At 45.9% G+C, this 144,179-nt stretch overlaps 1 protein-coding gene across 4 annotated transcripts; it reads right to left on the bottom strand.

Annotated features, from left to right (window-relative positions):
* Window positions 1-44,798: 44,798 nt before the first annotated feature.
* Baalc (BAALC binder of MAP3K1 and KLF4) lies at window positions 44,799-120,638 on the bottom strand. 4 transcript variants are annotated; one of them, XM_036207859.1, is made up of 3 exons: window positions 120,272-120,636; window positions 57,287-57,453; window positions 44,799-46,964 (listed from the first exon to the last, which is right to left on the bottom strand). In XM_036207859.1, exons 1-3 carry the CDS (start codon window positions 120,429-120,431, stop codon window positions 46,854-46,856), a joined length of 438 nt encoding a protein of 145 aa, XP_036063752.1. In that variant the 5' UTR covers window positions 120,432-120,636; the 3' UTR covers window positions 44,799-46,853. The 4 variants fall into 4 exon arrangements, 2 of the variants coding, with proteins under 2 accessions (XP_036063752.1, XP_036063753.1); XR_004946762.1 differs by lacking the exons at window positions 44,799-46,964; window positions 57,287-57,453 and adding exons at window positions 114,767-116,295; window positions 116,395-117,045 and having other exon boundaries at window positions 120,272-120,638; XR_004946761.1 differs by lacking the exons at window positions 44,799-46,964; window positions 57,287-57,453 and adding exons at window positions 114,767-116,295; window positions 116,859-117,045 and having other exon boundaries at window positions 120,272-120,638.
* Between the last annotated feature and the right edge of the window lie 23,541 nt (window positions 120,639-144,179).

Below are 144,179 nucleotides of genomic sequence, written 5' to 3'. Positions count from 1 at the left end.
CTTTTCTCAATTCCACCTTCTGTGGGATGATACATCTCTCATTAACCTTTGCTCCTAAATAACTAATAATTTTGTCCTTTTGTACCTTTTCAGGGGCTATAAACAGCCCCCTCCCTTCAAGCATTTTGACCAGATCTGCATAGGCTTGTTCCAGCATTTGTGTTTTTTCTTAACCTTTAGGTCTTTAGATCTAAGCAGCTCATTAAGATCCAAAAAAATTGGGTGCGAAGTAGAAGCGCCCATGTCTAAAACTTTTCAACCTTTTAAACAATGTTTCACTTTTACTCTTGGCAACCTTTTAAACAATGTTTCACTTTCACTCTCTCTTTGTCTACAGAGAAGAGCAAAAACCTCCCCGCTTTTGTCGCGGGTTCCCAATTCACTCCGGAATTCCTTTAACCCTGCTTTTGTCGCAGGTTCCCGGCAGGTTCCCGATTTACCTGGGATTTCCTTTAACCCCGCTTTTGTTGCGGGTTCCCATCTTACCTGGGAACTTACCAGTGCACTGCCCTGACTGCAGAAAGTTCTGAGACCTCGTTGAAAGTAGTGAAGTTCCCGGTAAGGGTCACCACTTGTCACGCCCGCCTCGACCAGCAAGGAAGACACAGCACCAAGCTCTTCTTTCAGCAGTTTACTCAGGAACCTTGAACAATCTTCTGACCCCGGGGAAAGCCCGCCCACGACCTAAATAGTCCCTGGGTGGCCAACCCCAGCCTGCCACGTGGCACTGTGGATAGGTCCAGGTTCACGGAAGCAAGCCAGATCCTAGGACTAAGCCAAATATGGAGTTGTTTACTCCCGAGAGCACTCACCGTCGGGAAGGTGGGGGCGGAAGCCAGCGCCATCTTATGGGTGCGGCTGTGTGCAGCTCTCTACAAAATATCTCACAACATGTATGTGTGTGACTCTGCATGGGGGTCCATGCAGGAGAGTGCAGAGGCCAGAAGCATTGGATGCCCTGGAGCTCTGACATGGGTGCTGGAAAAGCTGGACTCAAGCCGTCTACAAGAGCAGTGTATGTTCTCAATGGTTAAGCCATGTCTCCAGCTCCAACAGTTATTTTTATCTACTGTTGAAGTATATCTGATAATTAAGGTATTTTACATCTACATTCATGAGAGATACTTGTCTGCCTGATGTTTTTGTCCAGATTTGATATTGGGTAATGCTGCTTTCATAAAATGTGCTAGAAAATATTCCCTCTATTTTCAGGGAATTAGTCTTGACATTATTGATGCCTAACATTAATCTTGGAAATTCTCGAAGATGTGCCTTTTTTTTTTTTTTTCTGTTCCTTTTTGTTTTTACCTTTCTGCTATTCCCATCACATAAATGTTACTTTTTAGCTGAGCCAGTTTTGGATATTACATTCCATTGCTTTTCTCTTTTTGGTTTTACAAATTTCTATTGATTTATCTTGAGCTTAGAGCTTCTCTGTTCAACCATGTCCAATCTACTGATATTAATGAACCTATCCTAGGAATTCTTTATTTTTATTACAGTAGTTCTCTTTAAAAAGATTCATTTACTTTTATTTTGTCTTGCCTGCATGTATGTACATGCCCCTTGTATGTGCCTAGTGCCCACAGAGGCAAGAAGAGGGTGTCTAATCTCCTGCAACTGGAGTTATAGGCAGTTTTGAGTCACCACGTGGGTGCTAGGAACTGAACCCAGGTCCTCTGAGAGAGCAGTGGGTGTCCTTAGCTGCTGAGCCAACTCCAGTACCTGCAGTGTTTTTATATCCAGGAAATCATAATTCTTTCTTCCTTCAATTTTTTTGTGTCTTTGCTACTGTTTTTCTTTCATCCTTTGGCACAGTAACTGTGGTTATTTGAAGGTGCCAGTCTAATAAGTCCAGTGTTACTGCCGAATCTGAAACTCGTGCTGACGCTTCCTCTGTCTCTGGCTGGCTTTCCAGTGTGTGGTGACAATGTGTGAAGGGGGGGATGCTGCTGTCCAGACCGAGGATTCCTTCTAGCTTTAGTGATCCCGAGACTCTGGGCTGGGAATTCCCAGGACCATCTTCATTTTCCAACCCCCTTTGACAGGTCAGGTGGCTAGAAGGGTGGGGTTGAATCTTTTACGCCCTCCAGTTGGTTTAGGCTCCCAGTAGTCTAGGCCCTAGTAAAGTGGTTTCTCTCTCTCTCTCTCTCTCTCTCTCACTCTCTTTTTTCTGTTTTTGATTTTCCGAGATAGGGTTTCTCTATGTAGCTTTGCACCTTTCCCGGAAATCACTTTGTAGCCCAGGCTGGCCTCGAACTCACAGAGATGCGCCTGCCTCTGCCTCCCGAATGCTGGGATTAAAGGTGTGTGCCACCACCCCGGCCAGTGGTTTCTCTTGAGAGGATGTTGCCATAAGAAGAACAGTGCTCTGGCGTTGTGTTTATCTTTCTGTCATGTGACCATACTGATTTGGGGTCATGGTTTCTGTCCATGGTCACTTAGCCCTGTTGCTTTGGGGCCTGTGGCAAGGCAGTCAAGGCTGCAAAGTGTGGTTGGACAGCTCCTCACCTCCTGGAAGCTGGGAGCCAGGAGGTAGGAGGGGGTACACTCCCACGGTCCTTTTGGGCGCACCCCAGGACATCACTAGGACCTTCCAGTGGGCCCATCGTACATGCTATAAGGAGGATGTGGGAGTCAGAAGACTGCTTCCAGGAGTGAGCTCCCTCCTTCTGCTGTGAGTTCTAGGGAATTGAACTCAAGCACTTTTATCCACAAATCATCTCTCAGCCACCCTGCCTCTTCCAGATCCTGCCACCTCTCAGAAGCGCTCAAGGCTGGGGACCAAGTCTTTAACATTGGGCCTTGGAGGAGCAATCACGATCGAATTATAGCAGTCATATTTCAAAGTGGCTGCTTCCCCTCTCCTCCCTCCTGGATGCAGAGGGGATGTTTCTTTGACTCCCAGGGAGAAACCCCCGAGAGTAAAGCACACAGTAATGCGGGTGGTCCCCAAAACTAGACCCCTTGGGACTTTGGACTCTCAGATGGTGCACAGGAGCCTATAGAAACTCCACGGTGACTGCTCTGGTGTTCCCTCCTCGACCCGTTTCTCTGGAGGATTCTGCTGGTGGATTCTGCTGTGCTATGCGGTCATTCTCTCTGTCCATCTGCTTGTTTCACGGTCTTACTTCTCTGCCAGATCTAAGAAGAGTTGTTGATTTGTATCTGCTCAAGTTTTTATTTATTGCTAGGACAAAGGGACAATCTCTAAGTTCTTTACATGTCAGATTGGAAGCCCCAGTGTTTCATTTATAAAGAAATATGTATTACTTTAGGAATTGTATTGGTAATTCCAGCCTTAAGAAAGCAAGTCTCTCAGGCTGGAGAGATGGCTCAGAGATTAAGAGCACCGACTGCTCTTCCAGAGGTCCTGAGTTCAATTCCCAGCAACCACACGATGGCTCACAACCATCTGTAATGAGATCTGGTGCCCTCTTCTGGCCTGCAGTCATACATGCTATGTACATAATAAACAAACAAACAAACAAACAAACAAACAAATAAATAAATATTTTTTAAAAAAAAAGAAAGAAAGTTTCTCAAAACTAAAAATACCAAGGGCGGGGTCAGAGGTGCAGTTCAATGGAACAACACTTGCCTACTCTGCATGAGGCCCTGGGTTCAGCCCCTGAAATACAAAATAAAACCTACAATGTTGGGAGTTAGACTCAGTTAGGAAGGTTACGTGGCCTGATTGTTAGCAGAACACTGCTCTATAAAACTTTTTTCATAGGTAGGCTTGGTGGGTCATAGATACACTCCCGGCATTTGGGAGGTGAAAGCAGGGGACTTGCCATGGGCTTTCGGCCAATGTATACAAAGTAATACCCTGTTTCAAAAAAAGATTTTTTTAACACAACATTAAGTGATTTTTGCTGAAATGAATGTGTAGTGGTTGGAATGCGAAGTGTCCTCCATAGTCTTGGCCTTTGAACTCTTAGTCCCAGGCCGATGGCTCAATTTGAGGCCTTGCTGGAGGAAGTATGTCAGTGGGGGCAGGCTTTGAGAATGAGAGTCTGTCCTGTTTCCACTCAGCGTCCTCACCAGTTCTCTCTCTGCCGTTGCTTGCAGTTCAAGATGTGAGCATCCGCTCCCTGCTCCAGCCTGCTGCTCGGTGACGGACTCTGACTCCGGCACCCGAAGCCCCGATGAACTCTTCCTTCATACGCTGCCTTGGTCAGGATGTTTTACCACAGAAATAGCAACATAACTTGCTGCGGGATGCCTTTCTGGATGCTGTGAATGTGTGTTGCTTTGATTGGCTAATAAAGAAGCTGCTTTGGCCTATGGCAAGGCAGCTTAGAGGCAGGCGGGAAATCCAAGGAGAGACAGGAAGGAGAAAGGCGGAGTCAGGGAGACACCAGCACCGCCAGGAGAAGCCAGATGTGAAAGTACCGGTAAGCCACGGCCACATGGCAACTTACAGATAAATGGAAATGGGTTAAGTTGTAAGAAGCCTGAGCCATTAGGCCATACAGTTGTAAATAATATCAGCCTCTGTGCGTTTACTTGGGGCCAAGTGGCTGTGGGATGCAGGTGGAAGAGATTTGTCCCATCCACAGGGCCAGGCAGGACTGGAGAAACATCGGACTATAGTAACTAATACAGAATGTAATAAATATTTGAAGTAAATATATAATTTGTAAACTGTACAAGTTTTCATTTCTCCACTTATCCAGACATCTGCAACCCATCACTAGGCTTTGGAGATACATGCAATAATAAATTCCTTCATCTCTGATATTTTACCAAGGCTCATTTAGGAAAGCGGAGTGCTTGCATGGGTCCCTTCTCTTCTGAAATTCTCAGCTCCTCCTTCCCCATGGCTCAGGTCCCTGCAAGTGGTATCTGTGAATTTGCATTGACTTAAGGGTGTCTGTGAACATGACCTAGAGAATAGTGTTTACTTGAAAATGGACTTTCACATGCATTGCTTGTTGCTTTCAGCTCTCAAATCTGAATGGGGCAGTGTTTGCAGCCTGGCAGTCCACCTTTGTTTGCATCTGTATACCTTCTATCTACTCCCTCCAGTGTGACTGGAAAAGTAGTAACACGACACTGTGGGATAGAGCCACATATTTTAATGACAGTTTGATGCATAAGATTGCCTCTGTGGAGCTCTGGGATTGTCATTTGCAAATAAAGAGATTTATAACGCTGAAGAAAAATGGCCTCCGCCCTACATTATGGCTTTGAGTCACGCTTTTGTCTCTATGAGGTTACTTGCTGGGTTTTGTTTCCAGTGGCTCAGTGCCTGCCATCTGGTCATCTTTAATGTTTAATATCTGTCTTTTTATTTTCATCTACCAAAGCAGCCACGTTAAGTCAAGTAGCAGAAATAGAATTTCCCCTCCAGCTAGTAGCTAACATCTAGGGTTTCTTGCCACAAGCTTAGTGATTTAGATAATAACTAAGTTCCTTTGATGTGAAAACCTAAATTTATACCTGATTGTATTTCACAGGCTGCTAATGACTCTGTGTGGCTTTGAAAATTGCCCTAGATTGTAATAACTAATATTGTTTATATGTTTATACTTTCCAAGTGATCTAGATTCAATGCTATTCATACCAAAATCTGAGTGGGCTTTCTTACAGAAATTGAAAAATTTGTATTGTACCACACAAGACCCTGAAAAATATATAGAAAGAGATAGAGATAGAGATAGAGATTGAGACAGAGAGAGAGAGAGAGAGAGAGAGAGAGAGAGAGCTACAAGCATCATGCTTCCCAATTTTAGACTGAATTGCAAAGTTATAGTAATCAAAACAATATGTTACTGGTCTAAAAATAAATCTACAGACCAATGGACCAGAACAGAGAGCTCATAAATTAACCTATGTTTATATAATCAACTGCCTTTTCACACAGGCACCAAGAATACACATGGGGAGAGAAGAGCCTGTCAAGAGACATTTAGGAAAGCCACATGGCCACACACAGAAGAATGAAATAGAACACTGATCCTTTTCTTGGCGGAGACAGGGTTTCTCTGTGTAGCCCTCACTGTCCTGGATCTTGCTCTGTAGACCAGGCTGGACTCAAACTCAGAGGTCCGCCTGCCTCTGCCTCCCGAGTGCTGGGGTTGAAGACGTGTGTCACAGTCGCCTGGCTTGCACCGTGTCTTAACGAGATGAAAAATGAGCTTGAAATGAATTGGACCTAAGTGTAAGACCTGAGACAGTAAAACTTCCAGAAAACCCTTGACATTGGTCTTAATAACGGGTTTTGGGTGCAGAAAACAAATACAAAGAAATGGAAGAGATTTTATGTCAAAGTTATATCTGACAAATGTTAGTGTTTTATTTTTCCTGTTGGTGGTACGCATACATGCATGCAGGCAGAACATTCATGCACATAAAAAATATGAACTTTAAGAAAGAAAATAATTCTGAAAACTTCCCAGAATAAGACTAGCATCTTGCTTTTGGAGTGTCCCATGGCTAATTTAAAGGGACTGGGGGGGCGGGTAGGAGGTCCTGATTGGGGCCTTTAGAAACTATAGGCAGATGGAGTTAATCCTATAGGAGTGTCCTAGAACATTAGATTGTGAGGGAGAGCTAACGGAAGCCTCTTTACAATCACAGTGCCAGGTTGGGGTGGAGTGGTGGAGGATCCCCACTGTTCTGCATTCAGCCAGTGATTATTGAGTCCTAATGTATTATATATGGAAAGGCACCTTGCCTAGGTCCTAAGAGGCAACCAAAAAAAAAAATGCAGAAAAATGAGTGGTATTTCCTAATTGAATAGGAAAATTAGACAGCCAAAGACATTCCTGGAGAAGCATATGTCTTGGTCACATTTCACCCAGCTTGTCAAATGAAGTTCTCACTTAAGAAATCTTATAGCACAAAGCTGTATACTGTTGTACTGGGTAGAAAATATTGAAGGACACATTCCTTGGCTTTTCTCCTGGTTGGACTGGTTTAACTATAGTTGAAAATGTTGGCAGCTATATTCAGCAAGAAAAATAGCAATTTGAGACATTTTCTAACTACCGCGAGCTCTGGAGAAGCTGTATTTAAGGGAGAAAACCCAAATTACCTTGGATCTTAGGCATGACTATTAGGTCTGCCTTGATCAATTTGCCCAGCATTTGAATCCCTGCCATAGCATTTTGTGAAAGGCCATCTTATGTTTTCCTAAACTTGATTTGCAGACATTCCATTTCTAAGGATGTCGTAAACTCTCATGTTGGGAAGCTGATTCCTTTGGGAAAGGAACATTCCTCCTACTTGCTCCCATGCTTTTGGTAACGAGTCACTTGGTGGCTTGAAAGAGAAAAATGGCCTGTGTAGGCTCCTTTGCTTAAATGCTTGGTCCCTGGTGGTGGACGTGTTTGGGAAGGACTAGGAGGTGTGGCCTTTGGGTAGGAGCTGTGTCACTGGGGATGGGATTTGAGGTTTGAAAAGATTCATGCCTTTCCTAGTATCTCTGCCTCCAAATATCAGATCAAGATGTGAACTCTCAGCTGCTCCTGCTACCGGGCCTTTGATCCATGGTCATGGACTTGAAGCTTCTTAAAATATAATCCCAATTAAACATTTTCTTTTACAAGTTGTTTTGGTGTTTTATCACATGTAGAGTCTCACAGTTTGAATAAACGGTCTTTGTGGTTTAGCAGGTATCTGGGATTGAATCACGGTTCAGCCACTTGCTGATTCTGATTTGAGTCTCAGTTTATAAGCATACAAAATAAAGAACATAACCAGCCCTAGCTTCGGTGTGAGAATTGTACGAGAGAAGGCGCTTAAGCCCTTTTCACAGTGCCTGACATTTAGAGAGTTCTTGAACTTTCCAACAGGTGGAATCTGGAACTTCGTGCCCGGCACTTTCCCTAGGTACAACATGCTGTCATGAAAAGAACCAAAAGAAAACTTGGGCCAAGCTGCTGCAGCTCTTGGAGTCTGTACCAAAATGTGTCAGGAAAGAGGCAAAGTCTGCGTCCTCAAATGACATTGCAGTTATAGCAGGTCATGGTTCACTTCCACCCTGATGTCCCAGTATTCCTCTATCAGAATCCCAGTATTCCTCTATCAGAAATAGAACTAAGGGTGTCCCCTGGAAAGTCCACTGAAACGGGGCCCAAAGCTCATACAATGCTCTGCAATAAAAGCTCTCTCTAAGAACATGCCAAGTCCCTCTAACTTTGGCGATCAAGTATGACTATTTGGAAAGTTGAGTTTTGGAGGAAATTGCTGTCCTCTGTCTGGTCATTGTGCCAGAGTCCTGTGTGGTCTTAAGCAGAGCACAGGAGCAGTAACTGAAAAGACACCTGGGAACCATGATTTGGGCAAAGCACCAACTACCAGCAGCTAATGTCCTTCTGCTCACTTAAATATTGTTCAGAGGTAGAAAAGAAGATCAGAGAAAGTTGGGGCTAGAAGGTGATGGCTCAGAGGTTAAGAGCACTGGCCCCTTCCAGAGGACCTGAGTTCAGTTCCCAGCACCCATGGTGGCTCACAACCATCTGTAACTGCAGTTCCAGGGCATCTGATGCCCTCCTCCAACCTCCACAGCAGGAAAGCACATAGTACATAGATATACATGCAGACAAACACCCATACATAATTTACAGAAAATAATGTAAATTAAAATAAAAAAAAAATTTAAAAGAAAATAAAAAACTATCAGAGAAAATTATCCACTTCCACTTTCTAAATCCATTAGAATGCCTTTTTAAAAAACAAAAATGGAGTCCCAGCCTGGTTTGGCGGCACATGCTATTATTCCTAGCACTTTGGAGGCAGAGGTAGGTGGATCTCTGTGAGTTCCAGGCCAGCCTGGTCTATAGAGTGAGTTCTATGATATCCAGGGCTATACACAGAGAAACCCTGTCTCAAACAAAACAAAACAAAACAAAACAAAACAAAACAAAACAAAATAAACAAACAAAAAACCCAACAAGCAAGCAAAAACAGTCTTAGCAAATGATTGCACTAAAGATAACCCCCAGACTTGATGTGGGTTGGGGGGGCTGTGGGCCCTGGGTTTTTTGTTTTTGTTCTAGCTGAATATAGGGAGCTCCCATCAATGTTAACTAAGTACCCATGGGGAAACACATGACCTTTCCTGGCTTTGCTAGAGGACCTGCTGTACTTATGGCCACACCACCACACATTACTAACAGCAGCCAGTGGAGCTGAATGCTGGCCAATCTTGCTATTCTTGGATGACATTTAGAACCCAACATTCCTTTTATGTTTACCATTATATGTTATCTACAAAAATGTTACACATTTAATAATATAGTTGAGCAATGAAAACGCAGTTAGTTTTCTTACCCTGGTGAGAGAATCACTTCATTTCTCAGTGTGTCTCATTAACAGTGTGACCCGTGATGAGGCTCGCCTTCAACACAGTTACAAGGATGGATCTGTCTTGTGAAATTTCTAAGATTTCCTCTGGGATATTCTTCTTTAAGCAGCTGCCAACATATAGGCCTCATCAACATTGTTTGTGTAAGAGATAAGTCTCCAGAGCATAGTCTTGCAAGCGCAGACGAGACTGTGGGAGAGATGGCTAGGTTTGGCACAAAACGTTGCATTTCATAACAAGTTAAATCTCTACAATATATTAGAACCACACTACAAACACATCTGCAAGTATTTCTACATTTCTTATCTAACAACTTGATAAGGAAGAGTTAAGCATAAACACACAGCCACTGTGTTATGACTAAGGCCACTTCACATGTTATAAGAGTGTCATCAAAACACTCAAAACCAGTCTTGGGAGCAGAACAGCAAACAGCAAGAAAACTTCAGGCCCAACAAACATTTGACATCATTGTGAACTTCCACAGCTTATGCTAATTAAGTAAAGCATTCATAACATTATGGCTGTAACACTATGAAAATGAAGAGGGAAAATATAATACCTATTATAAGCATAAAAGAGACTGAAGTTGATTGCTAGACAAAAAGACAAAGAATACTACAAAAAAGGGAAAAGAAACAGATACCAAGTACATCACAGATATAAAGCTAAAAGAAGCTCTTGGAGACATATTCCTGCATTTTATCACTCCTCCTCCCTAAGACCAAAGTTCTGGAAATAATTATCCTTTTATTATTGAATTTTATTATCATTAAAAATGATGATGATAATGTGCACTCATTGGGCAGTTACCGTGAGCCAGGCATTTGTTGAGTAGTTCCAGCTTTCTGTTAGTTCTGACAGTGGCTCTGTAATCCTAGGAGATGGGCTTGAGCTTGTTTGTTTTATCATGGGGATTTGGTACAGAGACTCACCATGTGGTGGGAACTGGCCTGGAATTCACTATGTAACCTGGTCTCCAACCTGTGACACCCCTCCCCCCTCCACTGCAGCCTCACAAGACCTGGGACTGCAGGAAAGCAACACCATACATAGCTCTGTCGTTACTGTCTTAATTGATGGCTTCCAGAAACACAGTATCTTGTTTTACCCAGCTAGTGAGTGGCAGACACAGGGTAGCTTCCTGAGCACTATTGTCCACCAGTCACTTGTTTTCATTCAAGGACAGCCCTTCTACAATCTGGGGTACATCACAGGTGCTGGATCTGTGTAGTCAACCTGATACCCACTAGCCACACCAACTTAAAAAAAAAAATCAGTTCCTCAGTCACACCAGGTACATTTCAATCACTCCATCTTCCCCAGGTGACTTGTGGCTGCTGAACTATGTCACACAGTTTAAAAGTCATTTACATCACCATAGAAAGTTCTACTGCAAAGAACTGAATTCTAGGGATCATTTCCTATCAATAACCTCCCGAGTGCCGCCAGAGCCTTCCGGAGGTAAGAGGAGCCACTGCTCCACTGCTCTTTTTCCGGCAACGGAAGGCAGCGGCAGACTAAGCGTCCTTTGGTGACTGAGGGTAAGGCCACAGCTGCTGGTGGGCAGTGGGAGGCAGCAGCAGTGAGGCTCAGCAGGACAGTGACCAAGGCTTGATGGGCCCACATCACTTCCTTCTCCTCTAGCCCTGGGCTAACAGCAGAGTCCCAGTCACTGATCTCTCAACGTCCACCATCCAGCCTTTTCTGCCTTGCAGCCCTTCCGGAAGCAGTGTAGCTTTTCTTCCTGGTGAATCCTCTATTTGCAATGCCTAGAGTATTCCTGACTAGACGACATAGTTAACTAGGAAACTATGGAAGTGAAAAGAGCTCCAATTTGACAGGGTCAGGTGGTTATCGTGAACTAACTACAGTGACTGCCTAAACAATTAAAATATTTGGGGAAGGGACGATACAATGCTTTCATTCGATAAACATTTATGATTTATAGAATTAAAAAATGTTTAGAGGTCTGAAGCTACAGGTCTGCCCCCAAAGTTTACTCTCATGATAGATAGTTGCATTATTACCTTTCTTGTTGATGACAAGTACCTGACCGACTCAACTCAAGGGAAGAAGGGGTTCTTGGCCTCACAGTCTGAAGGTCAATCCATTGTGGAAGTCAAAGACCTGAGCACAAAGCAGCTGGCCCCACTGCATCCACCGTGACGAAGCCGAGGGTGATGAACACTGGTGCTCAGCTGGCTTTCTCTTTTTCATTCAGTCCAAGCCCCTAGCCCAGGGGATGACATCACCTACATTTATGTCAAGTCCTCCCACCCAAACTAGCCTAATCCAGAAACTCCCTCACTGATACGCTCTGAGGTTGGTGCAATGATACGGTGCGGGGAAGCCTTGGTGGATTGGGCCAAGGTGCCCCCGTGGGTGAGGGAGACACGCCGTGCAGACTTGGTGGGCAACAGTGTGGCACAGTGAAAAGTCACTCATATCATGCAGACACAGCATCCATGTGGAGAGTTTATTATAATAGAGAAAGAGAGAGGAAGAGAAGGAAAGAGGGAGAGAGAGAAAGAGAGAAAGGAAGGGACAGAGGGAAAACAGAGATGTGCACACCTCATGGCAAGAAAGGGAGGAAGGGGAAGAGGAAGTGGGGGGGGGGGTTTCCTTAAAGGAGGCTTTACGTCAGGATGCAGGGTGGGTCCCCAAAGGCAGGGCCAGAATGCCAACAGTTGGTCTCCTAGGTGATTTTAGATCAGCTTGGCAATAATATCGGCCATCATGTTTCTTTACTTACAGATTTCTTGTGAAACAGTGTCAGGACTGCTAGCACAATTACCTGGGCTAGTTCCATGCTCAATTGGCTACTCTTAGCCCTAACCAAAGCTGCCATGAAGCAAACTCTTAATGCATTCCAAGTTAGTACTGTTCACTCACAGTGGAAGGGGCTGAGGATACAGAGGCTGTGGGAAGAGCCTAGGCTGTGATCATTCCTAGTATTTGCTTGAGAGCCTTTCCGCAAAAGGGGGATATTTGATCATTGACTTCCTACTTGTTCATACTTCTTCCATCCCCTCCTGAGCTGGAGAGGAAAAGAAAAGAGAGCAAGGAAGTCTTCCAGACAGAGAGAAAGGAGCTCAGCCAAGCCTCTTTCATGTATTTATTAGGTAGGGAAGTAGTCCCTATGTGTATATGTAGATGTATGTGGATACACACACCTGTGTCCAGGTGTGTGGAGGCCAGAGATGTCAGATTCCCATGGAGCTGGAGTCATGATCATCAGCGCCTAATTGTGGATGCTGAGAGCTGAATTTGGATCCTCTGTAACCACTGAGCCATCCCTCCAGCCCCCTCAGTTAATACTTTCACCAATTAAAAAAAAAACCCATAGCTGGTGAAAATATTTTTAAAAATCAAAGTTGCTGAAAACTGTTAAGGTGTGGATGTGAAGTAACGCTCCCCCCCCCCCAAATAATAATAAAAATAAAAGGTTCATATGTTAAAGGCTCAGTTCCCAGAGGGTGTAACTACGGAGAAATGATTGGATAACAAGGATGCTAAATTCACTGAGAGGTTCACAGCTAATTGTGAATAGACTGTTCATGTGACATTGAAGGGTTTACCTTTTCCCTGGCGTCCTTTCTTTGCTTCCCAAGTGACATTAGGTGAGCACAGCATCCCACCACCATGGTGTCCTCCTGCCTCACCTCGGGCACAGAACCGTGACAGCGGAGTGAAACATCTGAAAGCGTTGGCCAGAGCAAATCTTCCCTCCCCCACGTTTTCAATCCCAGATACTTCATACAGGGATGAAAACTAGCGCGTTGTATAAAGGGCATAGGACAACGGAGAAACATCCGCTCTGGAAAGTCAGTTTGGTGATGGAGTGACGGCTCAGGAATGGAGAGAACTTACTGCAGAGGTCCCAGGTGTGGTTGTAGTGCCCAGGTGCCTGTAAGAGGACTGTATATATGTTGTGCTGGCTAGATTTATGTCATGGAGGCATAAGCTATTGTCATCAGAGAGGAGGATAAAACATCTATTGATAAAACACCTATAGACTATCAGGCTGTAGGCAAGCCTGGAGGGCATTTTCTTAATTAGTGATTGAAAGGGGAGGGCCCAGCTCGTGGTGGGTGTGGCCATCCCTCTGCTGGTGGTCCTGGGTTCTATAAGGAAGCAGGCTGAGCAAATCATGGAAAGCAAGCCAGTAAACTGCACTCCTCTATGGCCTCGGCATCGGCTCCTGCCTCCAGGTTCCTGCCCTGTTTGAGTTTCTTCCTGACTTCCTTCAATGATGAACAGCGATATGGAAGCATTAACCCTCTCCTCCCCAAGTTGCTTTTGGTCATGGGTGGTGTTTCATCACAGCGATATAAACCCTCACTAAGGCAGATGTGCTTCCCAGTCCCGCCTTGGGAGGTTCCATACTCACTCCTGATTTATTGCTGGAGTAGATGCTTTTGGTTCCACCCTGTTTCAAGCACTGGGCAGCTAGCAAAGCAGGAGAACTCATGTCCTGGAATACAGCTCTACTACTGACAAGCAGGGACTGTGCAGTGAAGACCCCAGCTTCCCTGTTCCTCCAGCGTCTGCTCTGGCAGGTTCCATTTGTTTTCAAGAAATCTCCAAAGCCTGGCGGTGGTGTGCATGCCTTTAATCCCAGCACTCAGGAGACAGAGGCAGGCGGATCTCTGAATCTGAGGCCAGCCTGGTCTACAGAGCAAGTTCCAGGACAGCCAGAATTACACAGAGAAATCCTGTCTCAAAGACCAAAAAAAAAAAAAAAGAGAACTCCCTGTGATCTAAGCCCTTAGTTGCTCAGGGGAATAACCCGATCACTGTACTCTGTGCTGGCTAGTTTATAAATAATATTCTTGATATAATAAACAAAGGGGGAAATTGAAAAATTGAATATATATGGCATGATTATATACACAGACATACATACCCAGCAAGAGAAATGTGGAAAGAAATATACCAAATTTTAATAGCGGTTATTTCTTGGTGTTGAGATTTAAAGTAAAATATTCTTCCTTACAATTGCCCATATTTTTCAATATAAATATGTGTTACTTTTTAAAAAAATGTTTATTCATTTGTTTGCTTATTTAGTGTGTGAGTGCCTCTGTGTGTACGGGCGTGCATGTGCACACTAACCTTTGGGAGCTTCTGTGCATGTTATGGAACACATACGGAGGTCAAAGGGCAACTTATGGAAGTCATTTCTGTCCTTCAACCATATGAGTACCAGGATTGAACTCAGGTTGGCGGCAAGTGCCTTTGCCCACTGGGCCATCTCACTTGCAGCCCTGGGTTTTTAAAATCAGAATAAATCAATTTAAATGCTGGTAAGTCTGATGACTATTTTGTCTTTATCACCTTTAAATTTATGCTGTCAATATGAATCAGAAGCACTCAGGTACAGTCCTCAGCAGCAGCAGCAGGTAACTTACAAGACTCCATGTTCTCAGCCCCTCCCTGCACCCTCTGAATGAGAAAGCTGGGGTGGGTGTGGCAGCCTGTGTTTTAAAAAGCCCTTCAGGCAATTGGAAGCAGACTTAGAGTTTGAGAACCACTGATAACTTTCACATACCTGTAAATCCTCAGTAACATATTGTTGACTGAATCCACAAATTTCAGTCACGTAAAATGCAAGATTGCATTGTCGCAGGGTCAATGACCTAACCGGGTGGATCTTCTAAGTAAGGAGGCAGCCCACTGCACTCGTCCTGGTCCGAGTTCATTGGAGGGAAGGTTAGGTCTAGCTTTTATGATTATTATATTTGTCTCAGGGTGTAGACGTTTATGTTGAAATCTATGGTCCATTTCATAGACAGAAGACTACCCTGATTTGGGTCTAGCCCAGCAGTCCATCAGGACTGGGTGACATGTGGTATTCATGGGACGAGAGCTTGGTTTCCTGTAGTCCTGCCTCTACCTGCTGGTGGCTGCATTTCCTCAAACGGGTCTCTCCTTAGTAATTCTCTTTGCCTGTCTACAAAAATGGTAGAATTTCAGGACATTTTGGAGAAGGTCACCACCTGTTGAGCTTACAAGGCCCCTTCCTTAGCTCCTCTCCGGAGTTTTTGTTTACTCCAGTGCACAACACTTGGGCAGTCTACTAACCCTCAAGCCCTTACAAGCTGGCTCCCAGTCACCTCCTCACATGTCTGCTTCACGGCCCAGGGCTGGCAGACAATTCAAAATTCTCTTTGAATGAGTGAGTGAGCAAAGACTGCATTTCAGGAAACACGTTCATTTAGTTGGCACCGAATATTTTACACAGCAAAATCAAATCTAGGAAGTGCACCCGAGGAACGTCACCCACACAAGTTTGCGTGTGCAGAGAAGGAACGCAGGGCCATGTGCTCTTCTGCTGGCCATGCGGTTCATCCTGTCATCAGTTTTTCAGGAACTTCCAGCAGATGGCACCAATAAATACTGCCTTGGGACAGAATTGGAAACTGGTTGGCATTTTTCAACATGAACTTAAATGTCCAACTGAATAAGTCGTCCTTAGTTCAGCTAATAATAATAATGACTGGCATTTACTTGGCACTTTCCCATTTACAAAGTGCTTTTAAATCCCTGCCTTGATTTCATGTCAGGCTCTGCCAGCTTTCAGGAGCTTTTTTGCACTTTGGACCCTCCCTCTGTTGACATGCCACATGGTCACAATAGCAGCATAATTTGTGTTAGTGACAATATTTTTATATTAGTAATAACACCAGTCTTTCAAAGAGCAAACTGTGGATAATTTAGGCATGATCCTTCATGTAGAGACAGAGCAGAGCACTAATAATTTCATTAGCTCTTTCTCTCTTATTAAACAGTCCTGACTCCTCTTGTTTGGATGTTTCTCTGTGGATACAGAGCCATTGAACAGGCCCAGCACCCTCTGATCTTGGAATAGCCTTAAGATGTGGGCCAAACAAGTATCATGCTATTGAGAAAGAGAATGTGGTTCCTCTCTCCTCATTCCATGCCTCAGCCCTGCTCTTGGACCTTCACTTCCTTCTTCAGGGTAGCTGGTCGAGGCTTCTCTTTTTTTCTTTTAGTGTTACGTATATAGGTGTCTCACCTGCATGTATGTATGTGCACATGTGTGCTGGCACCTGCAGAGGCTGGGAGAAGGCATCAGATCCCTTAGAACTGGAATTATCGATGTTGGTGAGCCACCATGTGGGTGCTGGGAATTGAACCTGGGTCTTCTGGAAGAGCAGCTGGTGCTCTTAACCACTGAGCCATTGCTCCAGTCCTCTCAGATTACGCTTTAATGGGACTCCCGGACAAATGTCTAGGTCTGGACTGAATTTGGAAATTGCGACAGATAGGTCTGGTTCATGTAGTCTTGAGTGCCTGAAACCAAGCTCAACAGAAATTGGCCAGGTTTTAAGGCTAGAACTGGGGCTTGTAGGGGGACCTCAGGTGCCTCCCTAGGTTAGACAATAACAAAAACCTGCACTGGGCTCAGTGGGTAGGTCAGGTTGCTAAAAGACAAGTAATCAAGCATTCATGGGGTCTACATTGCGGTTAGGTGGTGAAGGCAGTCACAACCATGGGAGAGGCCAAAGGGTCAGTGTGTGGCGTGGGGGTACAGGGTCAGTGTGTGGTGTGGGGGTACAAGGGTCAGTGTGGTGTGGGGGTACAAGGGTCAGTGTGTGGTGTGGAGGTACAAGGGTCAGTGTGTGGTGTGGAGGTACAGGGGCAGTGTGGTGTGGGGATACAAGGGTCAGTGTGTGGTGTGGGGGTACAGGGTCAGTGTGTGGTGTGGAGGTACAAGGGTCAGTGTGTGGTGTGGAGGTACAAGGGTCAGTGTGTGGTGTGGAGGTACAGGGTCAGTGTGTGGTGTGGGGGTACAAGGGTCAGTATGGCGTGGGGGTATAGGGTCAGTGTGTGGCGTGGGGGTACAGGGTCAGTGTGTGGTGTGGGGGTACAAGGGTCAGTGTGTGGTGTCAGGGTACATATGACCTAAAAAATATAGGAGACATAAGTGGCCTACAGCAAGCTAATTATATGAGGGACTAACACTGGTTCCTTGCACATGCAGAATCCAATTTCAAAAGACTAATTGTTGAAGTTAACAGCAAAAGCTGATTCCTTTTATTGTTTATTAAAGAATAAAACTTGGGTACAAATATTAGGTAATAAACCTGAGAGATCCACAGAATGAATGAAACATGACCCTGCCCTTCTTCATTTCTCTGACTGAAAAGGCTGCACCCCCCCCCCCTCGGCTCCTTCTCTTCCTTCCCCATGTGGCCTTCTATCCCCCACTGAGTCCACTAGGAAACTCTTTGGTCCATCCTGGCTCTCTGACCTGAGGTCAGACTGTATTGGTGGTCTCAGAGCCATCAACCTGAACCGATCTCCCCCAGTGTCTATGGTGAAATTTCATGGTTTATTTTCCTCCATTCCATGCTTGGTTTTGCACATCTGTGACCTTGCAGTGGGGAGTGTCTTCTCTTGCTCTGTCTCGATGATGAAAGAATTTCTTTAGTCTTAAATCAAAATTCAAAAGCAATGGCTTTGAAGTTGATTCTTTTGGGTGTGTGAGAGAATTGGTAGATTACCATTTATTGGACTGTATTAAATTGCTTAGCATGCCAGGATCTGAGTCTCTGGTCTTCATGTGGCTCAGGAGATTTCACGTGTTTAGCTGAGCTCATATTTGTGTTTCTCTTAGGTAAGATGGTTTGTACTGGGGGAGGCTCCTGAGAACACAAAACCGTCACCACAGACCTTGTCAGTTTCCATCTGTAAGAAGGCATTCTGCTTTTGTTTAGGGGTGGAGCTAAGGGAAGCTTATTGTTCTGATGTGAGGGGATGAGGTCAGGCTCTGTGGTCTGCAGTAATTCTTCAGGAATGTATTGATAGGTTGCTGTACAGCTGGGCCTGCCCTGTAAACTGCTGAGGTGCGCAGGGGCATCTTTGCCCAGACATGCCTTGCCCTCGCAGGAAGCCTGGCTTTTCCTTCTCTTTCTTCAATGTGTCCTGACATCTCTCTGCTCTACTTCTTCTCAAAGGCTGAGGTACAGTTCCCCATCGACAAGTTGATCAATTTCAGATAAAGATACAAACTGGTTTTCGTGGTTTTAGCAGAAGGATATTTAATAATATGTGAAAATTTGAAAACTTAAACTCTTGAGACTACAGAGACAGTTCAGCAGGGAAGAGCATGGGCTGCTCCTCAAGAGGGCAGGTTTGATTACCAGCACCCACATGGTGGCTACAATCACCTGTAACTCCAGTTCCAGGGGATCTAACACCTTTTTCTGGCCTCTTCTGGTAATACTCATTCACATGGTACATAGACATACAAGCAATCAAAACATCCACACACTAAAAAAAAAAAAAGAAAGAAAAATGAAAATTAAGTGCCCATGATTCTAGAAGAGTTGGAGGGGTTCTTCCAGCAAGAAGACCATCATTAGATGAGGGTCCTAAACCTTATTCTCTATCATGAGCACACCATGCTAGAAACAAGATGAACACGTTTGTGTCTGTCTGCAATGTCAGATTTTATTGAATAACAATAAATGCACAAGGTTCAGTGGTTTCAATAGAAGAAATTTGCCAAATAATCCTGCCTATGTTGCCATCTGTTATTGGTGAAATTATTAAGGCCACTCTACGTAGTTAAAAGGGAGGTTTATTTTGTGGGCTAACTTACAAATGAAGGGATAAGTAGGTTGTAGGGTCTGGCAAAGGTGTGGCGCAGTCTGGCAGTGTTCTCTGGAGATCTCTGCTCAGTCACCTCCAGCGTCCAGGATCCGGGCACCAAGAGATCCCTCTCCTTTGGATCCTGGGTCTTCAGCGTCCTCTCTCAGCCCGGCCTTGTAGGCATGACCATTACTGAAGCCTCAATGGGGGTTGAAACTTCCAGGCCAAGGCTGGAATGGCTACCCACTACTACCCATGTCCAAGGTAAATGCAGGTTCTTTTATGGCAATCTTAATTACCAGTATTAATGCTCGTATAGCAGAGCTCACCACACACAGTAAATATATCTGTGTAACTATATGGAGTCAGGGTCGAGAGTGAAGCTATGGTGTTGAGCTGTACAGTAAGAGAGCAGCCCTGGGTCTGCAGGTCAAGACTGGTGAACAGGTAGGTAGGTGGACAGTAAAACAGGCCTGGACAACGATTGGGGACTGAACCAAGCTGGAGCTCCAGGGACAACTGGGGACTCCTCTGCTTGTGGGTCCTTGATGCATACATCAGGTGCCAGATGGAGGTTGGTGTGGGGCCACACCATCACAGTGTGAGGTGTCCATCACTTCATAGGGTCCAGGCAAGCATATTACATCTGTTCCTCAGACTGGTGTGTGATACGTTCTTGGGCCTGATTTCCCTGACATGATTTTAATACACTCATGTATTGTCACAGTTTTTAAACTCACCTGGATAAATTTCTTGGGCAGCCTCTTTTCTACTCCTGAGAAAGTCGTCTCTCAGTCTAACGGATGGGTGGGGCCTGATAGATGGTGCTGTGTGTATAGGCCCGCCTAGGGCCTTCAGCCTCCTCCCTTCGCCCTCAAAATGAAGTAAAAAGATGCTTCTAAAATGTAATCTCTTAAGACAGTGCACAATCTGAAAATTAAAAATAACCTGCAACACTGCTCTCCATAGAATCCCAACACTTAGAGAAGAGCAGAGGCTGGTCTCAACAACCCCAGAACCACAAACCAAGATAAGCCCTTTTCTTTACAACATAACCCCTGTCAAGTATTTACGGTAATGCAAAATGAGCCATATATATAGTGTGTGTGATGCGTGTGGTATGAGGCTAACATTAGTATTGAAGATTGAAATAACAGAACGTGCATTTGCTTTACCAGGTTACCAAGGGAGGTGGATTTACACATCAGTTGCTGACATTGAAAACCACTAAGCTTTGTGAGTTCATTGTTAGGACACTTTGGACATACACAGATGTGCTCATCTATGTTTCTGGCATAGCACACTCATGGCAGTTATGATTCTGGAAGTATCAGGTTTAGGGCACTCCTCTGGTAATGGTCTTCCTGCTGCAGAGTCCTAAGGTGGTGCAGAGCACAGTGTGGGAAGAGCCAGGGCATGCTGTTGTGCAGACCTCTCTTCTACTTTATTTTATTTCTTGTGTGTATGGGTGTTTTGCCTACATGTACGTCTGTGTGCCTGGTCCCCATGGAGGCCAGAAGAGGGAGTCAGATACCCTGGAACTGGAGTTACAGATAGTTGTTAGCCATTATGTGTGTGCTGGGAATTGAACCCATGTCCTCTGGAAGAGCAGTCAGTGCTCTTAACTGAGCCTGTTAGCAGCCTGTGTGTAGATTCTTTCATTCTCTTCACTCTTGTGAAGCCAGTCAGGATTCAAACATGGCATCTCCACCTTTCTGAGCTTATCTCACCTGTACACCTCAGTAAGGTTAAGTTTCCACCTCTTACTACATCATAATAGGGATTAAATTTTAACACCCAAGGCCTTAGGACCCTCAAACCATATGCAAACCACACAGCAAACAATAATCCTGGTTTGCCCCGAACATTTGAACACGACTTCTGGGATACAGACCTATTTTTATGAGCTAGAAGAGTTGTAGACAAGCCAGGACAAAGTGGCCACCTTAGACAGAGCCTGTGGTTGATATATTGTGCACCCCAATAAACTTATCAGAGAACAGAACAGCCATAACATTAAACATAGAAGTTAGGTAGTGGAAGCACATGCCTTTAATCCTAGCATTCCAGAGGTAGAGATCCATCCAGATCTCTATAAGTTCAAAGCCACACTGGAAACAGCCAGGCATGGTGACTCATACCTTTAATCCCAGGAAGTGTTGGTAGGAAGCAGAAAAGTATTTAAGGTGTGAGGACAAGGAACTAGAGCTGGTTAAGCTTTTAGGCTTTTGAACAGCAGTTCAGCTCAGATATATTTGGATGAGGACTCAAAGGCTTCCAGTCTGAGGAAACAGCTGAGGAATTGGCAAGGTGAGGTAGGTGTGGCTTGTTCTGCTTTTCTGATCTTCCATCTTTAACCCAATCCCTGGCTCCGGGTTTGATTTTATTAATAAGACCTTGTAACAATTCGTGCTACAAGGTCTGTCTGGGAAACAGCCTTAGACCATCTTGTTTGGTGTAGAGAATGTATGAGTCATGGTATGAGGTGCAGTACTATTGAAGCAATGTGATGGTGGAGTTCTGTTTGTTCAAAATGACTTCAGTAGAAATAGCAAAATGCTCATGTGTCACCACTGTTCATGTCCATTAAAGACAAGGCAGAAGAGTTCTTAGCTGGATGACTTTCAGTAGCATGATCTGAAAAATCACAAGTGATGTTTTGTAGTTGAAAATTTTTCTGTGTCCTGCCTAGTCCTGCAGCCGCTCAGACCCAAGTAAACACACAGAGGTTTACATTACTTATAAACTGTATGGCCTATTTGCTCAGGCTTCTTGCTAGCTAGCTCTTATAATTTAATCCATTTCTATCAATCTGTAAGTTGCCATGTGGAAGGCTAATCAGTACTCTCACATCTTGCTTCTCCTGGCAGGGGCTGGCGTCTCCCCTCTCTCCTCTCTTCTTCTTGTCTGTCTGCTTGGATTTCCCACCTGCATCTAAGCTGCCTTGCCATAGGCCAACACAGCTTTATTTATTAACCAATCAGAGCAACGCATATTCATAGCATACAGAAAGATATCCCACAGTAATGTTTCACGAATCACACTAATTATTCAAAATTTTTTCTACAGCCAAAGTTTGACCTTAAAATTCTCATTATGCCTGGTGTCATTGTTCAATCTTAGACATTTTAAAGTAAGATTAGTCAAATCAGAATTTTTGGTCAAATCATAGTTTAATTTTTCTCTTCAATGCAGGGTTACCACTCTACTTCTATCCCCTGTACCCCAAATCTAACAATAATAGATCCACAGCACTGGTAGGGAGCAGGATCTGTCCCTGCTGGCATCCATGAAGATGTTCATCATCCCAGTAGGAATATTCTAGGACATCTGAATGTTCCATCTGGTCTCCAGGAGCTGGTCCATGAAGGTTACCCTGAATCTCAATCTCAACCTCCACATCCAATAGCTTCTCTCAATGACTTTTGAGCCCCCCCACCCCATGGATAAGGAAAGGCTTGGGGCCCTCTGATGCTCTTCCATACTAGTGTAAGGTTTGAGGCAGTGTGTGTTGGTTCAGGCTCTGTCTAGTTATAAAAGCTACTGGGCCTATTTTGTGACCTCACCAGATAGATCTGAGGAATTATCACGAGACTTATCACCTCCTGGGTAGTTATCAGAGAACAAGGGACTTCTCTGCCTTGGGGTGCCTTCAATATGTCTGAGGTTTCTGTCTCCCTTCTCGAGGATCTGGTGATAAATCTGGGTGCAGCAATCTGCCTGGGGACCCATAACATCCATTCCCCACCCCATTTTCTTTCTGTTCCTCTCCTTTTCCGACTTAGTCCAAAGGTTGCTTATCTCACCAGGGTGAGAACTTGCTTTGCACAGTAAATTTAGATTTGTGGTACCAACTTTGGCAGTTGGGTTCTTTAAAGGTGTCACAGAGCCTGGTGTTTTCTGCCACACATGCATTCTCCTGTTCTACTCTAACGGGGTGTGGATCCCATGTATATCAGCTGTATGTCCTATTAAAAGGTCACATGTTCCCAGATATCTCCATGTTAGCTATGGCCACGTGACTACAGTCTGGTAAGGAAAGTGGAAGTAAGGATTTGTGGAATGGCCGTGGAATGGCCGGAACCGATGGAGAGGACACTCCTTCCCCATCCCCACCCCCCCCCCCACCGTTCTTTTTCTTCTTATTTTAGTTCCTGTTGCTGCAGATGTGGATAGAACGGCTGGAACTCAAAGGCTTTAATCCAGACTGAAGTATAAATGGTGCCTGAATCCCTGGCACACCAGCTCTAGCCGGTGTTTGACCTCATACACTGTTGTTTCATTCTTTCTTGTAGGTGGCCTGCCTCTAATAAGTATTCCCCCCTCTACCCTCCACCCGCACTCTTTGCCATAGTAACTTTCAAAGGTCTGCAGGGAGACCCGGCAGCTAACACCAGGCTCTGTTTGTTTTTTGAATTCCGTTAGTCTATATTTGGCAGGCTCTTCAATGATTGGCACAGCTCACCAACTTCCCGAATGATTTGCTGCTCTTCTGTGTTGACAGTTTTACCAAATTCTGTCTTTTCTTTTTCTTCCTCCTCCTCCAGGGTTTCAGTCTATAGACCAGCCTTAACTCATACTTGAACTTGTATTCCTCAGCTTCCCACGAGTATCAACACACATAGCATCAAATTCTGCTTCTTAAGGAAGGGATGGTTAGTCAAACTTGGTTAATTAAATTAAATTTCCCAAGAGCTGTGTCTAGCATAGGGCATGCCTTTATTTCTTACAAGGATGTGCGTGGTTTTATTACTGCTTTTGATAGTGTAGACGTGGATTTAGCTTTGCAATCTAAGAAGTAGATTCCAATAGAATTTTATAAAAGGCATTTATATACAAGAATGTCCTCTATTTGAAGATCCTTGCCTCCCTTTTGATGCCCACAAGCTATAATTTTATATTTTATACTATTTATTTTTAAAAGCTGATTATTTGATACCAAAGGCATTCCCATGATAACACAGAGGCCACATGACTTATGTTTTCCACATCAGGCTTGATTTGTTTACTTTGTTCATATTCAATTCCACAAATAATATAATACCACTCATAAGAATGTAAAGAATAACTCAAATAATAATAATAATTTTAAAACTCCAAGTAAAACTTAAGTACAAAAAAAAGAACAAGGAGAATCAAGATCATGATCTTTTTTTTTAAAGAAAATGCATAAGAGAGAAGAACATGACTTGACAGTGTCTCCACTTGTGATCCCAACATGCTGACAAAAAAAGGATGCACAATGAGTCACAAACCAGAAAAGGAAGCAGACTACTTCCTTGGGAGGTACGAGTTTCATCCTCGCACCAAATTCTCAAAGACGTTTTATAATTTAAAGCTTTGAAGGGCTCCTGAGTTACCAAATGGATAAAATGGCTAGTGAGTCACTTTCACTTTAAACCAACTCTGAGGAAGCAATACTTAAAATTCAGTGAGCAATTTCTCAAGCTGGTATTATTCTGAAAAACATTAATAGAAATGTCATTCTTAGCAATGTGCTCCATGTTTAGATGAGGTTGGGAACCACTGAATTGGCCATGTTAGCCCTTGAGACCCCCTCAGTCTTGAGGGTTAAGGGTAAAGATGAGAGAGCCCCCATGGTGCCCGGCACTGGCTATTGCTCAGGGGTGGTGTTTACATGTGCATATAGTGTTGGATTCAGTGGGATACAGTCTAGCATTCTGAATACATATAGGGCTTAGAAGATGTACATTCTTCAGCCTGTGGTGAGTAAATCATTCCCTTTTCTGTGGGGATCCGGAGAATAGCATATCCGATTGTGTGATGCTGCCCTCTCTTGAAAGGCTCTGAGATGTGAAGATGCAGAGTGAGAACAGCTGCTCCGGAAACCAGACAAGTTGGAGGGACAGTAGCATCTCATCGAACCACGAGCAACATGCCGGAGGAGGGACCCATCCCATTGCCACAATGGAGATATGCCATGGGCTCCCCAGGCCAGAACTGAACTAGGAAGCAATTCAATGACAAAACTCAGTTGAGCTCAATATATTTCTATGTTATAGAATAGAGTCAAGATAATTTGGGGAGGTCTCAATTCTAAACACTCTGTCCATTGTCAGACTATGAGTATAAGGAAGTTTCCTGGCTTTGAGATTATAAAATACAGTACCTGTATAGAGAAAACATTTTGAAGTATCGATTAACAGGTACTTGTTATTTACCATGAATCCAATATTGTGGTCATGTGGAGATGATTTTTAAGCATTATTTTAGGAAATACTGGGATAATTATATCTTGGTTAGGAGAAGTTTATTGAGAAGAGAAAGATATCTCTAAAACAACTTGTACCGAAGGTTATCACAGTTGACTTCGGGGAGAAAGAAGAAGCAACTTCATGGACAGTGGCTCAGGGTTCATCAGCCCCTGCTGAGAACCACACACTGTCCCAAACCCACATCCTTCCACTGTGCTATCATCTCGCAATACGTGGCCCTCGGATTGCAAGCATCAGTTGCTCCCTTGGTAGGATCCCTGGGTGCCCGGCAGCAGCCCCGCACACCCCCATCAGATCTGTGAGGGCTCTTATCTCATCTCATGCCCAGGGAAGCTGTGTCCTAACAGGACTGCTACGCAGCTAAGAGCCGGGGAATTGGAGTTTGAATCAACATGTCCTTCTCCCAAGTCCAAGTTCTTAGACCACACCATGTAGCATAAAACATGCTTATATCAAATAACTTCTAAAAGAAAGCTTTAACCTACTTTCTCCGTGTGCATGAACTGGGGGTTATTAGCTGAGCACTGATGGCTGAATAGTGCTGTCAGGCTAAATGGCTCAGGTTCCCTGCGAGCTGCGTGAGTTCTTTTCCTTTTTTTATTATAGCACCTATATCTCTGTCCTTGAAGGAGGGGAGACAGCAGTGTGGCCATGAGTCACTTTCTGTGTGAGGCTAGCCCTTTATTCTTTAGCGCTAAGAGAAAAAAGAAAAGAGCTGACCCAGAATCACCAAACTGTCAGGCTCCTGCTCAGCTGGCGCCCAGCTGTTTCTTTGGGATCTCACAAAGCCAGGAGCATGACCTGTCCACACTACCTGTCTGATCTCCACAAGGAAGCGCTTCTGCCTTCTTTTCTCCACACAGGTAGCCTTAGTCCTCTGCCCTTTTGCATTCTTTGCTCCCACTGCCCTCAGCCTATCCAGGGGCTCTTCTGGCACCAGATTTATTTCCAGAGACGTCCCCATGAGCCCTCTAAGGTGTAATGTAACTTGTGACTCATGTTCTCACTCAGACTTTGTTGTTTCCTGATGACCTGGATACCATCTCCCCCAGCAGCTTGCTTTCATCTTGAGACACTGACAGCCCAACCCAGGGCTGTCTCCACAGGTAGACAGACCTATCTAGCCCTTCCTCCCAAGTCAGGGAAGAAGAGATGGGATATCTTAGATAAACTAGTTTGTCAGAACAAAAGAATTCAAGTTTGCTTATTTGACAGGACCTTTTTGAGTATCACTGTAAAGACTATAAAAGTTATAAAATTCTTACTTATGGTCACCATTAGTGAACCAGCAAATAAAGTATGTGGAACAGAACAGCCGCATAAGTTCTGATGTCTAAAAATATCTTAGAAAAAGTTCTAAATACTTACTGTGTAGATTCTGTAGTATGAGGTCACAACTTTAGTTAAACCATATTATAAGAGATGGTTCTGTAATTAAGAGCACGTACTGTTCTTGCAGAGGACTCAAATTTGATTTCTAGCACCCACACTGGGCAGCTCAGAACTGCCTGTGACACTACCTCTAGGGACCTGAAGCCCTCTTCTGGTTTCCATGGACACCTGCACTCAGTGTGCATACACCCTCACACATAATTAAAATTAAAATAAACCGTATCACCATGTCCTTAGGAATTGTGTTTTACATTCTCTATGATTAAACATGACAGAAAATTGTCATGTGACCTCATGCCCTTTTCTCCCCACTCCATTGAACACCAAGCCGGCCTTCAGTTCTGTCCTAAGTGAGGGGGCTGTAGAGCTTGCCCCTTTCCTCAGAAGAATACCAGTCGCCTGAGTCTCCAGAACCGTCCACTCTATAAGGGACAGGCACTGCCTGTCCTGTGCCTGGCGGCTCCGTGTATTGTATGCACTAGTTCCCTTGTTCGTCTGTAACCTGGGCCCCTTCAGCTCTGCCCCACCCTCTGTTTCCCGTTGGGGGCGTAGACTTGAAGCCATTGCGTGATCCATTCCAGTCACACAAGTAGTAATTGGTCGGACCAGGATTTCAGCTGACATCTGCCCAGCTCCAGGACCCGCTTTCCTTCTCGCTCAGTGCCCCTCCCCTGCAGTGTGGCCCACTTTATTTGCTGCTGCCTTTGGAGATGGGGTCAGTGTTTGTTTTCTCCAACAGGGATCTAAGGAGGAGACTGAGCAGAGACTCAGCCTGTTGTCCCTGGGTTGCCTCAGTTGTAAACGGGGAAGTTGGAGGGTAAAGCTTGAATCATGGCATCCCCTCCCAATCTCCGCAGTTGTTAAGTGTGAGATACAGTGTTTAGAGGAGCGGGATTTGGAGGCAGGTTTTTAACCCTTGCCTTCTAAACCAAAGTAACTCTGAAACTAAGATTCCTCAAGGGAAGGGAGGGCTGCCCCACCCCGACCCCAAGCCCCGCAGAGGCTGGGTGGGGCGGAGGTGTCGGAGCAGGGCGGGCCTGGGAAATGCCGTCACCTCCGAGCTTCCTGCAGCTGGTCTGTCCTCTGGTTAGTTCTCTGGCTGCCAGACTCCCTTCCTGTGGGAAGCCTGACCAGGACAGGACAGGACAGGACAGGACTGACAGAGAGACAAGAGAGATTGATGATATTTTCTGTTAGAGAGCAAGGACAATGGCCCCAGGTTTGTATTCCCACGTGACAAATGCCCCGCCTCTTAATGTCTCAATACAATCACAGTGACTCGGAGTCACAATTCGCTTTGCAAAGTGAGATGAGCTGTGATTTTTTAAAAATTATTTTGTGTTGAAGCATTTTTTTAACGTGTCAGATCCTGGAGTTACAGACAGTTGTGAGTTGCCATGTGGGTGCTGGGAATTGAACCCGAGTCTTCTGAGACATCTCTCCAGCTCCTGAAGAGTCATTTTTTAAAAGCATCTCTGTATTTTTCTATAAGGGTCATATATTTCAAAAACTTTTATTTCCTAAAAATTGATGCAGAGAATTGGAAAGCTCCAGTCATCCTGCTGGAGTAGACCTCAGGAGAACCACACAAAGGAACTGTTTCTGAAAATGAAGTCTCTGTGCAGCTTCTACTTTACTAATTCATGTTAATACTTTAACAAAAATTTTACCTAAGCACTATGCAATTGGCTTTCTGCATCCATATATTCAATCAACCAGAAATGTATTACTGTATTTGAGACTTTTAGAAAAGTGCCAATAAATAATGTGGAAAAAACAATAAATAAACACACAAATTAAGACAGAAAAGATAAACAAAAACAAAAACAAAAAAACCCAAGCCTCTGAGAAGATATATATTTGTAATACATGAGAGATCATGAAAGGTAAACGCATTGGACTGTCAACATTTTGAAATATGTCTATTTTTAAGTTTTTTTCAAGCCGGGCGGCAAGTGGCTCACGCCTTTAATCCTAGCACTTGGAAATGCAGAGGCAGGTGGATCTCTATGAGTTCGAGGCCAGCCTGGTCTACAGAACAAGATCCAGGACAGATAGCACTGTTACACAGAGAAACCCTGTCTCGAAAAAGCAAAACAAAACAAAAACAAAAAAATTTGGGGGTTGGGGACTTAGCTCAGTGGTAGAGCGCTTGCCTAGCAAGCACAAGGCCCTGGGTTCGATCCTCAGCTCTGGGAAAAAAAAAAAAAGTTTTTTTTTCTCCTCTTTTTTTTTTTTTTTTTTTTTTTTTTTTTGGGGTTTTTTTGTTGTTGTTTTTAGAATAAAACTGTTACTTAGGCCCAATAACAAACAAAACTATGAGTTTGGTGTCTGTTCATTTGGGACAAAAACCTCCCTAGCCATCTTCTTCAGGGTTTTCTGCTACCCTGACCTTCCATTCCCTTCAGTCCCGTCGGAGTTAGGGGACTGGGGCAGAGGGTAAGGGGTCCACATGGAACTCCAACCCCCCCCCCCCAAGAAAAGAGGGAATCTAGTGATGGAGAAGAGATGGTGTGGTCTGGAGGTCCAGAGCAGCCTGACTTGCAACTTGCCTTTGAGCAGAGCAATGCCCAGAAGCAGTCAAGTCACCAAGCTGCTTTCCTGTGTGGCTCCAAAGCCACACGGTGTCTCCTGTGCCAGAACACAGTGTCTCCTGTGCCTGTACAAGACTCTAAGACGTCGCTGGTTCAGAGACCCTGTGGATCAGAATGACCGCACATCTCAAAGACATCAGTGTGGGTAGACAGAGATCTGAATCTGTCACTCTGCCCCCACACCTTGTGGCACTTTTGGTGGGCTAATGTAACTTTTAGGAGATGTGGAAAGCTAAGTAGATCTTTTCTTTGGTGTGGGAGGCAGAAGACTTTAGAATAACGTGTGTTTACAGAACTAAAGAGGGCTTTGTTCTGTCTCTGTGACTGTCCAAAGTCAGTGGCCAAGAATAAGCTGAACTCAGAGCAAGCCCCACCCTGTTACTGCTGTTCTTTTTTTGCCTTGGGAAGCATGCTCTTCTATGGAATTCAGGAGTCTGGGGGAGGGGAGATAGAAAACACCTGTAAGACAGTCTATTTTTAACACCTCAGAGCAAACTTTGAAAACGTTCTCACGTCATATAAAGCGATTCTACTTCATGGCAGGAGTTCTGTGTTCACTGAAGAAAGCTAACATCACAATCTTTCCACAGAGTCTAGGGATGTTTAGCTTCTTTTTTTTCCCCCACATTCTTGGATATCCTAACAGGGTGTCTCTCTCACATATTCCCAGTTCCCCATCTTGTTCTGAAGTCTCCCTGCATCCTGTAGCTCTGGAGAGATGGCTGAGTGGAAGCTAGGTTGCTAGATAAAAACTTAGGCCACCATGGTGTGGTGACACAGGCTTCTAATCTCAGCATTTGGGAGGCTGAGGCAGGAATATCTCTGGGAGCTTAGAGCCAGCCTGGTCTACACAGACCCTATCTCACCCCCAACACACACAGACACACACACACAGACACACACAGACACACACACACACAGACACACACACACACACACACACACACACACACACACAAAACTTCTTACGAACCGTTAAGATCAGCTGCCACTTGTCTACAGGACCCTGGTTCAATTCCTAGCACTTACATTAGTCAGTTTGAAAACACAAGAACTCCAGCTCCAGGACATCCGAAACCCTTGTCTGGCCTCTGTGGGCACCCAAACATGTGTGGCATACCCTATACAGACACACGGACATAGACATGTGAACACACCAACAACAAAAGCAAAAACTTTTTGGGCCAAGAATGACCTCTTTCTCCGGCCCTGGATGGAGGTGGGGTGGTATTTTCAAGAGCAAGACTTCAGAAAGAACTGTCTTCAGGCTTCAAAACGGACACTTTCTCCTTGCTTGTCCCTGAGGCTATCTCCCCCTATCTCTCGGTTGTAGGATCCTGTATCTTATCTCTTCCAGGCCAAATGTCGCTGATTTCTTTGACACTTGAGCCTTTTGGCTGCGATAAAGTTCACAGAGCTCCAGATAACTGGCTCCATTTCCTACAACAGATGCATCTGCAGGGGACAAGTGACCTGCAGCCTCAAGTGCTACCTGATTGTGTCTAGAAATTTGATACTTTGGGCCAGTCAACTGGCTCACAACTTCTAAGTACTTGGTATGACATTATGCAACACATGACAATTCAAGCTTCCCATCATAATGTGGGGATTGTAATCTAAATAACCTGAGACTGTGATGTACTGTGTATACATTGCTTGACACTTAGGATGCATGCATTCAACAAGTAGTGTTTCCTTGACCCCTTATTAAGTTAACATGGCTGGGTTTATCTATCTATATGGTAGGGTTTTCCAAAAATTTGAATGGACTCTTCCAAGGAACATCACTGCAGTGATACAGTATTTGGCTCATGTTTGCTTTTTTGTTGAGTTCTTATTGTCTTTACCACATTGTACTTCAGCTGTCTATGATATTCAAGGGGGGGACTCTGTTCAAGTCTATATGTCCCCAGTCCCTAAAACACCCAGTAAGAGCTTGGTTAATGAGCAAATGAGTTGATACAGTCCAAAGTAAGCGTTTAGGCCATACACTCTGTATCATTATATATATATATATATCATAAGGACCTTCAATTTAATAAGCATCTGTTGAACAGATAGACATTTCAACATAGTGTTTCCCACAGGACATGGCTTTCCACACAGTGTATGATAAGGTGAGGCCTGCTAATTCCTTAGAAGACAACTCTAAGCACTTCTGTAGCACAACACATGGGTTTCACAAGCACTATGTAGAAAGAGAGCAGGGCCTTCCATAATGGGGGAGACTGCACTTGACCAGAGAGTAGAAGAGGTTCTGCTGAGGATTGGGGTAGCCTGAGCTAACCAGTAGCAGTGAAGACACAGATGTTCCAGGGGACTTTGTGCCTGACACAGAGCGTGTGATGGGTAGCAAGCAGCATGGGAGATGACTGGTGTGTCTCCAAAGGTGTGCAAATTTGGTGAGAGCCATAGAGACAGGGGTGGGGGGGGGGTGGGGGTGGGGGGAGGGGGGCGTTGAAAACCTGCTCTGTTGAGAAACTGGTTATTTCAGGCCGTGAGAATGGGGTTGGGGGTTTAGTTCAGTGGTAGAGCACTTGCCTAGCAAGCACAAGGCCCTGGGTTTGGTCCTCAGCTCTGGAAAAAAGAAAAATTGCTCAGGCTGTGAGAACTATTGAAAATGAAGTGGAAGTTGAGGTTTGGTTAGTTGGCTGGTTAGTTTTTTCTTTTTTCTTTTTGCTAACTTAACACAAGCTAAAGTTATCTGGAAGGAGAAGCCTCAATAAGGCTATGCCTCCATCCAGATTGTCTGTAGGGCATTTCTTGATTAATGATTATTGTAGGTGGGCCCAGCCCATGGGAGGGGTGCCACCCCTGGGCAGGTAGTTCCTGCCTCCAGATTCCCACCCTGATTTCCTTTTAAAGAGACCCAAGAGTTCTAGGCGGAAATAAACCCTTTCCTTCCCAAGTTGCTTCTGGTCATGGTGTTAACCACAGCAACAGATACTTCACTAAGACAGTGTATATTGAGTATTTCCAGTTTCTAGATGAGGCAACGGAGGTTCAGATACTAAAAGTGGCAGAGCCAGATTCTATCTCTTTGTTCTCAAGGGAACACTCCCACCACACCCCACCTTTCCCTTGGCAGACTCCGTGTGCTACAGGCTGAACTGAGCTGGGCTGGATTTAGCTGCAGAGACGGATGCTGCAGGTGGGGATCCCAAGTGAGAGGAAGTGAGACTTTCCTTCAGATTATGCTCACCACTGAATCACTTCCACAAACAAAACCTTTTCAGACATGAGGTAAGCTCTCACTTCCCTGAAAGGACCTGCTCTACACACAGAAGGGACCGAAGGTGATGGAACAAGCCAGCATTTGAAGCAATCATGAAGCCAGCTATATGTGAGCCTAAAACTTGAGGGTTACCAGTACGACCGTAACATCTGCATTGCATAAAGATAATTTTGTCAGCAGTGTGGTGCCCAAATTAGGCGTGGAGTGAGTGGTAGAGAGGGGAGAAGACTTTTGTAGAAACTTGGGAACTAAGGTGGTGGTTGAGAGACACAAGGACAGAATACAGAAGCAAGAGACAGCTGGAACCTCGAGACAAGACACAAAGCAAAAGAGACCATCAAAGGGGCCTCCATAGTTTGTTTTGGACAATTTGGAGGATAGGTGAGCTCCTGTCAATATACAAAGCGTCTTGATGAGTGTGAGGAAAATGAGGGGCCCAGAGAATGAGAATAGTACACAGTGAGAAAAGACATGTAGTGTAGCCTACCGTCTAGAAAGCAAACGGTACTCCAGAGGAGAGAGGGAGAGCCAGCCAGGGCAGTAGCTAAGTTGGGGTGATGCTGAACTTGGTTTGGGTCACGTTATTCCTTCCATCCCTTCTTCTACCTCATTCCTGCCATAGCAACTTGGATTGTTACTTCATCTTGAGGGTTACTGGTGTGGATCCATAAGAAAGATGGTTTTTCCTGTCCTGGAGCAGAAAACACAGCAACTCCTACTCTGTCTTCTCAGGGAAAACTGGATCTTCAGAATGAATGTTTTCATGGACATGCAAAAATAAACAGAATGGGAAAATTGTCTTCCTTTGAAGATGAGAATAATGCCATTCATCGTAATCACTTCTCCGCTGTCCATCCACTGTCACCAAGGAGAAGCTAGTCATTGGTCTTAGAAAGGGGTGACCAAGGCATCCCTGGTTGCCTAGGACTCTTACAGTTTTAGCACTGACAGCTCGGCCATCCTGCCATCCCTCAATACTTACTCTTTCCAAGAGTTATATTTGGATTCTAATCTTGATTCTATGACTGATTAAGCAAAACCATGTGACACAGCTTTTTCCGAGCAGTTTCTCACATAGAATGAGGAAGGAAAATATATTCCTTGTATATTCTTTCCTGAAATGAGCTCAGGCAGTCCCATGAATTTAAATACCACGTAATACAAATCATCTGTCTTTAGGCCTGTCCATGCCTTCGATGTCAGAGTGATGGACTTGCATTCCCACCTGCCTACTTCCCATTTCTGCTCAGATGGTTAAGAAACACCTACACCTTAATGCCCAGACAAAGATCTTGAGTTTTTCTTCTCAAACCTGTCCTTCCTATGTGTCTGCTTTTTCCCAGTGGGTGACACTATTGACCATCTAACTATTTTTTTTACCAAAAATCCAGGAACTTGCTTTGATTTCTTCTGTCTCTGTACAAATTCCAGGCAGAATCCAAAAGTTCTGTAGACTCTAGAATGTCTCAGATCCATCTGCTAGCACTTCCAATAATATCCAGAAGGACCTTTCAGAAACAAAACCTACCTCTTTGCCATGGCACATGGAATGCTCCAGATCTGGCCTCTGCCTTTTTCTCCCATCACCTCCCCCCAGCCCTTCTCTCTGTGGAATCCATGTCCAGAGTCTCTGCACTTGTCCTAGCCTGGACTGCTTTCTTCCCAGGTCCTTGTGCATTTGGCTCTTGGCCACTAAGGTTTCAGCTGGAATTTTCCTTCTGCAGAGGCCTGTTGCAATCCGCCCCACCTCCCCCCCCCCCCCCCCCCCCCCCGTGTGCCAGGGTGTCCATTTTTTTTTTTTTTTTTTTTTTTTTGGACTGCAGCCAGGGGAACAGACTGGGAGGGTCACAGGCTTCTGCTGAGGTAGTACATGTGGAGTGGACCACTAGGCCACAGAAAAGAAGAGGGCCTCATTCCTCCCACCACAGGAGTAGAGGTGGGCAGGAAAGCCTAGTAGGGAAGTTATGCAGCCAAGAAGAATGCCAGGGAAAAAAACTCCAAAGGAACAAAAATGTAAAGTACCCTGAGGAGGGTCAGTGAGCTTCCATTGAGTGGCAGCTCTGAAGTCCCTCTATCCTGTGTCAAACTTCAAAAGAAAAGAAAGGGTGAGCCACCAAACAAAGAACAGAAAGAAGCTAGCTATAACCTTCCCTACAATAGGATGGCCACCACGTGCTGGCCCTGACAAGGACAGGTGGGGAGAAACTTCACCTTTGGGTAAAGTTTTACACACAGAATAGTGAGTCTTAGAAATTCATCAAATTTCTCAATGGAGGCATTTGCAACTCAGAGAGTATGTGGTTTTCTGTTGCCCAAGAGGGTTCAGAAAGGTCCCAGAGCCACTGGAGGTCAGGGAAAGCCTTGCCTTCTAGACTACATTGCTGAAACCCAGATGTGTTTATGGGGATGTTTTCCCACTCATTTCCATCCAGGGGGCCTTAGGAGGGAACATCTCTGCTTTTCTGCCTGTAGGCTAAGAGAACATCAGCTGACACATGAGATGCCCATTTGTATGGCTCAAGGCCATGGGCTTTTGCAGTCTCCTGGGTATTGCACAGGAAGTAGGGACTGAGGAAGAAAGGAGATCCTTTGTAAGGAGAGTGTGCTCATGAGGAAGTCATCTTGGCTAGAGAGCTCTGGATTGCATCTTGAAGGCACAGTTAGAAAGTTCTGTGACAGCTGTATGTAAAAGTAGCCAAGCTGGGAGCTGAGCCTGAATCCATCTGAACCCCAGGTTCTTAGCTGATACTGGGTAGTATGCTAAAGTATCTTTGGAAGGCTAAGGCCACACCACACCACAGCCCATTCATCTTGTCATCTTTGCTCAGAGTTTGTCTGTCTCAAAAATGGACCTTGATTTTGTTTGTGAACTAGTAGGAGAATTGTCTTTATTCTTCCCCTCGAAGGGAACTCAAAGCTGTTTTAGAAGGATCTTTTGTTTGAGGGGAATTAATGTTCCATGCCCACTGAAGTGCTTGCTTTGAATATTCATATTCTTCCATCTTTCTTGAACCCATAGTGGAGTTGCTGATGTCATACTATTGAGACAGACTTTTCTACTCTTCTGGAGAAGAGCACTGTGATTTAATGCTCCATTCTGGGCAATTCACTGGTACAAAGGAACACTATGAAACCTTAGCACACAGTATTCTTTTATGTCCCAAACTGTGCCTCACTTGCTAGCTGCCAATTGAGGGAAAGTACCCTCCAGTGCCCAAAACCAACTAGAAAACTTCCTTTGTCTAGGTCACCCTGAATCAGTGCTTCTGCACAGAGCTGAGTCCATGTACCCAAAATAATTATGTTTATCTTGAAGCACTTGTCTTGAAAATCAGTCCATTTTGTGGTCTTCAAGAACAAAGTACTTATTAAAGAGAGAGCCAGCTTTCTGTACATTTTCCTCTGAAAGCTGGAACATTCATAACTAAATTGAGTTCAGAATAAGTTTTGTATTTATCTGCAAGAAGATAAGGCTCAAGCCAGTTGCCAAGGCATGCACATAATATGCTTCCTTATGAGCCAACCTGGAGTCTGCCTGAGGGCCTAGCAACAGACCCTGATCATGCCTAGCCAATGATGGGCACCCACACAATATCACAGGATTGGGATGCAGCCTGGGTGCTGGGAGGAGGGTATATAAGGCTTTCTCCATTACTGAATAAATGAGTCTGCTGTTGGCCTTTCACCTGACTCCCAGTGTCTGTGTTGTTGATGCCATGCCTTCTCACCCCCTCCCCCAAGGTAGCTGTTAGGACCCAGCAACAGGTTTATTTTCATGTGCTAATAAACAGTGTAAAGTACTTTATCTGTACCCTTACTAAGTCCTCCCCAAACCAGGGGTACTGTGAGCCCAATGTATACACAGGCAAACAGGTGCTAAGACGATTTACACATGGCTGCCAAGGAGAGGCTGCTTCAAACCCAGAGCCTGATTCTAGATGTCCTCCTGGTGGCTTGTTTGGCTGGGGTAGTCTCAGGTTGCCCAGGCTGTTTTTGAGCAATTCAACCCAAGTGATCCTCCTGCCTCACCCTCTAAGTAGCTTTCACTGCAGTCCAGTATTTCATTTCTCCTTGGGGACCCATGTAGCTCCAGCTTCCACTTCCTCTGGAACAGCAGAGCAATTACTATGACAGCTCCCTAAGGCTTAGATTCACAATGTACCTTAAGTGTCCCCTAAATTTATTAGTATTAGCATCAGAGGACTAATGCCATGGCACAGCTCAGAGGACTGCTGGGGCTCTATTGCTGAGGAGAGTCAAGAGAAACAAAGACAAAATTCTGCAGGCTTGGACATAGGCTGCCATGCTTCCTCCGTGATCAGCCCTGGCAAGCTGGAAGTGCTGTGAGGGTGACACTATCAAGAGAGCTGTAAAGTCACTTGCCTTCCCCAGGACACACAGGCAATGGGCTTTACTGAGCCCAGTAGACAGATCATGGGTTTCTATAGACGGACAAACGCAAGTTCAAACCCCAGCCTCTGTGGATCACTCACTGTATGGCTGTGAGCCTTTCAGTTTTTTCTCCTATGAAAAGGGGAGCTGGTAAGGCTTACCTGGGCAGGGCTGTTTGATGATCAGAGATAGAGTGTGCAAGGCACCTGGAAAGGTACCTGACATGCAGAGCAATGATTATCCTGTGGCAGAAGTCATATTATCTACATTTGTTATCTCACTTAATCCTCACAATACACCTTCAAAAAGATGATGTTATTTCATTAAAGGGAAGTGATCTCTGAAGCTCCCTTGTGTGCCCCAGGACACACAGCTGGAGACTTCAAGCTTGGATTTGTCTTCTGCAGGCAAAGCTTGTGTTATCTCTGTTTTTACAGGCTCTCTGGCTACCTCTCTTTGCCTCCCAGGTCATCCAACAGTCGCTTTGTCTTTTAGAGCATAAGCACATAACCTTTGGATAATTAAATAAAATTTAAAAGGCAAACACAATTTGAGCTATCTTCTCAGCATATGGCAATGTTACAGAAAGGGCAATATTTAGTTCATATTTAGATATTTAGTTCATAAAGGGCAGTCTTATTTTTCAAACATACTTAGGCATGTGAGAGGGTTTAAGTAAGTGCAAGTGTGTGTGTGTGTGTGTGTGTGTGTGTGTGTGTGTGTGTGACAGTAGCAAAGTATATTGGTTTGTTCCTCAGAAGCCATCTTCTTTTTTTAAAAGGAATTATTTATTTCAATGCTTGTGGATGTTTTGCCTGTATGTCTGGTGCCCTTGACAACCAAAAGAGGGTGCTGGATCTGCTGGGAATGGAGTTTACAGACAGTTGTGCACTGCTGTGTGGGTCCTGGGAATCAAACCTGGGTCATCTGTAAGAGCAGCAAGTGCTCCTAACTGCTGAGCCATTCCTTCAGGTCCTTCCTTGTTTTTTTTTTTTGTTTTGTTTTGTTTTTTGTTTTTTGTTTTTTTTGTTTTGAGGCAAAGTCTCTCCCTAACCTGGGGCTTAGCAGTCATGTTGGGCTGTCTGGTCAGCAAGTCTGCCTGTTTTGCCTTCTCAGCACTAGGATTACAAGCACAGGCCACCATGCCCAGTTTTTGTTGTTGTTGTTGTTGTTGTTTGTTTGTTTGTTTGTTTTGTTTTTCAAGACAGGGTTTCTCTGTGTAGCTTTGTGCCTTTCCTGGAACTCACTTGGTAGCCCAGGCTGGCCTTGAACTCACAGAGATCCACCTGGCTCTGCCTGGCTCTGCCTCCTGAGTGCTGGGATTAAAGGCATGCACCACCACTGCCCGGCTTCATGCCCAGTTTTTTAACATAGGTGCTGGGGATGGAACGCAGGTCCCCCTGCTTTCAGAGCAGGCACTTTCCCAAATGATCAGTCTCCCTAGCTCCCAAGGTTTTGTTGTTGTTAAAAACAGTGTCTCAGTATCCTAAACTGGCCTTAAATTTACTATGTAGCTGAGGATGACTTTGAACTTCTGATCCTCCAGAGTGCTTGATTTATGTAGAGCTAGAGATAAGCAACAGGGCCTTATGCATGCTGGGTAAGAACTCTATCCACTTGGCTACATTCCCCCCAATCCTTTAATATATTAAATGGAATTCTACCAGGAGAATGTTGATCTGAAAAGTGAAGCTGTAAAACTTATCCTGGCAATAAATTCCTAGACATTGCTGAGTGATCCAGCAGGGAAATTGCACTGGATCCTTTATTATATCCACATTCCCCAGATAATTCAGCATAAATCCCCTCCGGTGCTGTCTTTTATGGTCTCCCAGGGGCAATGGTTGTGGGAATAATTTGAAGTAAGTTAAAACTCAGTGTCATATGGTATAGGAATGGAGAGGCCAGGAGATGCAGCCTTGCTTAGTGCTTAGGACTGAGGTTTCCTGGCCCCAGAGGCCACTCAAATGACTGTGTCCAGTGACTGCCCCGACACACACCACAGGAGCTTGGGGTGCACAGGATCTGGGATGTAAATCACTCAGGCCATGGGATCAGATGAAATTGTTCAGAGGCAAAAACTAAATGGAATAAATGAAACATGGGTAGAGTCTAAAGAGGGGACTCTGAGGAGGAATCCCTAAGGACTATGACACTCCAGGGACAGGTATGAACAGGAGTTGGCAAAGGGAGAGCATGGGGGTTGAATAGGTATGGTGCCCACAGACTCATGTGTTTGAATGCTTGGTCACCAGGGAATGGCACTATTTGGAGGTGTGGCCTTGTTGGAGTAGGTTTTGGAGTCATTGGAAGAAGTGTGTCACTCGGAGTGGGCTTCTAGGTCTCAGATGTCAAGCCAAGTCTAGTGTACCTTAGACTCTTCCTGCTGCCTGTGGATCCGGATGTAGAACTCTCAGCTCCTTCTCCAGCACCATGACTGCCTGCATGCTGCCATGCTTCCTGCCATGACAAAAATGGCCAAACCTCTGAAACTATATGCCAGCTCCAAGGAAATGTTTTCCTTCATAAGAGTTGCCGTGGTCATGGTGTCTCTTCACAGCAATGGAACCTAACAGAGAGTAACAAGTGATAAAATCAGAAAAGTTAGAGGGACCCACAGAGGGAGAGCTTGTGAAGAAAGGCCAAGAAGAAACTGAAGCAGAGAGGCCAAGCAAGATGAGGAGTCAGACCATCACTGGACTTGGCAATTAGAGTATTGTTGACCCTATTGTTGACATTAGAGAAGAAAGTTTTGGTCACAATAACAGAATCCACAGGTAGAAGCTTGAAAAGGAAATGGAAACGGTAAAATGGACTTAGGATCCCCTCCACACTTACCTAACCGCTCAGTGACAACGACCTTGCTGATACTTCACATAACAGCGAAGCAGGATTTTAACCAGCAGACACATGCTGGATAACATGATTCCTGAAGTGATCACTTAAGAGCTTTAGTTGAGTTCACTGGCACAAACACCTTTCTTCTCTGGGGAGACTGAGGCTTGGTCTTAAGCATCTCACAATATGGTGTATTTTCTTTGGACTCCTTTTTTTACCTGAGCTTGTGATGGAGTCTTCAGAGATTAGTGTGTGGTACACACACTCACGTAAAGAGGTTTGGTCCATGGGCAGAATGAGTTCAAAGAGCAAATACATTTGTCAAAAGCAAGTAAAAGCCGTTATCAAATGTTATCAGTTGTGAATCTGATCCAACACTAATCTGTAGTATGGAGTTCAAAATCCGGGTCCAGTTGTTTACCTTAGCGAATGGTTTTCTGTCGTTACTATTGTTTTGTGTTGTTTTAACATCCAGGGCTCTTAAAGGCAAATGCAGGTCTTACTGCTCCTAATGGTCTACAAACTCATTTCTATTACCTGCCTGTTTTATGAACTCATGTAGCCACTGACTTCTGCCAAGGTGTGTTTGGGGGAATTTTCATGACATGTCTTATATCTCTGATATAATATATCAGGTATAATATATCTCTGGTTTCTTTTTTGCCATAAAATTCACTTGCGGTGCCATATTCAAGCAACACATTGAGAGATTCAAGGAAACCCTGGATTGCACACAGACAACTGAGAGCTTTTCTGATATTCCAAGCATGCTCGGGAGAAAGTGGGGGAAGAAACCGAGTCTTTGAAATGGTGTTTGGGTGTGGTAATAAAAGAGACAGGAGAAAGAATGGTGTTCATATTGAAGCCTGCAGCTGCAGCAGTGTGCCTAGCCTGGAGACCAATCCAAGAAGCGTGCAATAAAGGAGTATGTTTTTAAACTAGCTACCTGCTGGGTAACTGGAATTAACACATCTGGGGAAATTCTAGGAGCTCATATAAAACACATATTTTAGCATTACCAACCCAAAGCTGAGTGACTTCCATTCAGTGAAGGATGCTGGGATGGGGGAAGGAAGTGAATAAGTACCAATAGCACCAATGTCCTGGCCATTCATGCCCTGGAAGGGGTAAGAGAAAGTCCCCCAGCCAAGGAAGGCAGGTGGCCCAGGTGGAAGGTCACTGGGGAGCACTTAAAGGGTTAAAGGGGAATAGATGTAGCAGTGTCCCCATGGAACTGTGTTCTGCCCCATCATTCTTCCTTCGAAGCCCAGAAGACTGAGTAGCAGCCCACATACCCAGCTTATAAAAATGTCCAAGTAACCTGCCTCAACTGATATACCAGGCTCTGCTGACTCCCCATGGGAGGCCTTGCCTGGGAGGAGGTAGGAATGGGGGTGGGTTGGGGAGGAAGCCTGGGAGATGGGAGGAGGGAGGAGAGGGGGTCTGTAGCTGGTATATAAAAGGAATAGAAATTTTCTTAGTAATTAAAAAAAAAGGAAAAAAAAATGTCCAAGTATTTTTCTAGGGTGTTGTTGTAATGATATGACATGCAGGAAGCCTTGATGGGTTGGACAAGGTGCCCTGGTGGGTGAGGCAGACATGCCATGCAGATGCAGTGAAGGATGGCGTGGCATGTTGGAAAATCACTCACACCCCAGGCACGGCATTCATGTGGAGAGAATTTATTATAATAGAGAGAGAAAGCAAGAGAGGGAGAAAGAGAAAGGAAGGGACAGAGGGAAATCAGAGGTGTGCACACCTCTGTCGGGAAAGGGAGGAAGGGGAAAGAGAAAGAAGAAGGGAGGGGTCTTTCCTTAAGGGAGGATTTATGTCAGGACACAGGGTGGGTCCCCAAGGGGCGGGACAGAATGCCAACAATTGTACCAGTTTGCTAAGGATGCCTTCACAAAGTGCCACACCCCTGGTGACTTCACAGACATTGCTTTTCTCATAACTGGAAGTCTAAGTTCTGAGACCAAGGGCTCAGCAGGATGTTTAACTTCTGAGTCCTTTCTCTTTGGTCTGTAGGTAGACATCGTCCTCTGCTATCTCACAGGTGTTAGGATTCTGCCCTCCCTCCGGCTGCCTGGCCGCACATGCGCACTTCAACAGTTAAGCAAAGGGTCTTGCGTCTTAGGCCATCAGTGTGTGCTGGTGACTACATGCTGGTGGAGTGGTCAGCAATGAGCGCATGCATGGTGTAGCTCTGAAGGCCCACCTGCACCTTAAAGAGCCGTGACTCAGACCCCACCCTCTCTCTCTGTTCTGTTCTGACTCCCCCCACCCTCTTCCTCCTAATAAATCTCTACTACTAACCCTAACCCTAGGCTGTGCCTGGGGACCTTTCCCTGAGGTAACCAGTGCTCCCACCACTGCCCTCTCTGTGTCTGTCTGTCCTAATCTCTCCTTTGTAGAAGTACCAAGGTTACATCTGTTGGGGAATATTATTTTAAAGTGTGGTGCATTTTTTCCTACTGCTTTTGTTAACAAGATGTGTTTGATTAAATAAAATTAGCCTGCAAGCAGGAGGCTGAGTCAGCACGTAGTTGACCAGAAGTGGTAAGGAGGAACCACATGTAGCAAGGGTTTTTGTTTGTTTGTTTGTTTGTTTTTCGAGACAGGGTTTCTCTGTGTAGCTTTGTGCCTTTCCTGGATCTCACTCTGTAGACCAGGCTGGCCTCGAACTGACAAGAGATCTGCCTGCCTCTGCCTCCTGAGTGCTGGGATTAAAGGCATGCACCGCTCAGCTCAAGGGTTTTTAAATAGGGACTGAGAGAAGGACGCTGAGATTTTTTTAAGACGCCAGCAAAGGAAGAAGGTGAGCTACTAGCTATTCAGCCTCTCTGAGCGAGCAGAATTCCACCTAAACCATTGAATGGTGAGTTCTTTAGATTTAGATAAGTTCTCTTTAGCAGCTTTGAAAGAGTCCGGTGCCGAGGGAACAAAATCCCCTCAGGCCACGGCCCCTGCCGCAGGAGCCCTTGCTTAAGGGGCAGCCACTGTAGATAATAAAAGCAGATAACAATGTACACTAGATCAGGGCCCACCCGGATGACCCCAATTTGTCTCAGTTGACTCTTTAAGCACCCATGTTCAAATACCACCACATTCTGTACACATGGGGTTAGGACTTCAGTTCAGTCTGTAGCACAAATAGTTCAGAATGGAATTGTTGAAAGAGTGTTTTAAAAAGTTAGACAAATTGTCACTGAAGAGTCATGGAGCACGCAACCACAAAGATGTCACTCTGGCATAAGAGTCATTTGGAGCTAAGGGCACTTTAGAAAATGTCCCGAGAGGAAAGCTCTGGCTATTTTTCCTTCTGAGAGCCGGAGATAAAGATGGTGGTGGGGAGGGGACATACAAAGAATCTCGCTAAAATAATGTTTCAATGCAAATCTAGGAGGAGGACTGGGGTGTGTGAAAAGGGATCCAAGGGGGGGGGGTGAATAAGATCAAAATGCAGTCTATGTTTATTGAAAAGTTTCAATGTGCTAGAAATTGGAAATAAAATAGACATAGCCCCTGACTTTGTGGCACTAATGTAGCAGAGCAAACAAAAACAATAAACAGATACATAAATAAATGACTGCAATAATTTGCTGTTTCTGGCACATTGGAGATGTTCAATGAATATAGTTACAGTATATGAAAGTGAATAAATGCATAATTTTAGCTGTTGGGTCATATTTGTAATTTACCTCCTTAGAAAATTTCCCAAAATTAGCTACTTCCCAGACTCATGGAAATGAGGAGAGAATGATCTGCATTTGAATGACCCTTAAAAGAACAAGAAAACCAGGCATTTGGAGTAGGGGTTGCAAACTCATACACCTCAGGCAGGTGACAAACAGAATCACGACGTGTAATGTGTAAGTCATGTGAGTGGTGGGCCCCTCAGCATCTGCAGACACCAGTTCTAGCTCATGCAGACACAAGGTCCAGAAAACTTGTGTCAAGGGACTCAGAGACAGAGACCTTCCAGTTCTTCAAAAGAAGATGGAACTTCTACCCAATTTAAATTAGTTTCACTGATGAATCGCAACCTGAAAGAGTAGGATTAAACGAAGCAAATGCGTATTTCTTGGTCACACACAGTCAAGTACATACAGTTCAGGAATCAGGGAGGCTGCATGGAGTCAGGATCCTTGGCTACTTCTGATTTGTTGCTCAGTTTGGCACAGCTTCCACTCCAGGCCATTTGACAGTCCAGTGGACTGACATTGCTCCGGCTTTTACCCCACATTCTAAGCAGTAGGAAGAAAGGGGACCACAAGTGAGCATCCATCTAGCTGAGAAGGAGAGGCTTACTTGGAGTTCTCAATAAGGGTGGAAGCTGGGGCTACGTACGTGGGATCCCAGCATTTGTGCAGCATGGCAGCTGAGTAGACCATGCCTTTCATCTGATTTCTGCAGGAGAGCCCCTCCCTGGGAACCCTGCTTAGAGGAACAGATATGGAGGGGAGGGGTTTCTGTGGCACTGGGGAGTGGCCTCAAATGGAGGTTAGTAGGTTTTTGACACAGCACAATTAGGCCTGGGGTCAGGTAGCACTGTGGGATGGGCAGCTGGAGGAACAGTCTACCACCCCACATCCCATGAGTCTAGGGCATCGGCAGCAACCTAGGTATCCCTCACCTCCTGCTCTTTATTATATAGAATATATGATGTATATGTATTAGACAGTTGTTATAAGAAGTACAGTTTCTGACCTTACCCAGAGTGCCTTCTCATACCAGGCCAGGATCACCCTGTCCAGAAGGCCAGGCCAAGCTCTCTCATTGTGGCCCTCTCCATACACCCCTTGTCCTCATAGCTGAGCTTGGTTTGGGCTCAGTTTCATGGTATGTGACAGCTCCCCCTCTAAACGGCTGAGTCCTTCAGCTGTGCTGGATGTTCTCAGATAGGCACAAGGAACGGTGGGGAACACTGACCTTGATGTTGGCCTTTCTGTCTGGTATCCCAGCCCACCAATTCCTGGCCGAGAAGACTATAAATACCTCTGTAAGTGTTAAGTTGAAGCTAATTAAATCTCCTTACCTAATTCACGAGGCTGTTTGAAGGAATCACTTAATCACTTATGTAAAACACCTTTGTTTAAAAAAAAAATTCCACACAACTGTGCATACTGATTTAAGGTTCCAGTAAAGAGTCTCTGTAACAATCCACATATGTTTGAAATTAATGACTTTATTGACTCACACTTAGAAATGGAAAATGTTATCCGATAGGATAGTAAGAATCAGTTCCTGTCTTAAACACACATTTAAAACTTGCCAGATGGAAATTTCACCAGTGTGGCCAGATCACAGGCCCTCCTCCATTCCTTCTCTGAAAGTGAGAAAGTGTTTCTACAGATGTAGAGACCACGTTTCCAGATGGTGAATTCCAAACGACGTGCATCAGTGAACTGAGGCAAACACAGAGTGGGGGAGAGAAGCTGGCCTTAGCCCGTGGCTGATGGCACATCAGCTGGGGAAGCAGCATGTTCAAACACAGCGCACATGCCCTGGAGAGCAAGCCCTTGAGCTCACAGGATCCCACTGCTGGCAACCTTGCAGCAGGGCTCCTGCTGCCGAGCAGTGCCACCGAGGACACGGAAGTCATGGGGCTTGCTTTTGTTCTGTTAGTTAAATTGTCAGAACACGAAGTTCCCTAAAAGCCCTTTGACAAAGAGTCAAGAGGAGAGAGGATGGGGAGACTGTGGTGTATACAGTAAAGGCTTGGACAGTGGGCAGGCAAATACCTACATCTGTGATTGACAGAAAGCTACCTTTAACCTAAAGAGAGACTCCACTGTAACAATTGGTCCTGTGCCGTAGGGTCCAAGTCAGTCTCCTGAGTATCGAGCTCACCTACAGAGAAGGGACAGTCGTGACTGGCCAGACTCCAAATCCCTCCACAACTGTTACCGTAGCTGGCACAAGGTTGGCAGTGAATGTTTAATACTAACAAATACACAGTCCACCGTTCTATGTGTTGGAGAAATAATATCAGAGAAAGGGGTGAGCATCTGCATTTTAGTCTACTGAGGTCACTGTTTTTGGACTGTGTCATATAAACAAACAGGTCACCAGGCTGTTACTGCTGGTTAACGGGGAGTTTGTTGGTACAGTTGGATACAACTTGGACTACACCCTTCCTAAGCCCAAGCCTGTTAACACTCCTCTCAAACTCTTATTATGTTATACTTTGCAAGAAGATGTGTTTAAAAATGCTAGAAAAAGATTCCTCTCCAAGCATCATTTTCTGTGTTGACTGTTTTCCAACACAGTGCTTGGTCAGGCTAACATCAACATGGATCCACATCAACCAGGGTCCAGCTTCCTGAACGAATTGCTTTGCAGATACCAAGATAAAATATTCCTCAGGGCTGTCCACAGAAAGGGCAAAGGGGCATCGTCTGTGCCACCACGTGTTCCTAGGTCACTTCCCTCCTAGTCTTTGATTACAATTGCAAATGACCTGACTGGAGGTCATGGGAATAAACGGGAACTGGAAAAAAAGCAACACATAGCTAAGTCCCAGAGGGGGCTGCAGGTTGGATGCATTGGCCTCAGACATTGTGATACTCAGATTTGGAAGCCAATGTCTGGGTGCCAGCCTGGGGGGCTTTCCAGGTAGAAAATGAACGGGTGTGACTGTGTCACAGACTTCTCTCAAAGACACTCCACGGGCACTGGTGGAGTCAACGTGTGCAGCTGGGATTGAGCTATCTCAAACTGAGTTGCTCTGTGTCTCCGGTTCTTACATTTCTGGGTTTAGAACTGGATGAGAACCAGCTCTGAAATGAAAACACTAGGTTTTGTGTTAGTTGTTTTTAGACAGAGAGGAGGAGAGAAGGAGCTTGTTTAAGACCACACACGGTGAGAGCTTCACACTACTGTGTGACCCTTGCCCAGAAATCCACTACTCCTGCATTTCTATATCCTTCACAGACCCATTTTACAGTGGCTACAGCAGACCATGCTACGGAAGCTGCAAAGGGGAAAAACAAACCACATTTTGGCAATCTGTGAACATATTTCAGAACTTTTCCATCCATTTTTTTGCATGTGATAAACAGGAAGCTGAGAAGGTCCTCACAGCATGGGTGGGTGTGTGTTGCCTGGTCAAGCCATCTCTACAGATGCTCAGAGGCAGCCATTTTTACAGAGGATACCCACTTCTTCAAGATTGATTGAACTCCACAATGAAGTTCCTCTGCTCCTACATCTAAGCCCTGCTAATTGATGCAGTTCTTTGTGATTTTTTTACTTCTGTCCATTTGCCGGATGTTCTCTGTAACATTAATAGTGACTTCTTTTGTGGACATTCTCTTGGCATCTTTTTTAGCCTGTTAAAAAGCAGAAAACAATTAATTCAGTTCCTGGCAAATATCCAAAGTTCATCCCATTTGCATTAATTTCTTGAGATGATTATAAACACACAGACAGACAAGGGAGTCAAGGACTCATACACATAAGGCCCTCTTAGAGCTTTTCCTTAATTAAAATTTTTCAATGCTCCATAAAAGCATAAAAATTGCACACATTAATGGAAGTAACATGTGATGCCTTAATACATGGTTATTCTTGGAGGTTTCTCTGTTGACTCTCTAATACGGAGCTAGCACGGGTCCTGGTATAAGATTGTGCTCATAAAACATGGGTAAACAAATGAATTAACAGAGGTTAAAGGGTAGTAAGAACATTTTCACAATTGGTCTTAGCGGGGTGGTTACATTTTTGGAGCTTCAGAGTCAGATTTTCAAACACAGGCTATGTAGCTCCATGGGGCAGGCATTTCTACCTCACCAGTATGGGGCTTCCTCATCTGTGAAGTAGGGAGTGATATCATTTACCTCATATGATTTTTGTAAGCACTAAATAACACATGTTCAATGCCTGGCACAGTGCCTGATATTAAATAAAGAGATACCTCAAAACACAGAGTTGTCTAGTTTTAGGTGAAGACAGACCCCTGCTAAAAGCCCAGAATTAAACTTTAAATACAAAAGCATTAACTAAATTGTAGGTTCCTCAACATGTTCCCATCTCCTCACCTCTCACAAAGTGAAAACAACTTTAATTATGGGAGTGGATTCCTGAAAACAGCAGTAAGCATGAATGACCCTGCAAGTCATGTCCACAGGTTTACGTCACTGATCTCCATTCCAGAGAGGACCTGCTGGCCAGCTGCAGCTGGGGGACAAGGGACAGCCAGCAAAGAGCCCCGTGCAGGAAACAAAATAATGAGACAGACTGGGTCCCAAAGACAGGCCTGGTGATGGTGAGGCCCATGCTGTGTGACTTTCATAGGTTGTTACATAAAAGCTTTAAAAGTCATTGGAGAGTGGGAGACAGAGGCCATATTTGAAATGAATCACTCTGACAGAAACATTCTCTCAGATTGGTGGGAGGCAAGAGAGCTAGATTGAGAATCATTCACAAAGGTTAATTATAGGTTATTCACAGAAAGTGAATGCCCTGTTGTAGCTCAGTTGTGTGTGTGTGTGTGTGTGTGTGTGTGTGTGTGTGTGTGTGTGTGTGTGTATGTGAGCATGTGTATCCTTAATGGTAGAGCCCAGAGGTAGGTTCTGTGTGTCTTTATTGTTTCCATCTTATTTTTTTAGACAGGATCTTTCACAGAAGCTGGGGCTCGCTAGTTTAGCTGTTTGGCTAGCAAGCCCTGAGAGTTCACTTGTCTCTGTCTGTCCCCACCCCAAGCCCTGAGGTTATGAGCGTGGGCTGCCATACTGAACTTTGATATGGGTGCTGTGGATCTGATCTTGGGTCCTCTTACCTGCACAACTGACACTTCAGCCACTAAGTCATCCCCCTGGCCCCGATTTCAGACTGTTTTTAAGTGTTAAAACTCTAAGCAAAAATCCAGGGTTTGGATGATTCATAATTTCTAAGCTGGAGTAAAGAGTCAAAGCCTACAAAATGGTTCTTCTTCAGCAGTTATGGAGTGCATATGACTGAGTTCTGAATACAGTGAGGCAGCTTCTTAAATGAATATACCATCAGCCTGTAGAACAGACACACAGAACACACACCACAGTCTGCAGAACAGACACACAGAACACACACCACAGTCTGTAGAACAGACACACAGAACACACACCACAGTCTGCAGAACAGACACGCAGAACACACACCACAGTCTGCAGAACAGACACGCAGAACACACACCACAGTCTGTAGAACAGACACACAGAACACACACCACAGGCCTCACAACCTGGACCTTGGCACATGCTTTACACCACTTCGGGTTGCTGAATGTGTGCATTAGCTTGAGTCTCATCCTTTACCTGAGAAACAAGGAGACAACGTCTGCTTCCCAGATGTTGGAGATGCTTCAATGTATTGCTTACAATAAGGAGACCAACTTCTTTTTTGCCCTTGAATGACTCATTTTAAAATCAGGAGTTTCATGGTCTGGAAACCTCCTCAGGCCCTAGCAGCCCAGTCACTCCAATGGTAGCTCTTGTCATTAATTTCTCTTGAAGAATCATGACGAACAACCGATTGTTATCTTATTCACTCCACTGAAATTGAAGGCTATTGTAGCAGCTGCCAAGTAGCAAAGGTCATTCTAAAGAGATGGGCTTTTGGATAATGGACATGGTGGAGCTTTGATTCCCATAAGGAACATGGGAAGTTCCCAGCTATAGACAAATCCATTTTCAAATAATTACTGCATTAAATTTAGCAAACCAATTAGAATTGACCACTTTTCCCCACCTCTGACTTACATTATTTACTCATTCCTTTGTTTGTGTGTGTGGTCAAGGTAGGTACCCATGATAGACACACATGTAGACAGCTTGCAGAAGTTGGCTCTTGAGAGGGTTCTTGAGCCAGACCAGGGCCATGACAGGCTCCTACAGCTCTGCCAGAGACCAGGCCTTAGTTTTGGTTTGCTAGAACTGAGCAAGCGGTTCTTGGAAAACCACAACTCAGGGGCAACCAATCAGCAGATGCCCCACAGCCTTCTGCTGGCTAAAGATAGTTTTCCCCACCAACCCGCTAGAAAGCCCCTAACAACTAGAGCCACCTACCAATCCTATAACAACCTGTAAACTTTTTGTTTAAACCCACTGATCATCCCCCAGACTAATCTCCCCTCCTTGGAATTCCCCTAATCCTGCTTAAAAAGAGCCTGCAAGCTTCTCGGGGTCACCATTTGCCACTTTGTCAAATGGTTTGACCCCAGTACTCTGGATTTTTTTATTAAATGTGCTTGTTGATTGCATACATGACTGGTGGTCTTTTATGGGACTTCTCACAGACCCTAACACTCCTCTCCTGCTGTCTGGATTCTAGACATGGAAAATCAGATGAGGCTCGAGAACAAGTGTCTTTACCCACTGAAGCCATCTCACCAGCCCAGAAAAGGACACTTTCTAGCAATATTTTAAAAGGATATTTGGAGGCTGAGACAACAACCCAAAGGTATCTGTGAGGACATCCAGGTTGGTAATTACTGAAATCTAATTACAACTTAGAAGGTTTAGATTCTGTGTCCAATGTGAAATGTCCACCATAAACTCACAGGTTTGGGAATGTTCTTAAACTTTTAGGAGGGGCAGCCTCCTGGGAGGAGGTGTGTCACTGGGGGACGGGCTTGAGATTTTAGAGCTCAGCCCTAGTTCTTTGTCCCTACTCCAGACTGTGGACAAGGTATGACCAGTTGCCTGGTGCTTCTGCCTTCACCGCCATCGTGAACTGTATCCCTCCAACTGTGAGCGGCAATAATCCCTTCCAACTCAGAGCCGCAGTTAGCCCTTCCTTCCCTGAGTCGCTTTTAGCCCTTCCTTCTCTGGGTCTCTGTTGGCAGATACTTTGTAGCAGCAATGAGGAAATGAAACAGTACAAATTCTAAGCCCACATGAGTAAGAGAGGGAAAACTATAAATGTCACACATTTTCAATGTTCTCTTCTTTGATAAGGCTACAGAGATACACAGAACAGTTAAACCCCTCTGTCTCTTAGGATTGGTTTGTAAATCAATTTACCCCCTTTGATGTAGTTTTCAGCCAGCCAAACCTTTCCTACCCTTATCCTACCACCCACCACCCACCCCTTTAATGACAAGGAAAACTAAGTGTCTCTATTACAATTACTGGCTTTAAAAAAAAATCTCACACTTCTGTTTGATAATGAGAGAAACCTATTTGGCACCTTTTTCTTTCACAGCTACCTGTGAATACAATCCTTCCTTCACCTCTAATTTTCTTGTTTTGTGAGCTCTGTCACCATTGACTCTCATTAATGGGCCACCTCCTGTTTCTCACCCAAACCGACAGCTTTTTTATTCTTGTCTCATTTCTGTAGGTCTGGAACCCTGTGAGTCAGAGCTTTGAGTCCCCTTGACACGGCCTCTTTAATTAAGAGTCATTTTCTGGCTGCCATTCTCAAGGGTAGCCAGATAGGCTGTGATAACTCCTTGGCAGCCTCCAACCCAGATGGACTTGTCTCTCTTGGGGTTCAGAAGTCAATGATCCAGCTCATTCCCTGTGGTGGATAAGGTCAGGTTGGAGGCTTCATCTCAACTCAAGATTGCAACACGATTTGCTCAGCCCCCTCTCAGTTTCACCCCAAATGGAAATAGAGATGTTCCTGCCTGTGTCTCACTCACACTGGCTGTACAATGCCTGGATCTAACACCAGCTGTATAAAGCATTTCATAGTTCTTTGCAGAGGACAAAGAAAAGCAAGACTGAAAAATTGTGGTTTGCTAGATACTGTTTTTTTTCCCCTGTAGTATTAGTGTTTTTAGTTATAAAAGCCACGCATGAACTGGGTATGATAGTGTACCCCTGTGATCTCAGCACTTGGGAAGTGAAAGCCAGAGGACCAGAAATTCAAGGCCAGCTCTTGCTTCATAGGGAATTTGAAGCCAGCCTTGACTACTAGAGATCTTGTCTAAAAAACAAAACATAAAATATATATATGTATATATATATATAGGATCGTTGTAGTTTGTGGCACATTCTTCTAATTCTAGCACTTGGGCAGCAGAGGTAAGTGGATCTCTATGAGTTTGGGGTCAGTCTGGTCTATATAATGAGACTATATATAAAGCTTGGTAGTGTACACTGTAATACCAGCACTTGAAAGGATAAGGGACAGTAGTTGAGAGTTCAAATCCAGCCTAGGCTACCAAGCAAGCATGGAGTACATAGTGAGGTTTCAAAAGACAAAACAAAAGCTGAAGCATAGGGAGGGAAACCATGACAGCATGCTATGGTCTTTGGTGCCTTCCCATAGTGAATCATAGAGAAGGAAACCATGATAACATGCTATGGTCTTTAGTGCCTTCCCATAGTGAATCATGCTTAGTAATTCTTCATGGACTATTCCAGGGATGCTGTAAGCATCATAGGACTCTGTTATTTCCTCTCTCAGAAACCTTTATTTCCTGTTTACCTTTAAGCACAGTTGAACTGTGCACCCATCCATTTGTCTTTCTACTTTTTAATCAGACTATACCTTCAAGAAGATAGAGTCCTAGACTGGTTTGTTCACTACAGGGTCTAGCTCAGTGCCTGATACACAGTAGACATCTAACACATGATTTGAAAAACAGACACGTGCAGACAGACTTTCAGAAAGAAAAGGAAAAGGGTGCAGTGACACACGCCTGTAATCCCACACCAGGGGAGGTGGAGGCAGGAGGATCAAGAGTCCAAAGTTATCCTTAGCTGCATAATGAATTCAAGGCCATTTTTGAGCTGCATAAGATTTTGTCTCCAAAAACAGAGTGAAAAGGGAGAGCGAGAGACAGAGAGACAGAGAGACAGAGAGAGCTCTCCAGACACAGGACCTGTTAGCCCTCTCTGAATGCCCTAGAACGTTCTCACTGGCTTTCAGTGACATAAATCATTGACTGCTCCTCATATCACCTCCAGAACATTGTGATCTTACCATGTTTGCTTGCACATTAAGGCATCTGAAGTCATTTGGGCTGATGTGGTTTGCCAAGGACAATGTCCTGCAGGTGACAACCCAAAATAAAGACATTGGCTCCAGGTCCCACATCCCGATGAACTTTGATAAAGTTCACACTAACTCCTAGGAAAGGGCTTGGGAGGCCGACAGTCAGAAGTTTAAATTTCAACATAGGCATAGCACAGCTCTGTGTCCTGTTGGATGGATATTCAGCTTGTGGGCCTCCATTTGCCCAGGTGCAGAAGGATACTTCACCTTTCAGAGTCATGACGGTTAAAAACGATGCCATATATAGTGTCTGGCACATAGTAGGCGTGTTCATTTACTCCTCCCTCCCTTCTCAGAGGATTAAAAGCAGGCCTTGTAGGCTGTATCACAAGGACTTAGGTCTCTGTCAGATCTCCATTAAAGGTAGGCAGACACTAAGAAACCTCTAGTTCCCAAATTCTATTGAAAGGGAGAAATCAATAGCCATCTTGAGATGCTCTCCCCAGCCCGCCTCTAAAGGTATTTGCTGACCAGCAGTTTTAGAACTGACCAGAAGTTGAACTCATGAGAAGATAAGGCTGAAACAATAAATCTATATATCCTGGACTTGGTAAAACAGGATATGGGGAGTAATGGACTCAACTGACCAGAAATTGAACTTATGGGAATGTATACAGTCTGGGTTCAGCAAAAGCAGGACATAGGGAGTAAAAAGTTATGTCTCTGTAGATACCCTGAATCCTGTTAGCCATCAGTAACCTCATGCTTACAGTTCAGCCAGTAACTTCAAAGAACTACCTCACCCCTAGCCCCTTCCTCCAATCCCAAGCTGCATGTACACCTTTCCTATATAAACCCCTTCAAGTGAGTGCTCAAAGCCATCCTCCTCCACCCACTGTGTCGGATGTTGGACACAGGACCAAGCCCCCGGGCTTGCTTGTTTTATTATTTAAAAACCTCTGTGTGCTTGCATGGATATCGGCTCTGTGGTGGTCTTGCTTGTGGGTCTTGTGACCTGGGTACAACACTATGAATGTTAGAGCATTAACCTGGGGTTAATCAGCGAACGTTTCATCTTAGCAACTCCACCAGAGGCCAGCTGTTAGCTTGCCACAGCATGATCAGACCTGCTTTAACTTACTTACCCTACAGGGTTTCATCAAGTGTCACAAGGACTTGTTGCTTTCCCCCATGAGCCTCAGGGAGATGATCACAAAGAAGGTAACAGCTGCCATGATACGAAGATGTTGCCAGAGCAGAGTTGGTTTGGGGGGCACAGCCTCCCTTTAATCTCAGTGAGCTGCTAGTCTAGTCTCATTCAACTAACATTGAACTATTAGCACCTAGTAGGTGCCTTAAACGTAAAATACCCTGGAATGTCAAGGGAAGAATAGAATGAGAAGGGAGGCTGTGGCCCAAGCACCTTCTCCCTGAACTGGTTTTGCTGCAGGCCAAATCTCTACAGAAATCTCTCAGCTGCTCTAATAGAGTCCTTCCTTCTTCCCAGGTGCTGGCTGCTGAGAGCTCCCAAGTGCCCTACCAACAGCCTGCCTCTGGTTCCCCCCAGTGGTTCCATCTGTTCCCTCCCTTCACATAACTTCTTGCTTCTGTTTTCCTGAGAGACTCCTTCACTTCCCAAGCTCTTCCTTGATATGCCTCACGTCGCCATTGTCTGGGTGAAATTCCACGCTGACCCTTTCCTTTGAACTCTGTGGGGTTTCACCCATGCTTCCTCCATTGTTGGCCAGACACTGGGGGTGGATGCTTTCATAGGAAGTCCCTTAGCTGAGAAGTAATCCAGACAATGGGTAATTCCTTTAGTGTCTGGTCACTTTGCCAAGAACAATAAAGCCACTGGAGAGAATGTGCAGCTTTGGAGACGTGAAAGCCTCATGGGCAGCCAGCCACATGCTCAGAGCTGCGTTCACATGGTATGTCTGCCTCTGACGAATACCTGAGGGGGGTTTGTTTTGTTTTGCTTAGATTTACTTGTCTTCATTTCATGTGCATTTGAGTTTTGCCTCTATGTATGCATGCCCCTGCAGAGGGCAGAAGAGGGAGTCAGATTCTCTGAAGCTGGAAGTTTCAGATGTTTGGAGGGAGTCGGGGGTGGGAGTGAGGAGTTGGCATGCTTGGAGTGGGTGGGTGGTGCTTCGTCTATGAGCACTCTAGCCAGTCAGGAAGACAGTTTGATGCTACACAGCTCAGAAGCCAGTGCTGGTTCACTTTGAGAGTCTGATCCCCAAATAGTTTACTGTAGGCATATGTAAGCACAGCACAATTCGGTGAAGTTTCCTGGTGACAATGAACTCAATCCCGTGTGCACAGCAAAGTGTAGAACATGGCTACATTGAAACTCTTTGGAAAGTGCGTGTGACATCTCCTATAAAGATGGGTTCTGTAGACCGGCCGAGAAAAACAAGCTGGAGAGAAGGTCTCGGGAAGGATCCAGTGTGGTCTTGGCCACACAGACAGTGCAAAGGTCCTCAGGCTATCAACCATGTCCACTCCCTACCGTCTGGCAGAAAACAAGCTATACATCTTTCCCTTTGAAGAGACAATCCCAGTCCCCCTAGTGTTTATCTGTGAGCATAAGGACCTGTGTGCCCCCCACAGTGGTGAGCCACCATGTGGTTGCTAGGAACTAAATCTGGGTCCGCTGGAAGGGTAACAAGTGCTCTTAACGGCTGAGTCATCTCTCCAGCCCCAATTGAGAATTTTGTTTTAGTGTGTGTGTGTGTGTGTGTGTGTGTGTGTGTGTGTGTGTGTGCGCGCGCCATAGAATACCTGTGGAGATCAGAGGATAACTTTCAGGAACTGGTTCTCCCTTTCATAGGTTCCTGGCATCAAACTCATGCTTGGCAGTTAGCACCCTGACCTACTGAGCTGCCCTGAGAGGGTTTTGTCTGTTTGACTGTTAAGGGAGATCTAAGCCTGAAGAAAATGGTATATCAAGGTGCAGAGAACGGGTCTGGAGGCAGCCCAGGTCTGGACTGCCTTAATGAACAGAAAGCAGCGACAGAGGTGCCTCTGGTGTTGTTTGTGGGACACAGGAGGGGAGCTGGGTGAAAGAGAACAAGCCAATGACTTGTTAAATGTTGTGAGGTCAGCATGGCCCCAGACAATCAGGAAAAGCGTGGCATATAAAGAGCTCCCTACTGAGACAGCCAATTCCAATTTGAGAAGGATCATTGTTGGTGCATTGGTTTTGCCAGTTAGCACCTATTGATGCTAGTCAGAAAGCAGGGACCAGAAGGAACTGAAGAAAAAGAGACATGGTTTGTCTGATGGGACATGAAGTAGAGAAGGCTCCAAACACAAAATGCTGTTGCTCACCATCATGGGTACCACTCATTTAAGTCCCATCACCCTTCAGAAATGAATTTGAGCTTTGGAGGGGCATCTGTGCTCACGGAGAACTTGCTAGTCCCACTGGTGACTTCCCAGGTCCCTCAGAACACAGTCAAGTCTGCAACAATGTTCTTTATCTTATTGTCTGCCTCTCGCTCTCACGCTGATGGCCGCTGGCACTCAGGAAACAGCCCTCTGCCTTTCCCACTGCTGGGCTCCTGGCATTCAAACAGTGCCTGGCATCTGCACAGCACTCTAAGGGCCTTGAAGAGTGCTCGTAGGAACTAATGAGGAAACTCTCAAGGCCTAGCAAGGATTACCTTTAACCCACACATTTTTTTCTGGTAAATCTGAACTAGAAAACCGCAAGAGGTGTGTGCATGAGGCTGTATGCTTTCCCCAAAGTGCCTCCTGGAGAAGAACTATCATCCAGGTGATGGTGCACAGGAAAAATGCATTAGCATTCCACTTAATAAGGTCATTGAGTGGAGTGCCAAGCTGTCCTGCTCATCCTCTTTGCCATTGTTTTGCATTTATCTCGATGTACAAGAGCAGACTCATCTTTTGTTCCTTTGGGTATTATCTCATTTCCACTGTGTGTTTAAGGAAACTGAGGTTCTGAGAGATTGGTTGCGGCAAGTCTGCTCAGTTAGTGAACTTCAGAGATGAATTTGCAACCATTTTGCTGAGCGGAGCCTCTAAAGACGACTAGTGAGCAAGAATTCCATCACTAGGTAGGAAGCTGAGCCCTCAGGGAGCAGGGGTCCGAGCTGGGAGAGGTGGACCAGCACGTTCTGAAGCAGACAGTAAGTGGTGGACTTCGGGGAACATGAGAAAGTGGGAGGGGGGACTGGGGAGGAGGAAGAAGAGACAGCACAGAGCCACAGCTCAGAACTTTAGCTCAGGCTGCAGCCTCTCCAAGGAGGAGCCAGGCACAGCAGGAGAAACGCCTCCAATCGGTCAACAGCTCCAGGAAGCAAAGCATCAGAGGATGGCAGCCAGGTTCAGGGACCCACCACACCATCTGCCTCCTGTTCCACAGCAAGAGTTCAGGGAATTGATGTTATGATACTTTACAGGAATCACCCTTGGGAACCTTTGCACTGACCAGCTGGTTGGAGGGTGAGAGGTAAAATGATCCTTGGACAACACTGTACCTAAGCAAGCACACACTTCCTCCAGAGGGTTGATATCAATGACACATTTCTGTAGGTTAACTAAAACCCAATAGCCCACAGGGAAAGGATTAAGTGAGGTTTGCAGTAATTTTTTACACGGAGGTTAGAAAATCTCTGTCACCAAGGGTGGTGGTCCTGATTTAAAATAAACTCCACCCCTGTTCTCCAGTCCCCAGTTGATTCTGCTGCTGTGACCCTACCTCTGTGGTCCAAAGGCCATTCTGTTTCTGGGTCAGAGGGCCTGAGCTGAGGCTCTGGGGGTTGGGACACTGTGTCCCACAGTTCATCCTCTTCTCTGGGTTGGCTGTTCCACCGGGGGCTGCAGATCGGAGCACACCATTAGAGGACAGTCCATCTTCCAGCACACCTGGGGAGGCAAGGAGAAGATGGCACCAGAGGCTTGCAATGGCAGGCATTGCAAACAACCCCATGGTGCTGGAGAAAAGGGCAGCCACAAGGTCTCCTGGAATTCTACCACGTAAAGCTGTCTTTTCCTGAAAGAATACGTGGATTTTTATGTAAAAAATGAGATTTTAAAGTGATTTTGTGGTTTGACATTTTTACTTAACAATTGATGACAACTTTTCCTCTCCATTCAACATTCAGCCATGTGATTTTTTTTTTTTTTACACATGTGCTGGTTGTATGGAAAAGCCATCATTTAACCAATCCCCTCTAACTAGATAATGCCTTTCCACTTTCTAGTAATAATGTTACTGGAATAATACTCATTTTGGTTCATAATTTTATTCTTAGTGGTTCTCCTGGGATAAATTCTAGAACTAAGGTCACTTGTATGAAGGTTACACTGAGATTTTTTCCCCATCTCCACCAGTAGGACTGAGCAAGTGTGTCCCATAACAAATGCCAAGAAACACAGGATTTTAAATAAACAGCCTCACTGAAGAGCCAGAGGAGGACAAGGGAGCAATTCATGAAGCATAAAGGTACGTTATTTGCAACAGAAAAGGGCCCAAGAAGCATGGAGGGGATCTGCCAAGAGCGAGAGAAGCCAGCCAGATGCTGCAGGAGTTATGGGGTGAGGGAGCAGCCAGAGAGGGCATCCATTCTCCTCCACCAGCCTAGGCTAGATGGCCATCAGGGGCTTGGCTCACAGCAGCATGCTGCACTCAGGGGCATTGAATTTCACTGGTAAGGCTCAAATTCAAAGAGAAAATGATGAAGAGTTTCAAGGTGGCAACCACTGAGCTTTGACTCCAAGCCAGGGCCCTTTGGAGCCCAGCACATCCTAGGTGCCATATGGTTGCACCATACAGAGATACCTGCTGTAGCCGAGAGGTCGCCAGCAGGGTGGTTGGTCTTCTTGTTGTTGTTGTTGTTGTTTGCATAGGGTATACTTCTGGATAATGAAGGGAAGGATGTTGTTTGTGCTGCTCTGTATTTACCAATTTTGGCATGTTTTAGAACTAAGAAATACAAGTTAAATCCACACAATTAGAAATACTGGGTGTGTTGGTGACCTTTTGGGGTAACCTCTTGACCACCCTGGAAAGATTACACCTGGCAATGGTCAGTGAGCTGACCGTGTTTCAGCTTGTCACCAGAATTTCTCAGCTTATCGGTCAGGCTCAGTCAGGCCAGTCATTATGCACTTAGCTGATTGTGTAACTCATAAGCCAAGAACGTAACCCACAAGGCTAATGAGAGGGACATGAGGAGACACAGCCGGTGCTGGGCCATAAATAACACGCACACTGTCTGTGCCAGACATTGTTAGAGGCTTTGTGTATATTGTCCCATTTAATCCTCACAGTAGTCCTTTGAACTAGGAATCATTACTCTCTCTCAATAAAGGAAGTGGTCCCTGTACTGTGCTAGGCACTGGGTCTCATCTGTGTATCTACTGCTTACCACTCTCTCCCTACTGTAGCCTGGGGGGGGGGGGGAGGGAGATGGTGGGTGGCATCCTGATTTTAAAGGAGTGGAAATTAAATTAGATTTGTGCTTTTCTGACACTTGGGATAAAAGCAAGTGCTTCCCCCTGGGAAAACTCGCAAGCAGGCAGTTCTTGATTTTGGTGAATAGGAGACCCACCAGGCAGATCCTAACACCCATTGCCCAGACTTCTGATTCAGCAGAGATTCAGGAATGTGGATTTCTGAAAGTCCCCCCTAGATTCTGAGGCAGAAGGCTTATTGTATTTTGAACGTAGATGTAGCTATATTCAGACCTGCCTGTCTGTATCTCACAGATTAATACTCTCATTGGTCTTGAAGGTTATGGGCAAAAATCTCTATTTTCTCACAGTGAATTCTAGAGCAGTATAATAAATAAGATAGATTTGCTGGCTCCTTAAAATTTGTGTGCCCCGAGAGTACCTCTTTTTTTTTTTAACGTCCTCCACAAAATTTCCATCCCCTCGGAGAGATAAACTAAATTACTGACTTTGCCAGAAGATTGAAAACAGATGTGCCATTGCTTGAGGAACCACAGCCAGTGGCTTCTTGCCAAAGGTTCCGGCTATCTCAGCAATGAAGCTGGGTAGGAGGGTCGACTAGGGACGTTTAACATGGTAGCTGGCAGCCGCAAATAGGATGAGTTTGCTCCTTAACCCCAGCACCTGGCTCTTCCTGGTCAAGGTGACCAGAAAGTCTGCCCAAAGTCATGAAGAAATGACTACAAGTGTTTTCCCTCAATGACAGACATCAAAGTTAAGACATTGCTAATATATTTGGGAAGAATCTCTAATGTCACATCAGATGGATCCCTGGCTCATTGAGCCCTGTCTAGGCTCAGATCCAGAACACATGCCCAATGGTAATTTTGTCTAAATTGAGCTATAAATTAAATCATTACCCCTCAACCACTTACTGGGAGTTTGTCTTCTAATTTTCAAAATGAACTGGAATAGATAGTGATGCCTGCCATTTCTTTAGTCTGATGTATAACTATAAATTCAACATGATATATAATATATGACCTTTTGCATTGGTATTATTAGATATTCTAATAAAATATTGAATAACCCTTGCATTCATGGATGATTGATTTTGGACAAGGATGCCAAAATAATTCAAAGGGGAAAAATAATTTCTCAATGGATGTATTAGAGATCCACATGCAGAAGAATGGAGTGAATCCTCTACCTCCCAACCTAGACAAAAATTAGATCACAAGGAACCAAAGATCTAAAAGTAAAGGGGAAAACTGTTAAATATTTCTTTAAAATATAAATCACAAATATTCATGATATTAAGTTAGGCAATAGTTCCTTAGAAATGACCCAAAAGCACAAATAAAAACAATAAAATCCATAATTGGACATGAAATGAAAAGGTAATCCACAGGGTAGGAGAGAACTTTGGGAAATTATATCCCTGTTAGAATGAGCTCGTGCAATTCAAAAGTGGAAAATGGCAAATGGCTCAACTGAAGTATGAGCAAAGGGTCTGAGAAGACACCGACACAAAGAAGGTAGGCAAATGGCCAAGGATATCTGAAACCACGGCCCCAGGAGACTCCAATCAAACAAACAATCAGAAGAGCATTGCTGCAGATGTGGAGAACCACGAAGCCTCTCCTACTACTGTGAAAGGCAGCATTCCAGCTGCTTTCCCTCGGCCAGGCTTTCAGAAAAGTAGACATGGAGTCTACCAGCAATGCCACTACTGGGTACACACCTAACAGAAATGGAAACAGCCACCCAAAAACTTGGACGCGAATGTTTGTAAAGGTTAATCTTGATTGCCAATTTGGTGGGGTTTAGAACCAACTAGGGAAACAAATCTCTGAAAATGTCTCATGAGGCGTTGTCCAGACTCGCTCAGGTAGGGCGGGAAGATGCATTATAATGTGGGTTGAACCATTCCATAGACTGGGATCCTAAATGGGGTAAAAAAGGGACCCTGAGCCAAGCACTTGCATCTGCCACTCTGCTTCCTGAATGCAGATACAGTGGTCCATGCTCCTGCTGCTATGCCTCTTGCTTCGACGGGCTGCATCCTGGAACTGTATGCCAAAATAAAGCCCTCCTTTCTTCCTTCATTGCCTTGCTTAGGTATGTTAGCTCAGCCAAATAACTCACATGATGCTCACAACAGCAGCACTCCTAATAACTAAAAGTAGAAATAGACCAAACATCTCACCAGCTGGTGGGTGGATTAATATTATTTGGTAATACAGACACTGAAATACTGATATATGCTATACACCAACCAAGCTGGAAAACATTATGCTAACTGAAAAGTCAATTACAGAAGGTAACTGTTACAGAAGCTTATAATTACACCTTATAAAATATTCAGAAACGGGCAATTCTAGAGACTGAAAGGTAGCTTAGTGGTTGCCAAGGGCGTTGGTATTGGAGGAGATGAAAAATGACTCTTAACAGGTATGGTATTTTCCCCCAGGTAATGAAAATGTTCTAAAATTGGTGGTGCAGGTGGCTGTACAACCAAATTATAGTTAAAGAAAGCAAGTATTAAAAGGGGGAAAACCCGTGAGCAACACACTTCAGAATGTTTTATTGACGAGAGAGAAGAGGCACATCTGAACTTGCATTGGTTGGGAGAGACTGACTTCTGAACTTGAACAGTCCCTAAGGACAGGGGTCCTGACCACAGTGCCTGGAACATCTAGGCTGTGGAGCTGAGTGGCAGCCCTGAGGGACAGTGAGTGCTAGCTTGACTTTCCTGTGTTCTCACGGGAACCTATGTCTTCTCGCCCCTTCCTCCCCTCTCTCTGACCATTCAGTGGGGGCTCCCTACTCATCTCTCCTCGCAGAGTTTCGTAGGGCAGACTGAGGCTGTCCTTGCCAAGTCTCTGTAGCAGTTACTTTGGCCTGTCCTGACCTAAGCTGGTATAAAAATTCAGCTTCCGCTACTGTCACGGGTGCTCGCTGCTTCTAAGATGGGTCGTTACTGTGACTACGGTGGTGGCACCCTGTGCTCCTCCCAGGTTGCCCCAAACACTTCTTTGCCCCCTCTTTCCTTTTTCTCTCCCTTGAATGTTTCTCTTAAACACTTAGAAGCATCACAGTAAAGCACAGCAATGTGGTGCCTTATTTTCTCACAGTCCAAGGGAAGGTGTGAAAAAGCTGATTTCCAACTGAGAGTGATGAACGATGCCTGCCTGTAATCTCCGTTAAGCCAGGCTGATGGTGCGTTCCAGGTCGGCCTTGTCTAAATAAGTAAATAAATAAATAGTTCGATTTCCCCGGAGGCCTCTCCCCTGGGCTTATAGATGGACACCATCTCCCTGTGTTTTTGCAGGGTCTTTCCTAAACTGTCCTTTATATGAGGACACCAGTCACATGAGACTAGTGTCCACTCAGACTAATTTTCAAAGGCCCTGCTTCAAATACAATTGTATTTCAAAGTTAGGGGTAAGAGTTGAGACTTCGCTACAAATATATTTTTTTAAGATTTATTATTGCCAGATGGTGGTGGTGCACGCTTTTTATCCCAGTGCTCAGGAGGCAGAGGTAGGCAGATCTCTGTGAGTTCGAGGCCAGCTGATTGACAAAGCGAGTTCCAGGACAGTCAGGGATACACAGAGAAATTCTGTTTCAGGGAAAAAATGGATTTATTATTTATTTATGTATATGAATGCTTTATCTGATATATCTTCATGGAAAACGTGTGCCTGGTGACCTGGAAGTTCGGGGCAGGGGGTGGCACCATATTCCCTAGATCTGGAGTTACATGTGGTTATGAGACATCATATGGGTGCTGGGAACTGAAGCAGGTCCCCTCCAAGGTCAACAAGTGCTCTTTAAGATCATGCCAACTCTTCAGCACCCAGTACACAGAACACGAATCTTAAGGACACTCACATCTTGCAGTTCCTTTTATAAAATAATGTTTATTTACTTTACTTTAAAAAAAATAGATGTTTCGGGGCTGGAGAGATGGCTCAGAGGTTAAGAGCACTGGCTGTACTTCCAGAGGTCCTGAGTTCAATTTCCAGCAACCACATGGTGGCTCACAACCCTCTGTAATGAGATCTGGTGCCCTCTTCTGGCCTGCAGGCATACATGCATGCAGAACACTGTATACATAATAAATAAATAAATCTTAAAAAGAGAGAGACACACACACACACACACACACACACACACACACACAGAGAGAGAGAGAGAGAGAGAGAGAGAGAGAGAGAGAGAGAGAGAGAGAGGGAGAGAGAGAGAGATGTTTCATGTAGGAAACTGAACTGTGGTGATAAGAAAGTGAAAATTACCTACAAACCTACCAGTCAGGGACAACTATTAGTAGATATTTTGACTGTCTCTCCCCTATCTATTTCCAATGCATGAGTGTGTATGTGTGCTCACACTCAATTTTTAACAAGTAGACAATGAAGCTAATCCATCCTGTGCTTCTCCATAAACATTTCTACTCAGTTTCATCCATCCCTTACTTCTTTCTCAGGTTAGATAACTTATTTCTTCTATAATTTGTTTTTCAACCAGCCAATGCTTTTCAGGGTATTTAACTGGCCCCTTCTCTGTACCAGGGACTCTTTAGGTGCCGGTTACATCTGAGGCTACGGTTCACTGGTGTTGCAGACTCTCAGCTAACTCCTCCCCCGGCCTCCTTCCTTTCCTTCCTGCTCCCTGTTCTGTGTCTAGCCCCTCAAGTCCATACTAGAGAAGACACAGGGGGGTGGGTAGCAGAGGGTGACTTTTGTCGGAGGGAGAAATGATGATCTGAAAGTGTGTGACACAATGATGTCTGAGAGAAAGTGACGAGGCACGCCTGTGTCTTTTCCTCTTCTGTGAGGCCACTTTGGACCCCATTTTCTTGGGCTGTGGTGTGTAGTCCCAAGCACCCACCAAGCAGCATCCTCAGGGTAATAGCAAGTGCTAGGGCTGAAAGTCCGAGGAACTGAGTGTGGAGAGAGGCCCTCAGACTCACTTCCCATCCAGAGGAGCTGGTGGCTTTCCTTGGCTAAGCTTCTGCGGGTCACAGCCCTGTTTCTGCTGGGATGGGAAGGGACTTTTTAATCTCTTAATCTTGTTCTTCTTCTGTACATGTCCAGATAAGGCATCCTGTTCACGTTCTCTTACCACAAAGTTAATAGATCTAATCAGTACAGGACTTTAAAATGCCCTTTGACTGACCCAAAGGCATCTGGAACCACCAATGCCTCCTGGCTGTGCTCTTCAGAGTCTTTCTGAGTCTTCTGGTGTAATTTTATGCTTTGCTGCATCGAATGTTGGTATCCTCCATAAATTATACCCTGAAAGTTAATTTCTAGTGCAATAGAAATAAAGGTAGGACCGTTATGGGTGAAAGCTGTGCCTTTATACAAAGTTGGAAGAATTTGCCTTCCCTTCACACTTCGTCATGTGAAGCAGGACTCTGTAGTGGGTCTGAAAACTCTAAGATTTTTGCTTTCAAGGACATTTGTGCTTAGTCTCATTTAAAAAAAAACAAAACATAAAACAAAAAACAAAACAAAACAAAACAAAACAAAACCCAAACCCAAACAACAGTCCCAGTATCTCTTCTCTGGGTTAGGCAACAGTGATATGTACTGTGTCGTCAATATAAACGTTTTTTGTTTGTCTGTTACTATAAAGACAGCCCAGGCAGATTGGAGAGGTGGTTAGATGGTTAAGAGCACATACTGCTCTTGCTGAGGACAGGATTTGGTTCCCAGCAGTCACATGGCGACTAACAGATGCCTCTGAGTCCAGTTCCAGGGGAATCTGATTCCTTCTTCTTGCTACTGTGTGCTCTTGCAAACATGTGGTGCATGTATTTACACACACACACACACACACACCATAGAGGCACAGCTCAAATGCTCAAATGTCTTAGTCCTTCTAGGGCAGAATAGACCTTTAGTATCCAAGTAGCTTGCTTTCAGAATTATAGGTAACACTGCAGAGCACCCAGTAAGAGAGTGAGTGATTGAAGGGAACTATCCTGGTTCTCTTCTCCTCCTTAGACCTGTGAAGTCAGCCTTCTGGGTTATTGATGACGGGTTAAACAGAATTCCCGGAAGCCGTTCCCAGGCTTACTGCCATACCCCAGAGCTGCTCTCAGGCCAAGAGTGCGGCCAGGTGACCCTGGTATATCTCCACTCCAGACAGGATAGTGACTACCTGTTCTGAGGTGGGAAATGATTCCAAGGCACCTTAGCAAGCTGGGTGCTGTGGACATGTGGTAACCCACCCAAGGGGACAGGGAGGGGCTGCCAAGCTAAGTCGGGAAGGAATGGTGGCTTTGGTTCCACCCTCTACTGGACAGTCAGAGCAATGGGTGAGAGCCATCAGCCACCCCAGCCTGGCCTTTCAGCCATTTCTCTATACCCTGGACATAGATCCCAGATTCTGCTCTTTATGGGATCTCCTGCCTTTTCTGGCTTGGTGGCTTCAATCCCCCTTCCCTGTCATCTCTGCTGTAAGCCCATGGGACATCTGACGCCACCCACAACCTTTACCATACTGTCTGTTCTACTCAGAAGCACCCCCCACCGCCTTCTCCATCTCTACTTACTTAAGCCTGGCTTCTCCAAGGGCTTTCCTGTACAGGGCTGCACTCCCTACTTACCCCCACAGCGTCACCCTCCCTCTTTGGATTTTTGTAACTGTTGGAATGATTCATCCCATGCCTGCCTGGCATGCTGTCTAAAAGGCTCCATTAAAATGTCTAGTGTATATATGCCTGGCATATATGAGACACTCAGGAAATGTTTAAAGGAGTCCTAGTCTGTAAGCAGGCTGCTGGACTAGGAATCTCACCGTGGAAAGAATTGATGTTAGGCCTGTAGGTGTTGATGCAGATGTTTTTATGAATATTGATTTATCAAACAGCCGCAATTACAAGGGACGTGGGCGCAAGCACGAACCACTTCAGCAGCTCTGATCCCTGTGCTAGTCGAAGCAGAGCACTGGCACAGGCAACCAGCTGCTTGCCCTGTTCCTGTGCAGCTTGCTATGGCTCCCAGAGGCTCCCATGAAGGCTGGCATCTGAGCACAGACTAGTGATGCAAGTCTTCTCCAGATTCCTCCTGAAGCCCTGGCTTGTGTCCCGTGCCCGTTGATGAGATGTGCCCTGGGACAATTCTCATGAATGTCAGAGCCCTCTAGTGAGTACAGTTCTCCAAAACCGTCCTGCAGTTTACTAAAGACGCCCTGAGGCCTACGCATAGGAGAGACAGCTCACAGAAAGCACTAGAAAATCCAGAGTTGTGGATGAAGCATGAAGGCCTTTTTTCTTCAGAGGAAAAAAACAGCTGATGCCTTTTCACCCACAAGGCTGGCGTTGATGTCATCTGACAACCGGTGATCTCTTTGCTGTTCTATGGAGCCAGACTTCCTGGATCCTCCAAAATCCAGGACATTGCTTAGGCCCCAATCCTGAGCTTTGTCTCTCAGTGAATAGAACTCACCCTTATGAGAGGTCCCATGTACTCTGCATCCTCCATCAATAGAACCCATCCTAACATTTATTACAAATCCTTCTTCTCTAGGCCCTTGCCCTGAGCTCTGTTTATCAGCCAGTAGAAATCATTCTTATTGTAAAAGTTACAGGTGCTTTGCTACTTTGCTAGGGAGTTTTGATGTAGACATCTCTGAAGCTTTGTTGTGATAATTGCCATGTGGAAACCTTTTCCCAGAGTTTTACTGTGTGTAAGAAGAATAAACCACAAACTCTGGAAGCTTTTGACTCAGTGCCTGCTAAAGTGGTGCTGACCTGAGTTTCATTCTTCACCCCATTTGGATGTTTCCCTGCCTTGCTTGCAGGGACCCCAGTGCCTACTGACAGTGGGGCCAGGGATGGTGCATGTGAGAGCCTTCTGGGGCTTCCCTTCCACTGCACAGCCTGTGTGTGTGATGGACAGGGGCGTGGGATAATGATAGCCTCTGGTGAGGTGTGGAGGGTCTGACCTTCAAGTGTCAGGTTCTAGGACTGAAATGCTGGCAGGGCCTGGGTCCCCAACTTCCCAAACACCCATTCTTTTTCTCTAATAACAGAAATTCCTTGCACAAGTGCTGTGGATTGTCCAAAAATCACATTGAAACTTCACCCCCATTGTGGTGTTAAAGTGGGGGACTTTGGGAGTTTTTGTCATGGGGCTCCACCCTACTCAAGGCCTGTTTCACTCCTCCCCCTCGTGAAGACAGGGTGTTCAACCTCTCTGCCCTTCTGTTTCTTCAGCTGTGTCATCCCCAAGGAACAGGCCTCTGGTAAACAGGGTTTTAATCTTGAATTTGGCCTCCAGAACTGTGAGAATTTCTGTTCTTTTTTTTTTTTTTTTGGTTTTTCGAGACAGGGTTTCTCTGTAGCTTTGGAGCCTGTCCTGGACTAGCTCTATAGACCAGGCTGGCCTCAAACTCACAGAGATCCACCTGCCTCTGCCTCCCGAGTGCTGGGATTACAGGCATGCGCCACCACCGCCTGGCAAATTTCTGTTCTTTATAAACTTCCCAGTCTCATGGTTTCTGTGATAACACCACAAGCTGAGAGCAGGGATGGTATCTTATATAGTACCATTGGCATTAGGGGATCAAAATGTCCATTTCAGGAGTGAGACTGTGGTAACACGACTGCCTTTCTCTGCCTTTCTGTCTTTCAAGGCAGAGGGCTCTTGTTAGGATGATCTCAGAGCTGGCTTTTGAGTTCAAGGAAGAGAGTGAACATGATCCTGTCAAGTCACATTCTTCTGTGCCAGAGATCAAACAGAAGCCACTGACATGTTTTACAGCCTCTCTTCATCTTCAGTCCTTCAAAGGTGAAGGACTTCTGTCTGCTGCAATGAACTCGTACTGCTGAGTTGGAAAAGCTGGGTAACTGGTGGAAAGGAAATCAAAGAAAAGATATACCCGAAAAGGACCTATCCGGTTGGGTGTAGGTGGGGAATGAGTGGAAATGCAGAGGAATGTGGGAAACACTGGCTGAGAACAGAATGATGTTTGTGGCAAATCTCTGCCTGATCAGTAAAAGTCTGAGAGTCAGAGGATTTCAAAGAGATTTTACCTCACAGCGAAGGAAAATTCCTTGGCCTTGGGAGATGGCTTGGTTGGTAAAGAGCTCAGCATGTAAGCTGAGAGTCTGAGTTCTATTCCCAGTGCCTGTGCTGGGGGTGGGGAGTAGGGTGGGGGACATGGGACTAGGTGTGGTCACATCTTATAAACCCAGCACTGGGGAAGCAGAAACAGGAGAGTCCCTACAGCTTGCTAGTCAGCCAGTCTAGCAAAATCATCAAGCATCAAGTTCAGTGAGAGAGCGTGTCTCAAAAGCCAAGGTGGAGAGCAATTGACAAAGACACCCAGTGCTGACCTCTGGCCTCCATAGTCCTACACATACACACGTGGAACATGGACACACAACTTTGTGTAGCTGGAGTCTTCCTGCCTGGCACACCAGAGGACAAATCTCTCTCACCCGCCAGTCCTGCAGCTGCTCAGACCCAACCAAGTAAACACACAGAGATTTATATTGCTTACAAACTGTATGGTCATGGCAGACTTCTTGCTAACTGTTCTTATATCTTAAATTAAGCCATTTCTATTAATCTTTAAGTTGCCATGTGGCTCGTGGCTTAGCGGTATCTTAACATGTTGCTTTTTATCACAGAGGCTTGAAGCGTCTCTCCACCTCAGCCTTCCACTTCCCAGAATTCTCTTCTCTGCTTGTCCCACCTGTACTTCCTGCCTGGCTATTGGCCAATCAGCATTTTAGTTATACAGAGCAATATCCACAGCACCTTTGTGACATTTTTCTTGGGGGTCAGAGCAGGGTTTGAGACCCCTGCCCATCTCTCTCAATCTGTTTTGTTCTACTAGGGACCCTAAGACTTAGCAAGTTTGTGACTTAAATTCATGCTCACTCAGTGAGCGCTGTTGGCGATGGACTCACTGGGTACCGGAAGGCATGGGCTACAGTGGAGCAGGCGATGCCTTGGAACCAATCCCAGGCCTGCACCCTTGCAAGTTGTGGGCCCTTTCAGAGACAATCACATCTACCATGTTTTTGATATCTTCAGTGTCAAACTCTGCTATAATAAACCAGAACCCAGTGGCCCAGAAAAGCCCAGTATCTAACCCAAAGATAGTTAGGCGGTGAAGACTCCAAACCCAGGTCTGTGTAGCTCCAAAGACATCTTGTTCTGTCTCCTGTCTTAGTCATTGCCCTACTACTTAACATCACTAAGCCTCATTTTTCCTCAGATATAAAATGAGAATCATGATAGCTACATCAAAGATTGGTGATCAAAGAAGAGAGAGTAGGTGAGCTGGCACACAGTCAGGATTAATTTCACGCCTTCCCACCTCCAGGCACAACTACAACTTACAAATGTTTGATTTCAGATCCTTCCTTGAGAGCAAAGGGAACACACAGAGTAGGTGGGAGAAATGGGTGGGGCCAAGAAGATAGCATCAGCTACCAGCTTTGCCAAGTAAACAGCTTTACCTCTCAGCTGGGCAAGGGGTCCAGCCCCTCGATAGTCTCATCCCAGGGTCCGGGAAGAATCTACAACCAGCTGGTAATTAATCTTTGATGAAAAGAAATGAGTCTACGTACACGAAACCCCTTAGTTCATACACGTTGTTATTCTGTGATAGTTTTCTCTCTACACAGCTTCTATTCTGCTCTCATGTCTAGCTCCTTTCTTGCCTGATTTCTCTCTATATTTAACTACTGTCCCCTCTAGGTTCTATCTTCACTCCTTCATCTAGTTCTGTCCCTTCTAGGTTCTCACCCATCTAGTTCTTTCCCTATCAGCTCCTCTCCCATCCCCTTCTCTCTCCTCTGGCTCTTCCTCATCTTGTCCTTCCCCATCTGGCTGTTCCTCATCTCCCATCTCGTTCCTCTAGTACTCTCTTCTAGCCCTTCAATCTAGTTCTTCCCCATCTCAGTTTGTTCCTCTCAAGTTCTTAACCATCTAGTTCTTCCATTCTCTTTTCTCTTCTCCATGCTGTTCTCTGTCTATGGAAAATACCTGCCTTTTCTTTCCTTGGGCAGGTGGTTCCCTGCCTCCTCAGGAATGTTGTTTTATCTCTCACCTTGATGTGTAAAAACCTCTTTTGTTCTCAGTCAAAGTGCTCTGAAGAACCACTAGGCCTCCTCAAGGCCAGGGAATGGTCTAAGCATCATTAGCACAGGAAACAAAGCTAGGAGTCTCCTGCCAGCTGGTCTCCTAAGCTCAGCAGGGCAGTTAGTAACTTAGTAGGTTCAGCAGGTCTGGGGAGCTGAACTGTTTACCAATTGGTCTGGTCATGCAAGGATTTCATAGCAGAAGACAGCTGAAATATTAAAGGCTGGGTAACACCAAATATTCATAATAATTGGCTTGCCTTTTGACAGACCCTTGGCCGGTCAAAGTTCAGTTTTAATACACAGCTGAATCTCTATAATAATATTCTTGTGGCCTGCAAGAGGTGGCCACCTCCCAAGGGACTTAGACCCGGAGCTAAAGGCGGCCCACGGGACCAATGTAATCTGGAGTTTAAGGGATGAAAAAGAACTGAGACCCAGTTGGAGGCAGACTGCTGTTGTGTCGGTGTCCAGACACTCTTGGTGAGCAGAAGGCTGCAGTGTGACTCACTGGAGCAGAGATGAAAACAGAACTCCCGGCCTCTGTAGGACAGACAATCTGAGGCTTGGCTGTTCCTGGATCTTTGTCATGCTGAAGGAAATTGAACAGAGAAAAATCTACACAGAAACACATCATGAGGTTCTGAGCCTCTCTGGGGTGTCGGGCTCTGTCCCAGGGATCAGGGAAAAGGGTCCAAAGAGAAGTATGGTGTGTGGGGTTGGGAGACCTCAGAGGTACTGGGTGTGCTGGAAAGAGAGGCAGCTCAGAGAAACTGGCAATGCACAAGACCGGCAAGGAAACCCAGAAGCCCAGCTCCTGGTGGTCATATGTCCCTTGTTAAGAAGCATGGATATTGTTCTGTGGGCAACGGCACCTCAAAACAGCAAAGCAGACCCAGATGCCAGCCTGGAGGCAGGGATCCTAGATGGCTGCCTTTCTCTTTGTGGTTCTTCCTGGCTGTTGGAAGGTATTAAGATATTATCTTCCAATCCTGGACTCAGTACATTGTAAATCTCTATCAGAAGGCTGCAGCTTGAAGTGCCGCTTTAGAAAGGAACTTGTTGTTAAAAAGCTCCCCTGAACTCGGGAGGCAGAGGCAGGGGGATCCCTGTGCATTTGAGGACAGCCTGGTCTACATAGAAAGTTCCAGTCTAAAACAGACAAACAAAAATATACATAAACAAAGGGAAAAAAAACCCCTCATCTGAATGCAATTAAATATTTGCAAAGAAAAGGCAGAAAACTGAAAATTCTGGTGTACATTGATTAGGAAAATCATTTGTAAGCACGCTCCAGAGGGAAAGGCTTGAAAGGGCGGAGAATGAGGAGGTGGCCTCCTGACCTGCCACCATGTCGTTCCTGTTCACGGTTAAACAGTTGGTGGCATGCAGCCCTGCTCTGTAGTAGCCGTGAAGACGGCAGAATCAAATACAAGCCCCGCTGGTCGGCTTCTGCATTTCTGAACTATGGGAATACACTCTCATTTCCCGCTCCCTGTCATGTAAGCTCTGACGAGATTGCCCAGAATGTAAGTTTGAACTGACGTTTCTCTCCAAACAATTGACAGATTCAAGCTCCCCTGTCTTGACAAGTTCCTGAAGGTTCTGGAAGTAGATGCAGTTGGCTTTGCTTACCTTACCAGTCTTGCTGCTCACCAGAGGAGTTTGTTTATCCAGTGCAAGTATTTGGACATTGCCATGCACGAAGGCAGTGACTGCCCTGCCCCTCAGTCCACCTTTCCTGCACAGATTCCATTTTGAAACAGAAGTTTGGTTGGCATGTCATAATGGAACCAAGATGTCAGAGTTAGTTTCTGTTGTCAATTTGACACAACCCAGTCACTTGGGAAGAGAGAACCTTAGTTGAGAAACTGCTTCCCTTAGATTGGCTTCTGCACATGTCTATGGAACATTTTCTCTATTGCTGATTGATGTGGGAGAGCCCTGACCACTGTGGGCAGTAATGGACCTAAGAAGGTGGGCCTGGGCTGTGAAGATTGCTGAATATGAGCCTGGAAGCCAGCTAATGAACAGTAGTACTCCTCCATGGCTTTTGTTTCACTTCCTGCCTCCAAGTTCCTGCCCTGGTTCCCTCCATGATAGACTGCAATCTGAGAACTGAAACAAACCCTTTCCTCCTCAAGTTGCTTTTGGTCCTGATGCTTATCACAGCAACAGGAAGCTAACTAGAACACAGGGATGTAAAGACTGAGGCAAGTCAACCTTTCCCAGGGCTTCCCATGGAGCAGCTCTTCTTCAGCATCCAACAATAACAAAATGACTACTGATAGTTCTTCATGGTCTTCATTTACAATCACTGGGCCAGGCCGACCTCCAGGACATCCAGAAGGGAGGCAGTCCTGTAGGTGGCCCCAAGAGTGCAGGTCATGCTGGGCCTTAGACGCACTTCTGGGCCTGGTTTGTTCAGGTCCTACATTACTGACCCATGGCCTGGAGTCTCTGTTCCCCAGATGAACAGTGGTAGCTTATCCATGGCTGAGAGAAAGATGGGCACCCTAAGAACCTTTTCCATTTGTTGTTTATTTTAAATTATTTGTTTTGTGGCACATGACCACAGCTTGTTGTGTGGAGGTCAAAGAATAACTTGGCGGCGGGGGGGGGGGGGGGGGGGGGGGAGGGTGTCAACTTTCTTCTTGTACTACATGGATCCTGGGGATTGAACTCAGGTCTGAGCCGTCTTGCTGGCTGTATCCTAACAATCTTGTTCCACTCTGTTCTATCATGGTCCTTTCTCAGAGACCACATCCATCTTCACAGTATGGGCTTAAATGGAACCCTCAGTTCTCTGCACCTACCAGTTCATCTCAACCAGTAACTGAAGAAGCTGTATAGATTCCAGACATTCACCGACTCTGCTGGATCTCAGGGACATAGAGTACCATCATCACCCCTAAATACATCCAGTGGGAAAGTAAGAAACAGAAATCAGAAAAGACTGTATAAATCAACTCATCCTTGTACTTTGGTCTCAGAGGTCCAGTAAAGAGAAAAATATTCAACATCCAAGTTAGAGAGTGGTCTATGTTCTCAACTTGCTTTTAATATAGTATCGTGCTTTATATTGTCCTTCAATGAATATTAAATGAGCAATCAAGAAAACAAAATTAAGATCATAATAAAAATAGGAGAGAAGACACCGGAGGCACAAAGGATGCTGTACCAAAGAGCAGCTGGAGGAAGGAAGACTTGACTGGTAGAACAGGGGAGGCGGGAGGCAGTGAGGACTTCTGCCCAAACAGTGCAAGGGCCAACAAAATGTAGTTAAGAGAGATTTGTGTAGAAAGACAGGGGAAGAATCCAGAAACACCACTGACATTCCTGTAGAACCAGCTACAGTCTGCCTTTTCCACTGGGATTCTCTCAAGTAACTTTGGACTTAGTGTGTCCACTCTGAACTACTCATATCCCCAACCGCCATGCAAGTTCTCCTTGATGGTCATTTCTGTCAAGCATGCCACCGGCTCACTCACCTTTGATCAAAGCAACGTGCATTCCCTGTTATCAAGTGTGACGCTATTGCCTGTGGACTTCCTCAGGTGGCTTCTGGCTCTCTGCTTATGTTCCCACTTGAAGGGTTCAGCTCACCCCACCGTGTCTACTGCAGAAGCTCCCACTGGCCAGATCTACCCCATCCCTCAGTGCTTCCTCCTCATGAAGGAAGAATGAATCTTCCCACACCAAGGTTTTCTTTTCTTCATGCCATGTTGCCCTGTTGCATAAGATCACAGCCCTCCACTTTAAAAAAAAATAGTGTTTGGAGAACATGTAAAAAAAATGTCCTTTGAAGTTGAGGGAAAAATTACTTCAACTGACACTTTTCAGTGTTTCAAAGACAATGGTGGGGTATTATTTTTAGAAAGTCCCTATTGAAAATATGGGATTTCATAATCAAATTTCAAGGAAAACATAAAACATGAATAAATTAATATGTTAAAAAGATGTATACCTCTCCATTGAATATATCTTAATATTATGCACAGCAAAACTCAGTATTTATAACCTTTGGATACTGGCAGGTTGAGAAGGGGGGTAGTATCCTAGTTATAGGTCTATAAAAGACCACAAGTGAATTACTCAAAGCCAGAGAATCCTCTAGAAACCCCTACACTGGGCTGGGTGTGGTGGTGCACATTTGCAATCTGAGTACTTCAGAGTGGAGGCAGGAGGATCAGGAGTTCAAGTTCATTCTCTGCTACGTAGCAAGTTTAAGGTTAGCCTGAGCAACGTTGAGACTCTTGGCTCAAATAAACAAACAAATAAATTTTTTGCTAATCCTCCTTTCTCTGACACATCTTGCACCCCCAACACAATGTCCTTTCTTATTTTAAAAGGACACTCCTCATTCATTAGCTCCTCTTCCTGACCCACCTAACATCACCCCACAGTCTATATTCTATGGAACCTATGATTCTAAAGCATGTGCAGTGGGCTTGTCTGCTGACACTCATCCACCTTTCCCCAGTAACTCCACCTGCTTTCATGCCACATGGGGTGGATTAACACATGTGACCAAGGCCAACACTCTCTCTGCATTCTCCTGGGGGGGGGGGTGTAATTTGTTCTGGGGCATTGCCTATTCGTAACCCTAGGACTTCAGTCGGAGCTACCAGAAAAGGGCCTGTGGGTCCCCTTGGATGTGAATCTGGGAGATACAATGAGTCACAATTAGAGTCTGGGCAAGGTGAGGGAAAGAACCTCTGATGAATACAGTTGGTGCTGAAGGGTCTTGAGAAATGGAGAGGGAAACATGGGTCTCTGGTACCATGTGAGTCTCTAAGCCAGCCTGACCGTCAGCCTTCCTGTTCCTTAAGCTAAGGAAGTCTCCAGTTTTGCTCAGTGATACCCAGTTTTTTGGATTCTGATGTTATTTATGCCACCAGGAATCTTACCTGATGTGCAGCAGAAACCACAAGTGTGACCCGCACGCTACTACACAAGCTTCCAGCGCTTGGATGTCACCAAGAGTCTGTCTTTCTTGCACAAAAGCTGGAATGTGCCCTAGAGTCTGCTGGGACAGACTGGATGCCAGCAATGAATTTGCATCACAGACTAAGTAAGCAACTCCCAAATCCCTCACCCAAAAAGAAACAGGAGTCAGCAAGCAAGCCTCACCCAGGAAGCCTGGGGGCGAGAGGAGAGAAACTTTTAAGGGCAATGACGATTGTCCTCAGATCTGTCTCCTGTGCTCAACTTGAGCGGTGAGGTAGAGGAGGATGTGAGCAAAACCAAGGGCCTGTTCTGGATTACCACATAACAAACAAAAGGTCCCTGTCCTATTTCATGACTTAGCTCTGTGTGTTCCGGGTGCCTGAGTGCCACAGCATGAAGATCCTTGTTGTTGGTATCTGGGGACAGGGTAGGGGTGGGGTAGGATCTGTGCAATGTGCCCGGGCTATTTAGCAGCACCCAGGCCTCTGCCTACCACCTGCAATGGCATCATCACCCACACACTCCAGTTCTGATAACCCACAATGTCTCTGGACAGTAGCAAATGCCCCCTACGGGAAAAACCACCCAGCTTGGAATGGCTGGGTGAGGGCATCTGTGGCCTTGAGTGAGAGGAGGCTTCCGTGCCCACAGTCAAACCTGCATTAAAAGCACATGTACTGGAAAGAGACACCAGTGCCCGGATGTGTGAGGCAAGAGCGGGGCGGAATAGTGATTGAAGAAGTCGCTGAGGCAGATGGGATTCTGTTCAAAGGTAAAGCCAGGGCCCTTAGTAACAGAGCTGCACCCAGGCAGCTAATGACCTTTACAAAAGGTTGGGGCTCTTAAGAAAATGACATAAGTGAGGAGCAGTGAAATGTTCTCTTTGCTCTGCTTTTCCTTTCTTTCTCATGTGTTCATGTGTGTGGTGTGCACGTCCACATGTGTATGCCCGCACATGTGTATGTGTGCAAGACCCAGTGAAAGCCAGAGGTGGGTGTGGGGAACCTTCCTCGATTGCTCTTCACTGAGGCAGGGTCTCTCAGTCAAACCCAGAGCTGGCCGATACAGCTCATCTCCAGCCAGCTTACTCTGAAAGTCAGTCTCTGTTTTTCAAAGCGAGAATTACAGGCAGACAGGCAGTCCATGCTCTAACCACTGGGCAATCTCCCCAGCCCAAAATACGCTCATCGTTTTTCATGTAACCTCTGAACCCTGAGACCTGAGAAACCTGAGGATGTTAAAATTAAACTTGGAAAATTCCATAAACCTGAAACAGCAAACAGCCCGGCTCAAGATTACCCACCGCTGTTCTAGCGACCACACAAGCACATTTACTTACAGCCTCAGAGAGTAAATTCCAGAAACAATTATTTCAACCCAGGGTGTCTCTGGGGGAACATGTAGTGTGTGAGTAGAGGAACTCATGCTGACAGAGAGCAAGGGGGTGTTATTTGGGTAAATTGGGTCAAGAATCTCTGAGGAGGCAGTGGGATTATCTCTTGTTGAAGAGGTCTTTTGGTAAAGAGGAAACAATCCCATGGGCAGCAGAGTGGATCTTGCTGACAAGAAGTAAGGACTGTGGGAGTTTTTTAAGTTTTAAAATTATGATTATTTGTTTATGTACGTGTGTATGACTGTGTGTGTGTGTGTGTGTGTGTGTGTGTGTGTGTGTGTGTGAGCCTATGCACATGTGCCACCGCACACATATAGAGGTTGGAGAACAACTCGCAGAAGTCAGTTCTCTACTTCTATCTTAAAGGTCCTGGGGATGGAGCTCAGCTCATCGTGTGGCTGGGCCATCTTGACAGCTCAACCTTGGGAATTTTCTGAAGGAACCAGATTCATTTGTTTGAACATCCTGATTGGCCTGTTGTGTCAGGGCTTAAGGTGCTATAGTGTGAAGAGAATTTATTTGGCATCAAAGATGAAGTCCAGTTCCTTTATCACTGTTGAGTTGGTACATGGCCTTAGGCAAGTTACATCTCGCTTTGATTTCTCCATCTGATAGAGACCCTGTTCCTCGACAGTGAGGAAAGCTTTCTCAGATGCTACTTCATGCCTTCTATGAAGGGAATCAGAAGTGGACAAGTGTTCCCTAGAACATGGTAGAGTTTGTGAGCCAGGCAGGAGCTTCAAATCCAGAAGGTGGCTTCTTACTGCCCTGCCCCCCTCTTTGTTCTCTCGCACACTAACATTTTGAACCCTCCAGGCCTGTAGCAGAGATGAAAAAGATTTACACATAAGAAAGCTGGGAGCTGGTGGTGGCCACAGCTCCCAGAGCTGGCAGTAAACATACTACTGCCATGTTGGGAAGCTAAGGGGGGCAGAGTCAGCAGCCAGGGCTGCAGCTTTCGTCCTAGCCAAGCAGCTCAATAGTTTAAAATTTCCTCTGGTCAGAGAAGGATTATAGATTTATAATAAGACAGATTCAGATGGAATAAAACCCTAAACAATTTACAGTGTGTGTAAAAAGGTATGTAGGCTTAGAAGAGAGAGGAAAAGAAGTACATGCAGTTATATAAAGAAATAAATAGTTTAAAAAAATAAAGTCTTTAAAGAGACAATAAGAATAATATAAAAGTTAAGCCACATAAAGATGGAAATTACACAAAGAATCTGGATACTGCATATTATTATATTGTTTTGGGGATTTTTAACTGGAGAGAGACATTTGATTGTAAAGGCTGCTGAGTTAAACCAATATGTATATTTTAAATGTATCTTGACTTCAAAATTTATGTCTAAGGAAAAGTTGTTTTGGAAAAGAGGTTCTGCTTTTCTTTCCACAGAAGATGAGAAGCCGTGGATTCCTTCCAGGTTAATATGGTTCCATCAAGGAAGACCCTCTGAGAGGTAGCTTCAAGGCAACTGGCTCACAGAATACCGCCTCACAGACTATTCCAGTCAGGACTTGACCATAAACCTAAAATTTTCTTTGAGTCCCCATAAGATTACCAGCGCCCCCAACCAGGAAGTAGATGAGAAGCTATGCCCAAATTCCCAAAATATTGTTTATAAATGTTTATTTTTTTAAACATTAAAGGAGGTTGATTATAAATGTAATCTCTTTCTAAAAAAGAAAAGGAGATATAGATATGATAGGATAAAAGGGTAGATTATTGAATCTATTTTAAAAGAGCAACAACTTGTTTGAAATGTTTTACAATGCTATGGATTTTTCTTTATTAATACAAATTTAAAGTTAATTTTGTTATTATATATACATATATATATATTTCTACTCTTGTTTAAGGTATTATGTTTATGCAACTCATTTAAAATTGTAATGTATAATTGAGAAATACAGATTAATAATTAGTCATCTATGATAATCAAACTTATATTCATATTAGTTAAGTTTTCTAGGTATACATAGATATATTTCAATTAGGTAGGTAACCTTCAAATGCTTCAAAGACCTACAGAAGATGGCATTTAAAATGTTTTAAGAACTTTGACTTTTCTGGACATTGAGACATGTCTACTTCTGGCAGTACCAGTCTACTTCAGAGAAGATGATGGGCATATGATGGGCAAATTCCATATGGAGTTTGCTTTCCTTATGTCAAAAGTTAGCCATCAGGGCAAAAAACTGTCTTGCCTGGACTGCTTGACAAAATGTTGTATCGACTGGACATGCAGGACCCATGGAAAAATGACCACTAAATTTTGCCCAAACAAAGCAAGATGGTCCTTCAGATTCCTGCTTCACAGAGGAGACTGCCAGACATTCTGCAGGACACAGGGAGAAGCGACTGAGAGACTCTAGACCTATAGGCTGAAGATGGATGTCCCAACATTGCAGAGGAACTTTAGCTGACTGTTCAGGCAGCCAGCTGTCTGTCATTCTAGATTTTTGGAAGTTTCTTACAATGCTCTTCTTGTTTACTTAGGTAATATTATATCCTACTAGGATCTTTGATGTAATTGAAGACTAGGTAGTTATAATTTTCTTTGATTATGATAAATGATAAATTAGATATGAAAATTTAGACTTACAAATATAGGATAGATAGAATAGTTTCTTTAATTTTGCCAAATACAATAGACTAAATATTGTAACTGTAATTCTTTCTTGATAACTGTTCTATTATATGTAATTTTACTATGTTAAAGTTAAAACCTTCCTCTTTGATTAGACAGAAAAGGGGAAGGGCTGTGGGATGTCCTTTTTTAAAGCCATGAATATGTGTTGTTCTAATTGGTTGATAAATAAAGCTGCATTGGCCCATGACAAGGCAGCTTACAGGCAGGTGGGAAATATAAGCAGATATATGGAGAAAAGAAAAGAGAGGAGAGAGAGACGCCAGCCTGCTGCCCAAGGGACAACATGTCAGCAGACCAGTAAGCCACAGAGCACGTGGCAAAACATAGATTAATAGAAATGGGTTAATTTAAGATATAAGAGCTAGCTAGCAAGAGGACTGCCATAGACCATACAGTTTGTAAATAGTATTAAGCCTCTGAGTAATTACTTTATAAGCAGCTACAGGACTGTGGGGTCAGGTGGGACCAGAGAATGGTGGGACCACAGGGCCAGGCAGGACTGGAGAAACTTCCAGCTACACTTGAGGGCATTCAGGCTGAATCCTGGAGCCAGCAGCTGTAAATTAGGGGTTGAGTGTCATGATGTCAACACTCTTCCCCATAGCCCTTCATATCCTGACTCCAGCTCTGACGGCAGACATGACAGGGAGAGCCATGACCCGCCATTGATACTTCTTCTAATGACTGGGACCTACACCTGGATTACTCATGAGTAACCTCAAAACTAGAAGGAAAGTTGATGTGATAAGCAGCTCACAACCTGGAAGTTGAGCCATCTCAAGGATGTTTAGAGGGCAGATGGGGGCCTTCATGAACTAGCAGAAAATCAAACATTAAAGGAAACCTTAAGCTAATGTTTGTTGCAGAAGCATCTGGATTTTGAGATGAGTTTTGCTCCCTGCTCATCTTAGCGTGCTTGGTTGCAATAAGCCTACGTATGATGAGTAAGAGAAGGCTCTTTGTGTTGAGCACAAATCAATCTAAGGTTGATGACAAGAATCTAGGGGAGTGAGTAGACCTCTGCAAAGCTGATGGAGAAAGACCCCCCCCCCACACACACACACACAGTGATTGGTTTCATTTGGGTGGTGGTTCACCCAATGAGATCACATCAGGCTTCTGACCTACAGTTCTGGAAGATAAGAGGCTTGTGGTCAACTGTTACAGCAGCAACAGGGATTTGCTACAGCTTACGAGATGGACGTGCTCCCACTCTGCCTTCAGGGACTGCACAATAATTCACTTGGTGCTTTTCAGTACTCAGCCACTTAGATGTCCCAGGGATACAACTATGACTTCCGTACCTCAGACCAATTTCAATCCTTCTATGCTTAGGTTAGTGGGAAGACATGGAATGAAAAGGTTGTGGGCTGGAGAGTTACTCTAGCCTTTGTATTAGAAAAGAACTGGCCATTGTTAGCAATTCCATGGTGGCTGTGCTTGAAGCCTGAGTGTCCACATGCTGCAGGCTTTCCTAGCCAGAAAGGCTCAGCCAAAGGGTGACGCATCCAGCCCTCGGGTGACTTTTCTGTGCCCTTTCCTGGGTTTTCACGTTGTTTTCTTCTTCCTTGGGTTCCACTTATCTTTTTTCTTCAAAGTTCTTCACTAGAAATATTGATTTGCCTCAGTGTCATAGTCACTTGTCTCTTGCCACCACGATCCAGGCAACTTTATTAAAAAACAACAACAACAACAACATTTAATTTTGGTCTCACAGTTGCAGAGTTAGAGTCCATGACCATCACAATGCCATGAGCATGGGAGCAGGTTGGCAGGCACAGAGCTGGAGCTGTGGCTGGCAGTTTACATCCACACCCACAAGCAGGAAGCAGAGCGAACTGGGAATTGCATGGTCCTTTGATTCCTCAAAGCTCCAGTGGCACACCTCCTCCAACAAGGCCACGCCTTCTAACCCCTCCCAAACAGTTCCACCAATTGTAGACAGATCAAGCATTCAAATAGATGGGCCTATGGGGGGGGGGGATACATTCTCATTCAAACTACCATTTAGGTAAGATAAAACTTGGGAAGATCTGTGAAATAGGGATAGGATCAGTCTGATCCTTTCTCACAGGTCCCTCCCATCTCAACCTCTGTGGAACCAGAGAGGCACAGGGAAAGGTTTCCAAATGGCAGGTGGCAGAGATGATTTCCTCCAGTGACGCATGGAGAAAATTAGACAGTATAGCACTCGAGGAGTGTCGGGCCAGAGCACCTCCTTTCTCAGCAGGGTTGCTGGGCCTCCTCAACTCCTTCAGAAGAACTTTGGCCCCGTGCATGCCCATCTTGTCCTCTGCTGTGTTTAGTTTCCCCATGGCACTGAATTCTAACACAACCGTGTACTTTTCCATTGCCCTATACTTAGAAGTTAGCATGAGAACAAGGACTTTTATTTTATTCCACAGTGCCCAGAACAGTCCTTGTTATGTAATAGTTCCTCCATAAACACTTGCTATGTTCAATTAATTGTTCCCTCTGTGTGAGTATGGGTATGAAATGTATTTTCTTCTTTAGTTTTACTGGATGATGAATTCCAAAGGCCTTGAACTCAGTGGTCTCAGGGTAGAGAGTTATTTATTTATTTATTTATTTTTATTTTATGTGCATTGGTGTTTTCCATGGGTGTTGGGACCCCTGGAACTGGAATTACAAACAGTTGTGAGCTACCATGTGGGTGCTGGGAATTAAACCTGGGTTCTCTAAAAGAGCAGTCAGTGCTCTTAACCACTGAGCTATCTCTCCAGCCCCCCAGGGTAGAGATTTTGAGTAATGCCACACATGACTTTAATGCAGCTCAAACTTTGTTATCTAGGGTGTCACTAACCTTCACCAGTGGCTCTGGCACCATCCCTTCCCCCTTAGAAGTTTGCTGGGAGGTCTCCATGGAGGGATGCTGGGCTTCCTGATGGTCTAGAGAACACCTATGAGAAACAAGCTACACGTTGCTGTGTGAGACCATTACATCTGGACCAGCTGTGTTGATCTTGCTGTTGGCTGAGGATAGAAATGAGCTGAGCTGAACCCAGAGTCACTCAGCCTCAGCACCGTCATGACTAGAGGCGAAATCCCCTTACTCTTTAGTTCTATTTTGAATCAAGCTTCTATTGCCTTCAGTGGGGTGCATCCTAAAAGCAATCGTAGCCCCCTGCTCCACTACTGAGAAAAGCAACATGGGAAATAAATACCCACCCTCCCGTGGGTGTGGGGAGTTAGTCATTCTATCAACCCCCCAATAATCAATGGGATTTTTTTCTTTTTATTACTGTCTTTTATATCCAAGGATTATCAGTGGTCATTGAGCCCTTTTCCCAGTTTTCTGTTAGCACTGATTTAAAAAAAAAAAAAAAAAGTTTTCCAATTTAAAGTTCTTAATTTGGAGACCCTACCAGTTTCTCCTTGCTGAGGGTCTATCTTCTGACCTATTTACTCCTCTGGACTTGCCAGTATTAAACCACAGGGTTAGAATGGAGTTGAGGGAAGGCTAAGAAACTGTGTTGAAAACCTGAGTCCTTGGAGCCCACAGTGTTTGAAGGAATGAGCTGCTGAGGAATCCTTTACAAGAATGTGCGCATGGCCGTGGGCGCCATTCAGCTCACCCTACATGACAAGCAGGTTTAACACTGCAGGGGTTCCTACAGCCTTTAGCCCCTCGACACACTGTGCTTGCCCACGAGAGTTCATGGTTATGGAACACTGCCCAGGCTTACACAGTCCGGGTGCCTTCCTGGCGTGACCTAGAGAAGTGGTTGGCTGTATCCTCAGGGCCCTTTCAGGTCCAAATGCTCATGAATCACCCTTGCACTTTATATATTTCCATTCAGTATTTCCGAATGCATTCATCCAGGCTTTCTCCTGCTCCTTGCCCATACACGCATTTCACAAGGTGAGCAGAGAAAGTGAGCTAGCCCGCATTCCTGCAGCAGATTCCCAAAGCCTTGGCTAGAGAAGCCTGCTTCATGGCAGGCTGTGTCTTGCAGGACCAGGCGTGGAATTTGAATTACAGTCCTATCCCAGCTGCACGGTATGAGAAGCTCCTGACAGGTCTGTTTGCCTTCAGCAAACACACAAATGGCTTTGACTTCCAGAACATACTGACATAGTTTGCTGTTGCTTTGATTTATTTGGGCCTGGGTGGTAGGTCTGTTGTTTCTCTGTTGTTATTGTTTGGTTTGTACCAGAGGGGTTTCCCAAACAACCAAATTGGAACATGTGTGTTTATTCTTTGCTGTGAAATTTTCATCCCAATGGAGGAGGCCTGAGGAATAGATTCAGAATCCAGTCCCTTCCCGCAGTCTAAAGCTTCCAGCACTTGGGGTTGGAATGTTCCTGAACCCTCCCTGGACCCTGCAGAAACAATTTCCCTTCTCTGGGCTGTGTCTGGATGGAAGCCACTGTGTTCTCCAGGGTTGATCTTGTTCGTTGTGAGCATGGGGTCTTTTTCCTTCTCTGTGTGGTGGGATTTAGAGGTGTTTTTTCCAGGACCTTCCAGCTCTTGAGGAGAAGGCAGGGCTGTGGCAAGGGCACACTCGTGCATCCTGTGTGTGCATCCTGTGGCTCGCTCTCCTGTGGGTACACCTGCTGCTAGTTACACAGTTCAATGTCGTCAAGGCTTAAATTGAGAAGCACTTACTCAAATCCTTTTTAACTTTTTAAGACATGTAATCGCTGAAATGTAGTTAATTTTCAAGCATGGAATCATTGAAATACAGTTAATTGAGCCTTAAATGTGAAGGTTGAATTTATGGTCTGAGTGCTTAATATTGACATCGGTTTCATAAAATCTTACCTTTTGCCAAAAGTCTACTGCATGCTGATGGCCAGCTCTTGTGTTGTTTGCCTAAAAATGGAGTAGTTAGCAAGCGCCTGGTAGGGGTAGGAACTTAGAATATATCTTCTGAATGCTTCCATCCAGAGTATAATTATGAAAAAAATATTATAAGCAAATTTGGACTCTGCTCATATCCACATCATTTTAAAGGCTGAGTTGGTGCCAACTCCATTAATTGTCTTGATTTATGAAGAAAGGGATATATGGATGAGACCTCTGTGTTCCATGGAGCAAAATGGCATCTTGGATGAAGGCTTCTGAACAGAGTCTTCGCCTGGCACGTGGCTGCACAGGGACTCTGTGCTGGACATGGTGGAGCCCACATGGTGGGGTGCACAGTTCCCGTCTTTAGAAGTGCCTGTGAGTGGTGGAGGGTTAGGGTGGCGGCGCTGATAAAATGAGAAATAGGAGGAATAATGACTCAGATGACAGTCTGCAGCCTCAGAAACCGAAGATTCGTGGGACAAAGCGAAGTAGAAAATTAGTGTGCCGTTTTTCTAGCTCTAAAAATAATATTTACAATTCAGCTTCTACAAAACAAAGGAATTTGGGTAGTTGGTGTCTTAAATGCTCTCTATTGCTCAGAATGTCACTGGCGTCCTAGTTGTGGGAGAAGGGGTATTTCTGTGAGTTGTTTTTGCATTACGGTTGTTTGTACGTGGTAAGGAGTGGGCTTGCAATTTAAAGTAAGTCAAGCAATCCTGGTCACTTAACTCTTACTTCTGCAACGTTGTTATTATTGCCTCCGTTTTGCAGAGAAAACAGCCCAGGAGATGGAGAAATTTGCCTCAGCTAGTAACAAACAAGCCAGAACAGAGGTCACCGTGGAGTCCTAGTGACCTTTGACCGCTTTCTCAGAGGTTTTCTTGGGTCATTCTATCAAATTATAATTTACCTATAATGATTTTATTGAAAGATCAGCTTGCCGAAAACTAGTCAAATCTCTCCTTCCTGGGGGGAGTCAGAAGTCTGAAATAAAAATGGCGGGGTGCGGTGGGGGTCAATGACCAATACCTGAAGTACTACCCTATAATTATTTTCAGCTGAATCTAGAAACGTTTGCCGGAACTGAAGCAAACACAAAGCACTCAAAAACCAAAGATTCGGTGGACAAATAAGTGTGCCATAACGGGCTGGGGTGAGTGTGGGAATTCCTGGCCTCTTCCCCAGCTACGAGACCGCTCATGCGCTGGCAAGACACTTCGTCAGTCCAGGGCCTTACAACCTATGTAATCCGTGTGCTCCATGGTGACGTGATTTGCACACAGCGTGATCACGCAATCTATGGATCACGCAATCTACGGGCGCGTGCGTGCGTGGGGTAGCTATGTAAGTAAGCCCATATGCGCATGTGCAGGGGAATCCATAAAAGCGGGTCACAGACCCTCCCCTCTCCCTCCCCTTGCACGAGCATTTCCACAGGCTAAGCACCCCTTCTGTTCCCTTCCCTTAATAAACTCTTACAGCGAGTTTCTGTGCCTCATGGCTTTTCTCCAACGGTAAACAGCGCCACTTAATGAATAACACAGCACCGCATGATAGCTAACAGAGCATGAAGAACAGAGAAAGGTCCAAAGGAGCCAGGACACCAGACAGGAGCTAAAGAGGAGTGCAGATCCTAGACTTTAAGGAGGGGGTGGGGAGGAGCTGGAGAGATGGCTCAGAGGTTAAGAGCACCGAACCCTCTTCCAGAGGTCCTGAGTTCAATTCCCAGCAACCACAGGGTGGCTCACAACCATCTGTAATGAGATCTAGTGCCCTCTTCTGGCCTGCAGCTGTATACATAATAAATAAATAAATATTTAAGGAAAAAAAAAAGGAGGGAGTGGGAATGCTAACCACCCCAACTTAGCAATTGCATGCTATATGCGTGTATAGATATTTTACACTGTAATTCATAAATATTTACAAGTATAATGTTAATTTTAAAATAAAGTAAAAACAACAGGTGCGGTGACACACATCTTTGTCTTGGTACTTGAGAGTTAGAGAAAAGCAGATCTCTGAGAGTTCAAGACCAGCCTGGTCTACAGAACGAGTTCTAGGGCAACATAGTGAGACCCTATGTCATAGATAAATAAGCATTTTAAAAAGTAAAAACAAAAGTTCCTTTAGCAACAGTTTACAAATGTCTAATTTATTTAAAAACAAAAACACAGACCAACAATGCCAAGGAAGTTGTGGCAGTAAGCTGAGGCAGGAATAAAACGTTGGGGAAAGCCTTTGGGTATCCAGGTGCTTACTAAGATCTTGATTTATTTTTGGAGAATTAGCATTCTGGCCGACACAGAGTCTGTTCTTTTCATGAAATCCGGATATCTGGGTATGTCACCAATAGTGAACACGGATGGTGCTCTCCTTGTCTGGGTCTCCTGAGTTCGGGTACACACAGGTACCAGAGGGGGAAGTCCGCCAGGCAGACCTTCCCTCACTGTTGTCCTCAGCTCACACACACACACACACACACACACACACACACACACACACACACCGGTCTCTGTGGAGGCAGCTTTCATGAATGTGTCCTTTAGAACTAAAGAGCTCCAGCTTCAGGGCGATGGAAACAGCTGGCGATGGGCAGCTGGGCAAGGACTCAGGCCGGGTGGGACAGTAAGCAACACATGCAACAGGAAGTCCTTAGAGGAGATTTCAAAAACCTTTCCAAAATTCCTGGAAGTCCTTCCTTCTAAGGATCTCTAGAAGTAAGTGCCTTTGTGTACAGGTTAAAATCTACACTGCATGGGAGAATTTGAAAAATCAAATTAGATTCTGGCAACCTTTAAGCGAGGAAGCAGAGCATGTTGGGTTCACTCTGGCTGGAAGTTTTTTATGTGTTGTGTCAAAATGACCAGAGACATGCTTGGACTCCTGTTTTGTACTTATTTCCTAGTTATCCTCAATCTCAGCTGTCTCTGTCTGGTTTGATAATTTTCAAACAGGGGTTTTAAAATTTATCCAGAAAATTGAGGTGTGTACAGAGATGTATGCTACACACTGAAAATTTTATAATGTTGAAGGAAAACAGGCTTTTTAAAAAAATAAAACTGCTGGATAATAAATAATATAAGACAAATTCCTGTTCTGGAGAAAATCATCTGCCATTTCTCAAAGTACCTTCCTTTTCTAAGAACACCGAATGTTCTCAAAGTACATCCCTTTCTGAGAAGGCACAATCTATAGCCTAATACCCATCTGTATTAGCTTTGAAGGGCTACTCTAAGAAAGAACCCCAAACTGGTGATTGTAGGAGAAAATGCAGACATGACTGGCAGCCAGCCTCTCTGTCACACTGCACTTCTAGATAAGAAGCAGGACACACCATGCTGCTCAAGTCAGAACACTGAACTCTGAAGTGGTGTGAGTAGCCGGTAGCTGGCCTGCAGAGGAGTCCATAGTCCTCTTTAATATGCTTCTGCCACACTTTACTCTGCTGGTGGTGCAAGCCCTCACTGTCTAGTCCCAGGCAATGTGCTAACCAATCACAGTCGACAGGCTTCCACTGTATAAGTGGTTGCCCATGTGCAATAAAGCAGACACTGTTCCCTGCAATAAAGCAGACACAGCGCCCTTTACCAACCCATGGGCATTACTCTCTTGTCTGGGGACATCCTGGTAACAGCAGCAGATGATCTGAAGCAGAATCCCATCGTCTCATTGTTCCAGAAGTTAGGAGTGTGAAGTCAAGGCATCACTAGCGGGTTACTCGTGGAGACTGTAAGATGGCAGGAACCTGATCCGAATCTCTCAGCTTCTTGTGTGTATTGGTAGCCCTGGTGAGCCTGGAGTTTTAGATGGATTGCTGCAATCCCTACCTCCATCTTCAGGTGGCATTCTCCTCTCTGTGCTTGTGTCCAAAAGGCATCCTTCTTACAAGAGCACTAATAATTGGATAGGAGTTTACCTTAATCCTCTATGATACCATTTCACTTACTGCACAAGCAAAGTCCCTACAAATAAGGAGTTAGGGCTTGAACAGACCTTTCTTGGACAAATAAACCCACCCATGATACATTCCAATCAAGACTACCAAAACCCACCAAACCACTTCCTTTTCTTTTAAATATTTATTTTCTTTTTAATTATGTGTGCATGTATGCATCTGTGTGTTGGTATGTGCATGCATGGGTGTAGATGCCTTCGGAGTCCAGAAAGGGGTATCAGATATCCCAGAGCCAGCTGTGAGTCACCTAGCATAAGACTGAACTCAGGTATACACGGCTGAGCCATCTCTCCATCCCTCCAATCCATTTTGTACATTATAAACAAGGCGTTCAGTTTTTTTAATGGGCTTTTTGAATTCCAAGTCTTAAATGGCAAATTTTATAATTGCAAATACAAATAGTTTTGTTTCACTACCAAATCCCACTAAAACAAATATAAGAACACTTTAAGTCGTAAACCACAAGAACGAAGTGAATATTAGACATTTGGAAGCAGGAGAGAGACCAGCAAACACTCACTACATTAGCTGACTCTAAGCAGAAAGTAAAGATACAATATGAGCTATACCTCTTGTTAATATTCTGATGCCACCCCTTAGCACCACCCTATGTCCTGACATAAAAGTCTCTTTTTAAGGAAAAACTCTGCCCATTCTCTCTTTTCCCCTTCTGCTTTCCTCCCATGAGGTGTGCACCCTTCACCCTTTCTCTCCCCTCTCTCCTTCTTTTTCTCTCCCCTCTCTCTTCCTCCGCCCCCACCGAATAAAACTCTTTACTGAGCACTGTCTGCATGGCATCTCTGTCTCTCACCCACCATGGGGCACCTTGGCTCTACCCGCCTAGACCTCCTGCATACAATATCACAAAACTTCTGTCTGCAGAACTCAGGAGCTGGAGACACTATATAACCTTGGAAAGAGGAGAAAGGGGTTTGTGAGAAACCTGCTCATAAAGAAATGACCACTCTGGATTGTTTCCCCAACCCAGCAGATCTTAATGGCTGCCCTTTCTCCTTCCTGAAAGAACTTGTGATTTTGTTTCCCAATAAAAAGCCTCTGCCCTGAAGATGACTTAGAGAAGCTGACGTTGGGGCTATTTGACTGAAAATGTGGCCACTAAGACACCAGGCTTCTTCTCCTGCTTTGATAGGCACAGCTCCTCCACGTAGGAGGAAGAGTCTGCTCAGTGCAGTCCAGTCACAGATATTCCATCTTCAAAGGCCTAGCAGCAAGGGCTCCCAGGGGACACGCTGAAGACACTGTGTGCTTTGGACACAGAACTGGGAGGATTTGAGCTGGGTCTCATTTGAAAGCCTCCTCTCTGTGGACTGGCTTTCACAGTATCAGAAAGTGATATGTAAGCTGCCAGGGGAGGAAATCAATCAATAGTCCTACCCAACTGTGACATCTATGAACTACAACAATGACCAGGATGGCAAGACATCCATAAAGGTGTACTACTGGCACTTACATCTTGGAAGTAACCAACAGCTGTCTAATGGGACTTAGGGCACACTCAACAGGTGGGAAATCCTGATTGGTATTGTAAACCTACCTAGCCAATCCCCCAAGGCAAGTAAGGTCATTCAAAGATCTTAGAGGAGAATGTACTACTATTGTGGGGTGTTAGGGACCAAGATTTCAGGAACCAAACATGAACCATGGAAAGTACTAGCTAAGCCAGAGAACAAGTCATAAGCCCACCGCCCTTCCCCAGAGCAGTAACACCTGTTTACTAACCGGAGGCTCCCAAAGATAAGAGCATTCCACAGTCAGGTGCCATGGCAACGAATGTAAAGAGCATTCCATGGTCAGGTAGCCTAGCAACAGAACAAATGGCCCCTGACCAGTGACCTTAGCCGATTTCTTGCAGTTGCTCGACCTGCACGTCTCCCACGTTCTGCATGCCTTCCACATCCCTTCCCCTTCCCTCCTTCCTGCCCCTTCCCCTCTTATGCTATATAAGCCATGCAGAGAGAAATAAAGATTGGCGGCTTGATCAGAATTTTGTCTTTTGTCATTTCTTATGTCCCCTGTCTCTCATTTGCTCCCACAGGTGGGTCGACCCTGTTGAAACCCCGCTGGCCGGAGCAGTGGGAGGGGGGCAAAACAGCTTTGGCAGGCAACACCCAGATCCAGGAAAAGCCATAAGCTGACACCACCCAGGTATCTATCCTGAGATGTTTGGGATATTAGGTATTTGGGATCCCAACCATTAGATAAGAGAGCCAGATATCCTTGAGCCTAGCACACACCTACTTTACCTTCTTACCAAGAAACCCCTAGATAAATGTCAGCCAGGCAGGGTCCTGAACCCTGGAAATCCCCTCACCCCAACCTCTGTTATGATTAAAAACTCTACCCTTCCTGGGCTCAGGGCTCTCTGCTCTCACCACTGCATTGGACAGACAGAGAGACCAAGCTCAGAGCTTGAAAATAAAGGCTCTTTGCTTTTACATATGGGATTCGGTCTCTGTGGTGGTCTTTTGGGAGTCCCTGTGATCTGGGCATAACAACTGTCACTTTCCTAAACCCGTGCAACTCCTAACCTCAGTCTAAATACTGATTCTCATAACTACTGATAAGTGTGCCTCTCATCCCCAGCAAGGAAGTTTCTTTTTCTAGTAGATGTAGCCTATCACAGCTGGTCAAAATGCAGAAAACAATTGACTGTGGGGTGCCCAATGAGAACTGATACATCTACAACACCATCCCAAGAGCAACTGACTGTGGGGTGCCCAATGAGAACTGGTACATTCTGCAACACCATCCCTACACAACTGGTACATCTACAACGCAATACCTATAACCAAGATCGGAAAGAGCCAGAGGACCAGGAAGTCAGCTGCAAGACTGTGTCTTCTGGATATAACAGGAATGTCACACCCATGAAATCTCAGGAAGAGAGCTGCTTAAAGAAGACTGGAGCCATGACAACACCAGCTGACATGCCAGCATGGATGGGATCTCATGCGGCCTCTCCCAGAGGCAGCTGCTGAGAGAGGGAGAATTAGTCTTCTTCAGGGATGGCCCCTAAATGATTAACTGATACCAAGTGGTCAGACCTAAAAAACGTCAACACACAATACTACTGTTGACACTCTGATTGTGCTCCTCGGTGCCACCCTGAGTCCTGACTCAAAAGTCTCTTTTTAAGGAAAAACTCTTCCCATTTCTCTCTCTCTCTCCCTCCCTTTCTGCTTTCCTCCCATGAGGTGTGCACCTCCCAGACCCTCACCCTTCTCTCTCTCTCTCCCTCTCCCTCCTTCCCTCCCTCCCTCCCTCCTTTCCTCCTTCCCCCCCTCTCTCTCCTCTCTCTTCCCCCACCACATAAAACTCTTTACTGAGCGCTGTCTGCATGGCATCTCTGTCTCTCACGCACCGTGGGGCACCTTGGCTCTACCCATCAAGACCTCCCATATACAATATCATAACACTGGCATCTAGCATTGCCAGGCAATCCCACTGCTTTCTCCTGCCTGTGGCAGTCTTGCAAAGCTTTTGGGACCCTGTAGCACCCACCATTTTTCCGTTTGGAGGATGGCGGGAAACTCTTCACTCTATCAGATCGGTAAGATTCTTCCTTTCTCTTTTGGCCATTTTCTCACAATTCAGGATTGGATTGTGGTGCTGACCACTTCTCTTTTGGGCTCTGAGCCCCTCAGGCCTATGCCCTGCACGGCCCATAGACATTGTGATGATGATCCATAGTTCTCGCTGACCCTCTGGGACTCTGGAGCTCAGTCTCGGTTCACTTGCAGTCTGTGGGGCTCATAACCTTTTCAGCCCCTGTCCCTATGCAATGGCATATGAAGACGGCTGTGTGTCACTCAAGCTCCTGCCCCTCCACCCCTGCTTTTTGGATGATGGTCCACTGAACAGCTTGTGTGGTCTGTCCTCGCTGAATTTCTGAGACCCTAGAGATTCCAGCCCTTGGACCTTCTCTACTTCATTGTGGAAAGATGTGCCCACCCCATCCCAGCCCCCTCCCCATCGGCCACCCCCCATGCTCCTCCAGCCTCTGCTGAGCAATGACATCATCACCTGTCACTGGGTTGCTTCCCATCACATATAAAAACTGCCCACCAGGCAAAGCCCACTGTCTTTGCCTGTCCCTTGCTACTAATCCTTATCCTTGTCTGCAATTCTATGTCTTAAACATTTTCTCTCTGTCACTTTGGCTCTGTTGTCAGGACCTCCTTGGCGCAACCCACCACGGCCCCCAGGCTAGCCACACAAATATCTGTTCACTTGACTATTCCTGCTGGCTGGCTGCTGCTCTTGGGTCAAGCCAGGAGGAACATAGACTCCACCCCAACCACTGCTACCAACCCATGGCTTAGGTTTGGTCCTCTGCGGCTGCCCACACCATGCTGCAGCCCTGGAGGGTCCTTCTCCGCCTGGCTGCACTGCTACTTCTCGGTCTCTCTTTCATAAAGTCTATTTCCTATGTGTAAATGGAAATGTATGACTGATTTGGCCATCTATATTTCTTTCTGACTGACTTTTAAATGCTTCAGTTTATCTGTTCCTTATCTGCTCAGTTTATTTTGGAAAAAACAACAACAACAACAACACATGAAAACATGGTCAGGTGCCATATTTGATAGGGGCGATCACGTGATCAGGCAACACCATCTTATAAAGGGTAACCACGTGGTCTAGCTACCATCTTGGCTAAGGTCAAAACAGGCAGGTCTTTACTAAGGACAGCATGGGCGAGCCACCCTGCACTCAGGCGATTACTATGGAAGGAAGTTAGAGAATCCCACCATGCATTGTTTCACAGGCTGAGGAAATGTCCTCTGGCCATGGCCTGGTGTTCCCCAGCTGCCTCTCTCAGGCTTCAGCCATCTGGGCAAGAGGGAAGTTCAGTCACAGCCTCCTCCTTCCTTCCCCGACAGCTGCTCCTGTGGGCGAGGCATACATTCCACTCCAAGACATCAGTGGAACCACAGGCAGGTGATATCATCATATTAAGATTTTAAAATTTCAGATTTTAACATTAATACAACACTTTGGGTCACAGGCTCAGGATTTTAAAAGGATTTTAAATTTTTCTTCGTTACTCATTACTAGATTTTCTATGATTTGGATTTCAATATTGATTGATAATGCTAGTTTATCTAAAACTTTTATGTCCTTTTATATATTTCTCTCCCTGCTGGTTTCTCTTTTCCCAATTCTAAGACCATGGGCCAAGAGGTTACAAAAAGTTCATAAATTTTAACTCTTGTCTCTAGTCTACATCTGTTTTAGTGAGCTTCTATCTGTCTGACTGACTTCAGTCTGTGAGACATAGTCCTGCTAAAGGCTGATTGTGGATCAACCCAGCCAAACATGTATCTACAGCCAGGTCAGACACTAACAAATGCCCCATTGCCCAGCCTTTGACTAGCCTTTCTGACTTTGACCAGCCTTTCAGCCTCTGACTAGCCTTTCAGCATCTGATTAGCCTTTCAGCCTTTGACTACTAGCCTTTCTTTGGGGGCCCTGACAACAACATCCCAATGACAGCTTGAAGCAGTTCCAGAAGAGAATATGTCATCTCACATTCCTTGTCCAGAATAGGCTGAAATGCTGGGTCAAAAGGAAACCCCTTGGCATAGAGGACTGGCTGGCTATTGAATGCCCATTGGTATTTATTAATTAAAATGGTTCTACAATAAGATAAGACACTTGACCTTCTTTATGCAGAACCAGGGAGATATTATATGACCTTAAGAAATAATTATTTCTATATAAGTCATTTAGGATTAAAATCTGGCCATACTCAAAGATCAGAACTACAGCTACAGGGTCTGAAAAATGGTAATAGATTTAGATATCACTGCCAACAGCTTAAAGAATGTCTTTTCTCACTCAAGGTCTATTCAGGCTTAAGAATATGAGCCTCTCTGTCCTTGCTAATTTCATTAAGCTGTAACTAACTGGAAAGCCTTTATATTCAGATTTAAGTCATATATATGCTCTCAAAGTTATAAATACATCTAACAGATTTTGTTCCCCCAGTCCTCAAACACCTGTGGATATCTGCAAATATGGCATTTAATATAAAAGCTTTTTATGGTAAAGAGACATGTCAGCTCCTGGCAGCAGCATCCTGTATCATCTCCAAGAAGATAGATGGCTGTAGAACCTTCCACCTGGAAGCTTATGGCAAGGCCAGCCATGCAGCAAAATACTAAGATCCTGTCCAGACAGTGAATTACTGGAGCAATGGGGATTGGTTGTCCTCTCTTCCAAGACAGGTAGACTGACCTTCCCAAATTTCTACTCCACAGAAAAATCTGTAAGATCTTCTGGGCCTATCAGCTGAAGAAATGCTTCCTTTGGGGCTTCTAACCACCCCCCATGACCATGGAGAGACTTGGGATTGCTGCCTAGGTAGCTGGAAAGCTGCCTCACTTCTTCTTAAATTTATCCTTCTCAGATCTGACAGTGTTTGATGAACTAGGGTGCATCAGTTTGACAGCCCCAATCCCAAGATCACTGACAGTTCATTAATAAGTTTCCTATTAATATTACAGACAGGTATGCCTCATTCATATACTTCAAGATACAGAATAGATCGGTTTCAGATATAACTCCAGAGGTTCAAAGTTTTAATACTGATAAGTGCTGCTTTGATAAACTGATACAACACTGACTACAGACAGTTCTTAGGAGCCCTTACATTTCTATGGATTTTCAACCATTTTTGCTATGATGTGAATCTGTTTCAGCCGTCTTATAGATACCTACAAGTCCCTGGGGGAAGTTTGGCTACTGCATCAAAAATCTGATCTGATAAAAATTAACAGTCTCCAGAGCCCATTTTGACGTCATCTATTTTCGAGAATATTCTGCAGTTTCCCCCTCCTGCCTGGGCCAGGGGCTCCCCAGATACGCCAGCCCTGCACCAGCTGGCACCAGCTCTGAGGATGCCAACCTCCGACCAAGGACACCAACTGGGATGGATGCACCCCCGCCTCCAGAGACGTGGCAGATGTTATGGCTCCTGTACTCCTAAGGAACACATCATCCCTCAATTCACTCTGGCACCACCTCTCCAGGCTCAGGCGGGCACCTGCCCAGCAACTGGAACCTGGTTTTCCAAGATGTCCCAATGAAGGGCATATCTGCTCTCATGTCTCACTCATTCATGATAACAATCTATTCTTTTTTTTCTCCTAGTAACCTGCCCTCTCAGTACATTCAAAGGAACGGACACCTGAGAATTTCACGGTGACACAGCTCACTCAAGGAACAGATGCCACAGATCTCCCTGGTGACAGCTGACTGGATGCTTCTTCCCTCCTGCCTCCCACCATGCGTGACTCCTGGCTTCCCCCTCCCCTTTTCCCTTTTTCAGCTTGAAGTAGCCTCGAGAATTCAGCACCCTTGTACCTCTACTTGCTCTCATAACTCACCTCTTTTAATAATATTCAAAACGGAGAAATGTTAATATTCTGACCTGCCCCTTGGGGCCACCCTGTGTCCTAACATAGAAGCCAATTCTTAAGGGAAAACTGCCCCTTCCTTCTCTCTCTCTCTCTGTCTGTCTCTCTGTCTCCCTCTTTCTGTCTTTCTGCCTCTTCATCTCTCTATTATGATAAACTCTCCACATGAATGCAGCATCTAGGGTGTGTATCACTGGCCGCCACCACCGCCATGCCCCGCATGGCATGCATCTTGCTGCATCTGCCCAGCATAGTTCCCTGCATGAGTGGGATACCTCAGGATCTCCCACGCACTACATCAACTCAGAAGGTTCAATCTATATATTTATTTGAATTTATATGTATCAATAATAACTTTTTTAAAGTCATGAATTTAAGAGGGTGAACATGGAAGGTCTTGGAGGAAAGAGAGTGAAGGGGTAAATGGTGTAATTACATTTTAATTATACTATTAATTAAATTAAAATTAATAAGTAAAAATTTCCATGTGTTTATGCCTGTTGAAATAAAATTTACACAACCAGAAGAAAGATGATGTGAACTGTTGATAGAGTCAAGGTTAAACTAAACTAAAATACTGTCTGAGGAAGGGGAAGTGGTCATGCCCATTGTAGGGGTTAACTGTGCACAGTGTCCACAAAATAACACAGAACGAACCGTAAACACGGACCTAACCCAGTGTTGTCCCACACATGTTGGGAGTGGTGCTAGTGTGTGAAAGATCCAACTCTCACCTTCTATGTGAATAAAAGCAGTTATTGCTGGACTAGACAGTGGAGCAAGGCCTTAGAAATAAATACTGCCTGGGTTAGTATACACTGCGGAATGTACTTACTACCAGGAAATTGAAACCGGAAAGTGTCATGGGTCTGTTGCTTTCACGGGAAACCTTGAAGAACTATACATTCCATGCATTTATAACCTTGAAAAACATTTTCTCTTAGGTTTTCAACTATAATTGGATCAGACTAACTTTCTATCCAAACTACTTCTGAGATTCTCCTTGTCGTTAGGATTGAGTGCATCTAAGATCTATTACAGCCCACAGCATCCCATGTGATCCAGCTTTGCTTTCGCCCCATCCATGCTCACTCCCTCCCCCTCCATGCCCATTCCCTCCCTTCCATGCTCACTCCCTCCTCCTCCATGCTCACTCCCTGCTCCTTGCTCACTCCCTCCCCTTCATGCCCACTCCCTCCCCTTCATGCCCACTCCCTCCCCTTCATGCCCACTCCCTCCACTCCATGCTCACCCACTTCCTGCTGTCATAAAACTCCTAGCAATGGCTACTCTGATATCTGGAAAGTACTAGGTATGAGGAATCTGTACATGCTTTTCCTAAAATGGCCTGGGAACTACCAGGGTCTACTTAGATTTAAAGTGTCTCTTGATGGAAGCTGGAAATTGTAGATTAGAAACCAATTTCAGATGCTGAGTATAATTTATTTTTAAGAAAATTATTGCCAGGCTTTTAAAGAAGCACATGTACCTTATTAATGGCTGATGTGTTTATTGGATTTGAATAAATTCAACAACTCAGAGATACATCCAAGTATATTTAAGCATTCTGGAGACTTTTTAAAATAAAATCTGGCCTTTCCAGACTACAGGAAAATCTCTATCTCCATCCTCCGAAGTGCTGGCCCAAGGAGAAGCCCCACTTCTCAACAGGGCATCTTCCTCCGTATCCACGCATCCCCACTTTATGCCCTGACTCAAGGAGTCTCCTGGAAAGAAAGAAAACATTCTGGAAGGAATTGAAACCGAAGCCTAGCTTGCTCCTGCTCTTTGCCAAAGGTGAACATTTAACCTTGGTAGCCTCCCAGCCTCGCCTCCACCACACACTTCTCCCCGTCTCCATAAAGAGCAAAGGTCTGAGGCAAGGCAGAGACAGAAAAGAGGCTACAGCAACAAGTGCACTCTGAGAATCCAGGGTGGGGGTGGTGGGGGGAGTGGGGGGGTGGCCAGAAGGCTGTTCTGCATCCTTAAAGAGGCAGGACCGAGAGGAACTCCTCTCCTCAAGGCTCTCCACACTGAGGGAGTGTGGTCTTCACTAGACAATGCAGACAATGCAGATAATGCAGACAATGCAGACAATGCAGAGCCCCTCAGGGGACAGGATGGATGAAGAGTTCAGCTCCTAAGGCACGTGCAAGGCAGCATGTTGGGAAGGACACTGGAGTCACAGCTGCAATCATCGCAGCACCAGCAGGACTATGCACTTCACTTGATCATGTCATTCAATCTACACTCGAACACTCCAGACAGAGGTGTTTATTGTAAGGAAACTCTCACCCAGGGCTCAGTGCTCATCTACCCAGTGAGGACATCCTGGCTGCAGAGATACCACATCGCTTAACAAGCTTTAAGATATCGTTAGAAGGGCTGGGCAGATGGCTCAGAGGTTAAGAGCACCGAACGCTCTTCCAGAGGTCCTGAGTTCAATTCCCAGCAACCACACGGTGTCTCACAACCATCTGTAATGAGATCTGGTGCCCTCTTCTGGCCTACGGGTATACATGCTGTATACATAATAAATAAATCTTTAAAGAAAAAAAAAGATATCGTTAGAAGACTAGCAATATCTGAATGTTTGTTGTGCAAAAAACAAATGCCCCTTTTAAAGATCAGAAAAAGGCATTTGCTTCTGTGGTTATCAAACTGTGAGGCTATAAGCAGAACTCTGACTGAGGCACGAGGGGCTTGATTCCTCAGACCTGCAGGGGGAACCTGACAGCCACAAGCTTCAAATGAAAATGATTTCCTTTCTTATTCCTTGAAGTTCTTGATTGTTCATTAGTTTATTTTCAGATGGGGTCTCGGGTAGCCCAGGCTGTCCTCAGACTTGCTAGGCAGCTAAGAAAGACTTCGAATGTCTTTGTAGTGTGTGTGCATGTGTGTGCAGGTGGGCACGCTTATGTACGGAGGCCATAAATTGACTCTACCATCACTCTCCACCTTATCTTTTTGAGACAGGGTCTCACTGGCCCCAGAGCTCAGCGACTGGCTCGACTGGCTAGCCAGCAAGTTCCAGGTCCACCTGCCCCTATGTTCACTAGGCTAGGGTTACATGTGTGCAGCCACACCCGGGTACCAGAGGTCCAAACACAGGTTGACTGTTTACATGGCAGACACTTTACCGCCTGAGTCATCTGCCCAGTCCCATCTAGAACTCCTCATCCTCCTCCCTCTACCTCCTAACTTCTAGGATTATAGACTCACACCACCATGCCTCTTTTTATTCAGTGCTAAGACTTGAACCCTGAGCATACTACACAAGCACTCTACCAACTGAGCACCTGTAAGCGTTGCACCTACTAAGTTACACTCTTAACTTGTAGCTTTTCTGTCCCTTTACTCCCCATATGTGTGTCACCAACTTAGCAGGTGGGGAAAAAAAAGGAGCTTGCTAAGGAGCAGGGGCATCCTTGGCTGCCTTGGCAATGGGAGAGCCAGCCTGGTAGTAGTTATGAATTCTTCTGTTTGTTTGTTTTTGTTTTGTTTTGGTTTTTGAGACAGGGTTTCTCTGTGTAGCCTTACTGCCTGTCCTGGAACTTGCTCTGTAGACCAGGCTGGCCTCAGACTCACAGAATCTGCCTGGCTCTGCCTCCCGAGTGCTGGGATTAAAGGTGTGCACCACCACCGCCTGGCTTAGTTATGAATTCTTAACGCTGACAACGCATGTGCCACAGTCCCGCCAGTGGCAGTGGCTCCTCTGAGGACAACATCATTTGCTTTCAGATACTGATGGAAGCAGCAGCCTACTTCACAGGACGGCAAAGGGAAGGAAGGGCTTCTGGCAAAGCCACGCAGCCACCCACGGTGCAGCCATGCAGAAGGTAAGAGGTGGATGACAAAAGCAGGTGCAGGCCTTGGGAAAGGGATCTCCATTTCCTCAGGCTCCCATAAGAGACAGACGATGAGCACCACACAACTTCTGTCCCCAAGAAATTCTGCTTGCTGTGGACACAGAGCTAACCACACAGCAAGACAGTGACTGAGAGAAACGAATAAAATAGGGTATGAGGAAGAGATTTGATCCTCACAGGGGAGCCCTAGGAAGCCGTGCAGAAAGGGCGGCTTGGGACACTTGTACAGTACAATGAGCACAGTGAAGGAAAGATGTCTGATGGGAAGAAGCTGCCAGACTCAAGAGATGGGGGGGGGGGGGGAGCAGCGGGGAAGGGGCTGCCAGGAGTTAGTAGACACAGAAGGCTATTAGACAGGACAGTCTGAAAGAAATCCAGTCCATAAAAATGCATAGTTAGCTTGGGACATAGCTCAGTGGCGGGTTGCTACGTTAGCCAAGCATGGGAAGACCCTGCATTTGGCCTCCAAGACTAAAAACAGTAACAACAACAAAACAAAATCAGACAAAAAATAAGGCAGGGGCTGGAGAGATGGCTCAGAGGTTAGGAGCACCGGTTGCCCTTCCAGAGGTCCTGAGTTCAATTCCAGCAACCACATGGTGGCTCACAACCATCTGCAATGAGATCTGGTGTCCTCTTCTGGCCTGCAGGCAGAACACTGTCTACATAATAAATAAACAAACAAACAGACAGACAGACAGACAGACAGATAGATAGATAGATAGATATTTTTTTAAAAGACACATATACACACAATTAGAAAATCCATCGTGTTCTATGTTTGCCCATGAAGTTATCTCAAACAACACAGCAAGGCCTGGGACTTAGTGACATGATTCAGTGAGAGAGCATTTGCCTGGTATATACAAGGCCTGGGGTTTGATTCCCAGCATTTCAAGAAAAAAATAAACTGTCTATTCAGACAGGCATGTCCCATGCTGGTGCTGCACTTTGTCAACATGTATTGAGTGCCTTATAGACTGTCTACGGCATCATCAGTGCAGGAGTCAGGGTCGGGGCTGAATCAGGTGGGCGGTCACTGGTCTTGGGACGTTGGACTTGCGGCAGCTGGCAGGCCATAGTCAGAGGTACATTGACAAGAGGAGGAAACCCACGAGCTGACGAGGCAGGAAGGCCAGGGGGACGGCCTGAAGAGTCCTAGAAACCAGGGTAGGGTTTGCAGGAACAGGAAGGAGGACAGGACAGGGGGACCTCCCAGGCCAGAGGTCTAGTGAAGCTGAGAGAAGAAGCCGGGGAGGAAGTGGGAGGAAGAAACTGGCCCATGACGTCGCTACAAGCTGTGGAAGGGTCGGTGGAAATGAATGCAGGATCTCTATAGGGTCACGGGTACAACTGTGAGCAGAGTCGGCAGAGTGGAAAGAACAGCAGTCTCACGGCACAGCTATCCACCCAGAGAGTCTGCCTACACACACACACACACACACACACACACACACTGAGAAAGGGAGTTGGGACAGATACGTTAACCCTAAAGAAACATGCTCCTCCACAGTCATAAAGTCCAGTGTTTCTGCCCTGTCTTACCAGTGTTAATATCCTGCCCCACCCCTTGGTTCCACCCTGCGTCCTGACGCAGAAGCCTCTAGGAACGACTCTGCCCCTTTCTTCTCTCTCTTCCGCTTCATTCCCACTGCGGGGGTGGGGGGTGGTGGTGGTGGAGGGTGCATCCCTCAAACCCCCCTTCCCTCTCTCTCTTTCTCTCTTTTCTCCTTTCCTATCGTCTCTCTGTCTCTTTTATAATAAACCACTTCCACGTGGATGCAGCCTCTGGGTTGTGAATGTCCACCTGCCACCATGTCACTGGCCAGCCCACAGGCTGCATCTGCCCAGCATGTTAGCATGCTTCCCTGCACACTCGGGATACCCTCGCGTATACACACACTCGTAATAATTCATAACAACTAGAGAAACAATGACAGGCCAATAGAGAGAGAAAAGTTGACGGTCCCTTCCGGAGCTCAAAGCCCATTTCATCAAGGAGTTGCTGTCACGTGTACTCATCCCGGGTCACTACAGGCCAGGCAGCTCTACCTTGCTAGCTGGGACACATCCTGGCAGCCTTGGGCTGTAGTGCTATAAGCAGCCTGCATATGCCAGACACCATATGGAGAGATGCTGGCACGCTGTGCCATCTGAGAGCAGAGCTCCGGCGATTCTATTCACCAAATGACCTGAATGGTGTTCTGCTTTTCAAAATGCCTCGGTCATCCTCAAAGGGTGACTATTTGCAACCAACAGATACAGTCAAAGAACGAACCTGAAAGCAAGGCCGCACTTCACCAAGGGGAGGACAATTTGCACATAATCGTGTGGAAAGACAGCAGCCACTCCAGGAGAGGCACACAACACTGACTGAGCTGCCCTGTCTGCTAAAATGACAAAACCCTCCAGCTTTGAGGATACAGTGCTCTGTGGGAGGCTATGGGGAAACAACAGGGCATTCTCATTCACTGCCCTCAGGGAAGCAAAACAGCACAAGCTCTGTGGAGAGAAATTCCTCTTCCTCTCCTGGCCTCTGTGAGCTTTACACTCGTGTGGCACACACACACACACACACACACACACACACACACACACACACACCAATGCACATATACACATAAATACAATTGATTAAAACAATAAATAAAAATGTAGAGAGCCTTTATCCTTAACATGTATTTATGATGAAGTTGCATGGCTCCTAGAATTTGCTCCAAAGGCATCCAATTGGTGAAGGCCAGTGGAAGAAGCAGAGAGGAGGCCAGATGTGTGCTGTATTCATGGTCCGTGCTGAGTGATGGGCACAGAGAGATCCAGATTCACACGGCCATATACAATATGCATAGTCTTGAAATGTGTTCATATAGTTTAGACTTTTGTAACTTCTTAAACGTGCTCGAAGTGCTATATAAAATGCATTAGGCTGTGATGAAAGAGTCCCAGAATTACTTTGAGCAACTATACCCAGATAATGTGTTGCTCAATTGAAATTCAACATCTCTGGGGTGTGTGTGTGTGTGTGTGTGTACATGTTATGTCACTTTCTCAAACAACTTTTTGTTACATTTCCTGGGGCATTGCACATGACTTTAGATTTGGAACTTTGGGATTTGGGAAACCCAGAATAGTCTGTGTCTGGATTTTTAAGTTATATTCAAAACAGAAAAATACAGGTCTAAAGAGCACTGGTATACATGGGACTTTCAGTTAACACAGTCAGCAGCTTCTATTGAAATAATGTCTTCTGTAGGACATTCACTGGTTAGTTCCTGAAGCCTTACATAATGGCTGGCAAGCCCCTCCCCTTCTCTGCAAAGGAACACCTGATTCACATAGCAAACACCAGAACAGAGCCCCCATTCATCAGCCACCCAGACTCAGAACCAACCAGACGTGGAGCGATTTCCTAAAAATGTTCCTGTGGTCATCACTGACAGTTAAGGAGAGGTGAGCACGGCTCAGAAGGACACAGAGGGATGGTTATGCTTCACACCAGAAGAAACAACACTCCACACTCAAGGCCAGCTAGAAAAAGAGTGCAGGTCACAGCAGCTCCCCTGGGCTCTCAGTCAACTGAGGCCTGAACTAAAGGAGCAGAAAGGCACACCATTCCCAGGAATCCAAGCGAGGGAGGGCTCGGCTCCTTGTGAAGCAGAAAGGTGATAAAAATTAATCTTTGTGCTACCCCCAAGATTACCTGACTGTGGGTGATATGACGTGATGCCTCTCAAGTCAGGAGCATAATATGAATAATAGTCTCTAATCTACATTCCTTAGCATCCTAGTGTCTTTAGAAGTTGATTAGCAGCCTTTAAAAACTTCCTTCTATCACAAATGTTGGTGCACATATTAATCCCAGTACTTGGGAGGCAGAAGCAAGTGAATTTCTGTGAATTTGGAGGCCAGCCTGGTCTACATAGAGAGTTCTAAACCAGAACTACATATAGAGACACTTTCTTAAGAGCAGAAAAGGAAAGAAAAGCTTCCTTTAAAGTGAGGAATAAGTTTATCCCATTGACTCCTTGGTTGGTGCATTTGGTATTTGCAAAGGTATGTAGATACGTCTGAGGGCTGAGACTAGAGACAGCAGAACCCACACCCTTTTCTACAACTCTGGCCTTGAAGGCAGTGAGTCTGAAATCTACTAACGCCAAAGATCTACCTAGGACATGAGTAGATGCCAGATTGGGACAGGTGGGATGGTGCAGTGGGTATGGAAGCCCATGGTTGAGTTAAAAAAGGAAAGAGCTCACTCCCACAAGTTGTCCTCTGACCTCTGCCCCCACAAACACTCATAAACAAATGCTGAAGAAATAAAAGTTAATTTAAAAATGAAAAATAGGGCTGGAAGGTGGCTCAGACACTAAGAATACTTGCTGCTTAGTCATAAGAACCAGGGTTTGGATCCCAGTATCCATGCTGGACCATTTGCAAACATCTGTAGCTCTGGAGCCATGGGATCCAACATTCTCCTCTGGCCTCTGCAGACACCTGCACATGCTGTGTTCATACACACATAGATACAGATGTGGGGAGAAGGAGGGAGGAGAGAAAAGGAAAATAAGTAACATTTTAAAATAAAGAAGAAAGAAGGCATTGGAGCACAGCCAGGCTTGTTCCTGAATTGTCTGTGGCTGAGCTGGTACTGAGAACTGAGAAGCCGAGAAACGGCAAAAGAAATCATGTGGTCCCTAAAGGCCAGAACGTTCACTATCTCGCCTTTACAGACATTTGCTGATCTTGACCTACAGTAGCCACTGGTCTCCATGAGTTCACAGCCGGCAGCATCAGCATCCATAAGGAGCTTGTGATTGAGCTGTGGGGGCAGGGAGGGAAGGTCCTTGGGGCATAGGCAGCGGGATGAAGAACCTAACAGCCTTCTGGTCAAGTTGAGTGGGGAGAAGCTGCTGGGAAGCTACTGGATGACAAGGTGAGCGAGAGAGCCTTCAGAGGCAGCCTGGCATCTGCCTTCACAGTTTGTGGGCAACGGGAAGTCATAATACTCTGAGAATAACATAACAGCCATCCCAGCTGTGTCAAAGTGAGACAGGCCTGGCTTCTGAACCACACCCACTTCTTACAACCTGCATGCATTTAGACCGGCAACATCGCCTCTCCTACCTGTAAGACGGAGATAGCTAGATTAAATAATAACTGTGGGACGCTTGGCACTGGAGAGGCCCCCAGTGAACGTAAACAATGCTCAGGAGACATGTGTGCGTGTATACTCATCCCTTATCAACCCCACCAGCGAGTCTGAGCCTGGCCGCTACATCCTGACTGTCTGGAAAGTGGTTCTAGAGAAAATAACTGAACGTGGCCTTGGCTTTAAACATGTCTGTTGTTTACTGAGGTCCTTAAACCTGCATCCCTCCTCTTAGGGGAGTGTGCATTGGCCACCGCAGCTGCTTTGTAAGCAATGCCGTGCCCTGTTGTTATGGCAACCAGTTTTCCTAACAGCCCTGCTATTTTCTACAAACCTTCTGGTTTCTGCATGTGCTAAAGCCCACAAGCAGGGAATTTTTATTTTTTATTCTTTTAACTTCCACAGGGAATGCAGTCAGCTCTTAAAATTTCAACTGGCTGTCTGAAGCTTCCCTGACAGAAGCCCCCAGGCTGAGCTTGGATGTCAGCTTGCACAAGAAACCTGCACAAACCAGGCACAGGTGCTTACCTTTCAGCCTGGGGCTTGGGAGGCAGAAGTGGGCGTATCTCTGAGTCTGAGACTAGATTGGTCTACAGAGTGAGTTCAGCCATGGAGAGACCTGTCTTAGAGAGACAGAGAAAGGGAGGGGGGGCTCACTTCATAAATGCTCCCTCTTGTGAAGCTGGTACCCTAGTCTCTGGACCATATTAAATTTGCAGGAAACTGAAGCAAAAAGAAACACAACACAGAATTCCATGTCACAGGACCATCCTACAAGATTTAAGGTTAGAAGAGCATTGCCTTATTTTTAAATTATTTCCAGGGGCAGGGATGTAGCCCAATGGTACATGGCTTGCCTACTATGTAAAAGGCCTTGGATTTAAACCCTGAAACCTAACAAAAAGAAGAAAGAAAGAAAGAAAGAGGAAGAGAAATAAAATTAATTAGTTATGTATTTCAGCATTAACACATGTATCTCAGACTCAGGTTTGCTATGTAGCAGAGGATAGCCTTGAACTTCTGATCTTCCTGTCTTTACCTCCAGAATAGCAGGATTATAGGTATGTCACCACTTCTGGTTTTATGAGGTGCTTGGGTTCAAACCTAGGACATTGTCCATGCTAGGAAAGCACTCTCCCATCTAAGCTGTGTCTCCCTCATATTGTTTTAACCCATGAAAATAGCTTTAAATGCTATTACAGCAAAATGTTAATCCTAACAGCTACGTCACCTTAGTTCCTGGGGATGGTCTGTCTCTCTCTCGTCGATTCTTCTTTCCTCTCTTGCCCTTGCTAATTGTGCCTTCTCTCTGACCACACCCTCAGGATGAGAACTGCAGCCATCTTGCTAGCCCTTGTTCCTTTCTCCTCTGCTGGAAGAGCCGTGCGGCTTTGCCGATGGCACGTTCTCACCTGGAAGTGTTGAACTTCCCACACTTCTCCTGCTAGGAATACCTGATACAGTTCTGGCCATAACCTAAGCAACGCCCACTCAGTGCCGGGAAAGACCCGGTTATTTTCCATCTAAAGGGGACACTCGGGAAGAATGCTCCTTTCTACTCTTCCCTCACTTCCCATGAAAATAAGACAGTGTAGGGGCTGGAAAGGTGGCTCAGTGGTTAAGAACACTTACTGCTCTGGCAAAGGACAAAAATTTGCTGCCCAACACCCATGTCGGGTGGCTCACAACAACCTGTAACTCTAGCTCTGCCTTGAACCTTTGTCTCCGGCCTCTGAGGGTGCCTGGACTCATGTGCACATACCCACATGAAGACCCACACATATACATAAGACTTAAAATAAATTTTAAAAATAAATAAAATAAGACAATGTGGCACCTTGCAGTCATGAGATGGAATCCAGGCACTAAGGATGGCAGAGCAGGAAATTCCCAAAAAGACTTCCTCTGTGGACCCTCTACTTACTAAATTATCATGAGACCAGACACAATTTGTAACTGGTACAAGGAGTGACAAGGGTTTCCTTCATTCAATAAATATCCACTCGGCTGAGCACTGTGCTAAGTGCTTGGGTTCCAACAAGTGAGTCAGTGAGGCCCTTGACCTCATGGGACCAGGAAACACTGAGACAATGAACAATGTTAGAAAGGACCAGCCAGTCACTGGGGAAAGCTGGTTTCCCTGAGGAGAGGACAGCTGAAGAAAGGGTGGGTTCACGCTTGTGAAGGGCGGGGTGTGGTCAGAGGCAGCCCATCCTAACTAGTGTCAAAGCCTGCTAATGAGAACAGGCTCCGTGTCCAAAGAACAAGAGCCGCAGAGCTGGGTCACTCTAAGTGACTGTGGGATAAACAGTACTGAGAGGCAGGCGGGAATGAGTCAGGCAAGGAATTCTTATTCTACAGAGAGGAGAAAAGAAGGGCCGGAGAGATGGCTCAGTGTTAAGAACATCGGCTACTCATCCAGAGGACCCAGGTTCAATTCCCAGCACCCACATAGAGGCGCACAACCATTTGTAACCTCATTTGCAGGGGATCTGATGCCCTCCTCTGACCTCCATAGGTATTGCATACATGTTGTGTACAGACATGCAGGCAAAACACTCATGCACAGAAATTAAAAACAAAGGGAAGAAATAAGATAGAGAGAAAGAGAAGGAAGCTATTAAAAAATACTGGCACCGGGCAGTGGTGGCGCACGCCTTTAATCCCAGCACTCGGGAGGCAGAGGCAGGCGGATCTCTGTGAGTTCGAGGCCAGCCTGGTCTACAGAGTGAGATCCAGGAAAGGTGCAAAGCTACACAGAGAAACCCTGTCTCAAAAAACCAACCCCCCCCCCAAAAAAAGGCCCAGAATAATAGCGCTTGATGTGCATTTGAAAGACTGTTCCCTCTGGTAGTCTCTGTGACTGCATACCTATAATTCCAGTACTTAGGAAGGATGCGGAGAGGTCAAGGATAATCTGGACTCTGGTCTACACAGTGGGAACCTAACTCAAAGAGGGAAGGGGAGGGGTGGGGAGGTAGATTATTGTTCTCCCTGTGACATGGAACTAAATGTCAAGAGTCACAGTGGGAGCAGGTTTTGCAGAGGTCACATGGTTGATGACGATGTGATCTTTGAGGGCCAATGGGGTACAGAGGAGACCTTCACATAAATAGAGCTGCAGACAGGGTCTCCCCATGCGCTGTTACAGCAAGGAACAGCCTTGCCTGTGAAATTAGTATCCTCTCCTCTACTCAGACTGGAGGAGAGGATGGCTAAACTGTTTTTCAACTCTGAAATAAAGATCGCATGGTAGGTGTGGTAAACAAAGACCCTCACTTCAGAATAAGAGTACTGGAGACTCAGTATCAAAAGTGAGACATTTATTTTCAGTTCTACAGAATCTGGGGGTGGGGGGTGGGGGTTGTCTCGAGAGTGGTCAGTTAGTTTCTAGTTAGTAAGTAGAGTTAGTTTCACCCACTCATCTAGCACAGTCCCCATCCCAAATCCCCACCCTCTGGGGGCTCAAGACGCCCCCCTCTTCCTGACACATGGGTTCACTCAGGTAGCAAACTGTAACTTTTTTGTCTTCTCGAGACAATGTTTTTTTGTGTAGTCCTGGCTGTCCCGGACTCACTCTGTAGTCCAGGCTGGCCTCGAACTCAGAGATCGGCCTGCCTCTGCCTCCCGAGTGCTGGGATCAAAGGCGTGCGCCACCACTCTTGGCTGGCTCATCTGTAACTTTTCAACATGAAATAAAATGAAAAGTCCCCAGGCAAGCAGTGCCAGCCGCTTAGCCAAGGAACACAGGGGTCTAGTGCCTCCTGCTTATCTGTGACCAGCTCTAAATGCACCTCGTACTGAAAACGGACCATAATGACTTACTTCTTACATAGGGGACAGGAGACAGGACCAGAGAGTCCACAGCAAGCATTTGATCTCTTTTGGTGTTCAGAGAAGAAGAAAACAGCAGTGAAGCCGTAAGATGGGGACCATCCTCATAGGGAATTAATAGACAGCGTCACTCATCTCGTTCTCTAGTGGGGCGCAGCTCTGACACAGGGGTACAGGGCGCAGAGGAGAAGGAGAACAAGACTGGGTACGGTAAGCCCAAACAAGCCTGAGAAGGCGAAGTGAAGAGGTCCTGGGCGATAGGCTATGTGGTCCATGCTGAGACTCTGAGTATCCTTGTGACTGTGTTAATTCTTCAGGGACTCCCATCCCATTAAAGAACTGAAGCCCAGGGTGGCTGAGACCTGTATGTGAGGTTCAAGGTCACATGGCTAACACCTGTAGTTAAATTCCGTTTCCTTAGCTACATAACTGTGGGGTCTTCCAGCAAAGCAGCAAGGAAGGTGCTGGGTGAGGAAGGAGAGGTGTGAGGGCTCAGGGTCATGCATGGTACACAGAGGTGCTGGCTTGGTAGCAGAGGGAGGAAGTGCGGGATGCTTAAACAGAAAGACATCATCTGTATGTCTGTGTGGTCCCCTGGGTGTGGCTGCATCAAAGCACAGGGCAATGGTTTGGAGAAGATCAGTGAGTTCTAGGGTGGATCCCAAGCCACCGGCATCTGGCTAACAGCACTGACTCAGCTTAGCTTAACTGCCCACTAAAACGCTGATGCAGACATCAAGAAAAACCAAAACGCACAGACAGCATCACCATGAAGGAAGGCTAACTGGACCCAGAGTCTGGGGGACTTTGCACCATTTGTACAGCAGATGGGGCTTCCAGCTTTGCTTCCTTACACAAAAGCCTCATGACCAGACATGGCATTCCACACCTGCCCTATGGAACCCAGAGAACCAGAGCTGGAAATGGATGGAGTTGTATGAGACAGAATAGAGAATGACCAACGTGCCTGACCTCATGGGTATTTGAGACTCAGACATGGAGCTGGTGCCTCCAACTATACTCCACTCCCACAAAGAGGCTGTGCATGATAGTTTTATGTCAACTTGACAAAAGCTAAAGTCATCCTAGAGGAGGGAACCACAAAAAAGAAAATACCTTCACAATGTCAGGCTGTAGGCAAGCCTATAGAGCATGTTCTTAATTAGTGATTGATGGGGGAGGGCCCAGCCCTGTTAAAGTTAAGACTTTTCTTTTTATTTAGACAAAAAGGGGAAATGTTGTAGAATATTACTTTAACTATGTAAAGATGTCTTACATTTATTTATGTTGTGGAATGTTATTTTGACTATGTAAAGATGTGTTACATTTATTTATGTTGTGAAATATTACTTTAACTGCGTAAGGTGTATTACATTTGTTTATGCTACATTTGTTTAACAATGTAAAGATTTGTTACATTGTTTCACCTTGCCTGCCTAAGGCACCTGATTGGTCTAACAAAAAGCTGAACAACCCATAGCTAGGCAGCAGAGGGACAGGAGGGGCTGGCAGGCAGAGAGAATAAGGAGGAGGAGCAATCTAGGTTTAAGAGAGAAAAAGGGAGAAAGAGAGACACCCAGAGCCAGGCAGCCACCAACCAGTGAGCCAAACATGAAGGAAAGCAGGACATACAGAATAAAAGAGAGAGAAAAAGCCCCCAGGCAAAATGTAGATGAAGAAAAACAGGTTAATATAAGTTATAAGAGCTAGTGGGACAAGCATAAATTAAGGCCAAGCATGCTAACTAATAATAAGTCTCTGTGTCATAATTTGGGAGCTGGTGGTCCAAGAAAGCTGATCGGTGGGTGCCATCTCTGGCCTGGTGGTCCTGGGTTCTATAGGAAAGCAGGCTGAGCAAGCCATGGGAGCAATACAGTAAACAGCATTCCTCCATGGCCTCAGCATCAGGAAGCAGGTTCCTGCCCTGCTTGAGTTCCTGTCCTGATGCCCTTCAATGATGAACAGTGATATGGAAGTGTAAGACAAATAAATCCTTTCCTCTCCAAGTTACTTTTGGTCATGGTGCTTCATCACAGCAGTAGAAACCCTAACTGAGACAGAGGGCTATCATGCTCCTATATCACAGACTATGCCTCCCAGAAAACAGCAGGGGAAAATGTAAGACAGCATGCCCTCCCTCCACTGTAGAGCATGCAATGGCTATATACAAAGGATGTATTTATTATAAGGTATATTTGCCCTGCATATAATTTGCCCACATTCAACTACCTTTGCTTCATATTGAAAGGAAAAGAAGGAAGAAAAGTCCTTTCACTCATGCAGGGCTTGCCTCCCTTGATTCCTCCTATAAAACTATACTCTCACTCCCAACAGTTTCACACACTTTGTGTGTGTGTGTGTGTGTGTGTGTGTGTGTGTGTGTGTGTGTTTATGCCTTTAGAGACCAGAGATGTTGGAGACCCCTGGAACTGGAGATACAGTTTGTGAGCAGCCTGATATTGGGGCTAGCTGTCTAAATGGGACCTGTGGAGGTGATGCACCATGCTCCACTCTCAACATCTAAAGCCATCTCTCCAGCCCCCACTCTCTAAGTTTTTACAGGGAATTTAAGTTTCATTTGAAATCAGAAAACTGTGTTTTTCTTCCCAGAGACATTCTTCTTTAACGGGACCTGGCAATTTCCCAAGCAACCTTGCAATGCTGCTCCCTAGAGATGGACACACATGGGCCACCAAAGCACAGGAAAGGCCATGTTCACTGCCACAGGACTCCAGGAAGCCAGCCCTTAGTCACGGAAATGCTGGTAGGAGGCACCCACAAAGGGATTCATAGCATAAAAAACAAAACACCGAGCAGATGGGGGAGAGGAGGGCTTGAAATTCCTCCTGAGAAGTCGAAGTCACGGCAGTGTAGATGTTGCCCAGGGTTTAGAAAAAAGAGAGCTGGGTTCCCATAAGGCTGTCCTGCCTTCCAGCTATGTGACCTTGCTCAATCTGTTAACCTCACCTAACCTCAGCTTCTTCCTCCTGAAAACAGCAACCCAGATCTAAAAAGCAGAGAGATAGACGTGATCTTGGGAGGAAACAGAAGGGAACACACTGGGAATCCTCCTACTGTGTCCAGCGTCCAGTGTCTGTGCTCACGTATTAGTAGGAGTTTACTAATGTTATTGTAACAAAGTACCACAAACTGCTCAAAGATCAGAAATCCATTGTCTCAGCTCTGGAGACATTCAAAAGCTCTGGGCAAGACACAGAAAGGCACTTGGCAGATTCAGCCAAGAACAACCAAATTTACTAATGAATTGCTCAGATACTGGAGGAAGGAATCCTGAAAGAGGTTGCTGAAGGGGTCCAAGCATGAGGAACTTCTGAGAACAGAAGAAGCCAGGTAAAGACCCTTGATGGTAAAGAGAAAGCTACCCTATCTGCCCCCTATCCACCAGGCCCTACAAGTCAGGAGGCGAGTTGGAATGCTGTTGTACCCAACAATGGAATCACTTCAACGTACAGCTGGTCAAGTCAGGATTATTTTACCTAGTGGCCAACTTGTATTGTCTAGGGGGTCCTGCTCAAGTTTGCTTTTGAATGGCAGCAGGGGAAACCTCAGACACAGCAAACAGAATCAGCCAGTAAACCAAGGCTTTTTAAGGTCGAGGAAACATGCTATGGAACAATCTTTTTGTACACTGTGAATATTTGTTGCTCTCATTGGCTTAATAAAGGGCTAAATGGCCAATATCTTGGCAGGGAGAAGTGAGGTGGGGCTAGCAGACAAAAGAAGAATAGTGGGGGGGGAGGGCTGTTGAAGTTAAAATCTTCCTTTTGAATAGAAAGGAAGGGGGGAATGATGGGTGACATCGTTCTGTATGCTGTGAATATGTATTGCTCTGATTTGTTGATAAATAAAGTTATTTGGCCAATGGTGAGGCAGAATAAGGTTAGGTGGGACATTCTAGCTACAGAGAGAGAAAGGAGAAAGACAAAGCAGGGAGATACTGCCAGCCACTGCCATGAGAAGCAAGATGTACAGGTATTGGTAAGCCATGAGCCACATGGCAAAGTATAGATTTGTAGAAATGGGTTAATTTAAGATGTAAGAGCTAGCTAGCAAAAGGCCTGCCATGGCCATAGTTTAAAAATAATACAAGCCTTTGTGTGTTGACTTGGGTCTGATCGGCTGCAGGACTGGGTAAGACACAGGAATTTTATGTGTCTGTGGGACTTTGGTGCCGGATGAGCACAGAAAACATCCAGCTACAGAGGGCAGGGTCACCAGCCAGATGCAGAGAAAGCAGGAGATGAACATGCTGTGCTGAACAAAGGTACTGCCATGTGGCAGAGCACAGATAAGAAATATGGGTTAATTTCACTTGTAAGAGCTAGTTAGTAACAAGCCTAAGCTATTGGCCAATAATTTATAATTAATAAGTCTCTGTGACAATTATTGGGGAGCTGGCTGTCCTGACAAAAAAACCCTACAGAAACACACAGCAAGGCACACAGAAAAAAAGACCCTCTGCTTTACAGAAGGTGGACTCAGGAAACTGAAGCCCTGTCTTCTTGAGGGCTGAGTTTTTTTTAAAGGTCTTGAGGAGGGGTCTTCCTCTCCCAACTGGGTTGGTCAGTTTAAACAAAGATAAGGACACTCATAGGTCCACAAGTTTGAGGTACGCACGTTCTGGTCTGGCCTTGAACTTGTTGGACAGGTCCACAGGCAGGGGTGTTATGGGGGTACTTAAAGAGAAAAACTCCCAAGATGCCTACATATGTCAAATGGAGTCCTTATTAACTGCCAGCAGGCCTGTCAAGCAGATTAGTGGAAAGCAGCCTCAACCTCCAGTCAGTTGAATTTTCAAGGGCAAAACCCACAATTGTAATATAGACAGAAAGGCAGCTCTGGACATCTGCAGCAGGCAAGCATTGTTTACAGAAGCAGAGAGATAGTAGTTCAGTGGTCCAGCAATTACTTTAGCTCAGGGACACATTGTATAGGAATTTATGGTTGGTTCAGAGACGAGTTTTACCCAAGATAATTTTACTACTTCAAGTTTTCTTAGGAATGCTTTCATGAGATGGTATAATTATAGTTTAGTAGCCCACTAAAGGGGAACCCCACTGGTTGTGGGGGAAGAAGCCTGCCAAGCCTTTGTTTTAAGCTACCAGGGTTTTATCTCAAGAGGGTAAGGAAGAAGCTAGCCATTTTGGAAGTTCACCATTTTTACTATCTAGTTGAGACCCCATCTATCTGCTTATTGAGAACTCTGTCAGCTCCTCAGTCCCTCAAAAGGGCTGGACAATGTCATGTAGCCATGCTGACACTGGACTGTCAGAGCAGGAACGACCATGAGAACTTGGGACTTCCTAGAAATGTATTGCTTGGGTTTGTTATCACTTGTTTCTTGTACCATTTACAAAACAAACAAATCCCTTATAATTAAAAGGGACTTGCCAGCAAACCTGAGATCAATCCTGTAAACTCACAGAAAGGGGGAATGTAGTGGGTAGCTGTTCCAGCTTTGACTTGGAAGTACTACCCCCAGTGAGGCTTCCGGTAACTGTCACACCTACCTATGACTGGCCCTTGAGGTGAGGCTGAGACAGGAGCCCTTAAGACCCAGATGTGCTGGCGCTCTTGGTTCCTGTTGATCCTGGATGCTGGATGGTAGACCAAGCGGAGTTCTCCAGAGAACCCAGTTGGACTGCACCTCACCTCTCCTGGATCCTGTAACCAACCCCTTTACTAGCTGTAAGTTACCCCCCAAAATAAACCTTCTTTTTAACTATGTGGAGTTGCCTTAATAAATAGGGGAAGGAGGGATCAGATTTCACAAAGTTGTTGTCTGACATCCACAGGGTACTGTGGCATGCATGCCCATACACATCATGTATGCACTCACGCACACAACATTAAGAAAAATAAAAGCTTTCTGTTTAGCAAAAAGAAATATTTTCTTACTATGCAACCAATAGTAAGCAAGAACCTAAAATGATGCGTAGACGAAGTGATGAGAAATAACATCTTATCTGGGGTCTACGGGGAAAGGGAACATGTAAAATTTTTAGATTATCCATCCAGGAGAGCTCCCTCACCAGCCTAGCTCAGCCAGGCATTCCTTACCTAACCTAACCAGCACCCTTGAAGGTGGAAGATGTGAGTTAATCATTAGTTTAAAACAGAAGCACCAGTTTTAACGGGCATCTAGAAGGGGCTGGGGCTGGGATGGGAGGTTTCATGCACAGGAAGACCTAGGTTGGGGTTCTCCCCAGGACTGTCTATCTCAGGACATCTCAGGCTGCCTTCCTCCACCTTTCCTGCTTGGCAGGAGCCATAGGAACACCTGCTTCTTTGGATCTTCTATGATCTGTGTGCACAGTAACTCCCAGGCAGAACGGAATGCTTAGACCTTGAATTTCCCCTGCAGCATGGACCACGCTGACCTGGTTGACGTTTCTGGGTCGGTCTCTCATTTATTATCTACTTCTTGAAATAAAGAAACATGACTTACTCATCTCTGTGCTGAATGTCCACTGAACAGACAGAAGAACAATCTTCCATCTTCAGTCTATAAACATGGGGAAACGAAGGCCTAGAATGTTCTCTTGATAGCATCATCAAAGTGAACAAAGGTCAACAGACTTAAACAGTCATTTGGAAACCACTAAGATGAATTTTTACAATAAATGCAAACATCCAAAATGGGGGTTACTTAACACAGTTGTGTTAGTGCAGATTCACAGGGTTGGGAGGGAGTCACTCATTTGATGTTTATTGAGTGTCATCTATATTCCAGTTACTGTCCCAAGTCTACAGCAGAGGAAACACAATATTCCTGATGCCACAGAACTTCAGTTTAATTAGAAAGAAAAAGCTAAGGGTTTTAACTAATCATGAGCTTCCTGTGAGTCACCAAGGTAATGTGCCACAAGAGCAGGCAAACTCTCACCCATTTTCCTGTGCCAGGAGAGGTGCATTCAGAGGCCACTTCATTATATCCCTCGTGCTGTCCAAGGCAGCTAAGCAAACATCAAGAGCTCTGACCCAAGGTTGCTCGTGTCAAGGAAAGACTGGGATGGGGTGAGCAGCGCTTTTAGAGAGTCAAGCCCCAAGAGTCAAAAAGGTGATTGCAGTCTCGCACGTCTGACCTGGGAGAGCTATAGCAGAAGACCAACAGCATCTTCCAGGACTGAGAGAGCTGTTTATGCAAGACATGACCCCACAGGGCTGGGGTTTGTCAGGTGGAAATCACAGGAAGCAGGAAGAGTCTCAGAGGAAGGTGCTCTGCAGAGGCGGAAGCTTCCTACACTAAGGGGGATAAGACAGAGGAATGGCGCCATTGGACATCAGCCTGTATCATCAAGAAATTAGGCTAGACTTTGCATCCCATTAACTGCAAAACCAAGAACTCTAAACCAACCCCATTGACTGGGGTTGTTGAAGAATGTGGGTTTGCCATCAGAGAAAGCTGGATCCCAGTTCTGGGATAGAGAAGGTGCTCATGACACTCTCAGCCTCTCTCCCTGGCTTGTAACCACAGGAGGCAATGGTTCCTATCTCATCCTTGTTGAACAATTTAAGTGGGGTGATTTACATTAAATGTCAAGAACAGTGCCTGACCCAGAAGCCATCAGTAAATGGTAGCTAATAATAATACTAAATATCTTATCTGGCTTCTAGCTTATTAAGGTAAATCATTTGCCCAAACTCTCCAAAGTGCCATATACTAGCAAAATTATTTAAAACTATAAAGAACTACTTGAGGTAACTTTGGAGCATTTTACTCTCTAAATAGATTAGAAATTTTTATGGGAGACATTTGAAATTTTAAGGAGAGACTGGCAATGAAGAAATGGGACTGAGAGGATATCGGTGTGTGGAACAGCTGTACTGGGGGGGGTCATGACAACCTCAGACTCGCTCTCCTCGGAGAGTCCCCCTCCCACAGTGGAAATAACACAAAACAATCCAGCAAACTGGTTTTATGAGAATCAATCCATGCCAGACCGAGTCTATTTCCTTCTGCAATAGGTTTGGAAATCCGGGCAGGTGAAGAACAGCAGCTGCTCTGGTTCAGCTAGATCTTCAATCCCAACCTGCCGAGAGTGGGATCTAAAAACTCACTTGCATTCCGCTGGCTTCTGGAAACCTCCCAAAATAGGAAGCAGAGCCCCAGGGTCCGCTGTAAGTGAGAGGAATGGGGGACAGGCAAGAGACTCAGTTGTGGAACTGGCACAAAAATAAGCCTCCCACCACCCACAGTGAAATGTGGATCTCTTACACAAATCTGAGGGAACACTTGTCATGTGACACGCCCTCAGTCTAGAAGACAGGTAAAAGCTGAGCTTCTAAGGCTGCTGCACTGAAATGGAGCATCTCAGCAGACACGGTTGTGGAATTGTGATGTGGGGAGCCTATGGAATCTTTAGGCTGGTCCACAAATTTCTATGAAGTAGGTTAAGGTTAGGGGAGAGACTTTTTTTAGCAGAAGCTGTGGGATCAGAAAGATGCCAGACTCAGGTCGGGGGTGTCCAGTTGCAAAGACTACAAGGAAAGGAGTAAAAAGAAAATGTAGGACTAGCTGAGGTAACTGAAGGGCACAATAGATGGAGTGCCTGCTCCTTAGGGAAATCCTTTATCAGTTGATGCTCAGCCTTCTAGAGAATCCATGGAACCAAACTTGTGTCACCTATGCCCTAAGCATGGAAGACAGAGAAGAGGAGTTGGTCCTACGGTTGAGGTTACCAAGAGAAAGGCAGTTCCCATTTGACACTAAGGAAGAGGGACCAGGGCCCCAGGAAGAAGGGAGTCGTCTTGAGTTCTCAGAAAACTGGAGGCACGTGGTTGAAGAAGTTTCCAGATGGGGACAATTGATCTGAGAGTCCATGTGCCCTGGACAGATGACCTCCAGGGCCTTCTTCAGCTCTAATTCCTAGAACAAAAGCATCTTGGTTATTTTGCAACATGCAGTCCTAAATCCAGCTCTTCCATTTGGCTGCCTCCCTCAGAAAAGGATTGTTATAGACAGAGACTGGCATTCTGGTTCCCTACAGGGTACGGGCACCTATGGGTCAAGGGGTTGGGTTCATTAGAAAAGCTCCCACAGGAGACACAATGTGGGGGTCTGGGAGGAACAATAGAGTGGGGAATCCTGGCTAATGGCCCAGGGTGGCAGAAACTCAGTAGATCTGTAACTTTCTTAGATGACCCAAGCTGACTAGAGATGATTGTTTCCAGGATGCAAAACCACAGCAAACAAGCCCCTCTTCAGTCCCCACCCAATACCAGTGCACTCCATAAAACGAGGTTTACATAACCTCTGACCTAATATTTGCCCTGCCTACAAGATAAGCTTGGACAAAGGTGGTGTGGAAATCCTGGGAATGGCCGAACAATGACTGTTCCAGCTTGAGATCCATATGATGAGCGGGAACTCACCCCTGGCCTAGCCTGGAGGGCCAGGACCCAGAGAATGGACAGCCCAAAGACCTAGATAGAACCAAACATGACTGGCAAAAAAAAGGAACAAAGTCAGTGAAATGATTCTTAACGATATTCTGCTGTACTCATAGGCTGGTTCCTAGCCCAACTGTCAGAGAGGCTTCACCCAGCAACTGATGAAAACAGATGCTGAGACCCACAGCCAAACATTAGACGGGCCTCTGGAAATCCTGTGGGAGAGGGGGAGGAAGGATTATAGGAGCCAAAGGGGTCAAGGACATCACAAGAAAACCCACAGAATCAACTAACCTGGGCTCATAGGGGCTCACGGAGACCAAACTGCCAACTAGGAAGTCTGTATGGGACTGACCTAGGCCCTCTGCATATGTTAGTTGTGTAGCTTGGTCTTCTTGTGGGGCTCCTAACAGTGGCAGCAGGGGCTGTCTCTGACTCTGTTCCCTGCATTTGGGACCCTTTCCTTCTACTGGGTTGCCTTGTCCAGCCTTAATAAAAGAGGAGTGTCTAGTCTTACTGCAAATTGCTATACCATGGCTAGCTGATATACATGGGGAAGGCTTCACATTTCTGAAAAGAAAGGAGGAGGCGTGGAAGAGGGGAGGTTGGGGGAAGAGACCAGAAGCTTTGGAGGGAGGGGAAACCGTGATCAGGCTGGGAAAAATAATTAATAATAATAATAATAATAATAATAATAATAATAATGGAGTACAGCCTAATGATACCTTGTCTGAAGTCCTGGGGTCCTAAACAAAGATCTAGCCAAGCAATGGCCCGTATTCCAACCATGGGAACCGAGTCAGCAACGTGGGCTGTTTAAACTGCTCTGTGTATTGTAATTCTGTATGCAGAGGTAGAGAACTAATACATATATGCAGTTCAGCTCTGCTCATGCAAACCCTGCTCATTCTTGATCTTCAGAAGTATTCCTCCACGCTGAGACTGACTGACATTTCTAGGGAATTAAAATGCTGCTGTCCATCTGAGACACTGTCCCTGGACTGGACATGAGGCCTTCCTCTGAATGATACTGTCTTCAGAACCTTGTAAGGCTGTCCCTATTCAGAAAGTTTTCATCAATGAGTGGGCCTGTCTCAGGCATCACCTGTGGCAGGAACCAGATTTCATGATATATAGACTGAAAATAATAAGTGTTGGGAAAGACTTGAGGAACGTGCATGTTCCGTAACATAACAACTTTGATACCCATACATGCACACACGCACACACGTGTACACCGAGTGCCACCAAAACAGCTGTTCTTTGAAGCTGCACTTTGTTCTTTGCAACTGAATCTTTCCAACCGTATCTCCTTGCAGAGCCTCCCTGGCCTTGGACCCTCCAGAGAAGTATGACACTTTCTCAGAAAACGCTGTCACAGCTGACATTTACAAAACCTTCAGAAGCTCCTGTCATCCTCCTGCTGACACTGAACTCAGCCAGCATGCCATTTGGGAAACTGCTGGACACAGCAGCAGCAAATAGTGACCATCATGGTCCCTGGGAGTCCAACAGTTTTAAGATAAATCCAGTGTTACCAGTTTCCCCAGGCAAGCCAGGGGAGGCTTGTGCCTATCTTCCAACTACAGGGGAGGGGTGTGGGGAGGGGGAGGGCCTGGAGAAGGAAGCTCAGGAGCTCAAGGCCAGTCTGGACAAAAAAATAAAAGGAGGGCTGGGGATTTAGCTCAGTGGTAGAGTGCCTGCCTAGCAAGTGCAAGGCCCTGGGTTCGGTCCTCAGCTCCGAAAAAAAAAATAAGCAAATAAAAGGAGCAAGTGTTGGTGTCAAGGGTGGGGATATCTATTTCCAAGATTAAAGTAAAGCCAGCACAATGGGGTCAGGCAACAGGACTTAAAAACCCAAATATTGAGCTATGTAACAAGTGGAGAGGTTTTATTGTGTTTCCTTGTGATGTCACCAACACATTTAGGGTCAAAGGTCAGTCTACCTCAACAGCAGCTGCCTGTGTTTGTAAGTGTGTGCTTTAACTCAAATCCTGACACTTGCGACTAGACCAGGAACTTGCTTCACATAAAGCATTCCAGCATCTTGGGATAAGGAGAGAAATCCTTCACTGTGACATAACTGCTTGGAAAGTGGGCTGGAGAGCAGCATTGGTGGTGGGCAGGCAGGAATTGCGCCCTAGCTAGGTTAGGAATTTGAAGCCCTGCAGTGGGGCTCATTCCCAACAGGAGGGAGGAGGGAGGAGACAAGAAGGCTCCACCCAGACGATTCTGCTCAAGAGTCCAAAGATGCGAGGGCCAGATGGCCCAGTAGATGGAGAAACACCCAGTTGAGTACACGGGTGGCCAGAAGGGAAGCTGGACCACGCTGGGTAAAGGCCCACTAGCTCGCGTGGGAAACGAGAGGTGGGCTGAGGGCTAGGCTTGGGGGTGAAGCGGGTCGTCCTCCCACCCACCCCACCCACCCACGCCCGGGCCAATGCATATGCACTGACTGGCTGAGGCCAAGGAGTGCTGGGTCGCAGGAATGTAGAGGGTGAGCTCTGGGAAAGCTCTTCTCCTTGGCCTGGCTCCCTGGGGCTTGAGTGTGCCAGCTGGTCAGCCGGCAGGTCCGACTCTGTCCCTCTGTCTCGGTCACCCCACCCGCCAGCACGCCGTGGGGCGCCCGGCTGCCCCGGGCTCTCCTGCAGCGCCAGCTCGTTGCGGGCAGCCGGGCCTCGCGCGGCGCGGGGCTCACTCACCCGCGTGCAGGCCGCCCGCCTCGGGGCCGCTGTCGGCGGCGGCGACGCTGGGCAGCGCGTCCGAGTCGGTGTAGGTGAGCCAGGTGGACTCGGTCTCCCGGGTCCAGCTCTCGTAGTAGCGGGGCTCGATGGCATCCGCCCGGCTCCCGCCGCAGCCCATCCTCCCGTGGTGCGGGCGCGCCCGGCGGCCGCTCTGCTTGCGGCTGCGGCTGCGGCTCAGCCCGGGCGACGCAGCTCCGGCCCGCGAGGAGGCGCCCGCAGCGGCAGCGGCAGCGACATCGGTCCCCTAACCGCCAGAGCTGCTGCCAGCGCCGGGCTCCCCGGGCGCCCGCCGCCCCTCTTCTCCGCCCCCAAGGCCCTCCTCCTCTCCACTCTCCTTCCCCAGCTCCTCTCCCACCGCCCCGCTGCAAACCCCTCCTTCAGTGCTCTGGAAGAGGCCGTGCTAAGCCGTAGCAGACAGGTGGTGGGAAGAGGGGAAGGGATCCCTCTTCCGTCTTCAGGCGACCTCCTAGACTCCTAGCCAGCCAGCCATCATCTGTCCACCCCTGCACCCACCCGCTGATCCAGTCATCCATCTACCCATCCATCCTTCTATCAAACCATCTCGTTCTGGGTAGCTCTGACGCTCACAGAACGCCACCCAAGTTTTCTGGCCACTTGTTCTAAAAGCAGTGGATAAACAGCACCAGAAAATTGGGGAGACAGTGTTGTCACCGAAAGTTAAGTTAGAGTCAGTGCCTGTTTACAGGGTAGGAAGCAGGCAGGACCCATGATTTCAGACAATGCAGTGAGACACTTGTCACTAACACCCCTGCCAGGTCTCCAACTTCGTGGTCTTCTGAATTCTGTTCCCAGGAAAGCGGAAAAGATCACCATGCATCATCAAGGACTCCAACGAATGCTCCCTGACAGCCTCTTGTAGTGGCTACATTCAAGATAAAAAGAGTCCAGTCTCAGGTGGAGGCCCCTGGGGACACTACCAGAGTCTGTGAGGCAGAAGGGAGCACAGACTTGGAGAGTCCAGACAAGGACTGGGCTTGTCTTCCCTCTGCTGTTCAAGCAGGCCTCTGCAACCTCTGAGGCAGAGGGCGAGCAGTCCAGGGTGGGTGACTCCATCCGCCTGTGGCAAATTAGAGGTCCTCTGACACCTTTTGCTTCCTCCTCCAAATATTTTGGTATAAAAATAATTGGGTCTTTGTGAGGCCCTGTGCTCAATCTCCAATATCAAACTGATGATGATGATGATGATGATGATGATGATGATGATGGGGGGGGGGTGGGGGGGGGGGTGGTAAAGTCAAAAAGAACCAGCTCCCAGAGAGAAGTCTGAACATTTCTAACAGAGACTGTGTTTCCTTCACCTCAGCAGCAAAGAACTTTTTCATAACCGGCTCTTTGGCAATGTCAGCACCTGAAGAGCGGCCAGAACAGGGGTGCTTGGGTTGGAAGTTGCTTGACAAGCTCTAGAAAATCAAAACAAGCCCCGGAACTGGGACCTGGTGAACAAAGGAAACTACATGAGCACGAGATGAGGTAGAGTAGGCTGGAGCCAGACAGGTAGGGAAAGACCGAAGGAAGGGGTATAGGTTTTATTGGTGGTGGGGGAGGTGGGGTGGTGGAAGGCTATATCTCACCAGCATCACCAGATCTGCTCTAGGAAACTGTCACTCAAAAAGCAGGTGGAGAATGAATGGACAGAGAGGCCAGCATACATTCTGGCGAGCATTTGGAGGTGAAGAATGGCCAGTTACTGAGGAGGGAAGTACTAGGGTGCCCGGTAGATGCAGGGGTCTAGAAATGATGGATGAGTCCTTCTTTTCACAGTTTTACTCTTTTCTGTTCAGCTAGCTGCAGTCAAGTAAAGTCCACGTGCGATAAACAATTCGTGTCTAAATCACGTACCATCCTAAGGAGCACCATAAAATCTTACATCATCACAATCCATTCTGCCTGAATATGAATCATCCTTTTATCCAGTGTGTCCATGCTCTATACATACCTGCCTAGCCAGATGTGGGTCTATAATGTTCCTCAAAGGCCCACATGTTAAGGCTTAGTCCTCGGGTTGGTTCCAGGAGAAGCTCTGAGCTGTAGGGACTATTGGAAGTCTTCCAGTTGCTGTAAATGAAGTGAACAACTATATGTAAAGGATGTACATGGGTACCCATCATGTGGAAAGCACTCACTGCTGCTGTCACTGCTCTTGTGGGACAAGACACACATCAGCATCTCTCTGAAGGAGAAAGTCCCAAAAATTGTTCTCAGAAGACAAGGCATGTGAATTTGCCTGGCATAGTGCTTGGGTTTGGTAAAGGTAGTCATCTTTGTTTTCCCAATTTCCTTTTTCCTTCCCTTCTGATGTTACTACTGATGAGCTTCCTGCAAATAAAATGCCCCCCCCCCAATCCATCACTTCTACATAACCATCTACCAGGCAAAGTTCTGTTTTCCCAAGGACTCTCTTCTTGTTGGTATTTAATAAGATTCAGAGAGAGTTGGTCCTATGAGACTTAGAGAGCAGCCAATCTGTCCTTGTGTTCACCAACTAGCTGAGACACGTTTGTAGAGTCAGGCACGGCTCTGCACACCTGGAAGCCTTGCTTGTGGGAGGCCAAAAGAGGAGAATGGAGGGTTCCAAGTTAGCCAGGACTATGTGTTGTGGTCCAAATCAACCCACACAGACACAAGAGGTTACCTCAAGGCAAGATTTAATGCTGGGAAGCACAAAAGAAGGGGGGGGGGGCTGATCTACCAGGGCTGCAGAACAGACTCAGGAGCTGAACTGACACTCTGAATGCCAGTTGAAGCAAGGATTTAAGCACAAAACTCAGACACTTGCAGCCAAGTTCCAGTTTAATTTTCACCAATCAGGATTTAGAGACTAGGGGCTTCCTTGAATGGTCTATCATTGTCAATTGACATATAAAGCAAGCTTTTCAATCCGACTGATCAGATTCATTTGTTCCTTCTGTTGTTGGGAACAGCCATGATGTTCCTAGAGAACTAAAGATCATAACGACTATTTCTATGGTTTAAGGAGGAGTAGGTCAGCCATTGGAAGGTTCCCAGCTCCCCTAGGGCTTGGGAATATGAACTTTGTTTCTTCACCCTACAGGTAAAACGGAGTCTGAAGTAAAAAACGGCAGCACTTAGGACAAGGTGTTTTTTGCCTATTTCCAACACATACACTGAGAACTTGTCTCAAGACAAATAAGCCTGGAGTTGTAGTTCAGTTACTAAAGTCCTTGCCTACCATGCATAAAGTCCCAGGTTCAATCCCTAGCACCACATAAAATCAAGTATGATGGTGTATGCCTGTAATCCAAGTACTTGGGAGGAGGCAAAGGCAGGAGATCAATTCAAGGTAATTCACAGGTAGACATGGAGTTCAAGGTCAACCTGGGCCATGTGAGACCCTATCAAAAGAAAGAAGAGCCTGGCAGTGGTGGCACATGCCTTTAATCCCAGCACTTGGGAGGCAGAGGCAGGCAGATCTCTATGAGTTTGAGGCCAGCCTGATCTACAAAGTTTCAGGACAGCCAGGGCTACACAGAGAAACCCTATCTCGAAAAAACCAACTAACCAACCAACAACAAAAAAAAGAAAGAAAGAAAGAAAGAAAGAAAGAAAGAAAGAAAGAAAGAAAGAAAGAAAGAAAGAAAAAGAAAGAAGGGAGGGAGGGAGGGAGAAAAGAAGGGAGGAAAAAATAAAAGAAAAGAAAAGAAAAGAAAAGAAAAGAAAAGAAAGGGAAAAGCCAGGTAGCCTTGCAGAACTGTCTGAAGTCAGAGTACAAGTTATCTCTGCAGAGCTGAAGTCTCACTCAGACCCCTGAACCTCTGGTTACCGAATGGCTCTCTGCTTTCTTAATTATAATTCTCTAGTTGGGAACTGAATTTTCCTCCAAGCCTTTAACAATAAATTTTAATAAATTAAATGTAACTGTGTAAAATCTAGTAAATGTTACAAATCAGTTCAGGATCTTTAGCCTGACTGCCATGGATTAGCTATCATTTTCCACAAAGTTTGAAAGAAATAAAAGAAGAGCTGAGGAAGAGGAGATGGAGGGGAGGGATGGAGGGGAATTCTGTGGCTAGGATAACTCAGATTGGTAGCACGAAGGGACCCTGGGTTTGATTGCCAGCACCAAGCCTGGTAGTTCAGTGTAGCCCAGCACTCAGGATGTGGAGACAGAAGGCCCAGTGCTCAGGGTCATTCTCTACATTCTCAGATACAAGACACTGTGGAGGCCGGCCTGCTGTCCACTAACATACAACACATGGTGGAGGCCGGCCTGCTGTCCACTAGCATACAAGACATGGTGGAGGCCGGCCTGCTGTCCACTAACATACAACACATGGTGGAGGCCGGCCTGGTGTCCACTAACATACAGGACATGGTGGAGGCCAGCCTGCTGTCCACTAACATACAACACATGGTGGAGGCCGGCCTGCTGTCCACTAACATACAACACATGGTGGAGGCCGGCCTGCTGTCCACTAACATACAACACATGGTGGAGGCCGGCCTGGTGTCCACTAACATACAGGACATGGTGGAGGCCGGCCTGCTGTCCACTAACATACAAGACACTGTGGAGGCCAGCCTGGTGTCCACTAACATACAGGACATGGTGGAGGCCAGCCTGGTGTCCACTAACATACAAGACATGGTGGAGGCCAGCCTGGTGTCCACTAACATACAACACATGGTGGAGGCCGGCCTGCTGTCCACTAACATACAACACATGGTGGAGGCCAGCCTGGTGTCCACTAACATACAACACATGGTGGAGGCCAGCCTGGTGTCCACTAACATACAACACATGGTGGAGGCCAGCCTGGTGTCCATTAACATACAACACATGGTGGAGGCCAGCCTGGTGTCCACTAACATACAACACATGGTGGAGGCCAGCCTGGTGTCCACTAACATACAACACATGGTGGAGGCCGGCCTGGTGTCCACTAACATACAAGACATGGTGGAGGCCAGCCTGCTGTCCACTAACATACAACACATGGTGGAGGCCGGCCTGCTGTCCACTAACATACAGGACATGGTGGAGGCCAGCCTGCTGTCCACTAACATACAACACATGGTGGAGGCCAGCCTGCTGTCCACTAACATACAGGACAAGGTGGAGGCCGGCCTGCTGTCCACTAACATACAACACATGGTGGAGGCCGGCCTGGTGTCCATTAACATACAAGACATGGTGGAGGCCGGCCTGGTGTCCACTAACATACAACACATGGTGGAGGCCAGCCTGCTGTCCACTAACATACAAGACATGGTGGAGGCCAGCCTGCTGTCCACTAACATACAACACATGGTGGAGGCCGGCCTGCTGTCCACTAACATACAACACATGGTGGAGGCCAGCCTGCTGTCCACTAAGATACAGGACATGGTGGAGGCCGGCCTGCTGTCTACTAAGATTCTATTTCAAGAGAAGAAAAAGGAAGAGGAGGAGAAAGAATTCTACAGAGTGGAGGGCTGTGACTGGGAATCAGCAACTCTTGGTCAAAATCCTCAGAGTAATGAAGTAAATTTTATGCTAAAAACTATTACTAAGAAGACTGGAGAGATTTCTCTGTGGTTAAAAGCACTAGCTGCTCTTCCAGAAGACCTGGGTTCAATTCTCAGTCCTCACATGGCAGCTCACACCCGTCTGTAACTCCAGTCCCAGGACTCTACCCTCTTCTGGCCTCCTCAGGCACCAGGCACACAGATAATACATAGACACACATGCAGGCACTAAAAAAAATTAGTAATTTTATTTATTTGCTGAAGGGTGTTTTTTATATGATGGGATTCTCCAGATAAGATATCTGTGGCTTTAAGACCCCAACTAGTGAGTACCACCTCTGGCTTGTTTCCATGGAAACCAAATGAGCCTTTAGGGCACAAAGCCCTTCTTCCACCAAGATCTCCTTTCTCTGGCCCAGCACAGCTGGGCTCTGTCCAATTGTCATGAACAGAAAGGAGACCTTTGGTGTGGCAGACAATCAGACAGAAGAGAGGGCTCAGCAGGAACCTGACCTCTCTTTCAGGCTCTGCCTTCAAAAGGAGTAAAGATGGATGTACCACCTTACAGTGGAAAGGTGGTCCCATGAGATGCAATAGCTGCAGCAATTCTGGGCCAGTGAGTAGATGTATCCCCCTCTCTCTCAATATATATACACATACATACATACATATACATGTATATGTATAGATATGTACATGTATAGATATAGATATATCCAGTATTGGTCTTGAGTCCTGAACTCCCAGCCTCTGACAGCCGCCTTCCCCTGCTCCAGGTTCAAGGACCGTACTGGAACTGCAGCCCCAGGCCCTCACTCCACCTCCACCTACTGAAAACCCTTTCCACTGAACGTCCTTTCAGTCCTCAGTCTTGGATAGCAGATGGCTCCTCGCTGATCTGCAAATTATAATTTAGTTATGAAGAAAGGGAAATCAAAATTAGCATCCCAAAGCATGCAACCTATTCAGTTCCTACTTCTGGAGAAAAAAGTGTCTGGCCTTTAAAGAACAATTGCACCTCCCAGGAAGTGAACAGCACACCTGGAGTGCAGGTGGATGGGGTCCACTTTGTGACAGACTGTGCTAAAGAAAGGAGGCTACAATAAGAAAATTGAAAGAGGAAAATGAGACTTTTATTTGATACAAAAGGCTAGAAAAGAGGAAAATGGAGGAAAAGGAGGAGAGAGAGAGGAGGGAGGTCTGGGGGAGGGAGGTCTGGGGGAGGGAGGTCTGAGGGAGGGAGGTCTGGGGGAGGGAGGTCTGGGGGAGGGAGGTCTGAGGGAGGGAGGTCTGGGGGAGGGAGGTCTGGGGGAGGGAGGACTGGGGGAGGGAGGGCTGGGGGAGGGAGGGCTGGGGGAGGGAGGCTGGAAGAGAATTAAGAGACGGTGGGAGTGTGGGGACAGATTGCAGGAAGGGAGAGAGGAAAAGAGAGAGAAAAGGGGAGGGGAGTGAGGGAAAAAGGAGTTCCATGTTGCCACAGAGCATTCATTTGTCCATTTACGTGAAATTTGAATGTTAAATTGAATACTGTGTGGTTAATTTTTCCTCCACCTGGGAATCTTTAAACTGAACAGTTCTCATGAGAAGAGTGGCTGGTGCCTTTAAATTGATTCTAGAGAGATTCAGTGGGTGCTTTCAAATACTCTAAAGGTCTTCAGAATCTCTCAGTGCCTAGACTGATATTCTGTAGCACTTTATCATACACCGGAAATTAGAAGACAGGGAAAAGCCGTTCCCCGCGCTTCCAAGTGTCTGATTTCATCATTTCTCCTTGTGGTTGTAGTGCTGTGGGAGAGCATGAAAAGAAAGCAATTCCTTCTCGAAGAAAGGGCCACATATTAGAAAGGGACTGGGGAAGGAAACTGAGCACTGGTAATTAAAAAAAAAAAACAACTTTATGGAAAAACTCAATTCATGGGTTGGATAGATAGAGGAAAAGGCTGCTAAGTTGAAAACAGATCCAGAAAGGCATATCTCCAGTTGTTCTGAGAGTGCCAGGCAGGTTGTGTGTGTGTGTGTGTCTGTCTGTGTTTATGTGTGTCTGTGTGGCATATGCACATGGATTGGTGGGTATATGCCCCATGTGCCCTGGTGGAGACATTTCTATCACTCCCCATTCTCCTCTGAGGGAGGGTTTCTCTCACAGACCAGAAACTAGACTAGCAGCCAGAAGTCCCAGAAAGCCTCCAGTCTGCACCACTACCTCCGCCTCACATCTCTGAGGTTGCAGGTCTATGCTTGGCCACACGTGCCTTTTAGGTCAGCACTGAGGATTTGAACTCAGGCTCTCGGAAAGCTCAGCAAATGCTTTTCCTGGCTAAGGCATCTCCCCGGCCCTGAGGATACCCTTGAAAGAGTGACTCTTCCCATTATGTCACCCAGGCTGTCCTGAAGTCATTCTCTCCCTGCCTGAGTCCCCCAAGGGCTGCAGTTACAGGCATGCCTGACTGGCATGAGCTTTCGAGTCCTCGCTGTTTCTTCTAACAATACACTGGGTGGTGAGCTCACGGGACTGTCCTTTGCACCCTCTCTTCCAATAGAACAAAGAGAAGTTGACTAATCTGCTAAAGACGAATATAAATGTCAAGAAGGGGATAATTAGAAGCTAGATCTCAGTCAATACTCATGGAATTACTGCCTCTCTTGCAATTATTGCAACAATGGAATGTTGCTTCTCTTTAGGAAAAAGGAAGAACAGACTTCCTGCTTATGATTTCTCCCACAGAGGGCACTCTCTATGCCTTGCACTACTCTCTATGGCTTGCACTACTCTCTATGGCTTGCACTACTCTCTATGCCTTGCACAATGCTCATTGAAACTTCTCTGTAACTGATGAAGATGTCAATAGTACATGTCTCTTTTCACTTATGCTGCAGCAACAAAATACAGCAGCAATTAATTTCTCACAGCTCTGGAGGTTAGGAGTCCAAGGTCAGGGTGCCAGCAGACTTGGTGTCTGGTGAAAGCTTCTTTCTGCTTCTCAGGTGGCACCTGCTATGTCCTCCCAGGGTGGAGGAGATGAAACTAGCTCTTGTCAGTCCCTCATAAGGCCACCAATCCCTTTTATAGAACTGGAATTAATTTCTCACGACTTGATCACTTCCCCCAAAGGCCTCACATTACGAGGATGATGTTTCAACATGTGAACACACACACGCAGATCACAGCAATGCAGCACATGCCTCTTAATATGGATATGAGAGATGGTGGTTAAGAACACTGGCTGCCCTTCCAGGGGACCCAGGTTTGGTTCCCAGTACCCACAGTGGTTAACAATCCCCTGTAACTCCAGTTCAAAGGAGTTGGTGCCCTCTTCTGGCCTCCTCAAGCACTGCATGCACTGGGGGCACAGACATGCATGCAGGCAAAACACCCTGCACATAAAATAAAATCAATACATATGTGAGAGTCAGCAGGACCTGAGGGATAATAATCTGATGGAGAGGAAACTGAAATAGACACAATGGGTTTGGAGCCCTTGACAGAGGCTCCTGAGGTACAACACCAGGAGCTTGGGAGAGGGAGCATGGTGTGGAAGGCAAAGCTCAAATAGTGAAGACAGAGTTTCCTTCCCTCTGCCCATGGCCTGAGCATGAAGGCAAACTGTTTCCTGGAGCTCCTGAAGGTACTCAGAAATATCCAGTGTCTGTCCTCTCTTCCTGCTGCCTGTGGATCAGATGTAGAAGTCTTAGGTACCTCTCCAGCACCATGTCTGCCTGCATGCTGCCATGCTCCCCATCATGATGATAATGGGCTAAACCTATACACTGTAAGCCAGTGCAATTAAATGCTTTCCTTCATAAGAGCTGCTGTGGTCATGGTCTCTTCACAGCAGTAGGACACTGACTGAGACAGTTGTCTTTGTCCCCTTTGGTCCCTGAGGCAGGCATGCAGATGCTGTAGGGGAAAAAGAACATAGTAATCAGAGAAGATTTTACGGAAAGGCAAATGAGGTAAAGCCCATGTAAACGTGTCTGAATAAAGGCCCAGATGGACTGTCTGTTTGTGCACTGAGCCTCCTGGGAAGATGGTTTTAGGAAAGCCAACTTACTCACTAAACAAGGCCACAGCTGCCAGAGAGAGGGAGCAATTTAGTGTAAGCCCATCCATTTGCTCACTGGAGGTACTTCTCTTTTAGCTCATATGAATAAGAACATCTCTATTATAACAAGAGCAGATCTTCTCATAGTAGCATAGTGGACCTAATACCATGATGAGGCCACATAGTACAAGGCAACCATGTTTTATATAGACAGATCACTGGCAAATGCTAGGCTTGTCAAATATGGGGACTGCTGCTAACTGACTCGTATTAGCTGGAGTTCTCTCGAGGAACAGAACAGATAGAATAGAAAATGATTATACAGGGATGTATTAGATCGACTTACGCAGTGAGAGTCTGGACAGCCCCAGCTATCTGCAAATTAGAGAGCCAGAGAACCCAGGAGCTGCTGTACTAGAGCAGCCAGAAAGTTCTGGAGGAGAGAGACCAGTGCTCCGGCCCCAGCCCACTGTGAGAGCATTGAAGATCCGGGGAGAGTCACTGGTGTGAATCCATGGTAGATGGCCAAAGAACCTGGAGTCTGATGTCCATAGCAATGACAGGAGAAGTCGACACACTCACTCAAGACGTGGAACTCACCTTTGTTAGCTGGCTGAACACTGTCCTGTCAAGGCTGCCAACTTATTGAAGGATGTGACCCACATTTAGAACAGACCTTTCCCACTCAGTTACTATCCCACGTACCAAACATCTCTAGAAGTGCTCTTACGGGCACACCAGGAAGTGTGCTGTTCTAACCTGCTCTCTGGTATCTCTAGTGCAGGAAAGTCAACAAGAAAGAGCAAACTGTTAATGGTGATTAGAGCTGGACTAAGTGAGTAAGGCAGAAGGAACGACCAACCTTAGGAGGAAACTGTCACAGCCAGGCCACAGGTATTAACTTTTGGAGCGGCAGAAAGGAGAGCAAGCGAGCCTGAGTCCCCTGTGAAGTCAGCTCTGGAAGAGTTCCACAAGGAGAGAAGCCCCGCACTTTAGAATCTGCCTAGACCTCAAAAACTTCTATGCAACTGACAAACCTAAATTATTAGCACTGAAAAGATGCCCAGGGGTAAAGTATGAGGGCTTGGCTTTGGGTCCCCAGCACCCATGTAAAAGCTGGTGCTGGAGCTCTTGTCCCAATCCCAGCACTGGGGGAAGGGAGCAGAGACCAGAGATGCTGGGGGCTTACTGCCAGTGTAGCTAAAATGCCAAGCTCTAGATTCAGTGAGAGCCCCTGCCTCAAAAAATAAGGTAGGAGAGGTGAGGGAGTGCCGGGACACAGTCAAGGGGATGACCGTGGAGAACAACACCTTGGGGAACCGTGAGAGACTCCAGGGGAAGGCAGACGGCCTTCTGCCTCAGGGGAATTGTGCTCTCTGATTGTTCTTGGATGTGATGTCATACCTCCTGTGATAAACATTTACATTCAATTTACAGGACATGTTTACTCTTTTGGATGTCACAGCACACCTGTAGAACCCAATCAGGTCAGTGTACCCTGAATCTGGATATGGCCTTCTGCCCTATGTAGTTGGAAGTTTTCCTGTGTCCCGCCTGTTTGCGAAGCCGCTCAGATCCAAATAAACATACAGAGGCTTAAATTAATTATGAACTGTATGGCTAGCTCTTATATCTTAAATTAACCCATTTCTATTAATCTATGTTTGCCACATGTTCCAAGGCTTTACCAGTCTGCCGGCATGTTGTTCCTTGGGTGGCTGGCTGGTGTCTCCTCCCAGACTTTGCCTTTCTCTTCCTGTCTCTCTCCTCCAATTTCCTGCCTGCCTCTTGGCTGCCTTGCCATAGGCCAAAGCAGCTCATTTATTAACCGATGGGAACAGCATATAATTTCCAGCGTACAGAAAGACACCCACAGCAGCCTTGCTTTTCTACTTTTCCAGATGTGATCCATAGCATGAGCCAGGCAACTGTGCTTCAGTTACTCTGTTAATATTTAATAAGTGCTTACCAGTGTTTATTAACATGTTCTTCTGATCATGTTTTTCTAAACACAAGCAGTCTTCCTTAGATCATTGCTTTCTTTGTTACATTCCTGTATAAATGTACACTGAAGCTGAGGTAAGGTTGTCTACAGCATTAGACTTACAAAATAAGTTACCTTACAGCTTCCTTCACAAATGGAAATTCTTGGAGCATGGGTTTCCCTCAGGCTGCAAACACAGTGGTTATTCCTGGGGTGCTAACAAGGTGGCTGGTGCTGAGGGCAAGCAGCCTGGAGCTCATGCAGTCCCTGCTCCCAGATACACTGCCAAACCATACCATCACCCCAACTCTGAGCAACAACAAAATATCCAAGATGAAGAATGGTCCATTTTCTGGATTAAGTCTCCTTAAGGTTGTGGTGGTGGTGGTAGTGGTGGTGGCGGCGGCGGTGGCGGCGGCGGCGGCGGCGGCGGCGGCGGCGGCCCACGCCTTTAATCCCAGCACTTGGGAGAGGCAGGTGGATCTCTACAGGCCAGACTGGTCTACAAAGTGAGTTCCCAGACAGCCAGGGTGGTAGGGTGGACCTAGGAGGAATGGGGTGCATTGTATGAAAGTCCCAAATAATTAACAAAACATTACATGTGGGGGGCAGGGAACAAATGGAAATTCTTTAAGATGAGAAAGATAAACCTCTTGCTTAATTTTTAAACTTTGTTTAATCTTTAAACCTTATAATTACATCCTTTGAGAATGTAATTTAGACACATAGGATTTTATATGGAGCTATTCCAAAGACACCTATGGGTGGCTGACCCTCCTTAGAGAAGCCTGCACCATGTCTTGTAGGTGGCTATTGTCTTTTTCCTGGGCATATGGCAGGTACCCCTAAAGCCTACACTTGGATCCGAAGCATGTAGATGACTTACCTTGACTTAATAAACTCACCAACTCTGCTTCAGTTCTGACCTATCCTAAAATTTTCCTCCAAAGCTAGTAGCGTATCTAGTTTTACTGGAGTGGAGGTCCCTAGAGGGTAGACCTCCTCAAACTACTGGTGGTAGTATGGGATTTTGTCCCACCACCACTGTCTTAGGGTTTCTATTGCTGTGAAGAGACACCATGACCATAGCAACACATAAAGGAAAACACTGAATGGGCTCACTTACAGTGCAGAGGGTCAGTCCATTGTCATCATGGTGGGACATGGCAGTGTGCAGGCAGCATGGTGCTGGAGAAGTAGCTGAGAGTCCTACATCTTGCAGGCAGCAGGAAGTGGTCTGTCTCACTGGGTGTGGCTTGAGCATATATAAGACCTCAAAGCCCGCCCCCACAGTGACACACTTCCTCCAACAAGGCCACACCTACTCCAACAAGGCCACACCTCCCAATAGTGCCACTCCCTTTGGGGGCCATTTTCTTTCAAACCACCACAACCACTAACAGTTATATCAGAGTGTGTGATAGCCCAGGGATATGTTATTGACTTTTCACTTCTACACAAGTGACAGCTGATCATATACACCATCACAAGCTTCCTACTTGTCAGTCAGGAAAGTGTTTTACGGCCCATTCAATCAACACAAAGAACTCCCCACTTTGTCCTCCGGTGACAGGACTCCACTGCAGTGTGAGGTGCTGGGAGCCTCTTTGCTGGACCCGTCACTAGCCATTAGTTGCAATTCCATTCTTAGACCAAACTGCACTGGGTCCACTAAGACTCTCCCATGAGTCAGGAGGCTCTTACTGTGAGAACAGCCTCGCCCTTGGCCACAGTAGCATCAGGTGTTTATGGAGAAGGAGCACCAGTCAGACAAGGAAAGAAGCTGAAAGAGAGTTTGGGGCGGGGGGGGGGGGGTGCCCAGGACAACTCCACCCTGGGCTCCAGGCACCCAGCAGGCACCGGGACTCAGACAGCAACTCCATCTGTGCTGGGCTCCCTCGGACTACACCTGAGGCCAACTGCACAAGAAAGGGGCAGGGCTTCTGGGACACAGCCAGCAGCCCCAGAGGAGGCCTACCTTCCTCCCACCAAGTGTAGCTAGGATGGTGGGAGTCCTGTAAAAGCTGTGAGCACCTGTGCACAAGCTTGGCAATATGTGCTTCCCAACCAGAACTGGGAGAACTCCAGTGGGTTGGATCCCTGCTGAGCCCGGCACCGCACCCAGACTGATTCATTCCCGGGGGAATTGATGGTAAGGAACCACTTCTAAGACCTCTTAGCTTCAAAAAACAAGTCTATATCCCTTGTTCAACAACGTCTCCTGAAGTAAGCCTTATCAGCAGCATCCCCATTTTACAGATGAGCAAACAGAGATGTTGTGACCTGTTGAGCCTCACACAGTCAGGTGCTGGAGATCAAGATCCTTGTCTTGAGATGCTGGTCTGTGCCCTCCCCCCTCCCCCCATCCCCCCACCCCCCCACCCATCCTGCTGCACTGAAAATTACAACACAGACCTCTCTCCTACTGACACACCTTCCCCTGTCACACTCACAGGGTGGGGGCACACAGAGGCAACCACACAGCTCCACACTGCAGCCTGAGGACTTTCCACTCAGGAAAACATGGTATGTGGATACCACAGAGAATTTCAAGACATTTTAAAACTTCCTTTAATTTTCATTGAACTATTTTGTGTTTGGGTATTTTACCTGCATGCACATCTGTGCATCATATGCATGCCTTGTGCCCAGGAAGGCAAGAAGTGGGAATTGAATCCCCTGGAACTGGATTTACAGAGGATTTTGAGCAGCCACCACATGGGTGCTGGGGATCTGGAAGAGCAGCCAGTGTTCTTAACTTCTGAGCCATTTCTCCAGCTCTGGCATTTTTAAAATGACTTTTCTATGTGTGTATAGTGTGTGTCTGCATCCATGTGTGAGTGTGTGAGTTCTCTATTTCCACGGTGTGTTCTAGAGGTCAAATTCAGGTCATCTAACTTGTGCAGGAAACTTTGACCTACTGACCGTCTCACTGAACCCTAACAAACATTTTAAATCTAGGTTTTAAATATGGAAATCAATAGAAAGAGGGGCCCTCGGGAAAGAACAAGACACACCCTGAACCTGAGTGTGGCCTTCTCCAGGGGAAGCCTAAACTGAGTCTTTTTGTTTTCTTTCTTTCTTTCTTTCTTTCTTTCTTTCTTTCTTTCTTTCTCTCTCTCTCTCTCTCTCTCTCTCTCTCTCTCTCTCTCTTTCTTTCTTTCTTTCCTTCTTTCTTTCCTTCTTTCTTTTGATCATAGGGTGTTCCTGACATGCTTGATGTGGGTTGGCAGCTGATAAAGTCAAACCCTAGGTCACAGCCTTGTGGGAAACTTAGGGTGTGTTTACTGTAAACAAAGGGAAAGGAAGAAGACCACACTCAACAGTCACACAGCCCTATTTTTATGCAATCTCACTATTTTAATGTGTATTTGAAAATATCTCTCTATAAAGGGAATCTTGTCTCTGCATGGCCCTCACAGCAGAAAGTATTGAGCTGGAATTCTTGACTCGCAGCTGGAGAAAGGCTCCACTGGACTCCTTGCTCCTTCCCATGGCTGCTTGATTTTCCTCTCCTCCTGCCCTGCCTCAGCAGCCTGACTAACCTTGGGTTTTGCACTACCCAAGCTGATGTGTGCACCCTCACTGCACTGTTCTCCAGGGGACAGATCATACCACAAGCTAGTCATATGTCACAAGGAGAGAGGCTGTGTAAGGATGGACTATGAGCAAGTCCACAGCACACACCACCTTTAACCCAATAGATTGTTTGTATTGTCTCTGGAGCCTGTGATTGTTTCTGAGGACAGTGCCGGATGGGAGGGTTCCAGAGTTGCTGAATCACTTGTTACTCTACACCTCACTGAAGACTGTGCACTTCACAAGCTTTCCAGAACTTCCACAGAGCAGAATTCACGCTCTGCAGATGAAGAGTCTGTTGCTAACAGCACATTAACATATGAAAGACTCCCAGAAAATCAGCAAGACAAACCAGCCTGACTGTGCTCTCTGGAGCTGGCGGTGTACATCTGTCTATTAACACCTTCTGAAGGAGTTTTCCTCAAGAGACGTTTGGGTGCAGAGGCCCTGGAGGCTTCTGGAATGACAACTACTCATGTTAGGATGAGGCGAGTGCAGACCTGCTACTTCAGAGTCTGCAAGAAACATATTGTACCAGTTTCTACTGGTCTTTCAAGATTGAGTTCAGGTATATATCCTACACACACACACACACACACACACACACACACACACACACACACACACGGGCAGACACAGACACGGACAGACACGGACACAGACATGGACTCACAAGCATGGACACACACACAATACACACACAAACAGACATACACACAACACACAGAGACACAAACATGGACATACACACAAACACACAGAGACACACATACAAACATAGACACATACACAAAGACATACACACAACACAAATACAGATACAAACTCACAGAGACACATACAGAGATACATAGAGACACACACAGACAGAGATGTACAGAGAGACATACACAGACACACACAAACACACACAGAGACATTCATTTGAGACTTGAGTTTGTATAGAATCCTTCATTCCTCTTTCATAATAAATCTCATTGTGTCTTCTGTTGACTTGAGGCAGGATGGAGTCAGGGGAAATTAAAAAGAGAGAAAGGAGCATTCTAGCCCAGAGTCTGGTTGAAGCTTTCACCAGATGAGAGTCAAGAATTTCAGCACAATTAATAAAACTTGCTATGAAGATTGCCTACATAGAAACCATCTTTTTACATAGAATTAGTTCACATGAGAATTAACTGGAATGAAAGCTTGGCTCAAGGGTTAAGAACACTCAAGGATCTTGCCCAGGACCTGAGTTCTGGTCTCAGCATCCATGTCAGGCAGCTTACAATCATCTGTACCTCCAGCTCCAGGGACCCCATGTCCTCTTCTAGCTTCTGAGAGCACCTGCAGATGCTTGCATATGCACAGACACCTACACATATACTTGAATAAATAATCAAAATAATTCAGGGCTGGAGAGATGGCTCAGTGGTTAAGAACCCCGGCTGTTCTTCCAGAGATCCTGAGTTCAATTCCCAGCAACCACATGGTAACTCACAATCATCTATAATAAGATCTGATGCCCTCTTCCAGCACACAGGCATACACACAGAGCACTCATACATAAAATATAAACAAACAAAATTTATTTAAAAAATAATTGAAATAGCAAAATTCTGTGGGATGTTCTGTATGCTGTGAATGTGTTGCTCTGATTGGTTGATAAATAAAAAGCTGATTGGCCAGTAGCCAGGCAGGAAGCATAGGTGGGATAAAAAATCAAAGAGAATTCTGGAAAGAGGAAGGCTGAGTCAGGAAACACCAGCCCGCCATCCAGGGAGCAGCATGTAATGATACACAGGTAAAGCCACGGAAAATGTGGCAACATATAGATTAACAGAAATGGACTGAGTTTAAAGAAGTTGCCTGCACTGGGTCTGCACAAGACTGGGTCAGTCAACAGGCAATCATGAATCTGGGAGGGGCTCATACGACTCCCCTCTTCCCCACTGAACCACTGACTACTGATGTGACAGGCAGTCACTGCCTTTAGCTGTCTGCCCAGCTGTGAGCCCACCTGGCTCAGTGAGTAGTTCTAAACTTGTGGTCAGGCGAACAGCCCAGGTGGAAATCAGTAGCAACAAAACAAAATAAAATAATTCAAATGTGGGAAAGGGACTCATGGGAAGGGGGAGGGCACAGAGGTGGGAGGGAAATAAGAGGGGGTGGGAAGTTCATCAGAATGCTGTGTGTGTGTGTGTGTGTGTGTGTGCCCGCGCGTGCGTGCATGTGTGTGTGTGAAATTACCAAAGAACAAATTTAATCGATACTCTCGTACAGCAAACACATATGCCAGAAATGTAGTAATGTAGTCATTTATTCTCAAGCATTGCATATGGTGCATTAATTGTATCTGCTATACTTTCATACAGCTGGCATCTCAGTAGGCTTGTTTATTCCTGCTTTACCACACACAGGGGCACCATGTGTTATACTGAGAAACTGTGATTCCTCAGTAGGAAATGGGGGCTTTTGCAGCTTCACCGTAACCTTCAGTATGTGTGGTCTGTCATTTGCACCAACATGTGGAGTGTGTCTGCATGTCCCCAACTCTCTGCAGACTGTCAGCCTACTGAGGGTGGACCACACTCGGTCCATGGCGCCTTACCTGGCAGACCTTACTTACAACAAGTGATAAAAGGAAATGAAAACGTTCATTGCAAGATTCCTACTTTGGCTGGTGGTAGTGGTGCTCTGGAGGCAGAGGCAGGAGGGTCCCTGAGTTCCAGGCCAGCCTGGTCTACAGAGAAACCCTGTCTTGGAGGGAAAAAAAGGAAAAAGAGACAGAGACAGAGACAGGGACAGAGAGAGACAGAGAGAAAAGAACCCTACTTTGAAGAATACACGGCCCAGTTTCAGGATTGGTGCTGACAAAACCACATCCATACAGGTAATAGAAGTGACAGATGGCTCCCATCACCCAGGAGACAACATCTAAACTTTATCAGCTCCCAGGGTCCTCTGCTCACCCCAGGCCAGGCTCACCCTCAGTACTCTCCGACCAGCCCTTTGCCCTCCTGAGCTAAACACCTTGGGCTTTTGTGGATGCTATGCCCCTGCATGTGTTTGCGCTGTTGCTCTGTGAGAGGCCTTCCCTCCTACTGGCCTGGCTCGCCTCGTTTTCCCTTTAAGCGACAACTCTCCTGCCACTTCCTCTGGGAAGTGTCCTCTGAAATCCCAGCCTGTGGAGGAGTAACTGACTCCATCTTTGCAGCTCTACTCACCTGAGCTGAGGGGAATGCCATCCAGCATTCAATGAAGGGTCTACCTTCTTGGAGTCGGCCAATGCAACTTTTGGGGGTGGCGGGGTGGGGAGCATGTGCCACAGTGTGTCTGGAGGTCAGAGGACAGCTTGCAGGAGCTGGCTTTCTCCTTCCATCATGAGTCCTGGGGAGCAAACTCAAGCTTCAGGCTTGGCAGCAAGCACCTCTACCTACTGAGCTGCCCCGCCTGCCCCTCCTCCAGTGCGGCTTTTTAATGGCAATGAATGAATGTTTGCCTCCCGCTTCGGTCTCAGCTGCACCTTGCTCCTGAGTATCTGGCCCTGGTTTCACTGTGTCTTCCCTGCTCTGCCCTTTGTTTTCTTCCTCTCTCTTCTCAGCTGTCATGAAAACTTCCCAGCAGAGGGGAGAGGCAGGCAGAAGGCAGGGGTAGAGCTGAAAAGAACGAAGTATAAAGATACACGTGCGTGAAACCCATTTCTTTATTTGCTAACAACAACAACAAAAGAAGGTTTCCATTGAAAAGCTTCCCATAAACTCATCTTGAGTGATCATATATGACTAATGTGAAATAACATGCTTCCACCCACATCTCACCAGTGGGAACTTTTATTAGCAACTTTCAGTCTTAAAACTAAAGGGATAAGGCTATAATATTGGGGTTCAGGCTTGGTTGGAGGCATGAAGGCTGGATGGCTCCCCCTCTGTTCACTCTCTATGCTTCTCTGTTGCTGGGAGACAGGACAATAAAAACGTGACTCAGAGAACATGTTGTGACCCAGCAGAAGACAAGGATGCTGTAGGAGCTGGGCTCGGTGCTTGTGCCTTTTTGGGTGTTAGAGAGCCTCTCTGAATTGAAATGTCAGGTTCACATCCATATGACCTTGGAGAGATTGCTTCTCCTATAGTGAGTATAAATGGTTATGGGGTAATCAGAATTAAATGAGGCAATCTCCACAAAGCACCTAGCATCCAATAAATATCATCCTCACCATTACTGCATAGCAAATGGGTTCCAAACTTGATTTAAAATAATAATAGCAATGCACTATTGCCTAGTGCTACGTGGATCTCTCTCTCTCTCTCTCTCTCTCTCTCTCTCTCTCTCTCTCTCTCTCTCTAGTTGTACCCACATGATGACCAGAGAAAGAACTGCCTGAAAGTTCACTGCTGGGTCACAGTCTGGAAAGCTGCTGCCAGCTGATGACAGGGCTGGCAGGGCTCCTCCACACTCTCTCTCTATCCCTTTGCTATAAGGAATATAATACAGTGAGCTTTGGGTAACCAGATTTCTTACCCAGAGGCTCAGAGGTCCAGAGGAAGTGGGGGTGGAGGGAGGGATGACAGGCAGAAGGACTGCCATCTTTCATGACCACCAGCATCAGAAGTTCAAAGCATCCCTTCTTTCAGACTAGGCTCAAGGAGCAGGCATGGAGACTCAACCTCTTGATGAGGGAGTAGCAAGGTTCTGAAAGAACATGTATGGAGAGAAAGATTGTTATGGCCACTTTTGTAAAACAGCACAGGGCAGCCTCAGCAGGTTTGAGCCAAGGTGCCCTGCAGAGGGTGAGAAAGAGACATACCACACAGATACAGCAGGCAGCAGCCAAGGGGGCACAGTGGAAAGTCACACCATGCAGAAGTGACACCCATGTGGAAGGTTTTATTATTAAAGGAGAAAGGGAGAAGGGAAGGGAGGGAGGGAGAATAGGAGAGAGGGGGAGAGAGAGAGAGAGAGAGAGAGAGAGAGAGAGAGAGATCCACATAGCACTAGGCAATAGTGCATTGCTATTATTTTAAATCAAGTGGGATGTTCTGTATGCTGTGAATGTGTTGCTCTGATTGGTTGATAAATAAAAAGTAGCCAGGCAGGAAGTATAGGAAGTATAGGCAGGAGAATTCTGGGAAGAGGAAGACTGAGTCAGGAGACGCCAGCCTGCCGTCCAGGGAGCAGCATGTAATGACACACAGGTAAAGCCACAGAACACATGGCAACATATAGATTAACATAAATGGGCTGAGTTTAAGTGTAAGAGCTAGTCAGTAGTAAGCCTGAGAGCTAGCGGCCGAGCAGTTTTAATTACTATAAGCCTCTGTGTGTTTACTTGGGTCTGAGTGGCTGTGGGACTGGCAGGAGAGAGAGATTTGTCCTAACTGCCTGTCAGCCAGGACACAGAAAACCTTTCAGTTATGAGAGAGGGCTAGGGAGGGAGAGAGGGGGGTGTGCATCTTGTAGGAGTGGAGAGATAGAGGAAGAAGAAGGAGAAGAAGGAAGAGGAGGAGGAAGAGAATAAGAAGAAGAAGCAGGAGAAGGAGAAGGAGGAGGAGGAGGAGGAGGAGGAGGAGGAGAAGAAGAAGAAGAAGAAGAAGAAGAAGAAGAAGAAGAAGAAGAAGAAGAAGAAGGAGAAGGAGAAGGAGAAAAGAGAGGGGAAGTTTTTTTCCTCTTAAAGGGGGTTTTACGTAAAATGGGTGGATGGACAGGCAGGTCCCCAAGGGGCGGTCTGGATGCTAACAGCAGTAGGATAAACTATTCTTACAATTACTGTTTTTGGACCATATGACCTGGGTTAACACATGTTTTCTAAACTATCTAAAGCATTACACTGGCAAGGAAATTGTAGAGTTAGGAAGGTGTTTTGGAGCATGGCAATACACATACTATTGGGGAATCTGAAACAAAGAAAATAAAATCCTTCCCCACAGTTGTTAATCATCAAATACTCAAGAGCTATATACACCCCTGGACACAGATTGAGTACGCTTACTACTCACAGTAAAGTTCAGCAAATTGTATTTGAACTGACACACCCTGAGAAGATTAAGCTAGTTTCTGTGTCAGTTAAAACTGATTTGCTGTATTTCTAATTAATAACACCAAAAAGAGAGAAATGGGGGGGGGGCATAGAAAGGAAAGATCAGACTCAAGCAACATCAAGAGTCAGCAAGGTGTACCAAATCCTTCAGTCTGTGTCCAGCAGCTAGAGATAATGATGAAGCATCTGTGCACCAAGGCTTGGGCAGCAGCGCCTCTCCAGCTCTGCTGTCTTCAGCACATGCAGTCCCACTCCTGAGCTGGCTCTTCTTCGTGCCTGCATCTGTCCCTGGGGGATGTCCCATGGTCCTGCCATCTCCTACAGCCTAAGGTCTCCATTACAATTAGGTTCTACCTTTACAACTTTGCAGAATGATCTCTCTCTCTCTCTCTCTCTCTCTCTCTCTCTCTCTCTCTCTCTCTGTGTGTGTGTGTGTGTGTGTGTGTGTGTGTTGCAGTCAAGTGAATGATGTACCTGTGGAGGTCAGAGGATAATTTGTGGTCCCATGGTGCCAGCCACAGTGTTTCTGGGAGAACAGAACATCTCCTCGTCAGGTAACACCTCTGACACTGGGCCCACTAAAAAGAGTGTGCTGTGGCACCTCTCCCTCTAACTCTCTAGTGTCTTCATCAGAGTGGACATGGTGACACTACTTCCCTCACAGAGGGCTGGGAAGGCACCACCTCCATCACTTCTGGTACCACTCAGAACTATAACTTATTGTTAGCATCAGCGTGTTTGGGACCAGAGATGCTGTTTCCATTTCTTTTGTATATCTCAACCACCATCCTCCAGTGTGTTACCACTGTTATTGTTTCTAAAATGCTGAATGGTGGGCCCATTCTTGCAGGAGAGCACCAGTCTTGGCTTTCTGGTGCCTAATAAAATTTACTTCATAACAAATTAGTTTTCCTTCTCTTTTCAATTACTTAATTACTTTATAGCTGTCCTGGCTAGTTTTATGTCAATTTGACAGAAGCTACAGTCACCTGAGAGGAAGGACCTCAATTGAGAAAATGTCTCCATAAGATGGGGCTGTAGGGAATTATCTTAGTTAGTGATTGATGGGGTGGGCCCAGCCCATGGTGGGTGGTGCCATCCCTGGGCTGCTAGTCCTGGGTTCTAAAAGAAAGCAGACTGAGCAAGCCATGAAAAGCAAACCAGTAGGCAGCACCCCTCCATGGCCTCTGCATCAGCTCCTGCCTCCAGTTCCTGCCCTGTTTGAGTTCCTGTCCTGAAGTTCTTCATTGATGAACAGTGATATGGAAGTGTAAACAAAATAAACCCTTTTGTCCCCAAGTTGCTTTAGTCATGGTGCTTCATCACAGCAACAGTCACCCTAACAGTAACACGTTCATTTTCCCTCTTTTTAAATTGCTTAATGAATACATATGAGAATTTGGAGCTGCCATTAAGCCTAAGAAAGCAAACTCTTTAGAGCTGGCTTTTATCATGTCTCCTTCTCCAGTCACCCTGGCCTCTAAGAATGAAGCATGGCTGTTGGTGTAAACTGAACTCTTCTCAAGTGGTTTGAGGGTATCACTGACTTCACAGACTCACTGTTTCCAGAATCCAAAGAGACCTCGGGATGACCAGGGGAGGGTGAGCTTGGTGGGCTCTGGGCAGCTTCACGAGCCAGACCAGTGTTGTCCATACATACAAGCTCTCATATGCACACCCCCATCTCACACACACACACACACACACACACACACACATCACACACACACCCATCACACACACACCCATCACACACACACCCATCACACACACACCCATCACACACACACATCACACACACACCCATCACACACACACACATCACACACACACATCACACACACACATCACACACACACATCACATACACACACATCACACACACACACACATCACACACACACATCACACACACATCACACACACACCCATCACACACATCACACACACACCCATCACACACCCATCACACACACCCATCATACACACATCGCACACACCCATCACACACACATCACACACACACACACACACACCCATCACACACACACATCACACACACACACATCACACACACATCACACACACATCACACACACACACACCTATCACACACACACACTCATCACACACATCACACACCCATCACACACACACCCATCACACACACATCACACACCCATCACACACACACCCATCACACACACACCCATCACACACACACCCATCACACACACCACACACACATCACACACACACATACACATACATACACACACCCATCACACACACACACACACATCACACACACACACATACACACACACACATACACACACACACCCATCACACACACACCCATCACACACACCACACACACATCACACACACACATACACATACATACACACACCCATCACACACACACACACACACACACACATACACACACATACACATACATACACACACCCATCACACACACACACACACACACTCCTACCTTAGCTTCTCCCCCGTCTCTCGCCCTCACTCCAGGAATGACTGGCAGACATCCGAAGCCGTCTGGTGGGCAGGGTTTCCAGACTGGCAGTCGTAGGCTGGTTCACTTTCTCCCCTGTCCCCTTGGAGGGAATGGATAACTGAACGATGTTCACAACTACACAATCCTCTTTCAAAATCTCTCTCAGATCCTATGTGACAACTGCCAACTTTGTGATGATTCCTTAATTCATGAACTATAACCCAGGTTCTTTC

Source organism: Onychomys torridus, chromosome 16 (genome assembly GCF_903995425.1).
Source record: "Onychomys torridus chromosome 16, mOncTor1.1, whole genome shotgun sequence".
NCBI classification, from domain to species: domain Eukaryota; kingdom Metazoa; phylum Chordata; class Mammalia; order Rodentia; family Cricetidae; genus Onychomys; species Onychomys torridus.
Note: the sequence above shows the minus strand (reverse complement) of the source record. Positions and strands in the feature narration are given on the sequence as shown.

Coding starts and splice junctions, on each gene's coding strand:
- Baalc (XM_036207859.1), bottom strand. CDS start 120,431: ATGGGCTGCGGCGGGAGCCGGGCGGATGCCATCGAGCCCCGCTACTAC. Junction 57,454..120,271: donor GGCGGGCGGCCTGCACGCGG/GTGAGTGAGCCC, acceptor TTGCCTCCCCAG/GTGTGCTGGAAGATGGACTG. Junction 46,965..57,286: donor ATGGCCTTTGGACCACAGAG/GTAGGGTCACAG, acceptor GCTTTTTAACAG/GCTAAAAAAGATGCCAAGAG.